The 144179-nt window shown below is 42.1% G+C and overlaps 3 protein-coding genes and 1 long non-coding RNA gene across 12 annotated transcripts; 3 read left to right on the forward strand and 1 right to left on the reverse strand.

The window, feature by feature from the left end:
• Positions 1-256: 256 nt before the first annotated feature.
• Positions 257-82787, reverse strand: GPR19 (G protein-coupled receptor 19). 5 transcript variants are annotated; one of them, XR_007469951.1, is made up of 5 exons: positions 82136-82787; positions 81431-81645; positions 68761-68917; positions 45727-45789; positions 257-6049 (listed from the first exon to the last, which is right to left on the reverse strand). XR_007469951.1 is itself a non-coding variant. In XM_033408123.2 (3 exons), the coding sequence occupies exon 3, from the start codon at positions 53136-53138 to the stop codon at positions 51885-51887; it is 1254 nt and encodes a 417-aa protein (XP_033264014.1). In that variant the 5' UTR covers positions 53139-53154; positions 81431-81645; positions 82136-82379; the 3' UTR covers positions 51870-51884. The 5 variants fall into 5 exon arrangements, 2 of the variants coding, with proteins under 2 accessions (XP_004281184.1, XP_033264014.1); XR_007469952.1 differs by lacking the exon at positions 257-6049 and adding an exon at positions 31568-34057; XR_007469950.1 differs by lacking the exon at positions 257-6049 and adding an exon at positions 36234-36440 and having other exon boundaries at positions 82136-82388.
• On the forward strand, positions 13040-69489 carry CREBL2 (cAMP responsive element binding protein like 2). 5 transcript variants are annotated; one of them, XM_012537232.3, is made up of 5 exons: positions 13040-13374; positions 35210-35407; positions 36592-36736; positions 67543-67618; positions 68605-69489. In XM_012537232.3, exons 1-5 carry the CDS (start codon positions 13360-13362, stop codon positions 68612-68614), a joined length of 444 nt encoding a protein of 147 aa, XP_012392686.1. In that variant the 5' UTR covers positions 13040-13359; the 3' UTR covers positions 68615-69489. The 5 variants fall into 5 exon arrangements, with proteins under 5 accessions (XP_012392686.1, XP_033264015.1, XP_033264016.1 ...); XM_033408124.2 differs by having other exon boundaries at positions 13041-13374; positions 68573-69489; XM_033408125.2 differs by lacking the exons at positions 67543-67618; positions 68605-69489 and adding an exon at positions 37233-37834 and having other exon boundaries at positions 13041-13374.
• LOC125960379 (uncharacterized) lies at positions 79819-80683 on the forward strand. Its single transcript, XR_007469953.1, has 2 exons — positions 79819-79929; positions 80391-80683. It is a non-coding gene; the product is annotated as an uncharacterized LOC125960379 (long non-coding RNA).
• Positions 82788-101029: 18242 nt separating the features above from the next.
• Positions 101030-106153, forward strand: CDKN1B (cyclin dependent kinase inhibitor 1B). Its single transcript, XM_004281135.4, has 3 exons — positions 101030-101987; positions 102529-102658; positions 104793-106153. The coding sequence occupies exons 1-2, from the start codon at positions 101513-101515 to the stop codon at positions 102648-102650; spliced, it is 597 nt and encodes a 198-aa protein (XP_004281183.1). The 5' UTR covers positions 101030-101512; the 3' UTR covers positions 102651-102658; positions 104793-106153.
• The last annotated feature ends 38026 nt before the right edge of the window (positions 106154-144179 follow it).

Here is a 144179-nt window from a genome sequence, read left to right on the forward strand (position 1 = left end):
TTTTCCAAGACTGAAAAGTTACATCTCTAAATACATAGATGGGAGACACCTGGGATGGAGGAAAAGATAGTAAAGGCTGATTCTGGGATCCTGCTCTTATTGGGATTGTGGGAGAAGAGGTAGGATGAACATGAACTTTCTTTACCTACACTCTAGCACAGGCCTAGTGTTTTCGGCTTTCAATAAGCATTCCCTGTTTCTGTGCATTTTAAAGGGTTCAGTATAGTGACTGAGTAAACACTGGGAGATTGTCAAATAGTCCTTAGTCAAAAGTTTACTTGGGGGAGGCACAAGAAGGAATTATAATACATATGAACAAATCAGTAAAATAGATATGAATCAATGTTGTTCATACTGCAATGCTGGAAATGCAAACAATAAAATTATAGTGGCTATTAAGCCATTAAATCATCTTACCAGCCATTGTCACTGTATGCAGACAGAGCATACAATTACATTTTTTATTGGTAGTTGAGTATAGATCATCTGGAAATATAAGAATGAGAATAGAGGCAAAACATTCTCTGACATAAATCGTACCAATGTTTTCTTAGGTCAGTCTCCCAAGGCAATAGAAATAAAAACAAAAATAAACAAATGGTACCTAATCAAACTTACAAGCATTTTCACAGCAAAGGAAACCATAAACAAAACAAAAAGACAACCTACAGAATGGGAGAAAATATTTGCCAATGATGTGACTGATAAGGGCTTAATTTCCAAAATACACAAACAGCACATACAACTCAACAACAAAGAAAAAACAGCCCAATTGAAAAATGGGCAGGAAACCTAAATAGACATTTCTCCAAAGAAGACAGATGGCCAAAAAGCACACGAAAGGATGCTCGATGTTGCTAATTATTAGAGAAATGCAAATCTAAACTACAATGAGGTACCACCTTACACCAGTCAGAATGACCATCATTAAGAAGTCTTCAGACAACAAATGCTGGAGAGGGTGTGGAGAATAAGAAACCCTCTTACACTGTCGGTGGAAATGTCAATGGGTGCAGCAGCTGTGGAAAACAGTATGGAGGTTCTTCAAAAAACTAAAAGTAGAGTTGCCATATGATCCAGCAATCCCACTCCTGGGCATATCCCCAGACAAAACTATAATCCAAAAAGATACATGCACCTCTATGTTCATAGCAGCACTATTTACAATAGCCAAGACATGGAAACAAACTAAATGTCCATCAACAGATGAATGGATAAAGAAGATGTGATATATATATACAATGGAATATTACTCAGCCATCAAAAATAATGAAATAATGCCATTTGCAGCAACATGGATGGACCTAGAGATTATCACACTAAGCGAAGTAAGTCAGAAAGAGAAAGACAAATACAATATGATATCAGTTATATGTGGAATCTAAAATACTATACAGGGGCTTCTCTGGCAGTGCAGTGGTTGGGACTTTGCCTTCCAATGCAGGGGGTACAGGTTCAATCCCTGGTTGGGGAGATGGGATCCCACATGCCTCGTGGCCAAGGAACCAAAAAACATAGAACAGAAGCAATGTTATAACAAGTTCAATAAAGACTTTAAAATGGTCCGTATCAAAAAAAAAAATCTTTAAAAATAAATAAATAAATAAATATGATACAAATCAACATATCTACAAAACAAAAACAGACTCACAGATAATAGAGGACAGACGTGTTTGCCAAGGGGGAGGTGGGGAGGGGAGGTAAGAATTGGGAGTTTGGGATTAGCAGAGGCAAACAATTACATATAGGATGGATAAACAACAAGGTCCTACTGTACAGAGAACTATATTCAATGTCCTGTGACAAGCCGTAATGGAAAAGAATTTGAAAAAGATTGTATATATACGTATGTGTATAACTGAGTCCCTCTGCTATACAGAAGAAATTAACACAACATTGTAAATCAACTATACTTCAATAAAGTTGTTTAAAAAAGAATGAGAGTAGAGTGATGAAGGGAAATTAGTGCTATTAGTTTTAAAATTCTTTTATTTTATTTTTAAAAAGATTTTGTTATTCTAGAGCAGCTTTAGGTTTATAACTTGAAAGGGAGGTACAGAGATTTCCTATATATCCCTGCGTCCACCCATGCATAGCCTCCACCATTATCAACATTGCTCATTGGAACGGTTCTTTTTTTTAACCAGGGGTGAACCTACATTGACACATCATAATCACTCAACATCCACACTTTACCATGGGGTTCACCTTTACATAAGTTTGGAAAATGTATAATGACATATATCCATCATTATAATATCACGTAGAGTATTTCCACTGCCTTAAAGCCAATAGATTAAAAATTTTTTAATTTATTTTTTATATATTTATTTTTGGCTGTGTTGGGTCTTCGTTGCTGTGTGTGGGCTTTCTCTAGTTGCAGCAAGTGGGGCCTACTCTTTGTTGCGGTGCGCGGGCATCTCACTGCGGTGGCTTCTCGTTGCGGAGCACGGGCTCTAGGCCTGCGGGCTTCAGTAGTTGTGGCTTGCGGGCTTCAGTAGTTGTGGCTCGCAGGCTCTAGAGCGCAGGCTCAGTAGTTGTGGCGCATGGGCTCTAGAGTGCAGGCTCAGTAGTTGCGTCGCTGGGGCTTAGCTGCTCCTCCACAGCATGCAGGATCTTCCTGGACCAGGGCTCGAACCCGTGTCCCCTGCATTGGCAGGCGGATTCTTAACCACTGCACTACCAGGGTAGCCCCAGTGTGTGTAATTTAATACCATCTGTGTAAAAATGAGAGGGCGATACCCATACTCCTTGTAGTGTGTCCAACATTTCTGGAAGGTTATACAGTGGTTAACTCTGGAGAGTGAGTCAGAGGTTTTACTTTTTACCTTATGAGCCTCTTTGCTGTTGGAACGTTTTACCATGGGCACATGTTACTTCTGAAATAAAATGTACTTTTTTGTTGTTGTTGTTACTTTTACAAATCAAAAAGAGAAATTCTATCTGTTTAAGGAAAGTTTCTGTAGACAACATTGAGGGTTTTTTTCCACCTCTCTTAAATAACGTATTTTCAATTTTATTGAATAAATGGAAGATTCTAAATTCAGTCTCTTTGTCTAACATTCACTCCATCTGCCCATCCATCTCTCCTTGGTGATATTTGTTACAGGCATGGCGTGGGGAAAGTGAAGGGCACTGAGAAATTTTAGTCTGTCACCTTGCAAAAGGGACATAGTTCAAGAAAGTTGAAAGTGAAAACTCACTCCAGAGTGAGTTCCACGTCTCACTAACATTTTGAAAATGTTCTTTCCCAGAGATGTCACAATTGGTTGAATGAAAATTCTGGGTGATGGAGGGATTAAGATAATTTCTGGAATATGTATTGGGCACTGTCATGCAGCAGCAATGCACCCCCATGGAGACATCCCAACCATTCTTCTGTCACTTGTTGCTTGTGGGTGATAGAAAGAGCCTGGAGGGAAAGGGAGCCCAGAGGTGTGGCCGGTACCACCTGCTGGTACCACCAACATCTAAGCAAGGGTCAGAGACTGTGTCAGAAACTATATCAGTCATCAGGTATTAGTAAGAGCATACCAGACGCCAGGCCCTTAGACTACAATGGTAAATCCCCATACCATACCATTGTATAGCATACGTGTATTGCAAGCATGACATGATATAATAAAACATTACAAAATAAAGGGAAAGCTATTGAGGAGCTGCCGACTGCATGTGAAGGAGCCAAGCCCCCAGATTTAATTGTTACTCTCCGGCTCAAACTCTCAGCGGCTCCCAAGCAGCTTCAAAGTAAGTCCCCGCTCGGATTCAGTGCACTTCATCATCTAGCTCCTGTGTATGTCTTTGGCCTTAGCTCTTGACGCTGCTCCTCCCATCTCCTGAGATGCCTGTGTTACACCCAAACCAAATTATTTGTGGTTTCCCATTGTAATTTCACACCAGGCTGCCTTTGAAAACATTTCTTTTCTTGCCTGCTTGAAAAACTTGTGCTCATCCCTTGAGACCTGGTACAGACATAAGCCCTTCAGGAAAGATTTCCCCTAGATCCCCTCTGTATTTTATGTGTAGCTTTATTATCACACTTTACACACTATCCTGCGCATACTTAGAGAGGTATGCCCGAGAATCCCCCGTCAGTGTGTAAGCTCCCTGAGAGCAGAGACCCTGCCTCGTGAATCTTGGTGTGTCTAGCATACAGCACAATGCCTGGGGAGAAGGAGCTGCTCAAGGTGTTTTATGAATGAACGGATGGATCAAAAAGTGAATCAGTCATCCTCCAGCCGAAGGATTTCTTTGTAGTACAACATTTCTTAATATTGAGACAAATCTGGTAAAACTTGCATCTCTCTTGGGTTCTATCTCCTCGCTACTTCAGTCCCAGGGCAACAGGCTCTCCCCAAGGCACTCTAGCGAGGTTCCTGTAGCAATTACGAGAGAATCAACTGTACTGCCAGTGCAGTTTTGCGTAGGGAAAGATTCACTTCACGGCGCACCAAGTCACCGATTAGGTATCATTTAAATCTTGACCGCGTACTTGTAAGCCTGATGCCTGAGTTCTTCTTCCTTCCCATAGCTAGCCTCTCTCCGAACAAGCTGAGATAACAACCTGCTTTCTTTGGCAAATTGATTAATGCGGACATTACTCAATAGGCCTGGTTGTATGACATGTCCAATAACATTGCCATTTTGTTTATGGGGTGTTGGGTAAAAATACCCAGGAATTTACTACCAGTAGAGTGACCACCTGTTTGCTGGAGACATTAAAGAGGGAAATCTGGGGAGGCAGCCCCGCTGAGGGATTCCATCACCAGCCTCCACTCCCACAAGAAACTGCCTCTTCTGAGCTTGGCAATAGCATCTGTGGAAACAAGAGAACAGCAGTGCGGGTACCTTAGCACTTCGCTTGGCTGGAAGGAGGGCAGAGCTGGAGAGGGTGTCAAGCACTGCTTCAGAGGCGACGAGAGAAGTGCATCTTGATTTAGGAGTAGAAACAAGGGAGAAAAGGAGCACGCATGAGAGAAGGGATGGGAAGTGAGGAGGAAACACAACTGTAGGGCAGGAAACCGGGCAAGTGCAGCCAGGACCACTCCCCCCTCACCTCTGGGACCCTGCGGGGGACACGGGAGGCTAGGGGAAGGGGAGGTGTGATCCTGTCTGGAAGCTGTGATGAGAAGGAAGGGAGCTGGCCTCTACTTGAGCCTCACCTGCAGCAGCCAGAACAGAGCTGATCAACAGACACATTCCGTGCTGAGTGGCAAAGGAGGCTATCAAAGCGAAACACGGCAGAAGGCCTGAAGTTTTCTAAGACCAAACAAACCGGAGAAAATCCTCCAGGTTTAGGGAAAGGATAACCGCCTCCCAGGACTTGCTGTCTGAAAACACAAAACATCAAGAAGAACAGAGCACAAGGCAAGAACCATGTGAAAAAAAGGGAAAGGGTGAGGCACAGAGGAGAGGGTCAGAGAGTCCACGGTGATGTCAGAGGTGCCAGACACTGAGGCAAAAGTGACATTTCTTGCACAACCTCTAATGACGTGTGCATCAGCCAGTGCAAGGCCATCCTGAACTGGCCATGGTACCATACGAGATGCTTGTCTGAGGCAGGCAGCATCACTTAAGACAAAATGACTTTCTTTTCTGATTTAGAAAAACATCTAGAGACTAGAGCTGAAATGTAAAGTGAATCTGTAAAATTCGAAATGACATGTATGTACTCCTGGTAGAAAGCGGAAGGAGAGGATTGCTACTCGTGTTTTGAATCTCATAATCGTGAGAGCAGCAGGTGTGTCGGGAGAGGTGCAGCAACAAACTAGACTCTTACATGCCTACACTGAACTCTAAAATGAGCCCTGTAGCAAAATTAGCTAGTCGTATAAACTCTCAGTTCTGATAATACGGTTTATCTTGTTAGGGAGACAAAGTGGCTGTTTAAAGATCTGACTTAAAGGGAAAAAATGAAAGGCACAAAGAGCTTAGTAATTGCATGGAAAATATGTATATGCTTATACAAAGTTCCTATAGATCGCTGTGGTTAATCCGTCCCCTGAAGTTTCTAGTAGAAGGCCCCAGAAAATGCTGGGCAGCAAAAAGTCTGGAACAGAAATGAAAAGAGAATAATTCTTTTACTCAGATTAAAACACAGACAAGCAGAACCGTGGTTGCTCCACACACATCCACACCCAGGGGAGATGGTACTGAGGCATTTCTGTGACTGTCCCTGGAAAGAGAGGTGATGGTGTCAGAAACCACTCAGAAAAGTCCACTGCAAAACTTGACAGGGCTCAGGTGTGGGGAAAGACCTTTTTAAAACAGTACATTTCATTTGGATATGTGACAGCTGAGAAATAGCACGGTGTGACTCTCTGAAGACCAGAAACCGTGAGGGCACAATCACCATGGCTTGTTTCCAAGGATCAAAGGATGTCCTGTGAAACTTGTTTGAGATACATTTATAATACATATTTTAAAAGAACTATTTCATATAGCAAGCAGAAAAAAAATCTTTAATGACTTGGACACATTTATGAATGACAGAGACAGAAATGGCTGTTCAGCAGAACGATGCTATCTAACTTTTAAGGACAATCATGCCGTCTGTCAAAGGACTGCTGTTGGTGACAAAAATACCCTTAGCACAATCGGTCAAATTCCATGTGGCAATCCTTTAATTCCTACGTGATAAATTTCACGCAAACATTTTTGGAAACTGAGTGGTATTACTACTACTAATATTATATTTTATCTCACAAAATATGAGGTGCTATACCATTCAAGTACCATTGTCTTGACCAAAGAAGACTGACATTAACCATATTCAGGCTTAAATGTTTTTGGAAACAATTCTAATGTATAAGTAAAATGGTTTAAAGATGTATCTGGAATGGAAGGCTTCTTATGCAGATGAGGAAGCCTTTAAGGGAATTCAAAATATGCTGTAAAAGTTCTTGAATATGTAAACGAGCCAAAAAATAAATGAAGATATGTGATACCAAATAGAAATATCAGAATACCCATAATATTAAAAGTAATGCCAGAAAGAGTCAAAGGTGTTTACATCTAGCAGTAGATAACACCTAGAGACAGGAAATATTAACACTTAAATTCTCATAAATATTGTTTGGAGCTTTTTGAAAACATCTTGACGGTCGTAAGTAAGTCTGATAGAGTCCCAATAGTAAATTTTAGGTTGCATTTTTTTTCTTAGAAATGGAGACTATTGAAGCAAAATTTGGAGGACTTAAGGCTATTCATAAAATAAGAAATAGGTCCCCTGCTGCTCTCCTGAAGTCACAGGTACCAAAACCATGCTTTCTCCTGCATAGCCCAGGATTCCAGTCTTCTGTTCCTTAACAATGTAGGATCTGGAAGATGAGCCCTGTCAGATTTCTATTCAGCAAACAACTCTGGGTTTACCAAAACTTAACTGGAAAAAACCTCAAAAGTGAACTTTGATGAAAGGAAGCTTGTTTTTGAAAAAAAAAATGTTCCTAAGCAAACATGCAGGCTGAGTTTTTTTTTTACTTCCTCCATCACAAGTGCCATGGTAAGTTTAAGCTTCTTCGGGTCTGAGTCAGTAGAATAAATGTGCCTGTCTTACGTGTGTCTGCTGGGTAAACCCTCAGGAGAATTGTGAAAGACGGTACCTGGTCACTTGTTGGTTCTTCATCTGTCTCCTATCTCCCCTGCCCTAACCTTCATGGGCATCCACTGTTTACTGGGCTGCTCTTTAAATGCTCAAAGCTCCAGCACAGCAATTAGATCTACAGAGATCTCTCCCCTTCTTAGAACACCTGTCCTTCAAACCCATATGTGTATTCCTCTTTTCTCCCAAACCTAAACCTAATCGTCAGGTAGCAAATACAAGGAGAAAAAAAAAAAAAAGAAGCACATTCATACTAAAGTGTAAATGACTAATAGTGATGCTTAGCAAGCCATCTCTTATAAAGGCTGGTTTAGTTTTAAACAGTTGCTTATTGGCCAAATAATTGGCCAAAAAAACAGTTGCTTATTGGCCAAATAATTCCCATTTTTTTTACTTAAGCAAGGGCACACTTCATTCTTTCCTACAGTGTGAGGTCCATAACGCTTAGTATTTTCAGTAGAAACGGTAGTTGGGAGGATACTGAGAAAAGCTGTTGCTGAGTTGGAGGTGACACTTTCAGTACATTGGTGAAGGGGAAGAGGTAAGGGAAAGTTTGAACGTGGAAGGTTTTGGTTCCTTGAGCTTCATTTTCTCTTCCTTATTTTTATGCTGATCAGATCTTTTTTCATTCCTCGGCAACAGACTGTTTCGGTCCTTTGTGGCACCATTTATTTCTTTTGCTCCTGCTGACAAGCTGGAGGCTGAATTATGTGCTCATTCTGAAAATGTTCCTTTAGGCTCTTGCTTCTGAACTTTCTAGCCAATGCAGAGTAAATAGGTACTGTGCTGTATGCAAATGTAGGCATATTTGTCCGTGTAGGCAAAGGGGGGGGGAGCATTTTGCAAAATGCCTTTAGAACAGAACCAAACTTTTGAAATGGAATATTTTATAGCCTCATGACAATAAGCTAAACTTTTCGGAAACAAAAAGGACAGAGAAATACTTATCTATAAAGTACGTTGGAAAAAACACACACAAAAAACAAAACAGGACTAAAACTTCAACAGTGAGTTCACCTCAAGCATTTCATGAATTTCACATGACCCACCCACTTTTTCTCTGTACCTCTGAAGATTACCATATCAGCGGCAATAATACTCTGTTGTTCTAGTGCCAGATTTACATATCAATGTAGCCATGGCATTCCTGAATGTAGAATATTGTACTGTTCCCCTTGTTTGTGGTTTCTAAATAAGGTTAATTTTTGTTCCCTTACCCTCCTCTCTTAATCTTATGCCACCCCCTACCTCTCTTCAATCAGTGGTTTGTTTTTTTTCTTTGAATAGTTTTCCTCCTTCTCTTTCCCCGTCTCTGTGTCATAATCGGGACCATCCACAAATTCACTGTACAACCATGCTGCGTTTTAAAAATCTTTATCACTCAGCCACAGATGATCAACTCTTTGAGAAGACAGGCCAGGGACAGAGAAGTAACGACGGGTCACTTCTGGGGTGACTCTGGGATACCTTCTTCCCCAAATGTATGGTGTGTGTTAAGGTGGGTCAGAAGTTACCGTGGTCGATTTCACGGCCACCTTTGTTTCTTTCTTGGAAGGTTTTGTTGTTCATTCTTGCTATTTCTAGATTGGAGATGAGTCTAGCACAAATCTGCATGGCAGAATTGAATCAACCAATTTTCATTTCCATTGAACGTTTGGAAAGGGCTGGATAATTTTTAAATTCTTAGACTCTTACGTGTCAAACTTAATGGAAAGCCAGCTGGAGCCTAACAAGCTATTTTAATGAGCTTCCTTTCTCTCTGATGTTCCCCAGGGGCTAGTGCCAAGCAGACCCATGTGGCCCAGGGAGTAACATGATCATCTTGGCTCTGTTTAGACACCTGTGCTCTTTTAGCCAAGCAGTAAGGGGAGCAGGAGAAAGAGAGAGATGAGGGCATGGAAGGCATGCAGATCAAGAAGGAGTGGGTGTGTGCCATGCTGTTTAGGAATTCACTACAAGAAACTCCACAGCAACAGCAGAGACCTGACGCCTCACAGGCCAACAGTGCCTCTATGTGGGGTGTCTGAGAGCACATGAAATGTGTTTGTGTGTGCTGGGGAGGAAAGGTGGGGAGGGGAGGGAGGAGAAAATTATATGCATTTTTCAAAGGAACTGAATGATTCGGAGGTTCCTTTCGAGAAGGCAATATAGGAAGAAAAGATTGAAAACCATGTATACAAAATATCCAGGACCCTGAGATTATATTCTTCATCTAAGCTTCCTCCCACTCCTTTAAAAAAAAAAAAATTGCTGTGTTCACTTTTCCTTTCCCATGAATTAGCCTGATGCTTGGCTCTCCCTACCCACTCTGAACAACTTAGCACATAGATATTAAACTTGGTCTGTATCGTTTAGTGATTGTTCTTAGTCTCCTGTATGTGTGATTTTCTCCTTCCTGGATTATAGGCTCCTTGAGGATTTAAATTTACAGAAGCAAATACTTTTCTTCTGTTCTTCCTCACCCCTTTGTTACCAATCCTGGGTACTTCTCAGCAAATATTTAACATATGACTATACAATACTTCTTCATAAGATTTTCTTCCCTTTACCAAGTCTTACTTTATGATGCGATTGTTTGTTTTTATAAATTAAATTTTTAGTAAATAATTTAAAGTATTTCCACACTTTCTAAAGTGAGGATGTTTATAGTTTCTCAATGTACAGAAATGCGAAGAAAACAATACACCGTACTCTCCACCACAATATTTCACATATTTGCTTCATCTCTTTAAAAGTTAAATCTAGGGCTTCCCTGGTGGCGCAGCGGTTGGGAGTCCGCCTGACGATGCAAGGGACGCGGGTTCGTGCCCCGGTCCGGGAAGATCCCACATGCCGCGGAGCGGCTAGGCCCGTGAGTCATGGCCGCTGAGCCTGCGCGTCCGGAGCCTGTGCTCCGCAACGGGAGAGGCCACAACAGTGAGAGGCCCGCGTACCGAAAAAAAAAAAAAAGTTAAATCTAGGGCTTCCCTGGTGGCGCAGTGGTTGAGAGTCTGCCTGCCAATGCAGGGGACACAGGTTCGAGCCCTGGTCTGGGAAGATCCCACATGCCGCAGAGCAACTAAGCCCGTGTACCACAACTACTGAGCCTGCGCGTCTGCAGCCTGTGCTCCGCAACAAAAGAGGCCGCGATAGTGAGAGGCCTGCGCACCGCGATGAAGAGTGGCCCCCGCTCGCCGCAACTAGAGAAAGCCCACGCACAGAAACGAAGACCCAGCACAGCCAAAAATAAATATAAAAATAAATAAATAAATAAAAATGTTACCATTCTTTAAAAAAATAAGTTAAATCTACAGCTAACCACCGCAAGACCCTCTCCATCCCATTTCTCTCTCTCCCTCCCTAGAGAAAACCACTCTCCTGAAGTTGGTGTACATATTACTTCCCTAGCACGTGTTTAAATTTCCATCACCTGGTTCAAAACGTCTTAGTCCTCCTTCCTGAGGGCCCGGCGCACTTTTGTCAGCAGGGATGCAGACAGAGTGACAGAGGACTAACCCCGGGGGAAAGGCAGTTCCACGCCGAAAAAGAGGGCTTAGCAGTGGCAAGGGCATAGCTGGGGAGGAGGACTGAGGCCTTACTGGGCACGGAAAAGGGGTATTAGGTGAGGAAAGAGGAGAAGAACCTGCAAGGAGCACAGGCTTTGCTCCCCTGATCATCAGAGAGGATGCGGCTAGACGTCTCTGAGACTGCGTGGAATGCGGTTTGGAGGTTACAGATGCCCCCCTACCCTGGCTGGGCCGAAAGTTGCAACCCCACATGATGACCTGGTTAGGCGGCATTTACTTCTGAGGGACTGACCTGCTTTAGTTCCTCTGAAGCGTTGTACATATCGGACAGAGACAATTCTGCTTTTCTATTATTACTCTTCCTCAATTTGGAGTTGTCAGATAAAATAGAAGACACATAGTTAAATCTGACTTTCAGATAAGCAATGAATGCTTTTTTTAGTAAAAGTGTGTCTCAAGTATTGTATGGGACATACTTATACTAAAAAGGTACTTGTTTATCTGAAATTCAAATGTGAGTGTCCTATATATTTATTTATTTATTTGCTGTACGCGGGCCTCTCACTGTTGTGGTCTCTCCCGTTGCGGAGCACAGGCTCCGGACACGGCTCACGGGCCCGGCCGCTTCGCGGCATGTCGGATCTTCCCAGACCGGGGCACGAACCCGTGTCCCCTGCATCGGCAGGCGGACTCTCAACCCCTGCGCCAACAGGGAAGCCCCTGTATATTTATTGCTAAATCTGGGAACTCCACCTCATTTGAACTTTGGAAGGGTTTAGCAAAGCACTGTAGGAGTCTGAAAAGGAGTGAGTCAAAGGGGCTCTCCAGAATAACATTAATAAAGACAATCTTTGTCAAATTCTCAATGGCCTAACACAGGCCAAAACAACAAGCTCACTGACTTTACTAAATCAGGAGGATGCCAAGACATTCTTTGTTATTTACTATTGAGATGTAATTCACATACCATAATATGCACTCATTTAAAGTACACAATTCAGTGGTTTTTAGTATATTCAGAGTTGTGCAGCCATCCCTAAATCAATTTTAGAACAGCTTCATCACCTCAAAAGAAACCCAGTACCTATTAAAAACCACTCCCCATTCCTGGCCCCCCTCCCTCCCTGCTGTTCCCCAGCCCTAGCCCCCTACATCCACTCACCAGCTTTTCGTTTCTTTAAATGTACCTATTCCGGACATTTCATTATAAGTGGAATCCGCGATATGTGGCCTTCTGGGTCTGGCTTCTTTCACTGTGTGTTTTCAAGGCTCATCCTCGCGCATCCACATTGCAGCATGTATCAGTACCTCATACCTTTTCATTGAGGAATAATACTCCTTTGAATATAAATACCACAATTGGCCAGCCATTCATCCACTGTTGAACACTTGGGTTGTTTCCACTTTTTGACTACTAAGAATAACGCCTTTAGGACAGAACGTTACTGCACGAGTTTTCGTGGGGACACACGGTGTCATTTCCGGTGGGATTGCGGCCATATGGTAACTCTATGTCTAATATCGGAACTGTCAAATGGTTTCCAGAAGGAGCTGCACCATTGTGCATTCTTAGGTTTTTTGTTTGTTTTGTTTGGGGGGGGGGTGAATTTTTAAAATAAACAGGGTTTCCTCGGTGTCTATGAGGAGGGCCTGCTCCCAGGGCCCCTCCTTCAGGTCCCCTCTGCGGGGCTCCTAGGGTCCCCTCCCTACGCCCGGACCGCTGGAACCCAGGGACCAAAACATTGTGGGAAACGTAGTTTCGGCCCCTCCTGCGTAGCGCTCGCCGGCAGGAAAACGGACGCCTTTCTTGAGGCTCTGTGGACATCGTAGTTTCCTTTCTGGTTCGCCGCGCAGAGACCGCGGTAACGAAAGCTACAATCCCCAGAATGCCGCGGTGCTACGGCAGCCGAAGCGGCCAATCCGCGCGCCGCGCTGCTGTCCTCTCTCCGGTCCGGGCCTCTCTCCAGGGCGTCTGTAAACACAGCCAGAGCCTGTCATGGAGGGGGAGGAGGAGGCAGCCGCGGCGAAGGGAGGCGTTCTGCGCCGCCTCCAGGGTCCGCTCTGCCATCCCTGAACTGGTCCCTCGTCCCCGTGACTGTGGCATCAGGGAAGCGAACTGTTAGGCGAGAGGAGGAGGCAGTCAGAACCTTATCCCGTTCTTTCCCCGGGGCTGGGGCCGGGCCGGGCCAGGCCGGCTGAGCCGGGGGAGGGCCGGGGGAGGGAGCGCCCGGCCGGGCTGGCCTGTCTGCCGAGATGGATGACAGTAAGGTAAGTCCCGGGGTTTGCACGCGCAGCTGCTGCAGCCGCCGCCTGCTTGTCGCTAAGTGCCCGCCGCTGAGCCTCAGCCCTGTAACCCACGCAGCACCCAAGAGACACCGGCCTTAGACATCTCTGCGCCTCCAGCTATGACCCCAGCTACCCAGACAGGAATTGAGGGAACAGCGGGCTGCGTTCTTCCAGCAAGGGCCCACTCCTCTGGAAAATCACACCCAGGGCAAGCCTGTTGGTCAGCTTTTCCAGGTAGTGTAAACCCTAGTCCTCCCGAGATAAGTGAAGAAACTACTGTGCTTTTTCTTTTTGCCTTCCTTTGCCCCCACCCAACCTTTCTCCACGTTGGAGACCTTAACTAGGGCACCCTGAACCGGCCCTGTTCCCCTTGACGGTCCCCCTTTCTTCTCCCAGGCTCCCTTACTCAATGCCCCATTCATATAATCGGTTCACTCCCGCTCTGAGCTGTTCTGCTAAGCTCCTGTTGCTATTCGTCCAGCGTCTGGAATCTAACCTCCTCTAGAAAGCCTTCTCCAAGAAAAGGAATGAATTCCTTCTTGTTAATCTATCTTAATATTCCATCCCCATCCCCCTTTCCCTATCCAGATCACTTATCCCTATGATGATAAGATGACCGACAGTATTCATTATTGGTTAATTCATATAGTTTATGTATAACCTTTGTCTATCCGCCTTAGTGTTGTCTAGTTATATGTCATGAAGATAGTGATGGTCAGTTTATTCATCATCAGCTTATCGATGTTTTAGAGTGTTTAGGAAGTTGGACTTTTTTTTTTTTTTAAGGAATCAGACTCTAGAATTTGCCAGTTTTCAAAATAGACACTCTTCCCTATGCTTTCCAGAGGTCTTACTTTCCACACTCTCTGGCATGCCGCTTGTGATAGTTTTTTCCTTCATTTGGGTACCCTTTCCCCCTCCATCTAACCAGTAACATTTTGCTGCTATCAAGTTTTTGTTTCACCCATCCTCAGAGAGATTGAAAAAATTTCCATCTTCTCTGTGCTGCTTCTGTTATTCTACCTTATCTCCTCTTCCTGTTCCTGCAGAAGGCTCCGAGAGAAATGCAAGCAGGGAAAGCCCAAGGCAGTACTCTGGAATCAGGACTCACTAGAGGAAGCTTATTTGTGAAGTAGCAAACCCCTCCTAATAAGAAGTGGTATTTCCCAGACAGAAAGGAGGAGTTCTGAAAGTTTTCCAGAAAAATCAGAAGAGAATTTTCCATAACAACCTTTGCTAGCTTGATCTTTCAGTGTTAATTTTGAAATTAAGTCCAAATACTGTATCCACTATCTTTCCTAGATATGGCTGGGAAAGGATGCTAAAGCAACATATTCTTTTATGTCCTCGGTTTGAGACTCTCACAGTATATTCTACATAATTTTCAGTTGTTTCTTTTTTGAACCTTTGAAACATGTAATAACTTTCTCAGAGTCTTCAGTAATCTCAAATAAATTCAAGAAAAATACATAGGATTTTGAGTTATCTTATCTACCTATAAAATAACATAGACTTATTTCTAGAAACAGGCAAGCTCTAGTGGAAGGTATAAAGTGTTACGGTTTTGCCTAAAGAGTGAAGTTAATTTTGGGGGCTAGGCTTTTCATAACTTCTTAGAATGTTCATAGCTAAGCAAAACGAATTCAGTACTCATTCTTTATTAATTCATTGTATTGTGACGGTATTTAAAAACCAGCAGTTTCTTCAATCTTTAATGATTACGGAAAAGAAAAACCACTTCAGATGTCTCTGGATGGATAGTGCCTCTGTGAATACACTACTTTCACTTTGAATACATGTCGTAGCTGTGGTTGAGTAATATTTAAATGCCACGTACAGCAAGACTGGACTGCTCTTTCAGCAGTCAGGCGGTATGAAACAGTCTTTTAAAAAGGCTCCTAGGCCTGCCTTTCCCTGTGCTCTAATTGTTACAGTCCTGCAAAATTGTATTCTCCTCCTAGTAGATACCTACATACTCACACACAAAACACACTTTTCCCTCACATTATGTATGGGTGATGGAGTCTCAGGTTCCATTTTCCCCTGTATAAGGGGATAGTTGAGGCTTGAAAGTATATGGTGGTTGTGCTGGTGAGAGCATAAAAGATGACAAACTGGCTGACAGCAAGGCCAGGGCAACAGGAAGAGGACAAAGTGGGCAGGTGCAGCAGTTACAGAGAGGCAGTATTTGAATGAGCAGGTCAGGAAACATGATGATGATGTGATGAATCCCTTTATAAAGATTCTGTATTTTGAGTTGTTTTCATCAGTGGTGGTGAATGAGTTTGCTAAGAGCTTTCCACCTTCTGCCATCTAGTTTCCTGGAGTCAGGGCAGGACAGTTTTGAATGGGAGTGCAGCTTTGCCTTCCAGGTAGGTAGCAATGTGCCTGTTATGTTACATCATAGAGTACTGGTTAATAGTGATTGAATTGAATTGGAACAGAGTGGCATTAAGGAGACTGCCCTAGATGTACCTGGGCTTTATTAATCAGTTTGCTCTATTGAGCCAGCCAGCCAGAGTATACAGACTACAGCTAAGGGGAAAAATAACGCAAGAGACAGACTGGGCTTGGGGAAGTGCTAAGTAGCAGATCTCAAATTCTGATTGAATAGATTTCTACTTAGGCTAGTTGGGAAGCCAAAAATGTTGGCTAAGTTATTTAACCTTTTTGAGCTTCCATTCTGTCTGTTAGATGGTCAGTACCTTCTTCCCAGGCTTTGCTGAGGATTAGAGATAATGCATATGAAGCATCGAATAGAGTCTAACACGTGACAGGCACTCAGAAAATATTATCCTTATCATATTACCTGTCAGGGACTTCCTCGGTCTTTAACACAGTGCAGTAGGCACCTGAGATGCTCATTTTAGTAACTTTTAAGTGTGCGCTGTTGCATGGCATTTGCAGCTGTGTTTCCCCCATGCTACCCTCTGCTCCTAACTATGCCCCACAGTGGGACAGGGACAACGGGATGGGGCATGAAATGACCTTAAACTGTGCCCTTAACTGTCAGATTGTGTGAGAAAGGTAGTGTCCTGAGTCTACCTGCTTGTCCACCACTAAGAAAAAGCGCTTGTTTTTATGAAAGCCTCTTCTCCCTAACGTGCTGTGTTCAATTACAAAAAAAACTGAAATGTGTTATTTTCAGAGGCTTTGATCATAGAGGGTTTCTTATTTTCTATTTGACTTTCATGTTTATCGAATGAATGAATGAGTAACTTGAAATATCCTAGACCAGCTGTGTTCCTGCCGCAGACTAAGCTGGTAAAAGACCACCATTCTGTATTGCCCAGCCTGACAGTTTAGGGCACCAAGTTCCAGCTGAGGGACTGGTGAGAGAGCGTGTCAGCCACTGGCCACAGGATGCTAAGATGAGCTGCCCTTCTCCTCCATACTTCCTTTCCACCTGTGCTCCACATGATTCTTTGAAAATGAGGTTTTTTATACCTTCCTTACCCCTTCGGTGAGTACTGCTGGTTCTCACAAAAATTTTAACCCGGCCAAAAATCTCTTTGACATTCCCAGAGCTGTCCTTTGGCCCCTGAAGTCCCTCCTGTCGGCCCCTTAGCCATCCTTTGCTATAGTTGGAACTACCTTCCTGGGGCAGTGCCACGGAGCCCAGAGACTTTCTTCCTTTTCTGTTCTCCTGCTCTGTCCATGCTTTCCATGATAGCAAGACAGAAGAGCCAGCTCGTTTACCAACCTAGACAGTAGATATTCCTGTTTTAAATGTGCCTTCCTTACCTGCGCAGGCTACGGGTACATTTTAACTAGGGTACCTCTACAGATATCAGTTGAAATCTAAGTTTAAATAACCTTATTCAGAATGTTTTGCTCTTTAAGGTTTTCCTAAAAGTTTGTTCATTTATTCATTCATCGTCAAACATTTGTTAGACACCTAATATGTATGTAATACGAGGCATTGTGCTAGAGATACAAAGACAGGTAAGAGTTTATAATTATTCTCAGGAGCTTATGTTTCGGTGGGCTAGACAGACATACAGAAAAATAATTACAACGTGGTGAGGTAAGAAATGAGGGCAGTCATGGCAAAGTGCTTTGGGGGCACTAAGAATGGATGCCTGACTGGGTATGTCAGACATGGGTTCACACAGTAGGAATGAATCTGTAAAGAAGAATAGGATTCCCTCAGAAAATGGGAAAGAGGGAACGTCCTATACTAAAGCATATTGCACTGGGAAATACGTATTTTGCTACAAGCTAGAGCAGGAATTGGGGAATTTTCTTTAAAGGGGCAGATAGTAAATATTTGTGGGCCATGTGATCGATCTGTCGCAATTAACTCTACCACTGCAGCGTGAAAGCAACTGTAGGCAGAATGTAATGAATGGATATGGCTGTGTTCTGATAAAACTTTATTTCCCCAAACAGGCAACAGGCTGGCTTTGGCTTGCCAGTTGGGCTGGAGTTTACTGATCCCTGAGCTAGAGCATAAGGCACAAGTAGAGGTGTGGGCAGAGATAAGGATGGACGGATAATCAGGGGCCAGATCATGATTTGCTTGGCAAGTTAAGCTCAGAAATTTGGGCCAGTATTTTTCAAAGTGTGAAATAAAGAAGACTGAATCAGAATTTTTGGGGAACAGGGCCTGGGAATTTGAATTTTGTTTGAAAACCAAGGCACCATAGTTGTTGAGGAGCTATTAAAGGATTTTAAAGCAAAGGTGATAATATCAGATTTGTGTTTTCAAAAAAAATGTTCATGGCTATATGGAGACTGGATTAGGGTAAAGATGTAGGAACTGGAACAAGACTAGAGGCAGATGGTCCAATCAGGAAGGAACATAGATTTTGGCATATAACCAGAGTTCAAATCTAATTTCTGCCACTTAAAGCTATTATGATTTTGGACAGATTATTATTTTTTTATTGAAGTATAGTTGATTTACAGTACTGTATTAGTTTCAGGTATACAGCAAAGTGATTTAGTTATATATATATATTTTTTGGATTATTTTACATTATAGGTTATTACAAGGTATTGAATATGGTTCCCTGTGCTATACAGTAAATCCCTGCTGCTTATCTATTTTGTGTATAGTAGCATGTATCTGATAATCCCATAATCCTAATTTATCCCTACCCCCCTCCCTTTTCCATTTGGTAATCATAAATTTGTTTTCTATGTCTGTGAGTCTGTTTCTGTTTTGTATATAGGTTCATTTGTATTATTTTTTGATTCCACATTAAGTGATATCATATAATATTTGTCTTGGTCTGACTTACTTCACTACGTATAATATTCTTTAGGTCCATCCATGTTGCTGCAAATGGCAATATTTCATTCTTTTTTATGGCTGAGTAATATCCCATTGTATGTACATATATACCGCATCTTCTTAAGCCAGTAATCTGTTAATGGGCACGTGGGTTGTTTCCATGTCTTGGCTGTGGACTGCCATAGTGCTGCTGTGAACACTGGGTGCATATATCATTTTGAATTAGAGTTTTCCTCTTTTCCAGATATATACCCAGGAGGGGGGTTGCCGGATCATATGGTAGTTCCATTTTTGTTTTTTTAAGGAACCTCCATACTGTTCTCCATAGTGGCTGTATCAATTTACATTCCCACCAACAGTGTAGGAGGATTTCCTTTTCTCCACACCCTCTCCAGTATTTATTATTTGTAGACTTTTTGATGATAGCCATTCTGACAGATGTGGGGTGATACCTCATTGTGGTTTTGATTTGCATTTCTCTAATAATAAGCAATGTTGAACATCTTTTCATGTGCTTGTTGGCCATCTGTATGTCTTCTTTGGAGAAATGTCTATTTAGGTCTTCTGCCCATTTGTTGTTTGGGTTTTTGTTTTTTCGGTATTGAGTTATATGAGCTGTTTAATATTTTGGATATTAACCCCTTGTCATTCGCATTGTTTGCAAATATTTTCTCCCATTCTGTAGGTTGTCTTTTTTGTTGATGGTTTCCTTTGCTGTGCAAAAGCTTTAAAGTTTGATTAGGTGCCATTTGTTTATTTTTGCTTTTATTTCTTTTGCCTTGGGAGACTGGCCTGAGAAAATATTGCTATGGTTTATGTTGGCCAATTATTTTAATCTTTTCAGAACTGTATTTCTTTACCTATAATTGGATGTGTTAATAAAGCCTTATTGAGTTAGTGTGAGAATTAAATGTTATATATGTATTAAAACAAACTTAGTACATAATGGGTTCAAAACAAATGCTGGTCCTCTGTGACTCCTCACCAGCTTGGTTAGATTGCTCAGAAGAAAGGCCTGAGCTGAAGACCATGCTAGAGACCATTACAAGGTAGGTTGTGGTTGATGCAGCGTGCATAAAATCCTTGAAGGATGAAGACGGTGGACAGAAGAGAGAGCTAAAGAGACAGAACCCAGGAAAACTTTAAAATGATCAGAAGAGGCCAAGGAATATGACTCAGCAAAATAAACTGAAAAGGAGAGGTTAGTGATACAGGAGAACCAGGAAAAAAAAGGTTGTTATTCCATGTAAAGTAAGTAGTGAAAAAGTATCCATTGGACTTCAAAAACAGGAGATTGTTTATGAACCTAGCTTGAGAAGTTTCAACAGAGTGATGGGGCAGAAGCCAAAACGTAGCGGTTGGGGAAGAGTGGGTGGTGAAGAAGCAAAGACAGTTAAGTGTACAGGCCGACCTCTCAGAGATACTGTGGGTTCATTTCCAGACTACTGCAGTAAAGCAAATATGTAATAAAGCAAAGTCACATGAATTTGTTGGTTTCCTAGTACATATAAAAGTTATGTCTACATTATACTGTAGTCGATTAAGTATACAATAGCATTATGTCTAAAAAAAAAAGTACATACCCTACTTAAATAATACTTTACTGCCAAAAAATGCTAGCCATCATCCAACAATGCAGGATTGCCATAAACGTTAAGTTTGTTAAAAAATGCAGTAAAGTGAAGCACGATAAAATGAGATATGCCTGTAGGCCACTCTTACTGAGTCAGTTTGTAACAGTTTGGGGCATTGCTAAAATACATGTATTATATTTAGCTTCCAACAGTAATAGCTGGGGAAGGGGAGGATTAGGGGTCGGGAGAGGAGAGGCAGGAGTTAACAGTCAGAAATGCCTGCTTTATCTTGTTTCTCCTCTGTTGATGAGAAAAACTGGCAGAAGGGTTAGCAGCAGGAAGATGTGATTAGACTTTCTCTCTTTCTGAAGATCTGGTAAATAAGAAAAGAGAAGAAGCCTAGCCAACAGCTGTGAAGGAAGTTATGGGAGCCTTGACACCAAATGAAAGTATAGCTGCTTGTTTTTTTCTTTAAAGTGGTAAAGAGCAGTGGCTGGCCGCATTCATATCTATCTTATTTTTCTTTAATCGATGGCAGATAACGTTTCACTTTATGTTTTCAAAAGAAAAGTGAAACAAGCTTTCCTGCTATTTTCCTTCTTAGCTGGGGCTGATGCTGCCACTTCATGTAAATGCAGTAATTCTCTTAGACTTAACAACTTGAAACTTTTATGGGTCGCCTTAAGAATTAGAGCATTAGGGGACCTCCCTGGTGGCGCAGTGGTTAAGAATCCGCCTGCCAATGCAGGGGGACATGGGTTCGAGCCCTGGTCTAGGAAGATCCCACATGCCACAGAGCAACTAAGCCCGTGCGCCACAACTACTGAGCCTGCACTCTAGAGCCCACGAGCCACAACTGCTGAGCCCACGTGCCACAACTGCTGAAGCCCGCGTGCCTAGAGCCCGTGCTCCTCAACAAGAGAAGCCACCACAATGAGAAGCCCGCGCACCACAATGAAGAGTAGCCCCCACTCGCTGCGACTAGAGAAAGCCCGCGCCCAGCAATGAAGACCAAACACAGCCATAAATAAATAAATATATTTTTTAAAAAAAGAATTAAGAGCATTAGGATGTAAATAAATGCTAAAAGGGTGGTAAAATAATAAGAGTTATTGATTGGTTTTTGAGATTTTATATCCCTTATGAGAGAGGTTTGGTTTTTTTTTTATCAACTTCTATTAGCTGGTGGTAGTGGTGGTCATAGTAATACCAATTTAAATTAAATTGCAAAATATTGCTAATTTTTCTTTGCATTTATTCATCCAATTATCAGTCTTTTAATAAATGCCTTTTAAATGCCTGGCTCTGGGCCAGATACAGTGGGGATTGGAATAGAAAACACAGCTTCTGTGCCTGCGGTGCGCACATCACTTGGGGAGATAGAACTTAAATCTGTGAGGCCACTAAAAATAACCAGTATACCGTGTCAATTCAGCGTGATGGTGACTATATGTTCCAGAGATTCGGAGACGAAAAATAATGTGTAGACAGAAGGTGACTGTCAGCAAGAGCTTCACAGAAAGAGGGCCAGGGCTGGCCCTAACCAAAGAGAGCATAATATTTGCAGGTTTGGATCGGGCGGCAGGGGCGGGGGTGGAGAGGGAGCGTTTAGAGAAATGGTGAGTATAGGTAGGAGTGCAGGGCGTGGGGTGAGCTCCCCAAGGACACAGGCATGACTTGTTGGGAAAAACGAAAGAGAAAATTGGCTCGGTGAGCAGGAGCCTGGATGTAGTGGGCTGAATGGTGGCCTCTAAAAAGATACATCCATGTGCTAATGGAACCGGTCCCCTTATATGGTAAAAGAGTGAATGGCCAAAAATGTGATTTAGTTAAGTATTTGAGAGGAGGAATTTATCCTGGGTTCTCTGGGTGAACCCTAAATCCAATGGCAAGTGTCCCCCTAAGAGTGAGGCAGAGGGGATTTGACAGACAGTTGTGGAGGCAGTGTGACCACAGGGGCAGAGGCTGGATCCACGTGGCCACAAAGGAAGGAATGCTCACAGCTGCCAGCAGCCGGAAGAGGCGAAGGATGGCTTCTCCCCTAGGGCCTCTGGAGGGGGTGCAGCAGCCCTGCCAGCTTTCTGGCCTCCAGAGCAGAGGGAGTACATTTCTGTTGTTTTAAGCCACCAACTTCGTGGTGGTTGTTACAGCAGCTACAGGAAGTCAGTATTCTGGATTTGGTGACCTGGTAAGCAGTGCTGAGCCAGAGGCCTTCCCTTGAGCTGGAGCGTGACATGGCCAAAGGGCCGTTAAAGTTTGTTCTCTCTAGAATGATCAGGTATTACTTTTTCACAATGAAAAAAAAATACACTAAAGTTATTTTAATAAGCTGAAAAGAAAGGCTAACTTGGCAGTTCTTTGCAAGACAGATTAACCAGGGAAGTAAGGATGGAAAAGGAGGGATGGGAGGGAGACCCACCGGGAAACCCACGGCAATACTCTGTAAGTAGGGTACTAATGTAGGTAGTAGGAATAGAGAAGAAGAGCTGAATCAGACATGTTGTAAAGGAATAAACTGGCATGACTTCAGTGGGTGGGCACAGAGAGTCGTCAATAGCAGAGGGAAATTTCAGAGACGCATAAAATGAAAAAATTTGTGAGTTAACCTCCTCACCGCTGCCCTCCATCAAGTGACTAATGTCACAGTGAGCTGGATTAAATGAATCCAGTCATTAAATGAATGACTATATAGCATTAATATAGCACTGCATTTAAAGCATCTGTCCGCTTTAGAGCCTTTTCAGGGAGTTATATGTTCAGGTTAATGAGTCCTACCTAGGAATCTAGAAGGGAAATAGTCACGCTTGATGAGAGTGAGTCAGCTTGTGACAACTGAGCATCTTGAGTCAGTTGCTGTGATGCTAATCAGGGGGCTTGGGTTCTATCTAGATTTTATATCCATGAAATAAAGAGATCACTATGCTTATCTGTGTGTGTGCATCCTTCTCCCAGCAGGACTCCTGTATGTACTGATATCCTGCCCTTTATAATGGTGTTTATTTCATGTCTGCTGCATTTCAGAAGTCTATTAAATATATTAAAGATAAGGACCCTGGGCTTCCCCGGTGGCGCAGTGGTTGAGAGTCCGCCTGCCGATGCAGGGGACACGGGTTCGTGCCCCGGTCCAGGAAGATCCCACATGCCGCGGAGCGGCTGGGCCCGTGAGCCATGGCCGCTGAGCCTGCGCGTCTGGAGCCTGTGCTCCGCAGCGGGAGATGCCACAACAGTGAGAGGCCCGCGTACCACAAAAAAAAAAAAGATAAGGACCCTATCTTCTTACATTAATATTCCTAGAGTTTGACAGTGTTTGGGGCAAAGTGAGTGTTCAATAAATGGTTGTTAAATAAGAAATTAAATTTCCCCTCTTTACCTGAAAAAGATGAGCATAACAGTGTTAACCTCCCCTGGTGTGAAATAACGTGAGCCTGACACGTGGAGGCCTAGCTCAAGGCCTTGCCCGCAGTGAGTGCTTGCTCCTTGCACGCCCAGATTTAGCTCTGAATTTGTTTTTGTTGTTTGTTCCTAAAAAGCCAAAGTGAAATGATCCAAGAATCTTTGGAATAGGATTTAATCTGGACACTGGAGTCCTCCTCATTGGAAGAAGCCCCTAAAGGGCATCTACAATCACACCTCTGCTTTCCACAGACGTTAAACCCGTTGACTGGGGAGCCTGTGGCATCAGGAGCTCCCTCTTGGCTAAATGCAGTAGTTTTATCTTAATTCTCAGCCTTTTAAAACTCATAAAGTAGGAGCTTTATGCTTGACCCCTCCCCTCCCTCGTGGTCTTTCTCATCTGCTCGTGTCTCTGCGCCACCTTGATTCTTCCTTTGCTGCTATTCTTTCTGCCGCTAAGGTTCATGTCATTTTTTAAAATAGCCCATACCATAAAATTCATCCTTTTCAAGTATATAATTCTGTGATTTTTTAGTGTATTCACACAGTTGTACAATGATCACCACTATCTAATTCCAGAACATTTTCATCACCCCAAAAGAAACCCTTATAAACAAACTGTTATATAATGGAATGTTATTCATATTATTTAGCAATAGAAAGAAACGAGCTATTAAGCTACAAAAAGGTGTGAGGGAACTTAAATGCATATTGCTAAGTGAAGGAAGCCAGTTTGAAAAGGCTGCGCACTGTATGAGTCCAACTATCTGACATTCTGGAAAAGGCAAAACTGTAGAGTAATAAAGGTCAGTGGTTGCCAAGGTTTCACGGGAGAGGGAGGGAGGAATAGGTAGAGTGCAGGGGATTTTTAGGGATTTTAATATTCTGTATTATACTCTAATGGCAGATATATGACACGATGCATTTGTCAAAACCCATAGAATTGTACAACACAAAGAGTGAACCCTTAAGTAAACTATGGACTTTACTTATTAATAATATATCAACATGGGGTTCATCAGTTGTAACAAATGTACCACACTAGTGCAAGATGTTAATAGGTGAAACTGTGCAGGCAGAGAGAGAGGGGATATATGGGAACTCTGTACTTTCTGCTGAATTTTCCTGTGAACTGAAAACAGCTCTAAAATACAAAGTCTATTAATTAAAAACAAAACAAAAAAACCTTTAGCAGTCACTCCCTATTATCTCCTTCTCCTTCCAGCCTTAAGCAACCACGAATCTACTTTCTGTTGCTATAGATTGCCTATTCTAGACATTCCATGTACATGGAATCATATAGTATGTGGCCTTTTGTATTTGGCTTCTTTCACTTGGCATAATGTTTTCAAGGTTCATCCATGTTGTACCATGTATCAGTACTCCATTCCTTTTTTTGGCTGCATAATATTCCATTGTATGGATATACCACATTTTGTTATCCATTCATCAGTTGATAGATATTTGGGTTGTTTCCATTTTTTAGCTATCATGAACAATGGTGCTCTGAACATCTGTGTACAAGTTCTTATGTGACATATGTTTTCATTTCTTTTGGGGATACACCTAGAAGTAGAATTGCTGAGTCACATGGTAATTCTGTGTTTAATATTTTGGAGGAACTGCCAAACTGTTTTCCAAAGTGGCCACCATTTTACATTCCCAACAGCAATGTATGAGGGTTCCATTTCTCCACATCTATACCAGTTCTTGTTCTTGGCTGTCTTTTTGATTATATAGCCATCCTAGTGGGTTTAAAGTGGTATCTCATGATTCTGATTCACATTTCCCTAATGACTAATGATGTTAAGCATTTTTTCATATGCTTATTGGCCATTTGTATATCTTCTTTGGAGAACTGTCTATTCAGATACTTTGCCCACATTCTAATTGGATTATTTATATTTTTATTGTTGAGTTATGAGTGTTCTTTATATATTCTGGATGTAAGTCCCTTATGTATGATTTACAAGTATTTTCTCCCAGTGGATTGTCTTTTCACCTTGATGGTGTCCTTTGAAGCAGAACATTTTTAATTTTGTGAAGTCCAATTTATTTTTTCTTTTGTTGCTTATGAGGTCATACCTAAGAAACCATTGCCTAATCCAAGGTCACAAAGATTTATTCGTATGTTTTCCTCTAAGAGTTTTATAGTTGTCTCTCTTACATTCAGACCTTTGTTCTGTTTTGAGTTAATCATTGTGTATGGCATGTTGTAGGAGTGCAAGTTAATTCTTCTTTGTAGATATCCAGTTGTTCCAGCACTGTTTATTGAAATGACTATTCTTTCCTCATTTCTCTATTGTTTTGGCACCTTGTTGAAAATCAATTGACCGTAAACATAAAGGTTTATTTCTGGATGCTCAATTCTTTTCCATTGATCTATATGTCTGTCCTTGTGCCAGTACCACACTATCTTGATTAGTGTAGCTAATAAGTTTTGAAATCAGAAAGTGTGAGTCCTTCATCTTTGTTCTTTTTCAAGATTGCTTTGGCTTTTTTGGGTCCATTGTATTTCCATATGAATTTTAGGATTATCTTGTCAATTTCTGCAAAACGTCAGCTGGAATTCTGATAGGAATTGTGTTGAATCTATAGCTCAGTTTGGGGAATATTGTCATCTTAACAATATTAAGTCTACCAATCCATTAACATGGAATGTCTTTCTTTTTATTAGGTCTTCTTTAATTTCTTACAGTGATTTTTGTGGCTTTCAGTATATGTCTTGCACTTTTTTCTTTTTTTAAGTTTAGGCTGAGTTGGGTATTAGTTGTGGCACGTGGGATCTTTGTTGTGGCATGCGGTATCTTTCGTTGCGGTGCATGGGCTTTTTTCTAGTTGCGACATGCAGGCTCTCTAGTTGTGGTGTGCAGGCTCCAGAGCGCATGGGCTCTGTAGTTGTGGCGCACGGGCTTAGTTGCCCCATAGCATTTGGGATCTTAGTTCCCTGACCAGGAATCAAACCCATGTCCACTGCATTGGAAGGCAGATTCTTAACCACGGGACCACCAGGGGAGTCCCTGCACTTATTTTATTAAGGTTATTCCTAAGTATTTTATTCTTTTTGATGATATTCTAAATGGAATGTTTTCATTTTCAGCTTGTTCATTGTATATAGAAACACAACTGATTTTTGTATATTGACCTTGTGTCTTGCAACTTTGTTCAACTCATTTATGAGCGCTAATAGTTTTTTTGTGGATTCCTTAGGATTTTTTATATATAAGATCATATCACCTTCAAATAGAAATAGTTTTACTTTTTCCTTTGTAATCTGAATGCCTTCTCTTTCTTTTTCTTGCCTAATGGCTGTGGCTAGAACCTCCAGTACAATGTTGAATAGAAGTGACAAGAGAAGACAAAAATCCTTGTTTTGTTTCTGATCTTTGAGGGAAAGTATTCAATCTTTCACCTTTAAATGATGTTAGCTGTGTTTTTTTTCATAGATGCCCTTTACCAGGTTGAAGAAGTTCCCTTCTATTCCTAGTTTTTTGAGTGTTATGGTTTTTTTAAAATCATATAAGGGTGTTGGATTTTTTTTTTTTAATTGGCATTGGGTCTTCGTTGCTGCGCACAGGCTTTCTCTAATTGCGGCTAGTGGGGGCTACTCTTTGTTGTGGTGCATGGGCTTCTCATTGCAGTGTCTTCTCCTGTTGCAGAGCACGGACTCTAGGCATGCGGGCTTCAGTAGTTGTGGCACATGGGCTTAGTTGCTCCGCAGCATGTGGGATCTTCCCGGACCCCAGGGCTCGAACCTAAGTCCCCTGCATTGGCACGCAGATTCTTAACCACTGTGCCACCAGGGAAGCCCCAGGGTGTTGGATTTTGTCAAGTGCTTTTTCTGAGTCTATTGAGATGAACATGTAATTTTTGTCCTTTTTCCTATTGATATGGTGTATTACAGTAATTGATTTTCAGTTGTTAGACCAACCTTTATTCCTGGGATAAATCACATAGTTATGGTAGATAGTCCTCTTTATATGCTGTTAGATTTAGTCTGCTTGTATTTTATTGAAGACTTTTCCATCTATATTCGTGAGGCATACTGGTCTTTAGTTTTCTTATGATATCTTTGGTTTGGGTATTAGGCTAATATTGGCTCATAGGATGAACTGGGAAATGTTCTTTCCTCTTCCGCTTTTTGGAAGAGGTTTTAAAAGAATTAGTGTTAATTTATTAAATGTTTGGTAATTTACCAGTAAAGTCACCTGGACTTGTCTTTATGGGAATTTTTTTGATTACTTTTTCAGTCTCTTTATTTGTCATAGGTCTTTTTAGATTTTCTATTCCTTCTTGAGTCAGTCTTGCTACTTTGTGTCTTTCTAGAAATTTGTCCATTTCAACTAGGTTATCTAGTTTTTTGGCAATTTTTCATAATATTCCCGTGAAACCATTTTTACTTTGGTAAAGGTAATAGTGATGTCTTGTCTTTCAGTCTTGAGTTTAGGATTCTGAATGTTTTCTCTTGGTCAGTCTAGCTAATGGTGTGTCAATTTTGTTGGTCTTTTTGAAGAACCAACTTTTGGTTTTATTGATATTTTTTTCCCTGTTGTTTTTCCATTCTCTGTCTTATTTATCTCTAGTCTGATATTTATTATTTCTTTCCATCTACTTGTTTTAGGTTTAATTTGCTCTTCTTTTTCTAGTTTCTCAGGGTAGAAAGTTAGGTTATTGATTTTAAAATCTTTCTTCATGTAGGTGTTTATGGCTACTTCTGAGCACTGCTTAAGCTGTATCTCATAAAGTTTTGGTATATTGTGTTTTCCTTTTCATTCATCTCCAAGTATTTTTCTTATTTCCCTTGTGATGTCTTCTATGACTCATTGGCTACTTAGGAATGTCTTTTGTGTTTTATCTGTCATATTTATTAAATGCTTATTGTGTACTAAGGTAAAATATGACAGAGTCCTTGGTGCTTACTTTCTAAAAATCATGACCTTTAGCTTTAGCTTATCTCAAAGTGTTAAAAACAGATAGTTAACCGAAAAGTAGGACCTTCATTCTTACTTTAACGTTTTTAACATATAATGAAGACAGACTTAGAACTGCAGAGGCCCTGCTGAAATCTAACATCTCTAATATCCTACCTTTGTGAAATAAGTTCCCTGTGCAGGGCAAGACAAAATCAATGGCTGGCAAGTTGCTTTTCTTGGTGGTGTGGGTTAGGGAGACAGGCCTTGTGAGTGTTTCCCTTAGGACCTTTTCTCTGCAGCTCAAATGTGTTTTGGGGAGGAAGAGGAGGTAAAATGGATAGCCAATAAAGAGGTACCATGTTACAATAACAGCTATTTAAATTTTCACGTGGCCCTATGTCGGTAGAAATAAAACTACAACAGAAAAGAAGTTAAATTGGGGGGTTATTTTCATAGTTTTCTTCTTGGCCTTTGTGTTGGTGCGTAAAAATCAGTACTTTTATTTAGCCACATTAATGTGCTTCCTCACAGAATAAGAGAGAGCAAGGGGACAATGTGGTTATCACTGAGTTTGTGAAAATTCTAAGAAACATTGGTAAGACTAGTTTTTGGCTCAGACATATTTAAGGAATTTGTAGGGTTGATTTCAGTTTTAGTTTCTGGTTCCTCATTTCTTTTCTTTCTTTTAAAATACAGCATGTATTTCTTTTTTTTTAATTAACTAATTAATGTATTTTGGCTGCGCTGAGTCTTAGTTGCGGCATGCAGGATCTTTAGTTGTGGCATGCGAACTCTTAGTTGTGGCATGCATGTGGGATCTAGTGCCCTGACCAGGGATCGAACCTGGGCCCCCTGCATTGGGAGTGTGGAGTCTTAGCCACTGGACTACCAGGGAAGTCCCCTGGTTCCTCATTTCTTATTAACTTCCCTTATCCGTTCCCCAATCTTTATGGCTTATGAAATATGTAAAGTTCAGTTGTTAAGGCAACTAGTATACTAACCTATATTTGTATAATACCCTTTTTTTTCCTAAAAAAGTGCTTTCATACATTATTTTACTTAAGATTTATAATAATCCTGTGATGTGTTTCACTCTCTTGAAAACTGGCATGGTAATCAGATTTTAGCTGACACCAAAAGCCAATAATTCAGTCTATTACTGAGGAAAAATTAAGCTAGAGAAGTGGTGGTTATGTGGTCTTAAATATAATTTTACAGATGACATAAAATGCAGGAACCCTGGATTCATTTACTGTGCCTTTCTAACTTAAAAAAAGGAATAAAATAGTTCCAGTTTAAATATTTTGCTACCATGAAAACTAAACAAAGCGCTATACCTTTTGTTTGATTTTTATGACTATGCTAGGTTTGTGTAAAAAATCAGTGAAGTCTGTGCAGTACACTGTGTCCTCTTGCTGGCTTCTCAAAGGCAGCCATTCCTGAATTCCATTCCTGAATTAATTAAAAACAGCAATATATAAGGTATTGGATTATAGTGAGTGGTATGTGACTGATGACTCATTTTACTACATAAAGAATAGATGTGATTACCATTTATTTCACTATAGACATGATTTTAGGCTATAAATATATTGCTTTTTAAAGACTATCAATAGCAAATACACTTTGTTTTAATCTAGGGTGATTTCAAAATACTTTATTGAAATTGTGCAGTTGATATAATATAGGCATAATTTAAAATTTAGCCCATAGTAATATTTGGATCAACTAGTTATCCTTCAAGTGGTAATCATGTATTTGATTTTGAAAAAAAGTTTCCTGAGGTATATATTATTATATTGGAATCAAAACGTGATGAGACAGAATAGGAAAGCTTTGAAAGACCAGTTTTTGAAAAGTTACAACTAATTTGGGAGCAGTGCTGAAGCAGCTAGCTTTTAAGATGGTGGTGGAAAGGATTTTCTTCCAGAGCCTCAGAGTATTCAGGCTCATTTCGGAGCCACCCTATAAAATGCTAGATGCAGTGGTTCGCCGTCTTGTTATGACACAGCTTCTGGTAAATGTAGCTGATTAACATTTGAAGTTTGGTTTTCCTGACCCAACCATGATACCAAGTAAAGATCTGATCTTTATAGGGTACTGGGCATTGTTGGTTTATGGTATTAATAGTGATTCCAAACACACAAACAAATTAGAGTTTTTATATCCAAATGGAGATTGATCCTTTTAGTTTTGTTACCTGGTAAGACTTCTGCATTTATTCCAGTGATTTGCCAGTGTTTGAGTTTTGCATCTTCTCTTTTAGAATTGCCTTTAAAGCCTCAACAATATTCCTTTCAGTATACGAAAGTAGTGACATTTTTATTCTCTGAGGGTAATTTTCAGAAAGACCTAGACATCATTTGGAGCCTCCTCAGATAAACAAAGCGGACCATCAGATTGGGAATTTAAAGAATAACGTCTCATTCGAAAGTAATACAGCGAAAGTAATATTGTGTTGTGGCTTGTAAGAAACTGGCTCCAAAAGCAGTTTCCAAGAAAGCTTATTCATTGGAATAAATTTACCCCTTTCAAAGTGACTCCTTTAAAGGAAATTCATTTGATGTATAAGTTCAGTTTCATGTATTTAAAATTCATCATCTTTATCTCATAGTTACATCTTATATAAGAACTTGGGGAGGTTCCAAAGCTAAACAGTGAAGAACATTAAATTACTCTGGCAGTCACCAAACAACTGTGCCTATGCAGATAAATGAATAACAGGGATATTGAGAGGATGTCTATGACACCAGAGGGAGCCGGTAGAAATCTCCTGAGACAGTCTAGGGTTATAATTATAGACTTGTAAAGGCAGGAGACAATTATCCTGAAGATTTCAGGGACTTCTGTGTGTTCCCTTGGGCTCAACAAATTTGAAGAGGGAATTGATAGCCAAATTGTTTAGGATTCTTATTTATTTATTTATACACATAATTTTATATACAAATTTTATGTTTTTCTAATTGTAAATATTTAAAAATCATAAAAAATACAGCATATCCCCTCGCTCTTGAGCCTCCCTCCCATCCTTCCTATCCCACCCATCTAGGTCATTGCAAAGCACCGAGCCGATCTCCCTGTGCTATGCTGCTGCTTCCCACCAGCCAGCTATTTTACATTCGGTAGTGTATATGTCAATGCTGCTCTCACTTCGCCGTCCCACCCCATGTCATCAAGTCCATTCTCTATGTCTACCTCTTTATTCCTGCCCTGCAACTAGGTTCATCAGTACCACTTTTTTTTTTCTTTTTTTTAGATTCTATATATATGTGTTAGCGTACGGTATTTGTTTTTCTCTTTCTGACTTACTTCATTCTGTATGACAGACTCTAGGTCCATCCACCTCACTACAAATAACTCAGTTTCATTTATTTTTCTGGCTGAGTAATATTCCATTGTATATATGTGCCACATCTTCTTCATCCATTCATCTGTTGATGGACATCTAGGTTGGTTCCATGTCCTGGCTATTGTAAATAGTGCTGCAGTGAACATCGTGGTGCATGTCTCTTTTTGAATTATGGTTTTCTCAGAGTATATGCCCAGGGGTGGAATTGCTGGGTCATATGATAGTTCTATTTTTAGTTTTTAAGGAACCTCCATACTGTTCTCCACAGTGGCTGTATCAATTTACATTCCCACCAACAGTGTAGGAGGGTTCCCTTTCACCACACCCTTTCCAGCATTTATTGTTTCTAGCTTTTTTGATAATGGCCATTCTGACTGGCGTGAGGTGATACCTCATTGTAGTTTTGAGTTGCATTTCTCTAATAATTAGTGATGTATTTTTTAATTTCTTCAGTGATCTCTTGGTTATTTAGTATCAATTAGATCTGTCTGGTCTGTTGTGTCATTCAAAGCTTGTGTTTCCATATTTATTTTCTGTTAGGATGATCTGTCCATTGGTGTAAGTGGGGTTTTAAAGTCCCCTCCTGTTATTTTGTTACTGTCAATTTCTCCTTTCATGGTTGTTAGCATTTGCCTTATGTATTGGGGTGCTCCTGTGTTGAGCGCATAGACATTTATAATTGTTATATCTTCTTCTTGGATTGATCCTTTGACCATTATGTAGTGTCCCTCCTTATCTCTTGTAACAGTCTTTTTTAAAGTCTATTTTATCTGATACGAGTACTGCTACTCCAGCTTTCTTTTGATTTCCATTTGCATGGAATGTCTTTTTCCAACCGTTCACTTTCAGTCTGTATGTGTCCCTAGGTCTGAAGTGGGTCTCTTGTAGACAGCATATATATGGTTCTTGTTTTTGTATCCATTCAGCCAGTCTGTGTATTTTGGTTGGGGCATTTAATCCATTTACATTCAAGGTTATTATTGATATGTATGTTCCTATTACCATTTACTTAATTGTTTCGGGTTTGTTTTTGTGGGTCTTTTTCTTCTCTTATGTTTCCTGCTTAGAGAAGTTTCTTTAGCATTTGCTGTAAAGCTGGTTTGGTGGTGCTGAATTCTCTTAGCTTTTGCTTGTCTGAAAAGCTTTTGATTTCTCCATCGAATCTGAATGCGATTCTTGCTGGGTAGAGCAATCTTGGTTGTAGGTTTTTCTCTTTCATCACTTTAAGTATATCCTGCCACTCCCTTCTGGCCTGTAGAGTTTCCACTGAAAAATCAGCTGATAACCTTATGGGGAAGCCTTTGTATGTTATTTTTTGTTTTTCCTTTGCAGCTTTCAATATTTTTTCTTTGAATTTAATTTTTGTTAGTGCAATTAATTTGTGTCTTGGTGTATTTTTCCTAGGGTTTATCCTTTACGGGACTCTCTGTACTTCCTGGACTTGGGTGACCATTTCCTTTCCCATGTTAGGGAAGTTTTCCACTATAATCTCTTCAAATATTTTCCCAGACTTTTTCTTTTTCTCTTCTTCTTCCAGGACCCCTATAATTCGAATGTTGGTGCATTTAGTGTTATCCCAGAGGTCTCTGAGATTGTCTTCAATTCTTTTCATTCTTTTTTCTTTATTCTGCTCCTCAGCAGTTATTTCTACCATTTTGTCTTCCAGCTCATTTATTCGTTCTTCTGCCTCAGTTATTCTGTTATTGATTCCTTCTAGTGCATTTTTCATTTCAGTTATTGTGTTGCTCATCTGTGTTTGTTCTTTAGTTCTTCTAGATCTTTGTTAAACATTTCTTGTATTTTCTCAATCTGTGCTTCCATTCTATTTCCAAGATTCTGGATCATCTTTACTATCATTATTCTGAATTTTTTTTCAGGTAGATTGCCTATTTCCTCTTCATTTATTTGGTCTTGTAGGTTTTTACCTTGCTCCTTCATCTGTGACATATTTTTGTGCCATCTCATTATTATTATTTTTTTAATGTGTGGAATTGTGTTCTTGTCTTACTGGTTGTTTGGCCTGAGGCTTCCAACACTGGAGCTTGTAGGCTATTGGGTAGAGCTGGGTCTTGGTGCTGAGATGAGGAACTCTGTGAGACCTCACTCCAGTGAGTATTCCCTGGGGTCTGAGGTTCTCTGTTAGTCTAGTGGTTCGGACTCGGAGCTCCCACCGCAGGAGCTTCCCCCCGACCCTGGGCTGGCGAATCAAGGACCCGCAAGCCATGTGGGGTGGCAAGAAAAAAAAAAAAAGGAGAAAAATAATAAAGTAAAAAATAAAATTAGACGAAGAAACTAACAAATATGTTAGAAAGAACGTAAAAATATAGGTATGTCAACAACCGGAAGGTATATCAGTACCACAATAGTAACAGAGGGAAAGGAAAAAAAAGGGGGGGAGGCCTTGGCTGTGGAGGGCGGGGCCTAAACAAGGGCGAGTTTTGGGCAGTGGGCGGGGCCAATGCTCAGGACCCACAGGGCTGGAAAAGGCCCTGGGTGCTGTTGGGGGTGGGGCTTAGGCTCAAGGAACAGAAGGGGCACAGGCATGCCCCCCACCCCAGTCTCAGAGGGCACGGGACCTCACCTGGGAGCCCAGCAGGCTCCCTGCATCTGAGTGGGCTGGGCGATGGCCCTCCACTCCTCTCCTGCTCTTCTTGGAAGAGTCCCTCCCACCTGCCTCTTCTGATTTCCCTGGCCTCAGGGGTGCTGATCCTGTCTGGCCTCCACTTCTCCTACCCCCTTCGGTCCCCCTACGTCCTACTGGTTCACTTTGGGTTTCCTCCCATCTCCTTGGGGGTCAGAGTTCCCCCACCAGTGGCCGTCAGGCACCCTAGTTGTGGGGAGACGCTAACTCCACGTCTTCCCACACCGCCATCTTGATTCCTCCCTGCCACTGACCTTTTACGATCCTTTCTTCTATGTGTTGTTTTATAAGATTGAGATCATACTGAACTTAATTTTCAATATTTTGTCTTACTTATTAAGTCAATAAAAATTCTATGTGAACAAAATATTTAATGGCAGTCTTTTAGTTTGTTACTATCTAGCTACATATGGTTCATAAAGTTTACTGTTAAGCTTTGTAAAGTTTATTATTAAAACAAGTTTATTATTGAAGAAATAATGAAAACTTATACTATTGCTTCTCTCACATTCATGGTATCAAAAGTATCAGAAAAAGAAATTATGAAGCAAAGAATCATAAGGCATTTGATGGGATTATGCTTTCTTAGTGCCACAGGCTCCATTTATTGGTTATTTGTAAATGTTTTCCTTGCTAATATGCAGCCGCGGTCACTTTCCTAGACCCAGAACTAGGAAAAAAATTAACTGTTTCTCTCTCTTGCTGAAGGTGGTTGGAGGTAAAGTGAAGAAGCCCGGCAAACGTGGTCGAAAGCCAGCCAAAATTGACTTGAAGGCAAAACTCGAGAGGAGCCGGCAGAGTGCAAGAGAATGCCGGGCCAGAAAAAAACTGAGATATCAGTATTTGGAAGAGTTGGTATCCAGTCGGGAAAGAGCCATTTGTGCCCTCAGAGAGGAACTGGAAATGGTAAGAAAGTCTGTCAGTAAACGCATGAAACAATCAACCTAAGCTATATTAAAACATGAAGATACCAGTTTTTAGCTATCCAGTTGACGAACGTGGGAAGGCACATTCATCTGTTAGCCAGCACATAGGCAAATAAGCATCTTCATACATTGCTGGTGGGAGTGGAAAGTGACTGTTTCTTTAAGGGATTGTTTATGACAGGAAAAAAAAATCGAAAATAACCAAAATGTTCAGCAGTAGGGGATTGGTTAAATTATACTACATTCATGTGTTGGACTGCTTTGCAGGCCATGAAAATCACAGTGCACATGTATGTTTAGTGATGTAAAAAGACACTTACAAGATATTGCTAAGTGGAAAAAGCAGTATAACAGTATGTAGTAATATGCATGGTATGATATTATTTGGCCTGGTTTTATTCATTCATTCATTCAGACTTCAGGTAGTAGCTGTAGACATATACAAGAGAATAGGTAAAAGGGAATAGAAACCCCATTAGTACTGTGAGCTCAGGGGAGGGGGTGACAGGTTGGAAAAGAGAGAGATAATGCTAACATGATCATTACAAAACTGGGACAGGCTACCCCCAGCTTTTTAGAAGGTAAGAGAATTAAGTCGGGTCATGAAGAGAGTCCAAATGTACACTATTCAGTAGACTTTTTTTTAATACGTTGAATTGGACTTGTAAATTATTTTTCACCTTCTGCACTGTAAGCCACTGGAGGACATAATATTTGGACTGATTAATCTTTTATACCCCCAAAGTCCATAGTACACACTCTGGTAGAAAGTAGATGTTTAGTGAATATTTATGAAATAGAGAAAGGAAGTTACAAAATTATTTATTTTAGGAGTAGAAATAATAATGTGACAGTGAGCAAAAAGAGATGAATTCTAATGAATGGCACTCCATGGGGAGATATTCTTTTAGCCAGAGGGCCCTTTTTAATCTGAGCACTACTCCAGCACATCACAAGAAGATTCAGCAGTAGTTTTTCACCCTCTTCTGAAGATAGCAGGCCTCATCCATGTCCTAGGTTATAAACAGGAATACAACAGATGGTGGGATTCCCAGCAGTCAATTTGACCTCTAGTTATGGGAGTTCTTATGTCTAGGATTTCCACCTGTGGTTGCTGAACTCTGACTAGTAAAATTTTATTTAAATATATTTTACATATTTCAGTACAAGCAGTGGTGCATGGCAATGGACCAAGGGAAAATCCCTTCTGAAATAAAGGCCCTACTCACTGGAGAAGAGCAGAACAAATCTCAGCAGAACTCAAGCAGGCACCTGAAAGCTGGGAAGACAGACGCTAACAGCAATTCCTGTGAGTACAGTACATGGGAGAGTTTATCTTTCGAAGAGTGACTTAAAGTAGGCTTTCTATTGACCACTTTCCTTGCTGTGTCTTCAAATAAAATAAAATGCTGATGTCATTTGTAATACACTAATAAGCAAGTGAACTGGCGTTAGATTCTAAATATTGAAATGCGTTATACATGGGGTCTATAAAGAGCAACTGATAAATTCATGGGAAAATTTTAAAGTAGACTCAGTCAATAAGTGAGAGTGTACCAGTCTAGTTATTGTTTTGGCCGCACTGCACGGCTTGAGGAATCTTAGTTCCCCGACCAGGGATTGAACCTGCACCCTCGGCAGTGAAAGCGCCAAGTCCTAACCCCCGGACTGCCAGGGAATTCCCTAGTTACTGTTAATAATAACAATACCTTTGATTTTGATTTACAAAGTATTTTCAGTTATGTTTATCGTAATTATTTCCTCCAGTAATTGTGTGAAGTATAATTGTACTTTTTATTTTATAGATGAAGAAATAGCACAGGTGCTGCTTGGTAAGGTGCCCAAGGTCACACAGCTATAATGGTAGAACCTGTCCTCACCTAGTTCAGGCTCTATCTAGTACAGTAGCCCATCACCTGTAAGGATTTTTTTTTAATTAAGGAGAAATTCACATAACAAAATTAATCATTTTAAAGTCACAATTCAGAGGAATTTAGTACATTCACAGTGTTGTACAACTACCACCTCCGTCTGGTTAGAAAACATTTTATCACCCCAAAAGAAAACTCCAAATGCATTAGCAGGTTGCTCGCTGTTACCCCCTCCCTCCAGCCCCTGTTAACTATGAATCTGCATTCTGTCTCTATGGATTTACCTCCTCTGCATATTTCGTATAAATGGAATCACACTGTGTGACTTTCTGTGTCTGACTTCTTTGACCTAGCATAATGTTTTCCAGGTTCATCCACCTAGTAGCATGTATCAGTACTTCATTCCATTTTATGACTGCATAATATTCCATTGTATATGTATACCACAATTTGTTATCCAGTTATCCACTGATGGATATCTGTTTCTACCTTTTGCTATTGTGAACAGTGCTACTATAAACATGCATGTACAAGTATGTATTTGAGTACGTGTTTTCAGTTGTTTTGGGTATATACCTAGAAGTGGAATTGCCGGGTCATATGGTAATTCTATATTTAACTTTTATTTATTTTTTAAAATATTTATTTATTTATTTTTATTTCGGCTATGCCGGGTCTTAGTTGCGGCATGCTGACTTCTTAGTTTCATCATGTATGTGGGATCTAGTTCCCTGACCAGGGATCAAACCCAGGCCTGCTGCATTGGGAGCACGGAGTCTTACCCACTCGACCACCAGGGAAGTGCCTATATTTAACTTTTAGAGGAACCAAAAATTGTTTTCCACAGTGGCTGAAATATTTTACATTACCACCATAGTATATGAAGTTTCCCATTTCTCTGTGTCTTGTCAACACTTTTTATTTTCCATTTTTGAAAACTGTAGCCTTCCTAGTGAAGTGGCATCTGATTGTGGTTTTGATTTACATTTCCCTAATGACTGATGACATTGAGCAACTTTTCATGTGCTTGTTGGCCATTTGTATGTCTTCTTTGAAAAAATGTCTCTTTATGTCCCTTGCCCATGTTTTAATTGTCTTTCATTATGTTGTTGAATTGTAAGAGTTCTTTATATATTCTGGATTCTAGACCTTTATCAGATATATGATTACACATATTTCTCCCATTCTGTAGGTTTTTTCGCTTTCTTGATAGTATCCTTTGGTGTACAAAAGACTTTAATTTTGAGGAAGACCATTTTTAATTTTGTTGTTCATGCTTTGGGTACCATATCTAACAATCCATTGCCAAATCGAAGGTCATGAAGATTTGCCCTGTGTTGTCTTCTAAGAGTTTTATGGTTTTAGGCCTTATATTTAGATCATTGATCTATTGAGTTAATTTTTCTATATGGTGAGAGATAGAAGTCCAGCTTAATTCTTTTGCATGTGAATATACAGTTGTCTCAGCACCATTTGTTGGACAGACTGTTAAGGTTTTAGAATGAAGATGCCATGTGTTGATTTCTTCATCATTGTGATTGCTTTGGGAGCACTTGAAAATAGTTATAAGGAAATGTTACAAACTTTTTATCTTTTAAAAAATTTTTTATAAAACTGAAGGATTGGCTTTTTATAGCTGTTATTAGATGAGGTAACATTTGCCTTAATCTAAATTCAATTAATGAAAAAAAGCCAAAACAGTTCAGTTTTCTTTCAGTCTGTATTTGAAAATAGCCTTCCCGTAGATACTAAATTAAAAAAAAGAAAGCATGCATTTTAAAACAGATTAACCGAACTTCATTGACTTTAAAAGCATTCTTGAGACTTCCCTGTGCCTGGTGGTGCAGTGGTTAAGAATCCACCTGCCAGTGCAGGGGACACGGGTTCGAGCCCTGGTCCGGGAAGATCCCACATGCCACGGAGCAACTAAGCCCGTGCGCCACAACTACTGAGCCTGCGTGCCACTACTGAAGCCCGCGCACCTGGAGCCCATGCTCCGCAACAAGAGAAGCCACTGAGATGAGTAGCCTGTGTACTGCAAGGAAGAGTAGGCCCCGCTCACCGCAACTAGAGAAAGCCCGCGCGTAGCAACGAAGACCCAAGGCAGCCCCAAATAAATAAATAAATAAATAAATATATTTTTTTAAAAAAAGCATTCTTACATTGGTAACTTTATTTTTCAGGGTGAAGAGCATATAAAATGATGAGTCAGTGATTGAAGCCAATATTCTGATTCTTATTGGAGGATGAATAGGCAAGATTGTACTTCTTGGCTCCATTTACTACCTACTGCTCAGTCATCTCTGTAATTTGCAATTTCTACCAAAATGTGTGATCATAGATCTCAAAGGATTTTGCTTTAGTTTTCAACACTTAGAAAATTTACAGACATTCAGACCTGTTCTGGTTGGTATTGCCACCCATGGCATTTAACATGTTGCAATGCTTGAAAGTACAGTAGAGAGAATGAGTGAAGATTATATTTTTTGCACCTCAATTCCACATTGCTTTATTGGTTAATTTATATTCTTTCCATGTAATTCATGTAATTGTATGTGTATGTGTGTTTAGGTGTCACTTCCTTTCATGTTTTTGATTGCCCTACAAAGAGAAACCAAATGGGCTGATTACTGACTATAAGTTCTCAGCCTTTATGGACCTAATCTTATTCCTTTATATTTACTTGAGTAATGTTTATTTTCTGCATGAACCATTTCTCCTGTGAGCCATTCCAGCATAAGCTGTGAATATGTATTAACAAATTTATACATTTCTATTTTTATAATCCATAATGATATGCCCGTTTTAAATAATGTACACATTAACAAAATCCATCAAGGAAGCCCTTAAGATAGCCTCTATTTAAAACTTTTGTTGCTGTCTTTTCTAACTGTATTTATACAGGTTTGCTAGGGCCTAATCTGTACTTGGAGAATAATTAGTCAAACTTTATTTTTAAATAAGAAGTAACCTGTTAGGCATTTCAGTAACATACATCGTCTTGACAACCCATACAGTGTGTTTCTATTGTATGTCTATATATGTATATGGGGAGGGCAGGAGTGAATGTTCACACACATTTCGTTTTGTAATCACCTAATTTGGAGAATTTTTCTAAAGAAAATAGGATGAAATTAGCTGCTGAGATGGAGTTTCTGCCTCAAGAGATCTGGAACGAAATGAGGGACACATTGCTGGTGGATCTAATGGCGGTAGCCATAACCAGAACACTTAGTTTCTTCCCTGATTTGAGTTTCCTTATGAATGTATTCTGAGCCAGAGAGAAACACACTGTGGGTGTGCATCCGATTCAGCCCTGGCCATGCCTCCACTCTGGAGTGAAGCACTGAAGCAGAGTCGCCAGGGGGCCTGGCAGGAGGGGCAGAAGGCAGAGGAGTTCCCTCCAGTTCCCACCACAACTACCTTTGCTTTCTTCCTGGCTACCAAATGGAGTGATGGTTGAGGAGTTACACTCAATATGATACACTCAGATCTGGGAATCTTTTGATGTCCCCACTGGGACACTTTAACACTCTCTCTTCTCTTTCCCATCCTTAAATCAGGAGTTGTGTTCTCTGTTGCTGCTAAATTGTAATTGCTCTTTGCTCTAATGAAGCAAACATTTGGCTTCCAAACAATATGTGTTTTCTTACGAAGTAGTTTAAGAGGAGGCATCATAGTCTAGCTTGACTGTGAGGGGGAACATGAGATGGACCACATAGTTTCAGGTGATGAGGTACCTCCCTCCTTCTCTGAGGCCATGCATTTGAATTAAGTGCTTCCCCTAAGCCTGAGTTCCTGAAGATCTCTTGTGCTTAGGTCGCAGACTCAGATCTCTAGTCTAGTACTGTGTGACAACTGATATACCACTAGCCCAGTCTGTTGGGCCTCTCTGTGTTTTGGAGGACTGGGGGTTTAAGAGTATTTAATGTCTTTTTAGGATCACAAATATAGATAGATTAAAGATTGTTAATATTCAGGCCTTCAGAATTTAAGTTTTTTAAATATAGTGTTCAGATTGTAATGGGTATGTTTTTGCCATCTGGTCTACTCAAATGTATATTTTTATTTTGCAAAACAGCCCAAGACTTTCTCTACGTTGCTTTGTTCAGTACCTTTTGAATTCCCCAAAAGAGTTGTTTTCAAAACAAACATTCCAAATGAATGTGGCTCTTCAATGGAATGTCCCCATTGTGCTTGAAGTGTTTCTTCTCTGGTTGTGATTTTAAATTTTAGGCTCATTTGAGCTACTCCCCTTCCCTTCAGTATCTTTACAAGAGCAGTGACTTTGTCCTCAGGTAGCCGATATGTAATTTTGGGTGAAAGTAAATTACAGTTTATTTCAGTTTAATCCTAAACCTATCTATTTGGTATTTTGGAGTAGATCAAACCGAGAGAAAAATTCTTGGTCTTAAAAAGGAGTGTTCTGATTGCTTTGGGTATTGTGCTGGTTGCACGCTTTGGCCACTTGAAGCATGTTAATAAACGTCACTGATTAAAACAGCTGGAGCATTTCTTGCCCCATTCCAGTTAAGGAGCAGCATGCTGAAATCCTAGCATCTCTCACTCACCTATAAGGACAACATACTGGCTGAGAGAGAACAGAAGCGGGTGGAAGAGTCAGCGAGCTCAGTCCCCCTTCATCTGTTCTGCTGTTCTCCTTGCGCTCTGAGTACACAGAGTAATATTTCCTTTTTCCTTTTCCCAAAGAAAGGAAGGTAAGGGGGAAAATAAATTTACGTATTTAGACCAGTCATATTCTGTTGTTAATTTAGCATAGATCCGTTGTATATTAGAGCAACTGAGTATAATATGAAATAAGTTTGACTAGATCAAATTTTAGGATATAGTTGAAGTTCTTAAATTTTTTTCTATTGTATCTAAAATCTTTCTAATGTATCTAAATCAGGATCTTTCATGCTGCAGCAAATTCATATCACTGTTTACCAGCTGACTGACAGCATTTATCAGCATCACCATTTAGCATTTTATTTTACCATCTTTGAATTGGTAGGCTTGATTTGGGTTGTTCCAAAAAGCATAGGTTTAAACTGGACTTAGTTAAAATAAAGGCAAATAAAATTTAAAAATGTAAATGCGATGTTTCACAAGAAATCAGTTGCACATTATCAATTACATTTTTAGTTTTAAAAGAGAGGAAAATTACTACTAAATCACATGGTATTTTGGGGCATTGAAGGAATTTTTCTTTCTCTGAAGAGCATTGTACAATTATATTTTTATGAAAAATAAAATATCTTCACTGGAGCCATTTCAGGTTGTCTGTTTCACAATACTGAAGTATGTCTGTATAAGCATAGTAAAAAGAGTATGAGATTTAGGCAGAACTGGTCTTGAATCCATTTTTTGCGTCACCTTGAATTATGTACTCTCTCGGCTTATTTCCTCATATGTAAGAAAGTGGGAGGATAATTTCCAGAGTAATTGGTAGGCTAAATAGAGTTATGAGAAGCTACTTCTTAAGTAGTACAGAATTATGTTAAATTTTAAATATTCATGTGTGCCTGGGTTTGACTATTAAGATTTAAATCACTAACGATAAATATATTTAATGGTCTGGAATCTAAACATGTAGTGTTGCAGGCCTCATGTTTCTGAAGTCTTTTTAGCTATATCATTATGTCTATCCCTGGAATGGTGTATAGTTGCGGGCTCTTCTTAGCAATAATAGCCTTCTATTAACTAGATTAATTTTAAGAAGTTAATGTTCCACCTGGCAGTAATCCTATCATCTGTATAAAGCGGGTTTTCAGGCTGCTAGGTAACCTGGCTCACTTTTCCCTTATTCCATCCATTTTACTTAATTACACAGTATCATGAATCGAAGCGGGACTGCTGTGTGAGGTTGTGCTGAATGTGCATTGCACAAAGGCACCCAGTTGAGGAGGCCTAAAATCGACCTCACGTTCCTTTCAACAAGCCACGTGAGGAGGAAAGGGTGCCTGCCATTGCTCACCGGGTCACACGTATGGTGCAGGTCTGCCCGGAGAGGAGCCTTTCTTAATCCCTCTACCTGGAGGGTGCCTTTCATAAAACGTGCAAAACGACAGTGTGCTGCAGCTGGTATATTGCTGGCCCCAGAAGAAAGCCAATCATGTGCATCTATCCCACCTCCATGCTGAGTGACATCAGATTGGTAGCTTTTAATCAGCAGTGATGGGAGTACTGACACCACAGAAATCAGTAAATGCTACCAATCAGGGATTTCCCTCCCCTGCCAGAGAGTTGGTTTCTAGCCGACCACTGTAAAGGCCTGGTGTAGGCCAGCATGGCCCTGACCCGAGCAGCCACATTTGAGGCCCCACGTATCTGACTGGAGGACACATGGAGCTGGAAGGACTCTTTGTAAGTCTCTAGGAAGTTTGGAGGCATCCATGTCAAATTCAGATTACTTCACAAGACAGATGGTGGTCGTGACTCAGAAACGGTTATGGGTTGCAGAGAACTACCCAGGTGAACTCTAGAAATAACTGGGAGGCAGATCAGCTGAATTCTTAAAGCAAGCCTTGGGGTCAGAGTGGGTACAACTAACTTACCTATTGCTTTGTGACACAGTGCTCCCAACACTCCCGGGCTGGGGGTTGGGCTGCAGTTGGACAGTCAGCTTTGGCTGAGATCCAACAGAACCCAATTCAATCCTGCCATGCCTCAGTGCCCCTTTCCTGAGAGGCAAACAGTGCCTGACAAGCCCCGAACTTTACAGCCCCGAACCTGGTCAAGTCAGCAGGCTAGAAATGATGACGCCTGTGCCTCCACTAGGTAGCCTTGGATAACCCAGAACCAGCAGGCCAAAAGCCCACACTGAGTTCTGGGTTTTCCCACTTCAGTGGAATGAACACCATGCTTGCCGATACCACAGGAAAAGAAGGTATAGGGTTAATGACAAAAAGTAAATAGTAATGCCCCTCAAACCTCAGGCCCCTAAGGAAATGAATTCCAACAACAACCACGTGATCCTGCAAGCAGATGCTACCTCCACTGAACCTTCAGATGAGACCCTGACCCTAACCCTGTGACTGCAGCCTTGTGAATCAGAGGACACAGTTAAGCTGTATCCAGATTCCTGCTCACAGAAGTTATGAGATTTAAAAAAATGTGGGTTATTATAATCTGTCAAATTTGGGGGTAATATGCAATAATAGATAACTAATACAATTGTTCCATTTTTTTCCATGTGAAATATAGATTTCATATTCAACTTATAAAAATAAACTAGTTTAAAATATCTTCCAAATAATAACAAACAAAAAAATAACCATACTCCTTTTTGTCAGATCCCATATTCACCAAGCAACTTCCAGATTATACTTCCAGATTCCCAATTATTCCAAAATCAGTAAGAATGTGCCCTGAATAAGTCATCTAAGCATTCTGGTCATTGGAAAGGAATATATCCCCTTGAAAATCAATACACTGGCCTCTGGTTAATATACTTCAGTCTCCCGAATAAATGTGAGGGTGACTAGGGAGTGAAGAGTCAACCTTAGTCTGTGGGGTCAGTTCTGGGACAGGTGGAGCCAGGTTGGGATAATACCACTAAGATCACTAGCAGTTTCCCGAGGCCAGGTGATGAATACCGCTGCACCCAGCCTGCGTGCATCCAGCCTGCAGGTGATCTTAGCTGCCAAAGGGCAAGGTCTCACTTTCACCTTCCACAAGGTGTGACAGCTCACATAAACCAAAAAACGGAAGCAGGTGCTATTGGAGATCTCTACCTAGTCTATGAAATTACATTGAGTTTTAATATGTGGCCTGTTCTAGTTGAGGGTTTCTTTAAACCACAAAACGGACAAATATAGGCAGTGTTTTTCCCCTTTGTCCTCCAAACAGTATACTCACATATCTTTTCTTAAAAAAACAAAAAAGCCATAAACCATTTAGCTGGTTTAAATTTTTCTTCAAAATAAACTTAAAAGTTCCTTACAATATTTGTGTTTGTAAGTTTGAGTCTGGATTTTCATTGTGTTTCTTTGCCCCTTCACTCCAATTATCAAATAGCTTTAAAAAAACAAAAAACAAAAGAAAAACTATCTTGACTTCAATTTCACTTGATTTCACTTAGATTTGTTTCGAGTTACAGTACAATTCACTTATGGTTCAACTGAAAATATATAATGGTTACATGTTTTTAGCTACAGAGTTGCCTACAATTAACTATGGCCAGGAGTGACTTAAGTCCCGTTTCACTGGTTTTTCTTATATTTGACTAGAATGGTTAAATTAACAGTTGAAACTGATTTCCCTCCATCAGTTCTTTCTATTGTATATGTGGAAATCGCAACACAAGAATGATGGTAAAAGGCTGCATTCTCAAGTGTTTTCATATCCTGAATTTAGACCATGCCTTCTTAATAGCTCAAAAAAATCCCCTTTGGAGTGAGTGAATAGAAGTAGCTCTGTCACCTACCTCCCATTCAAGTTCCTGTTCCCAGGTGTTCCTTCCCCCTGAGTCTGCAAAATATTAGCAGAACTAAAAAAGAAAGAAAAGAAAAAAAGCTAAAGAAGGAAAACGATGCCACAATTTGAGAATGGTATTAAAAAACTGTTTCTACTAGTTAGCACATAGCAATAGGTGCTGAAGAACTTGAAAATGGAAAAATCCATTGGGTTAGCAACAACTAAATTCAAATAACAACAATAGAAAACCTTTTTTGAGGGCTTCCCATGTGTTTGGTAATGCACTGAATGAATGATTTACATGGGTCTGGGCTCATTTTATTACAATCCTATAAGGTGGTATGATAGTCTTACATGTCAGCTACAGTAGAATACCAAGTTATTTAATCAACACTAACCTAGGTGTTGCAGTGAAGGTATTTTGTAGATGTGCTCAACAGCTACAACCACCTGACTTTAAGATTATCGTTGATAATATGGTTATCTACTCGGTTAAAGGCCTTAAGAGCAAACAAAAATGAGGTTTCCCTAAGAAGCAATGCTGCCTCAAGACTGTAGCATCAAATCCTGCCTGCTGGCCTGCCCTAGATTTCAAACTGAAGACTGCAGCAACTACCTGAGTTTCCAGCCTGCCACCCACCCTACAAACTTCAAGCTGGCTGACCCCCTTAATTGCAAGAACCAATTTCTTAAAATATTGTCATCACCTATCTATCTGTCATCTATGTCCTATTGGTTCTGCTCTTCCTGGAGAACCCTAATACAAGTAGTCATGTTATTTTCCCCATTTTAAAAATAGAGAAGCTGGGGTTTGAGAACTTGCTGGTTAAACTGGTGGTAAGCAGAACCTGAGCTTCAACACAGAAGTTGATTCCAGAGCCCTTGAAAACAACCATCATACTTGTGATTAAGGAAAACTTTGCTGGCTGGAGGTGTCACTGGAGTCTTGTGCCCAGTTTTTACTAATTTTTAAAGGGTCATTCAAGTATATATAGTCCATCTACCTGGAGAATCAGCCCAGAATTTTAATGAGTCTGGACTGATGAATAGAGTATAAATCCATTCTTCTCAGACACTGTGCTCCCCACCCTCTCCACCATAAAACTCTTCACAGATCTTTTGCTGCCCAGGTATCCATGCCATGGTCCGCGTAGCACATTCAGGGTCCTACTAGAAGAATATAGTCTCCTAAAACAGAGCACTCTTTGGAAGGTATTGCAGGGAAGCAGAATAGAGAGGATTCATTCAGAATTCCCTTATAGTTTTCATTCCCCATATCTAGCTGTTGTGGGCAAACAGCTGAAACTGCTATATTGACTGTCTGCCACTGAAAACCAGATGATGTTCTCAAGCTTCCAGACCTGCATCATAACCCTGAAACCAGATACACACACCCAGCATTTCTGGGGGTCATTTTCCTGCAGAGTTAAAATCACACATTCTTCAAATTATAGGTGAATCCTAATTGTATAACTCAATTAGGGTTGATGAGAGTTTTTAAAAAGCAATACTTTTAAAGAGGCTTCTTCTAGTAAGTCAGACAGAAAAAGACAAATATCATATGATATCACTTACATGTGGAATCTAAGAATGATACAAATGAACACATTTACAAAACAGAAACAGACTCACAGACATAGAAAACAAATTTATGCTTACCAAAGGGGAAATGTGGGGAGGGATAAATTAGGAGTTTGGGATTAGCAGATGCAAACTACTATATACAAAATAGATAAACAACAAGGTCCTACTGTATAGCACAGGGAACTCTACTCAATATTCTGTAATAACCTATATGGGAAAAGAATCTGAAAAAGAATAGATATTTGTATATGTATAACTGATTCACTCTGCTGTACAGCAGAAACACAACATTGTAAATCTACTATACTCCAATATAAAATAAAAATTTTTAAAAAAAACAGAAATAGATTCACAGACATAGAAAACAAACTCATGGTTACCAAAGGGGAAAGGAGTGCGAGGGATAAATTAGGACTTTGGAATTAACAGATACACACTACTATATATAAAATAAATAAACAACAAGGACCTACTGTATAGCACAGGGAACTATATTCAATATCTTGTAATAACCTATTCGAGAATGGAAAAGAATCTAAAAAAGAATATATACTTTTACCTTCAGGTGTCCAGTTTACACCTGAAACTAACACAACGTTATAAATCAACTATGCTTCAATTTTAAAAAATAATAAGGAGGCTTCTCCTGAGAAAGACAGAGCTTTTGAACAGAAGTGTTCAGTTGAGCAAACAATTCAGAATGGCCCAGACTGTAGGTAGGGGCTCAAAAAATTCAAGAGGGTCTGAGGGAAATGAGACGGGCCAAAAATAAATTTAACTGCCTACCTACCAGGAACACAGGAACATTTACTTTTAGGGAAAGTCTAGATTACACTGCTATGGAATCCATAAATTCTGAGAGTCAAATAATAAAAGGAGAAAAGAGAGAGCCCCTGGTAAGTGTGGGTGGCACAACTGCGTGTTTGGTGAGATGGGGTTTTTCGAAAATGCTACCATTTGTAAAATGGGTTTAAAATAATATTTTGACTAGTGATTTCATGTCTGTAAAGGGTATTAATTATTTTGGAATTCCCTCCTATGTTGAGATGCTTTGTGTTTTGAACACACTGATTAGTTAATCTGCAGCTGCTGCTCTGGGTGCTCAGCAATTTTCACTGTCTTGTTGCTATGCAACGAGGACTTTCCCCCAAATCGCCAGTGTGCCAGGCCCTGTGAAGAGCTGTTGGGGTCTGCCTACTGGCCACAGTGCCACCAAGCGGTCGTTCTGCAAAACAGGGGCACCAAGCTGGTTCGTTTCCATGGCTGTCTAATCACGGCCCCCTAAGGTCGTCTCTGCTCCAGATGAATTAGCAGGTTCATTAAGCAATGGGGAATTGTTTATTCTTTTCATATTCTTCCCAACACAGTGAGGATTTGTTCACGCCAGTGAATGCATCATGCCAGCGGCACAGCAAATTTGAAGAATGTTGGACTGGTTGGCAGAAGGCATTTTTGTTTACCCCTACATTGACCTCTCTTGGACATAATTTGCTCTTCTAAACAGTGAGGGGCTTGGGTTAGGTCTCCCAACGTCCCATTCCTTCTACTCTAAAAGTCGAATTCTTTGCTTCTGTTACGTGTGGTTTTTATAAGGAGCATAACCTTGAAGCTGATCCTGGTCCAGCAGCTCCAACAGATCTTGCTTCTGTTGCTTCAAAGCAAGTTTGGCAGGTAGCAGCAAGGCTGGAGGGAGAAGGGAAGCACTGCGCCAACCAGGAGAGCCAAGAGTGCCAACCTTATCTGGCAAATGACTCTGCTCCCCACATGCTTGGTGGAGGTCCCCCTGGATGAAACTGCCCTTGCTGAGAACTCTGGCCCAGGGCATTCATTGGTCCCAGGCACCCTGGGGAAACCTGTGACGGAAGGTCCACAGGGAAGTGTACCTGAGCAGGATGTGCTGATGGACTTTGGGCAGCAGGCTGGTGGCACTAATGATTTCACTGAAGATTAGAAGGAAAGGAGAAATTTGAATTCCACCTCAAAGGATGCGACCCTGCCCCTTCCTCTGATGGTCTGTGGGCACCTGGAGCCAGGGAGGGGAATTGCTCTCCTCAGAACCCTGCTCCCCGTTAGCTTTCCTGAACTCCTGTTTGGAGGCTACATGAATCCACATTTGTGATGCACCTCGTCATGTGCCTGATAAGGAGACTGGAGTCGTTTTCCTATTCCCCCCAACAGCCTGCCTCCCTGTGCTTGGCAGGTAAACATGAGGTATGGTGAATGTTGTTCCCATACTGCTGGGACTTATGCAAATCTTCATCAGTCTGTGCGTTACATCCAGTTTCTTCCAAATTCAGGATCAAGTGAGACAACAGGAATCCTAAATATTAAACTAAAAAAATAAAATAAAATGAATTATCCACATGCTGAGAAAATGTAGCTGAATTATCATAGGTCATGAGACTTCAGAGCTCTCTCCATTGTGATTTGATTAACACTCTTTAATTTGTCATTATTTGGGGGGATTTAAAAAAAAAACTAATCTCGATAACAAGAGTTTGTAAGAGGTTGTCTCACTCAATTTCCACCCACTGGGGTAAACTCACAGAACATTAAGGACAGAATGGAGCTTTGTAATCATCTAGTCTTTTTTGGTTTAAACTGAGACCTAAAATACATATATAAATAAAATTAAAGTAAATGAAATTTTACTTGTTACAATCTGACTTTAAAAAATAAATTTAAAAAAAGTACTGCAGGGTCTCTTCTATTTTTTAACAACTCTGAACCACAAAATATGAGGGCCATGTGACATAAACATCTGGCTCATTTTGTCTGGTCAGCCATTGGCTGATAGGATAAGGAAGAATATGTGGAGGGGAAAGAAAAGGAAGAAAATACAAGACACTCTTTATCTTTTGACTTTGATTAAAGAAAGCACCTCCACTTAAATGCATGAGCTCTATAGATGTTTTGTGGATGGAATACTTTATTGTTCTCATTCTCTGCCCCAAATACCAAGCCTAATCTTGTTTCCCTGTGTCTGCGAGGTGGGATGTACAGCTTCTTTCCCATTTCAGACGTTTAGCACCACCAGCCCAGGAACCTAGCCACAGCCAAGGAAAAGGTGAGGGCCAGCTCACTAAATTTCTAGAATGTTAAGAATGCCACGTTCTCCCAGACCTCAAGATTTCCACGCAGGCAGCAGCCATTAGGCCCACAGAGGTCTGGATGGGTTTGGCTACTCATGTATTCCATAGAGAGAAACCTGTCTTGTCAAGGAAAGAGCAACAGACTTGCAGTTAGGGGACCTGAGTGTGAAAAACAGCTCGGTCACACTCCGACTTGGGCAAGTCACGTAGAGATGATAATATGAACATCACAGAATACTTGAGAGGATAAAGTGAGATAATACAGGTAAAATCACTGAACAACTGATATTATTTGCAATTCTCGTTAACTAGGGTGTGAAAATGCACACCAGTCTTGTCTGTAAACCCGTTATTGTTTGAATAAGTACATCTTTAAAATGTGCTAGTCCTAGATTTGAAATAATGGAGACCTGGCAACCAGAGAAGAAAATCTCGAGTTACCACAGCCAAAGAAGAGTCTGAGCTTGGTGAGGGTATGATGATACATCCTGGAGAGAGATGAGGGGTAGGAAGTGCTGGCTGGAGAAACGGCCTCATGTCTGAGTGTCCAGGAGAAAGAAGAAAGCGCTCCTTGCACTTGCTGTCCTAGGGTATAGGGGCAGCGCCGGGCAGCCAAAGGTGTCTGCCTGAACTGCAGAGCGCAGGGAGATCCCATCTGCACTTCTCCCTTTGGCATTTTCTGGGCTTGCCCAGGCAGGGTCCCTGCTCATTTTCTTGAGTTTAACTCAGAAGAGACGTGAACATCCTGGACACAGCCTAGATGGGACACAGATGTGAGGAAAACAGCATGGCCACTTCAAATGTTTCAAGGCATCATCAGCTGGTTAGGTTAAGGGAGAATGAAAGAGAGACAGAAAAAGAGACAGAGACCAAAATTAGGCAACTCTATAAGCTTTCTTTCCCTAAGAATCCTGATTATAATTCGATCACAGAAGACTACCCAGCAAGTCCCAATATATTCCAATATACGGAGCGCTCTCCAGAACAGATCCGGACAGAAGGTAATGTAAAAACATATACAATATTAAGACTTTCTAAATGTTGCTTAGTAGAGAAATTCAAGTCTCTGAAATGTGTCACACAGCAGATTTCATTTGGAACAGAAGCCCATAGTTAACAAAATTTCAGTAGGGAGGAGAAAAAGGAAACAGAATAAAACCAGGTTGAATCATTAATCAAAGACTGTGTATATGGCTTATGCTTTTTGGACCTACTGGTAAATTAAAAAGTAGGAAAGCGTTTTTTTTTTAATGGATGTAACTAATACAGGAAAGGGACCATTGACCATAAGCTCAAGGTGAAAGCTTCCTCGAAAACAAAAAGCAACTAAAATAAAAAACACAGAAACTAAAATCAATAGTGAGTGCATTTTACAAAATCAAACATTTCCCTCAGAAAGTTGATTGAAAAGAAATATATAAATAGCTTCTGTTTTTACAGTTAAAGTTTTTAATCTCTGGTGCATAACAGTAATTGAAAGAATTCTGAGAAATCAGACAAAAGTATTGGGCAGATTTGAATTAATGGGCCAAGCAAGCTTTTTCTCCTTGGCTTCCCTGTCAAATGAACCATAGCTTGAGTCTTTGGCTACAGCTTTGGCCGTGGGGAGGATTTCTGAGACGCCGACATAGTTTTTTTTGGCCATCCGTGAACTGGTTGTGATAGTGTAGGCATTGCTTCGGTAACACTTCATCGAGGACATGCAGAAAGTCTCTTTCATTCCTCTCCTAAAATTGGCATTATAAATGGAATACAGAGTAGGTTTAGAGGCTGAGGAACTAAAGGATATCCATGTGATAGCTGTAAAAACAAGGGAACTTTTCTTATAGTCTCGTTCATGGGGGTGCCACAGCTGAGCAACATGAAAAGGCAGCCAGGAGAGCAAAAACAGAAGATTTAAAATGAGGAACATCTTGACAGTTTTCACTTTTGTCCTTGGGACGATGTTCGTTGTCCTCCTCACTGTTCGACCATCGGTGCCGATTCTCCAAATGTATTTTATGACCTTCTGGTAAAATAAGATTATGAGGACGGATGGAATCACAAAGCTCACCAAGAAATGGATGACGGTATAGGCGGTTCCTTCCCAAGAGGAGGGGAGGAAATAGTTACAATGACTGTCCCAGTTGGAGCCATAGAAAAAGAACACGGGGGTCACAAAGGCCGCCTCAAAGATCCAGGACGCTGCAATCATCTTCTTGGCTTTCTCTCTGGACACCTTGAAGCTCAGAGGGTAGACGATGGTGTAGAACCGGTCTATGCAGATGGAGAGGAGAACGTAGACCTGGACGCCCGGGGTGAGATACTGAAGGTAGCGCACGGCCTTGCACATGGCGCTGCCCAGGGCCCACCGGCCGGTGGCGAACTGCAGCAGGACGAAAGGCATGCCGGCCACACTGACGAGCAGGTCAGCACACGCCAGGGACACCACGAAGTAGTTGGTGGTGGACTGAGTCCTCCTGCTCCGGTGGATGACCAAACACACCAGGGAATTGCCAAAGACAGAAAACAGCCACAGGGCCCCAAAGAAAATGCTGGCTATGGCCACTTCCCCGGGGTTTGGTCTGTAGCGCAGGTCTGTTCCATTACTCCTCCAGCCGTGCTCCTCGTAAAGGTCCGTCAGGTCCTGGCTCAGCAGAGGGGAGGCCATTTCCGTGCAGCTGTGGTTTTGGAGGGGCACCAGAAGTGTAGGAACAACCAAAGGCGGCTTGCTGTTATCCATTCTGTGAGCAAAAACCATATTCATTTTTTCCCTCTTAGTTCTGGATAAGAAAAGAAGAATGAGGCCTCCTGTTAAAATGGTGTTACACGGATTGATTCCTAAGACTAACAATCTTATTGGACGCTTAGATCGGTTGTCATCTGTCAATGAGTAGGGCTTGTGTGTTGGCAGGAAAACATGACTACTACCCGGAAAGACCTCTGGCCCCGTTTCTCTTTCATTTTAGGATGGTTTCAGCTGATCCCAGCTCAGGCTTTCCCTGGCCTCCCCGTCTCCTGACCCTTAGTCAAATGTGGTGGAACTCATAGCAAGCCCCAATCCTACACTGAACCTTGTTCCCTTCATACGCTGGGGATCACGGAGGGTTAGAGAGCTCAAATCTGGCTCATGGTTAGGATGTTACCCCCAAATGAAGTGCTACTGGAATCCCGGTAGGTACGTGAGAAGTTCATGAATGTCGTACCACTAAAGTAATGAGGCTGCAAGGGAGGAAAACTTGGGCAGATGGAAATACACAGGCATCGGCTATGGAAAAAGCTAACAGAAATCTGTGAATACAGACTGACTGGCCACTGGGAACGACCCTGTCGTTACTTACTTTAGAATTTCCATTACAAAAGCATTATGGGAGCACATGGAGCAAACATAACACTTTCACATGAGCCAGCAGTAGTGCATTTAATGACACATAAACATAGCCTGTTTTTTCCCAAAAGATGATAGGTCACCTATCAGTGACATATTTTGATGCTATTCCATTGTTAGTATTTCACAAAATGACCCTGACTGAGGAATATACAAGATGTCCCCTAATGAATGTGTAACCAGGTTACTAGAAACCTTATGGCATTCAGATGATTATAAGCAAGCAACTCTAACTTTACCCAGCCTTTATTTTAACTTTTTTTTCCCTACTATACAGTGAGGGGGAAAAAAAAAGGTATACTTTTAAATAGGGAAAAAGCCTGTATCATTGTGGGCCATTCAATTAAAATTGAGGTGACTGGTTGCAGTCCGATCTTTAGGGTTTAATTTGGTCTGAATCTATTAAGCAGAAAGAGAAAGCACAGTGATTGAATCCATAATAACCAGAGCGATCCCACCTGGCCGGTGATGCAGGGGAGGGCACACCAGCGACAGGCTCAGCAGGGCCTCCCGGCCCTCTCCGGGGCTCCTGTCACTACATCTCACAGAGAAACGTTTCTGGGGTTTAGAGGTGAGATGAAAGAACAGTTTTAAAGACCCATTTTTCCTTGAAGTGTTTTCCCAATGACTTGTGGTAGGGAGAGGGTGTTAATAGATATTGTCCTCACCAAGAAACCACATTCAACAAAAGTCTGGGGCTCAGGGCAATGCACTGAAGGCCAGGTCCAGGTTCCCTTCAAGGCTTTTTTTTGGTCCATGAAACAGCCCTACTTGATTTCTCAAAGAGAAATGTAAGGTAATTAGCCATTTTAATAAAAGACCTTTAAGCACGGCTGACTGGTTGATAGTAAATTGTAAGACTAGCTACCATACTTTCCATATAAAAAATTAGGATACACGGTCTGAAGACAGGACATAAGATCTAAAATTAGCACTGTCCTAGAAAATCTGGAATGCATGACTGTTATCCTTACAAAATTGAAATAATCTTTTCACCTTTATATGTGTAAAACCTACAAAATTCAAAAAAAAAAAAAAAAAACCCAAAGCCCCCAAAAAAACCCTACAATTTTTTAAAAAGATTTGAAGTTTAAAAATAAAACAGACGAGCTATTTTCCCAGACAGAAGGAGCTGTTCTAAACTTTGGGGGATGCCTGTGGCCTAAATACAACAGGAGCTGGGAGCACAGGCACTTTCCCATGGCTCCACACACACTTTGAAACCTGTGAACTTCCTTCTGTTTCTTTCTTCCTCTCACAGCAAAACTCTGCAGGTGAAACTCCGGATCACCACTACCACCAAAGCGCTGCGAGGCCTTCGTCCATCCTTTCCTCCAGCCGCTTTACATCAACTAGTGTGTCCACCAATTTCTCTGACGCCCCGCCCCCGCCCCCGCCCCCGCCCCACACACTCCTGCCTGGAAGCGCAGGATCCCGCTGCTCAGAAATGGAACGAGGCAGCCTGAGGAGTTTCCAGTCTAGGTCTCCCCTGCTTGATGGCATGACTTTTCTGACTGGACCTAAAAGTGCTGCAGCTCTGTTTACTTATTCAATACACCAAGAAACTATGCTAGGTACTAGGAGAACAACGAAAAGTAAGGCTCATAAAAGGGTAAATGTATAAATGAGCTGTCTGCCATAGTATATCTAAATTCTATAATAAGTATAATTAGTAGATAAGGAGCTAAGTGACAGAGAAAAATAGGGACCCGATTCTTCTTGGGATAGGGGGAAGGAAAGGAAAGGCTTCACAAAGGAGGTGAGGTGTAAGCCGGGGACCTGGAGGATGAAGGTCCCTTCTTCAGGAACACAAGGGGTTTTTTAAAAAGCCCCAAACATTACAAGGGAGGGAGAAAGCATGTGGAATGATTTGGGGGTCATCCTTCTAGGGCTGATCTTTTTTGGGCCCTTTTCCCCTTAGAGGTATAGTCTTCTGCAGACCATACCTCCCAGACTATACAGTCTCTAAGTGCCCTACAGTCAAACTGACCTACATTTTCCCCATGGTTATAATGAGAGGTTACATTTTCCACATTCATGGGCTGAAATGTGGTCACACAGTGGATAAGAATATACAGAATGGCTGTGGATTCCTTGTTCACAGAGCATGTTGTTACTCCTCTTCCCAGTTTGTTTTACTTTAGAGCCATGGCTCTCTAGCTTAGCAACACACTGAACTCTCCCAGGGAGCTTTGAAAAAAAATACAGATGCCTGGGTCCTACCCTTAGGGATTCTTTTACGCGGGCCTCTCACTGTCGCGGCCTCTCTTGTTGCGGAGCACAGGCTCCAGACGCGCAGGCTCAGTAGTTGTGGCACATGGGCCTAGTTGCTCCGCGGCACGAGGGATCTTCCCAGACCAGGGCTCAAACCCGTGTCCCCTGCATTGGCAGGCAGATTCTCAACCACTGCGCCACCAGGGAAGCCCCCCTCAGGGATTCTGATTTAATTGCTCTGGAGTGCAGCCTGGGCATCGGGATGTTTCAGAGTTCCCCAGGTGATCCCAACGCGCAGCCCAGACTAACAATCACTGCTGTAGAATGGCTTCCATGTTTCTGTCTTCTCTCATTAACTAGGGGGTCCTGGGAAAAGGGCATTATTCTTTGTCCGTGCTCTACAGCTTCCACTGAAGTTCTTTACATTAATAATCGCTTGTTAGCTATTTACTGAATTGACTCCATAAGTACAGAGAACTGAAATACAGGCCTCCTACTCTAGGTGGCTCTGCTAGGAGAATTAAATGCAGAGACAGAAAATCACCGTGTGTTCTCAGAGAGCCGAAACGCTGGTGACCATGGAGACAGGGGAAAACATGGCTCCAGAGCAGAGCAGCGCAGGTGAAACTGAAGTCACCCAGGTCAACTCTCACTTAAGGGACAGTCAAGGTAGTTTAGGTGACCGCAGACAGCCTCCGGCACCCCCCTCCCAGAAAACATGGTCTGCCATATTATAACTAAATTCTAGGGTCCCAAAGTAAAAGTTCAGAAAGGTCTCCCCTGCTCCATTAATTTGGAAATAAATACATCTTCAAGGGGGTGTTTCTGAAATACAAGGGCTGCGGAATTCATAATTATGTCTGGGTCATCCATATTCAGTAATTATAGCAGCAACAAGAAAGACTTCTTCACCTCTTTCCTGCTCAACCTGTTTGTTCCCAACCAACTCGGAGACTGCCACATGACACACTCCATTGGGTTGATATCGAGGGCCCCTATTTTAAAATATATCTCTATCTATATATTATCTAAGAGAGGAATTATTCATCTATTGGGATCTAAGAGATGGGTTTTAATATATAGGTGGGGAAAATGGTGGATGGGTTGACATGGTGTAGAGCTAGGGACTGGGGGACCTCTGAAATAATGGGACCCTGGAGAGTCCCATCATTACAGAGGTCTGGGTCTATATATAAAATGATATGTCTATCATTTTATACTGTAATCTTTATTTTGAACGTTGTCTCCCCTGTTGCATTATGAGTTCCTTAAGGACAGTGACTGTGTCCTTATATCCCTGGGGCATACAGATATTAATAAAGGTTTAGTGAATAAAAAAATGGATAGAGGTGTTAAGAAAAATTATCCAATACTTGAAAATAAGGCACAGAGAGCATAGCGTAAGTGTTTTTTTTTGGCTGCACCCTGTCCAGGGATCGAACGCAAGCCCCTGCATTGGAAGCGTGGAGTCTTAACCACTGGACCGCCAGGGAGGTCCCCATAGCATAACATTTTAATGTCACGCTACGACATTGTTAAATGGGCTTTCCCAAGGATTATTTAATGCTCTGGAAGAATGTATCTGTGCTTGATTTTGCTATTACTATATGACTAGCGCCCAGACATTACACGCTAACATGCAAATTTCTGTCTAGTAGATAAAATAACCCCAAAGGTTATAGGCTTATTGCCCTGTACGACAGTAACCGGCTCTGTGCCTCCTAGCAATCTTATGCTCACATTATTTAAGGAAACAAACAACAGCAATGACAAAAAAAAACCCTATAAATATCCATTTATTCAAATGCTCTTGGAAGCAACCTGATTATCTGATCAGTTCCTTCATAAGTTAATAAATCTTTGATATGGTGTCCATTCTATATTTGAATGAGTCACGATGAATGACAGTCATCTTAACTTTTTGAAAATCGTGACAGTCATGATTTTAACTTTTTGAAAATCGTATTTTGATGGATGGCTGAATGTATGAATGATTAGAAACAAATGAGAGGACCACAAAGAGGACTAGAGGGGCACAGATGAGAAACTGTGTTTACTTCACAGTTTGCCGGCGGCTATTCCTGGATAAGCACATCCTTGCTGGTTAGGTTTCTTCTAGACTCAAAAAACCCTAACAACAGATTTCTTTTTCCCTCCTGAAATTCTAAAGATCCACAGATGTTCTCATAATATAGGAAGACCATTTTTTTCTGACATTTGTTTAAAAATTTAATGGCAAATTAGAATTTTATAATGTTGAATATTTATATGGTTTGGTTGGAAAAAAAAAATGAACGGAAACATTTTCTGTAGAATGGAAAGTATCTGCTGCACCTAAGCAGATACATTGGCTGTTTACTAATGAGATTAATTACAATGATGACAGTATTTATAACATTACTACTACCAAGAGTTAGTATTTATTTTGTGTTTACTAGGTGTCTGGTACTTCATATGCGTAGCCCTTCGAGGTAGGTAACATGATTAGTCCTGTTTTACAATTGAGAAAAACTGAAGTTCTTCCCCAAGGTCATACTGTTGGAAAGCCACAATGGGCTGGATGTGAATTCAGACAGTCAAACTGGCTGTACATGGACTTCTCAATCAAACATAGGAATATAAAGTTATTCCCCCACAGCCTCTTGCTACCCACAGATACATCTGTTCAATATGCTAGCTGAGAAATATGTGACACAGTGAACATTTGGGGGAAAAAAAATCACTCCCACTATATACTGCACAGAGGCTTAGCATCAAAAGTGCAGTAGAAATGTTGGTCTAGAAATACAGCCTTTCTTCAGAATAAAGAATGTGAGAATATTGGAGATTCATTATCGCAGATGATTAACTTGTTGCCTTTTAAATGCGGAATGAAAGCAGAACTCTAGACGTCAGTTTGATTAAAGTGCAGAAAAACTTTGATCAATAGTATTTCCCTGAGTAGGAAATTCTCTTTTAAATTTTAATTGTTGTAATTTAGGAAATATAATGGTGGTAGATATTTTCCTTAAATCTTTCACTGTTATATAGGCCTAATTTACCTATATATGAAATCAGAATGGAACAGAGGTGGACTGGGACCGGCCTGCATGGGGCTCCTCAGAGACAGCTGTGCACACTCCTTCCCAACTCCAAGTTCAGCGACATCATGTTGGTATCATGAATCAGCCATGGTAGGAATATTCACACCATGAAACTGACAAACATCACAAATAGGTTTTTCCCCTGAAGAGCCAGTTGTTAAACGTTGACCAGCCCACCGCTTCCAGTAGGGCAGAGTTTACGGGGCAACCTATCCCGAAGTCCTGAACTTACACACATCCCTGAATTTACAAATGGCTAAGGAGGTCCCATACGCTCTTCAGAAGCTTCCTGAGTTCCTATCTTGCTTTTGGCTCTGAGCTATGGCTCTAGTGCGGACACTGAGCTATGTGCTTTACAGAACTACGTTAAGGCCCAGGTAGCCACCAGCATGACTGTGGTGGGGAAGCGGAAAACCAGAGAGACAGAGACATGTTCTCATAATGTGCCACCCAGACAGGGTTGCCAGATAAAATACAGGATGCCCAGTTAAATGTGAATTTCAGATAAATAACACATAATTTTTTAGCATAAGTATGTCCCATGTAATATCTCCTACAATATTTAAATGGTGTCCTGTATTTTTATTAGCTAAATCTGACAAACCTACACACCCAGAACATAATCTTCTGCTGAAAAACATTTATTTTTCATCTCACAATACAGGAATATTGCAAAGTGGTTATGTGTGCATGCTTTGAAGCAGACAGCTGAAGTGTACGTCCTTCCTCTGTCACTCACTAACTAGTTGTGTGATCCAAAACAAGTTATCTAACCCTCTTGATTCCAGTGTTCTCATCTGTAAAATGGGGACAATCAGTCCCTATCTCATTTGATTATCATGAGGATTAAATGAGATAACAAATGCACAGGAGTTAAATGAGTTATTACAAGTCAATCTACCTGGTATGAGAAAAACATTCAATCAGTGTTATCCTACTGTAGTTCTAAAACACACCTAGCTTGGTGTCTGGCACATAGCGAGTGCTGAAAAAATTAGCACTCTTACTACTGTCAGCCCATAAAAGTCTTCTAAGCCATATGACAAGCAAATTTTAGTAACCACATCACATACTATAGTGATAATACTAACATTAGTCACATAATTTAGCACTGTTAAGGATGAATGGCTTTTGTGAAGGGGCCTGGGGACCTAATCATCATTCACAACATTGTTTTTAAGGGGAAAGTCATTGGGGTCCAAATAAATAAACATAGCCTTTCTCCAAGTTGGGGATGATTTTATAGTGACATGTTAGCCAGATAAAACCTTTTTCTATACCCTAAACCAAAAGACGTAAATATAACTGGATTGACTATGTCTTTCTCAAAAGCATATAGAGTCTATGCTGCTTAAATTATTTCCTTTATATAATTTTGAATAATTTCAAAAGAACCTCATACTTTCAATGAAAACCAAGTTTCTTCTCCACCATCTGAGACCAATAGCATCACGACTTATAAGCCTGGAATTTTCCCTAATGCCCTTTTCCCTTTCCTCCTGTTATATAAGATATATAAATATTCCTCCGTAATATTTCCCGGTCTATGCCTTTCAGTTTGTTTCCCAACTGGGATCAAGCAGTTTCCTGACATCAGACTTGGCACATTTTCTTTTTGTTTGAATATTGGTTATGCTTTCAAGGAGAACATGATTTTTTGAACAGAGAAGGATTTTCAGAACAGCCTCTTCTAACATCACAAAATAACCCACAACGACATTTCTGGGTGAGAAATTTCTAGATATCTAGATTTAAGGAACTATTCCTCTTCTATCACCTTTACCTATCTTTGTTCTTTACACGAATTCTAAAATATTAGAAATAAACAAAGTCAGCATCCTTGGCGTGATTTCCAGAAACCAGGAAGGCTTCTATCACCATCAGAGCATCATTCTTTTAAAGTCAGAGTCTGATTTTAGTATATGTGCTGCCGAAGTGAGCACCAAAGTTCCATTTAAAATGTAACTACTACTTAAAGAGTAAATTTTTTACATATTATCAGTAGAGCAGTGACCTCTGAGACTCCGTCTCTCTCTGAGATCTATGATCTCAGAAAGGAGCCCGAGCTTCACCCCATGTGGAGGTTTATGTTGACCACAAGCTGCAATCCTCCCCAAATTCTCTGCAAACCAAGTTGCAGGAGAAAATGTTAGGTCACACTGGCTCCTCTTTGGGGGAATATATAAAGGACACTATCCGGTATTTCCCACCCTAACTGCCACTTAGGATTCTGTGTGGAATGGTTTAATAACACAGAACTTCCCTCCCTACTGTTCTCACAAAGTCGGTGGTCAGATAAAATGGGAAAAAGAAAAAGAAACACCAAGAAACTTCACCGTAAGAAATGGCTAATGTGTTAGGATGGTATATGCAAAGTGGTCCTCAATCACACAAAGCATCCAAATTTCTATCACTTAGTGTGAGTCAGGATTGTGCTAAACGCTGGAGATACAGAAGTTAACTAGACAGACAAGGTCTCTGCTTTCATGGAGCTTTCCTCTAGTGGGAGAAACAATACTACACAGCTAAATAAGAAAAACAACACAATTAACAAAGAAATGGTCAGTGCTATGGAGAAAAATATAGCAGAATGGGGAACCAAAATGGATGGGAAATGGATGGCAGATGGTTGGTTGGTTACCCAATGGCCATTCCCAACTCCTTCCTTGCCTTCCTCTCTCCAGAGGCTGAAAAGGAAAGATAATCACTTTGGGCCCCCAAAGATGTCCGCGCCCCAATCCTGGAACCTGTGAATAGGTTACATTATATAGTAAAAGGGACTCGGCATATACAATTCAGGTTATGGAACTTAAAATGGGAAGATTATCCTGGATTATCCAGGGGGACCCAAACTAATGAGCCCTTACAAAGAGAGAACTTTCTCGTCTAGTAACAGAGAGATGCGGCAGAAGCCAGAGAGATTCCAAGCGTGAGAAGGAATCAACGTGCTGTTCTGGCTCTGAGATGCCGGGGCCCACATGCAAGAACCAGGGAGAGGCCTCTGGGAGTTACTGGTGGCCCCCAACTGAGAGCCATCAAAGAAACGTGACCTTGGTCCTAAAGCACGAGGCACTGGATTCTGCCAACCACCGAAATGAGCGTGGAAGGGGAATCGTCCCTGGAGCCTCCAAAAAGGAGCATGGTCCTGCCAACAGCTTGAAGCCTTGTGAGACTCTAAGCAGAGAAACTGGCCAAGCCCACGCAGACTCCTGACCCGCAGAACTGTGATGTAATAAATGGCCATTATTGTAAGCCACTAAGTTTGTGTTAATTTGTGACAGCAGCAATAGAAACTAATTCAATATAGCATTTGTTATATAACTGAGTGTGAAAACTGAAGCTCATACCAGCCACTCTATCACTTTCCACTACCCCACCATCACCTAGAATATTAGAAACCCCCAAAAGCTTAAAGAATGTAGCACTTTCTACTTCACCTTAAATGTTAGACTGGAGACTAAGAAACCTAAGTTATGATTATGATTATAAGCACTGAACAGCAAGTCAAGAGGCCCAAGTCTTATTTTTACATCGGTGTAAGGACCTTAAGTAAATTAATCTCCCTGAATCTCTATTTCCATATCTACAACATGAATGAGTTGGTCTAGATGATTTCTAGGATCATTTTTGCTCTATGAACTACAACTGATAGGTAGACATTGTGACGAGCAACACACTTTCATTTAACTTACAATCCACCACTTTCACCTGGCGGAGAGTGCATCCTGAAAGTGCATTGTGATGGGAGGACAGGGAAGCTGTTTAGGGCTGCTGGGGCCCAGTTCTTGAGCCTCTGCTGTCCAAGATTGGTAGTCTGGGTCTCCAAAGGAGAGATGAATTGTACAGAGGGGCCAGCCAAGCCCTCCTCACTAATTATCCTGGATGTGCCAATAATCTCTTACTGAAGATTCCTTGCAAGAAGCGGTCTGGTCTAAGAAGACCTGCCACCTGTGTTTGCTTCCCATCCCATGTAACACCAAACTTCTCAGCAGGAAGAAACACTTGCTAGAACCCCTGACTGTCCTCGACCAACTTTCCACACCTCTCCTCCTCGTAAAGGATCTTCCAAATTTTGAAGAAAACAATTTGGCCCCAGAATTTGCACCTTGCCAAATTCAATTTAATTTATTACAACAAACATTTTTTGAATAGTTGCTGTGTGCTCACTGAGTCCAAGTTTGGGAGGGAAATGTTCAGTTTTATGTCCAATCTCTGATTTCAGTATCAACATCTTTAGTTGTATGACTGAAATAGGAAAGAGGGGGGGAGGCAAAGAGCAGACTCATTACACTCAAAGCAAAGAGCTGTACAGTAGATATGATTTATAGCTATTTGAAAAGAAGGTGAAGGATTTGTTAAGAACCGAGTGTAAGCACCGAACAGGAAGTTACTAAGAACTTCCGTTTTTCAGAAGCATTTACATTCTGTCTCACATCAAGTTTACATCAACACTCTGGGGAAATTTTGATCTGCACCACTGTCTTCAATCAGGGTTTTCCAAGAAAGCAACCTTCAAATTCATGGAGCAGAAGTTAGATTTGAATTTGCAGTAACATGTATTTTTCATGGACAAATTATGCAACTATATATGTGGTCAGATGTGACTGAAAATATGGCTGAACATGTATCTGCATATGTTTCACATGGTTAATATATTTTTTAGTGCCATATATTTTTAGACATTTTATAAGTTAAAATGCTACTGCTATCACTTCTCAGTGCTTCTTATTTTAATCCTCTCTGCATATCAGCAATGATTGACCAAAATCACCAACACCAGCAATTTTCAACCTCTTCTTCAGAGGCAGATGTGACAAATGTGTCCATACATGTGATACACTCCTACGGACACATCCAGAATTACGTGTAACACCAGGAGCTCAGCCTACAATCTTCAACCTAGAAGTCATGTTGAAAAGAAAATAATTATGTAGATATCCTTACATTTATTCTAATTAGTTTTTTAAAAAATGAATCACCAGCAAACTTTGGTATTTTATCAGCTAGAAATTATTTGCAACAGACATTTTTTGTTTGGGACATATTTTGACACTTTGGTTGATAAGCATTGCCCTGCTATACCATAAGTGTACACCTGAAATCTGAATTCTTGAAGGCTAAGGGTGCCTGACACATAGAACCAGGAAAAGGTAATAAGAGAAAGAAACATGGCTATTCTCCACACTGGGCAACGGTGGGATATGACAAACCTGTTACAAAAGTCTAGCATTTCCCTGGAAATAATTAATTTCCTACCTATGCTCTTTAAAGCCACTGACATCCCAGGGAGTCTTCATAGCCTGCCTCCAAATTCAAAGGTGTATTCCCTTCTTTAGATGTAGAAGAAAATAACTCTGAACACATTTAAAATGTGAAGAGGCTACGTTATCTCAACCATAATGCATGGTTGACAGCACGGGCTCTTAGACTAGTGGTTCAGAGGTCATCTTGCCTCCCAGGGGACATTTGACAATATCAGGAGACATTCTTGGTTGTCACAACTCGGGGAGGAAAGTGTTGACGTCTGGTAGGTAGAGGCCAGGGATGCTGCTAAACATTCCACAATGAAGAGGACAGCTTCCCCCCCGACCCCCAACAGAGAATTATCCGATCCAAGAGGCCAACAGTGCTGAGATTGAGAAACCCTGCTCTCAAGCCGACCTGCCTGGGTTTCAAATCACCTATTACCTATATAAGTTACTAAACATCTATGTGCTTATCGTCTTTACCAGTAAAATTAGGATAAAAACAGTGTCCACCTTCTTGATTTGTTGTGAGAATAAAACAAATGACACAGACAGGAGCTAAGAACGATGTCTGGAAAAAAGCTAGTGTTTAACAAATGTTTACTTTCATTACCATTAGATGCATTGAAAAAGACTGAGAAGAAAAACACCAAAATTTTAAAATAAGTTGTTTCTAGGTGGCCAGACCATGACTGATTTTTATTTTCATTACACTTTTATATTTCTTTATATTTTCCAAATTTTCTAGAACTGTATTTGTATTACCCTAATATCCAAAAACACTTTTTTTAAAAGAATGTAGAGGAAAGAACTTTATTTTGTGACATAGTGGAAAGAGCACAGAATCAGAAAGATCTGGATTCAGATCCTGGCTTTATTTGTTGTGTGTGACTTTGGGCAGATTAGTTACTCTGAGCTTCAGCTTCCTGATCAGAAACTGGGGCTAATAATGCATATCAGAGAGCTTCCATCAGGATTAAACATGACAGACATCCAGTGTCGTGGAAATATGCTGAATGACAGGCTCCAAGAGATGGGTGCTTTCAAAGTTTGGCCCAGGAAAAGCGACTCTATAAACAGGGAAATATAGTCATGATGGTAACTCGCCTCTTGCTTTTTAAACTGTCCTCTTGGAGAAGCCACCTCCCATCTCAACCCACTGTTTGCCTGGGTTCAGAGGAGAAATTGCATCCACACTTTGGTCCTTCTCTCTATTCTTTCCACCTCCCCACATATACATCCTAGGAAAGGACCTGATAATTCAGCAGGCAGGGCTTACTAGCAGCGAGAAGTTACTAAGAGTGAAAAGCAGGACCCAGGCATCACTTTCACATGCCCACTGAGGGACAAGTCCATTGTCCTTCTTGTTTCTTCTTTCATCCCTAGCCTCCAAGCTGGAAGCACTCTTGGCAAGGCCTCTCCTCCAGGGGAACCGCTCCACTTTCTCTCTATTCTACTTCTCCTGTTCAGCTGGTAGAGAGGACTGCCCCCTTTCAGTTTTGAGAAGGATGAGTAGGAAGCCCAGAGAGGCTTCCAGATCTAAGCCTCTTGTGTGCACTAGCCTGGCTCATCTGAGAAGGCCGGCAAGCGTGCGGTGGGCAGGCAGCACTGGCCTGGCTGTACCTTGCTTCCAGCAGGGCTGGTTCTTGTCCACCCCTCATTCACTCCAGGTCACACTAAAGACCAGGAGAATGAGTAGACAGGATTCAAGGACCCAAACCGTAACCACAAACCCCACTCTTAATGCTCCTTAATGACTTAATCAGATGGAAAAAGAATAGAATAGGTTATATTTGTGTATATTATCAGGAGGGGTGACTATTTTAAGCCAGGTTAGACTGCTAACTTAAATTCAAATCCTAAGCAACCTTTCAAGATGTCCTGAGACAATCTTTCGTACTCAGGTCCTAATTGCCACGGTGTGGAAAAGGCAGTCTGGCTCAACCCACTCTGACTCTGAAGATCCCATGGTTCTCCAGGGAGGAGTCTTGTAGTCCTACCGGGTGGGCTCTTGGTGAAGTGTTCTAGCGACCGGGAGGCACAGCTGATTAGGGCAGGATTGCCTGGGGCAGGAGCTGACCTTCTCACGACATTCACTCTCAACCCAAGGTGAACTATTTCAACACGGGGAGACGGTGCCAGGCAAAACATCAGAGGAAAATGAGACTATTTGGGGTGCTCCCATGTACATGTAAATAAAAATATCAGGAGAACTTCATTCTAAATATAAATAAAATGTCAGGGGGATTGGTAATAACCAGGAAGTAATTTATGGATCCTTCTGGAACTCTAGTCTGCTATTGCTCCAGGGTCTGTCTGACTAGCATATGTACATTTCAGACATAATATTGACTGCTGCCAAGTTCTCTCCTACTACACTTTTACCTCCTCACTATCCTCCCCATAAAAGCATGCAAAACAAAATAGGCATGGGCCCCCAGAATGCTGTCAGTCTTGAGTCTTCCCATTCTTCATTCACAAGGGTACATTGAGATGATATCATAAACGGGCTGGGTGCTAAGCGCTAGAAATCCAGAGATGGAAGGAGATGGTCCCTTCTGTCCAGAAGCTGACTTCGGATGACTATAGTAGCTAGCGTTAAGTGTACTTGTTCCAGGGAAATGCTGATTTCAGCAGGGATCAAATCTAAGAACTAAAGTTCAATAAAGTTTAAGGTGTCAAGGGGACTCCTTCCTCTCAAAGTATTCTTCAATTGAAACCATGAAGGAAACACTTTATATAGTGAGGAATTTCACAAATTTTGGACTCCTACCCCCTTTTCTTCCTCTTTGTATCTCTGACCTAGTAACTTCTCTAAGTTTTCCCACAGCATATAAGAATGAGATCAGTCATCTTTTCTTGTCAAGGGCCAAAAGGGAAACTACACAGACCAACAGGAGGTAACCCTTATATTTCAGATATTTCCAGAAGTTAAAAAAAATTCCTCTTTTCCCCTTAAAAACCTAAATTAATTTGCAAAAAGAGAGAGATCTATTCCCTATTTTAAAGTATGATAATATTATTTTAAAGCAATAAATCCAGTCAGTTTGATAACATAGTTTGTGTTTATAATTTCAGAAGTTTTTAATCTATTTATTTTATTTTGAAAACCAGGTAAGTACTGTTAATATGCTTAGGCTGGTCTTATTCCTAGGTCCTGAGGATGGAAGAATGTTTCTAGGTTTGATTAAAAAAAAAAATGAACCATGATGTAATTTTAGATTTCTTTTTTTCCTTTAGACATCATTTGGTCACCATTGCAATACAGTGTTTTACCACCAGATATCTATACAGCACAAGGGGAAGAGAAGAACAGGTAATTACTTACTGGGTTATTTGGGGGTACAGAATGTGACTACTGGGATAATTCAAGATTACTATAGATTTCACTGGGGGTCTGTTTTAGCCAGGAAAGCTGATTCAATGTTCTAGTAGCATCAGCTGAACAAAACTTGTAGCCAAATCAACTGTTGACATCATTTGAAATAAAAGGAGCAGGGAAGCAGCATAGTTAAGTGGTTAAGATCATAGACTCTAGGGTCAAGTTTCTTGGGTCCAAACCCTGTTTCTCCTATTTGCTAGCTGTGTGACCTTGGGAAAATTCCCTAACTTCTCTGTGCCTTAGTTTCTTCGTCTCCAAAATGTGGGTACTAATAATAACTCCCCCAGAGGGTTATATAAGGATTAAATAATTGATTGTGCTTAGAATGATGCTTTACACATAACAAGAACTTTACAAGTATTTGTTAAATAAAGACAAAATAAAATGTAAATCTGCTAGCTCGTCTCTTTGTGCTGGATAGAAATAGTCAAAGATATCAAGATTTGAGTGCATGGCAGATTCTTTTAGTCTGTAACTTTGGAAGATTCCTTTGAGAACTTCCTGGAAGCCTTCTTGGTAGCTATTCTGAAAGATATGGAATTTGGTGACAGTCTACTGTCCCTAAGAGAGCTGGAAACAATCACAAGCACTCCTGGTATCAGGAACATCAGAAGGAAGACGATCACACAGCACAAAGAAACAGCACGCCAGCCCACCCAGGCTCCCTAAGCCACTGCCAATAACCTCGGAGAACATGGGCACAGAATAAGCAGCTGAAAAAGGATGAAACAGGATTTTATTGCAGTGACAATGAAATCTGGCTGGTGTCAGTAATATTATCTTTTTCCCTCTTTCCAGGATTCAATGAAAAGAATGCTTTTCAGCAATGAGTGCTTTGTTTTATTAATTATCACTATATACAACTCCCATCTCGTTTTTCTTCAACAGGCAGTGACTGTGGTGAATTGTTCATTTTACAGAACTACCTAGGCATCTTTTCTGGACCTGTGACAAATCTAAAGCCCCGAACCAGCGTCTAAGCCGGGACAAAATCTCGAAATTGTCTGGAAAACAGAAGGTATTATGTCCTCTGAGCCAAATTTCAGCCACAAAACCGCGGGATCTCTAGCACATACCTTCATCCGGACTTTATTTCAGAGACGGTCTCCTTGGGTCTTCTTGGTCAGGAACAGCCCTTGCAGAGGAGTTTGGAGAATGCCATAAACCACCAGGGAAGCTTGGGAACACATCCATATCTGTCCTCTGCCTTCCCCTTGGCTCAGAGCCTGCTTCCTGGTAGGAAGACAAGATGACGCTGTGCAGGGTTGACTGTTAAACCATCTTCCCGCCCCCAAGCCCCACTCTCTTGGTGCCCCTCCCTTCTCCTTTCCAGGGCTCTGGAATGTGTCACATGGGAAATGGATCATGTGGCTCCAGGGGAGAATGTGGCCGGCTTCTCTCTCCCTTCCCCCACTTTTCCTTTCAGGAGCATAGCAGCAGAAATCTCCGACCTGATTGGCTTGGACCAAAAATCTCCACATGAAAAGGGGAAGATTCAACCATCCAAACCTCCAGGCTTCTCCGCTTTCTTTTTTGTTTTATTTTTCATCTGAACATTTTTCCTGGGCATTCAGAATTGCTTGGAAGGGAAGGAAAGAATGCTTTCTCCCCAGGCCGTCTCCTTCTTTCTTATCATCAGTACCCTAACATGGCAAGGTGTTCCCTAACCTCCCTCCAGAGCCCCCTTGGCACATCTGAGACAATCAAGTGTTCAGCACCACGGACAGCATTACACCCCCTTCAGAGCTCCTTAAAGCCATTTGTCTATTTCACTCTCAGGTAAATAAAAATATTCAAAAAATATTTCCCCTGAGGTCTTGTGTCTAAATATACATCAGGCTATATATATGTAAGGCTCCAACCTACCTACTATCAAATTACTGTAACCTTATAAACACAAATATAATTTTTACATATCATTAAACCTAAAAAGACTATCCCATGTCTACCTCCCCGGCCCCATCCCACTACCCATCCCCACCCTTTAAACATGCTCCATGTTTTTTGGGGGGAGGGGAAATTCTCATTACACAGTTTACCATATGCCCATATATCTACGCTCACAGGCACAATGACAGACAAACGTGAGTGTGCACGTCCAGATGTCTTTAGTCCCATCCCTAGGCCTCAGGCAGGGCTGAGTTCTCCAACTCAGAGAGGGAGCCTGGCAGGAGCAGTTTTGTGCAGGGTCTTTCCTGCTTCACTGACGTCCCGGTTGCCATGGTAACTGTTGAAGGGGATGATTTCGTTCAGAACCAGTCACCATGGGACCCTACTGACTAAAGAAAGGAAGAGGGAACAGGACTGAATTGCAGAGGAGGACTTTCAATTAGCATTTGCAGAGCCAAATTTACCTAATGGGCCCTTTCTTTACTGAATTGTTGTTGACCCTAAATCTTGAAAGGCTTCTAGGAATTAGTATGGACTCTGCAATGGTAACTCCCCCCATCCTCCACTGCTTCTTTCCTTAAAAATCTATTTAGGTGCAACTAAATGAAAATGCCAGCTTCACAGAACGACTGTGGCATGCCACCACAGAGCATAGGGAAGAACACAGGCAACGTATTTCTTCTCAGGCTGAGGCTTCTGACTTTTATGAGGCCATTTATCTAAGTCGAACAGTCTTAATTTTAGGGAGATACTTTAGAACCACACCTGAACCAGGAACAATTTGTGAATGCTTTACAATTTTATAGCGGAAAAGATAAATATGGTTTAACGTGCCTTGCTGGATTATTTTGAATAAAAATAAATGTGAATAATAAGGTCAATCCCTTGGATAGCATTTGGACTATCCCAAGTCAGGAACTTAAGCTAGCTATGCACTTGTCTCATTAGGCATGCATAGAGCTGATTGTTTCTAACTCAGAATCCTAAGCATGGCAATTCTGAACATTTATTTTGAGGGATAGAAATGCTGACTTTCAACGTGCAATAATGCAAACTCTATAAGAAAAGAGGTAGCATACAGGAGCTGGAGTATAATTTCAGGAAACTGAAGCGCCTTCCTGGTCCAACATCCACAGCTTAAGACATGTTTACATCTTTTATTTTAGGATAAGAATCAAGTTAATTCTAGTTTTTCTATGTAAGACTCACAGAGAAATTCAACTCTGTTAGTTCTAATATTTGTCACTTTCAGAAAATTCATTTATCAGGAAAGCTGGATATGTGTTTGAAGAAAGCTTTAGAGAGCCAGCCAGATGGTTACTTAAGATATCACCTCTCTTCTTTTAGTGAATGATAACAGCAACAACAAAACCGGCTAATATTTATCATGCACCAGGTATTCAGTACATGATGTCATTTAATCCTAGCAAACCATGAAACAGGTACTATTATTAACATTCCTGTTTTACAGACGAGGAAACTTACAGAAGATAAGTAACGTGCCCAAAACCACACCACTAGTTAGTGTGGGAGTTAGGATTGAGGAGTATTTAATATGACTCCAGAGCAGGCATATTATATGATACGAATCTGTATCATGGATAATGGACTCGATCAAAATAACTTGTCAATTTAATGTGACTGGTGTGATTCATTACTATGGGCCTCTGATAGAAGAAATCAAAAAGATTTCTTTGGGCTTCCCTGGTGGCGCAGTGGTTGAGAGTCCGCCTGCCGATGCAGGGGACACGGGTTCGTGCCCCGGTCCGGGAAGATCCCACATGCCGCGGAGCGGCTGGGCCCGTGAGCCATGGCTGCTGAGCCTGCGCGTCTGGAGCCTGTGCTCCACAACAGGAGAGGCCACAACAGTGAGAGGCACGCGTACCGCAAAAAAAACAAAAAGATTTCTTTAAATCATTTGAGATGCAAAAAAAAAAAAAGGCCAAATTATTCATTCTTTTTAGGATGATTGTATGTGTACATCACAGCTTAGTGATAAAATAATAAAAACGATTTTATAAGGAATCATAATCTGAAATATTATTAAGGATGGCTATAAAACATGTTATGTAATATACTAATTCTGTTAAAAATATTAAATTTATAATCACCAAACTTATTCCCAGCCATTGGGAAGAAAATAGCTGTCTTCTATTCAAACCCATTAAAATCCCATAATACTGTGTAGCTAGGGTAATATTGTGAAAATAATTTATGTGATTCTTTTCCCCTCTGCCTGCCTGGGGAATCGATTTGCCTTGGGGATAGGGAATGTGGCACTGTTCAGAAATTATAAAAGTAATGGAAAGAAAGAAGGAAATAATATTCAGCTTCTGAAATTCAAAATAGGAGTGTACAGCAAGACAATAGGCTTGAAATCCAAGCTACCGTTTTGAAAGCCATTCTCAAAATTCCTTTATTTGTCATCAACCAAATATGGAAGACTTTGCTCAGACTGTTTGGTACCATAGAGCAGGCCTCCACACTGGGGCAGGCAAAAACTTTCCAAGGGGTTCCAGAGCCTGCAGGCAGTTCTATCGGAATTTCTAGATTCTCAACTTCCACAAGCTGACTTTCCTGAGAACTGGTGCAGTCAAGATGCCATGCTCGTTCTTGGTTCCCATCTAGTAGTTTTTCTTCCCTTTTACCATAGATTGGTGAACCTCTCACCCACCTCTACCTCAAATCCTACAATGGTGAACTGCCTGGATTTTAAAAAGCCCTGGGAAACAAGCAAAGAAACAACTGGAAATATTGAGGATGCTATTGAGATATTAGTGAACTCACTAATTGAGTTAACGCATCCTTTTAAGAAACAAGAGCTTTCCAATTGCTTTAAACAAAACTGAAAGCAAACCACCATCCAATTGTCCACTGAGAGAGTCATTACAACAGTTCTCTTAAAAGAAAGCTCTTTTTACAAAAGAATGACAGCTAATAAAGGCAGAATATAATATTTAGAACACCATTTCTACAGGCCGCAGTGAAATAACTGATTCAGGCAAGGACCACAGCAGGTATTCAAACTATGAGATGAAAAGTTGTTGGGAACAGGTTGTTTGTACGTTATTTACAAACTGCAAAGGGAAATGTGTACTTTTTCAAGGGTGAGACTGGCAGGGGCTCACCATCTTAACCAAGTGACCAAATTTAGCATCACTAGCCTAACAGTGGGACAACCTGAAATTAGTGCCTAACATAAAGCAAGGTAACCTACCCAACATTACTAATGAAATATTCTTTCTAAAAGCATTTAACCTGAATCTAATCAAACCTCTAGACAGAGTGCCCAGTTTGGGGCGGGGGGGAAAGGCAGGGGTTGGAGAAACAGATTAAAGACATCATGAGAAAATAATTGACCAAAATGAGAAAACAAAATATTCTACAAGAGAACTAGTCTGGACTTATCAGAAAGTCAATGTTGTGAAATAAGAAGGGTGAGCTATTATTAAAGAGACTAAAGAAAACCAATTGCAAAGCATGTAATTTGATGAGATGCTGACTGGGGAGGGAGGGAGAATTGGTATAAAAAAGCTCTAAAATATTTTGTGGAAATTAGGGAAATTTGTCTTGTGAACTGGATATTAGATGGTGTCATGGAATTATTATTTCTATTAGGTGTGAGAAACGAATTGTGGTTAATAAGTGGATTTCCTTATTCTTAGGAGATGCTGAAGTATTAAGGATAAAGGGTCGAGACGAATGCAAGTTACCCACAAATGGTTCAACAACAACAAAAAATATGTACGCACATAATCAGAAAGGGAAAGTAAATACGGCAAAACATTAACTGGCGAAATCTGGGTGAAGAGTGTATGGGTGTTTACTGTACTTACTTTCAATTTGTTGTCTGAATGAAAATAAAAAAGTAATAAATTCTGCTCTGTGGTGAAAAAGGACATGCCACATGGAAAGTAAGAGTCTCTCCCTTGGGCTTCCCTGGTGGCGCAGTGGTTGAGAGTCCGCCTGCCGATGCAGGGGACACGGGTTCGTGCCCCGGTCCGGGAAGATCCCACATGCCGCGGGGCGGCTTGGGTCCGTGAGCCATGGCCGCTGAGCCTGCGCGTCCGGAGCCTGTGCTCCGCAACGGGAGAGGCCACAACAGTGATAGGCCCGCGTACCACAAAAAAAAACAAACAACAAAAAAAAGAGTCTCTCCCTCTAGGTCTCAGGTTCAGAGAGAAATAGAAGAGAATAAAGCAGCCAGTCACTGGGCCTGACCTCTTTCTAGACCAAAGATGGATATGAGTGCATTCATTTTCTCTTGTAGTTGTTTCAAATTACCACAAACAGTAGCTTAAAACAACACAAATCTATTATCTTACAGTACTACACGTCAGAAATCTAACATGGGTCTTACTGGGCTAAGATTATGGTGACAGCAGGGCTGTGTTCTTTTCTGAAGGCTACACAGGGAGAATCTGTTTCCTTGCCACCCACATTCCTTGGCTCGTAGCCCCCTAACTCCTAACTTCAAAACCAACAACCTTGTATCTCTCTAACCATTATTCCACAGTCACATCTCCCTTTGTCTGACCTCAGACTGGAAAGTCACTTGATTGGGCCCGCCCAGATAATCCAGGATAATCTCCCCTCTCAAGGCCCTTAACTTAGTCAAATCTACAAAGTCCCATTTGCCCTGTAAGGTAACACAGTCACAGGTTCCGGGTGTTAGGGTGAATATCTTCAGGGGTCCTTACTCTGCGTACCACAGTAAGTTACCTCCATGCTGAGAGGGGCACCCAGGGCAAGAGCTCTCTGCCTTTGCTCCCCTCTGGGGACCACTGCCTAGGCCCCTCATACCTCATCCTCTGCACTCTGCATGGCCGTTCGGGCCAATGGCAAGTTTCTCACAGTGTACGTAGGCATACAGAGCAGTCAACTGTCCCAAGTGTTTCCGGTTCCCTTGAAGCATGGATGTTCAACTAACAGCCAGGGGGCCTGCCGTGGTCAGGTGAGGTGACTCCACAGCCGGGGCCAAGGGGAAAAGAGTCCCCAAGGGGAGGAGGCCGATTCTCCCTGTGGAGATTTGCCTGAAGCCAAAAATGGGCCATGAATTCACCAGCTGCAGGCTTCAGCATCGCAGGCCAGCAGGTTCCCCAGCGCTCAGGCCAGCGAGGGGCATCATGCCGGAACCCTGCCAGTGCACACTCTAGGTCCAGAATGAAGTCGGGGATACCCCCCTCTCAGCAATTCCACAAGGATGTGTATGTTACCCCTCCCCACCCTCCATTCAAATGGATGTTATCTTCAGAGAGGATGACAGGACCTCCTTGGGAGGCATTATGAAAGAGAAAACATTTTTACCCAAAGGAGACTTATACTATTTAAAGAAACCACTCAAGAAATGAAATTGAACTATACCTGAGACTGAATTGGACACTTTGCCTGGTTTTTTTTCTCTCTAACCTAACAGTTGTGATGGTTTTAAAATATGTCCACAAATTTTTGATATGCCTCCCTTCAAATGGTGACATCTAATACTACTTCCCTTGAACATGGGCCAGACTCATAACCTGCTTCCAGTGAAGAGAATGTGGCAGGAGTGATTCTCTGTCATGTCCGAGGCGAGATTATCATAAGGACAGTTTCTGCCTGGCTCTCTGCCTCTTGGATTGCTCAGCCCCCATGTCGTAGGGACACTAAAGCTGTCTTGTGAAGAGGCCCACGCAGGGAAAACTGAGGCCTCTCACCAACCAGCACCAACTAGCAACAGGGCAGTGAGCCACCTGGCAACAGATCCTCCGGCCCTATCAAGCGACTGCAGTCCAGACATCTTGACCTCTACTTTGTGAGGCCCCAGGCCAGAACTGCCCAGCTAAGCTGCTCCCAAATTCGTGACCCACAGAAATTAGGAGATAATGTTTATTATTAAGTTCCTAAGTTGGGGGGATTTTGTTATGCAGGTAACTTATAGATAACTTATACACAGGTGAAAACTACAGAAAACAATGACGAGAACTACCTTTTCTTGGCATATTCGAGCTGCAGTGAGTTACATGTGTCCATGCTGCATATGTGTGTTCCTCTTGTGGAAAGCATGTGGTTTTATTAGGCCAAGAACAGGAGGAAGGGGAGAGCGCAACTAGCCACATTAGAGTGCTGTCTAAGGGGAAAAAAGAAAGCCACTGAGGTGGAGGTGGATTTATTATAAAGACTCAGAAGAAGTGCAGGGAACTGAAGAACAGGAAGTGGCAGTTAGACCACAGATGGGACTGAAGGAAGGGACAGAAAGCTGTCAGAGCCAAGAGACACTGACTCCATCTCTTTCTCTCAGGCTACGGGACCGATTGTCCCCTATTTTCTCTCTCTTAATTAGCTGCATTCACCTGCTTCTCTTTTGCAATCAGCTGGTTCTGATTACTGGCCCCCAAATGGTGACCTCGGCTCTGAAAGTTACATGACCTTACAAGTTCAATGCTCCTATTTAAATGGCCCAGTCTCAATTAAAAATAGAACTACCATATGATCTAGCAATCCAACCTCTGGGTATATACCTAAAGGAAATAAAATCACTGTCTTGAAGAGATATCTGCATTCCCATGTTCATCGAAGCATCATTCACAATAGCCAAGATACGGAAACAATCTAAGTGTCTGTCGACAGATGAACGAATAAAGACAATGTGATATACAAATACACTTCACACGCACGCACACACATAATGGAGTATTATTCAGCCTTAAAAAAGAAGGAAATCCTGCCATTTGTGACAGGGTGGATGAACCTGGAGGACATTATATTAAGTGAAATAAGCCAGACACAGAGAGACAGATACTGCATGGTCTCACTTATATGTGGGATCTAAAAAAGTTGAATTCACAGTTAACAGTGAGTAGAATGGTGGTTACCAGGGCTGGGGGATTGCAGGAAATGGGGAGATACTGGTGAAAGGGTACAAACTTTCAATGATAAGATAAATAAGTTTTGGAGACCTAATATACATACAGCATGGTTAACTATAGTTAACAATAGTTGTATACTCAAAATTTACTGAGAGATTTCAAGTGTTCTCACCACACATACAAAAATGGTAACTATGTGAGATGGGGTGTTAGCTTGATTGTGGTCATTTCACAATGTGTATGTATATCAAAACATCATATACTTTAAATATACACAATTTTTATTTGTCAATCATATTTCAGTAAAGCTGGGGAGAAAACATATGACCCAGGCTCTCAATGTTCTGATCTAAATTCTTAGGAGGCAGAGTCTGTTTGACTGAGCTTAAGTCCGATACAGAGCGGATCCAACCAGCTGTAGGCACTGGGATGGAGCAGAGTTCCTGTGCTACCCCTCAACACTCTCTAACAAATTTGGCAAATTTTATAAAGGGGAAGGACAAGGAGAGGGAGGAAGTGACTGACAGAGGAAATGACTGGCATCTTAGTGTGTGTGTGTATGTGTTTTTAAAATTCCATGACCTCTCTCCACTGGTGAGCCTGCCAACAGGCACAACACCTTTGGCCTCCATGTCACCTCCGTTTGAATCACCCACCTGAATACACATACCCTTCACACTGCCTGGGTTTTCCCACATGGACACCATGCTGTGTCACGCTCCCACAGGTTAGACCTGAGGCAGTTTCCTCTGCCGTGTCCACCTGGGGAACACCTATTCCCATCTCAAACCCTGCTGCCTTTCATCTTCTCTGAGGTTCTAGGTCCCTCTTAGCCCCAACCCCTCCAAAATAAGTTACTCACACCTTCTTTCTTACTATAGTACTTCTTTAATTTTCACATATATTACTTCTTTTATTGTATACATTATATTGCATTGTGTTCATAGATTCCTATAGGGAGCAATGTCATTTAATTCATCTTTAGACCTCTAGGATCTCAAAAACAAAGTAGGTTCTCAACAACAGTGTTCCAGCACACTGAACAAGCATGATTTCAGGGACTAACTTAAAGCAACTTAATTTTTATTTCCCACTGTCCCAGTGATAACACTCTGTAGTGCCTGGTACTCCCATCCCTGAATGAAAACCTGAGCTGCCCCATTCCTTTTTATGGTCACTTTTAGGTAAGAAAAGTTAGTAATTAAAATTTCCAGTCCAGTATCATAGTCGAAATTTTCCCCCTGACTTACAGTTAAGGCTTTCCCCTTCCCACCAGTTTGCAGCCACTGTACCCGGGAAAGCTGACGTTCAGGCAAAGAGTGGAGCCACGTCCCTCTCTCCCTGGTTTGCCTGTCTACCAGCACTCCAACAACTCCACTCAAATATCCTCTGCAGCAGCCTTTCCCAGTCTTCCTCGTGACTCCTTTATGCCCCTGATATGGGTGAGAGTTTAAAAGCAGTCTAATCAGTTCTCAGCCTCCTACATCGTGCAGAGTCCTACAGAGCAGTCTGTCTCTGGTTATTTCTTGTCACAGGGTCTCGGAAAGCACTCCTGTTCTGACATACTTTTATAACCGTTTAACTAAACTGTCAGCACTTGGGATTTTTCTACCTCGAACTTTCAATAGGTCTCCCTCCTCACCCCAAGACTCCTATCCTTCTACCCCATTCCACTCCTCATTTCTGCATCCACCCACTTCCATAACCTCTAGTTATTGACCCCTGCAGAGTCTCTGAATCCTGTCTTCTTACCTAGGCAACAATGTCTGGCCATTTCACCAACGCTCTTGCTAGGGATTAAACTCATGTGCTTCTCAAGAAAAGGGACCCAGTGAAAGACAGATTACCCCCTCCCCTTTTGACAGAAGATACTCCTGGCCATTACTGCCACGTTTGGGTCTTGGCATCAGTGACTGAAGTAGTATGGTGGTTTCAACTTCTAAATTACTTGTATCTCTAGAAACCAGAGTCGTCCTAAAAGAAAGTACCTTGTCTCTTAGGACCTCACATCCTTGACCCAGACACGCCGTCCCTCCTATGCTAACTGATTCTCTACTCACTGAAAGTCTGCAAAACAGACTTGATCCTCACCTTTCTCACCTGTTAGTACTGACAGGACCACTTGTGTAGTCAGAGCAGCCACATCAACCCTATGAGGCTCTGGGAAGAGGCTTCCTCATCAATGGCCTTTCCGCTGGAGAACACCCACGTACATACATGTCAGCGATGACTCGATGTCCCTCCCCAACCAGTGGAGCAACTGTAAAAGGTCCCCGCACCCCACTACTGCAGTCCGCCATGCTCATGGCCCAAGATCCACAACGCGGTAAAGCAATAAAGACATCACCGTCTGTCACCGCTGTTAAATTAGCACCACGCTCTAACCAACTGAGCTAACCAGCCAGAATTGTGTCACCTGTGCTAATCAAAGGCCCAACTCAGGAGGCCAAAGTCCTCCATCTCTGCAGTAAATCCTGTGTATTCCTGGGGCCTGTATTAATGACCTCATCACTGACCTTTCCCAAATCACGATGCTTACCACCTTCTTATCATAGTGCCCTCTCTCCTGAATAGAGCTCACTATGCCCTACTCATCGGCCCATCTCAAGCTCTAGCCCTTATACCTCTAGAAAATTTTCAAATATATAGCTATTCAGACAAGTGGTCTTAAACCACAGGCCTAACTTCTTTTCTCCTCCTGCTTAAAGCAGTGGTTCTCAACTTTAGCAGCAAAATGAAGAGCTTTAAAAAATACTGATGCCCGGTTTCCACTCCCAGAGATTCTGATTGAATTGGTCTAGGGTGAAGCCTGGGCATTAGGACTTTCTAAAGCTCCCCAGCTGAGTCTACTGTGGAGGCAAGGTGAAGAATCTGTCTTAAGGCTCTCTGTATACGGATGCATCCATGCTACACAGAACATGCACATTTTGGTGAGGAGATGGCACGCGTAAATGTGGTGGGAGGCTCAAGGCAGAAACTATTTGTTCACCATACACTACATATCAAGTTCTACGCTAGTAACTCATGCAGTCTTTTCAACTGTACCTCATTTCCTCTTTACAGTCATCCTATGAGGTAGGCACTATTGTCCTTATTTGACATACAGGGAAACCGAGGCCCAGAGAGGGCACACAGAGTGACTGGTATGCTCAAGTGTCAAACCCTTTCTGTGACACCATCCTGAAGAGGTCACGCCTCTTACAGCTGGATGACCCTGTAACGAAGCGCCGCAAGGCGCAGCCCTTAGCCCTCCGCCGTTGCTGCCCACCATCACCCCCGCACCCCGTTACCAGGCAACGGTTACCGGGAGATCATTAACGCCGGGGGTTGGAGCCTCAGCGAGAGGTCTTGCTCAGCCATTGGTCGGCACCACAGACGGCCCCATTCAGCCATTGGTCGGCGCTGCCGTGGGCCCCGCCCCCAGGCGAGCAACTGTCAAGGAGCCACCGTTTGAGGGGCGTTTTTGAGCCCACGGTCGGCGGAGCGGTGGTCGTCCACTTGGAGAGTGAGGTAAGAGGCCGATCCCAGCCTTCTCCCCGGGGCCCTCCAGCTCACCCGGCCTCGGGCTGGCAGACGAGCTGGGGGGCCCAGGGAACAGGCTGGGGGTGTGCCCTGCAGGGCTCCAGAGCCTCGCCAGGACCGCCCACGGGCCGGGCCCAGGCCCTGAGGCTGCGGTGACCCTCTCCCCCATCCCCGCGTCTGCGACCGAATGGCAGCGGCAGTCTGCATGGGACACAGTCCGGGGAACCTGGCCCCCACTGTTTACGCGGCCTGAGGAGCCCGAGGGCCAGCTGGGCCCTGGGCGCCTGGCTGCCTCAGCGATGACAGCTGGGCAGGGTCTGGGGACCTGGCCCGGAGGGAGCCACCGTCTGAGATCTGCCTCTTCAGCCTGGGCACTGGTGGGAGGAGCCAGACTGGGTGCTGGACTGACGCTCCGAGGTTAGGGTGACCGCCCCGCTTCTCTCCACCAGGCCTGGACCTCGGAGGGCGAAAGTCGTGCCTTGGGACCTTCCCCTTTTCTTGTCAGAACAGAGAGTAACATTTGTTTTGGTGGAGATTTACAGGAACATCGTGACCCGACCATGACCTGACCTCAAGGACAAAGGCTCTGACACCAAGAAGTGTGCACCAACTAACCACGCCCCTCCCTCACCTTCCCTATAAAAGGGCTTTGCTGATTGCTTTCAGGGAGTTTGGGGTTTTTTAAGGCGTGAGCCACCCATCTCCTTGCATGGCCCTGCAATAAACCTTTCTGTGTTCCAGACTCCAGCATTTTGGTATTGTGTGGCCTCACTGTGCGTCGGGCACACAGGATTTGCGTTTCGGTAACAATCCCACTCCCCCCAAAAACAGGCGCCAGCGCAGAAACCCTAGTCTATTGCATCCATGGATATATTTTTTTTTTCCTGGAACATTTTCCCATGAACTCCACACATACAGCCCAGTTACTAGGCTATACTTTAGGCTGCCAAAATGAGGCGAAGTGCTCCAGGCAGAACTTCTTGATAGGGGACTACTAGGTCTGGGCCTTTATTAAAGTACTTCCACTCTATTGACCGATACCTGGATCCTTCTCCCTCACTGCTAACTTAAACCCTGCGGCTTTCTATACTGAGTTTTTCTTACAGATGAAGCTATATTGCTTACCTACAAGCCATTCCTTTGCTGGTCTACTAAAACCATGTATTCCACCGTTCCTCTGCCTTGTACTACAGACAGTACACAGAGCATCAAAATATACTGGCTAAGCTGCATACGACTGCTGCTAACATCAAGATGGGGCTCTCGGGGCTTCCCTGGTGGCGCAGTGGTTGAGAGTCCACCTGCCGATGCAGGGGACGCGGGTTCGTGCCCCGGTCCGGGAAGATCCCACATGCCGCGGAGCGGCTGGGCCCGTGAGCCATGGCCGCTGAGCCTGCGCGTCCGGAGCCTGTGCTCCGCAACGGGAGAGGCCGCAGCGGTGAGAGGACTGCGTACCGCAAAAAAAAAAAAAAAGATGGGGCTCTCATACCTAGTGACCTGGGAGGCTAGCGGCGACAAGTCGGTACTTTTGTTGCGCGCCAGTGTCTTGGTAGCTCAATTCCACCACTTCACTCCATGCAATCCACATTCCGCCTGAGGTATGCTTCGAGGGGCCAAGGGACCCACTGGGAGAGGACACTGTGGGTGGTACCTTTCAGGCGCTGCAGGGCAAACTCCAGTGCTTGCGCAGGTGTCCCACATACCCTGAGAGAGAAAGAGGTCAGATGGGTCAGTTCTCTCAAAACACTTGCAGAATTCTTGACTCCCGTTACCTTAACTGTCCTTCCTCATCCCAACCTCAGCCCCTGCTCACGACTCTGGCTTTCAGAATCCTCCTTGTCCCACTCACTTAGGGACTCCCCTATTTCCACCTCACCCACGAGGAACTAAATGTGGAGCATTTCTGCCTTTCTGTTTACAAACACGCACAGGGTCGCACTATCTGAAGGAAGACGTGCTCTACTGCCCAGAGTTCTGTTTTCCTAGCTTCCCCTCTCCACTGTGCTGCATGGCTACTGCCTTCATGCACAATTTTCCCACCTTCTCCCTCCCACTGCACTACCTTATTTACATTCACATCTTGGTCTCCAGAAAAAAAAAATACAAAGAAAACACAAGGTTTTCTTTCTTGGCCCCTCAGATTTGTTCCTCTATGTCGCTCCCAGGGTTATCTTTCCCAACACAGAAAGCTCACCACTCTGGTTTAAAGCCTGGACGGCTCTCCCACGCCCACGCCTTTACTACTCGATTCGCTGAAACCTCCTCACAGAGTTCACGGCCGAAACAGAGCAACGGAAAGGAGTGACGACCGTATAAGCATGTGGAGTTGTGACTGCAAAATCTCGAAGAATGTAGTGTTGTGTGCTCCAATCCATCGCGTCCACGTGAATTAACCTCCGACCTTTCTCGAGGGTCAAATTTGGTTGACTATTACCAGCCAAAACGTTTCTAAATGTTTTCGCGCTAAAAATGATCAGTCAAGCGCATGAGCAAACGCCCGGAGGGTGAGGGGGCGTCCGCTGTTCGCGCAGGAAGATCTCGCGATGTTTGGGCCAGCCCGGGGAGTAGTAATGTTTTTTGGGGTGCTTTGAGGCCTATTTACGCCCCCCCATCCTCCAGCCCCGATGGATTAATGCTGTCGTCAAATAAAAAAAATCAAGACTCCGCGGCGAGAACAAACGAGGCTAGAAGTAGGCGACACGCCAGCGGCAGGTCTCCGGGGCCGAGGAAGGGCTTTTCTCTACGAGGCCCCGAAGGCCGCACAAGTTCTTCAGAAACAAAAGCCAGAAGTCTGTAAAAAATGGAAAAAAGCCAACCAGTTTATCACCTTAGAATGCGGTGTGGGGATTTTTGTTGTTGTTTTTCCACTTTTCACTGTAGGAAAAATCCCATTGGCTGACAACACCAAGTTTCCCCCTTCTGCTGCTACTGCGCCTGCGCGGGGCTTTGTTTACTACCTCGGGCGGCCGCTGGGTACCCACTTCAGAGTCCGGAGTCTAAGGTCTTGGTGTGTAGTTCATGATGAAAGTCGCGTTTTCAGCCGGGAGCACGGGTGGGAGGTTAATAACAGGACAGGTTAAGTGTAAACCTGAAACCAGTGAAAATACGAGCCGTAATGAAAACCAATCTCGATCACTTAGAAATCGTTGCCTTTTCAGATCTGTCGTGGAAGAGCTTCATTATGAACGTAATGAAGGTGATAGCACCACTCTAACCATAACTAAGAAGTGGTAAGCAGCAACAGTACTAAACCCAAAAGCGAAGGTCGTATTTAGGTACCTGTTAAAAATATGGACTCCTGTAATGGAAAAGATGCAAATAACACTAACCCTAAGCCCATCTTGCTCAAATTTCGAGCAATACCTGCATCATTAAGAATGACTATTGGAAAAAAAAAAAAAAAAAAGACTCTCGAAGCAGAGTCAAAAAGGGAGCCATGCAAATTTTGAAACTAAAAACAGAGATGACTCTAGAAGCAATAGCCAGAAAAAGCACAAACCAACAAGCAAATTTTCGAAAATGGTTTTAAGTTCCCTTCAGAATCAGTTTCAGGTGGCTTAGAAGGCTATGATACTTACAAAATGAGAAGATCTGGTGAAACTTTGTGTCATAGATATGACTGGATCTGTTTGAAAACAAAGAAAACGCAGGCAAGCTGATTTTTTAAAACTATCCTTATGGAAGAATTTCCAGTGATGCGTTTTAATGTGCTCAAAACAGCCTTAAGTAACTGGTAGATTCAGCTAAACCTAGATGTTTATCTTAGAGTTGGATAATAGCATAGATGTTAACAATTTGGAAATTTTGTTGGACTCTGTTAGGTTTTAAATGATGGATTTGAAGACTTTAATTTGTAATAGAAGAAACTTTCTACAAAAGGAAGGTGAAATTTTTAGGTAGCATGAAATTAAGTAGAGGAAAAGTATGGACATGTGTGCAGATGGGGCCAGATTTTGAAGGCTCTGGACACCTCCAGCATGGTTCACAGAGCCTTCACCTTAAAAAATCAGCCTCTGGGTTTTTCTTATTATGTTCGATATGACAGTAAAATTTAGTAGATGTAGCAATTTGGATACTTACCCTTTAAGGCAACAATTTGTACCAAAGTCACAAGGAACTTTAAAATCCTGCTCCATTATCTAGAGGTACACTCATTTGGTTGAAGTAAGGTGATAGCCAGTTTTCTAAGCCAGGACTGAATTGACATTTTCTTCCTGAAGGAAAAGAAACGTAGATAAGCTGAATTGATTCTTTGTTCGCCTATTAAGGTGATTAAGACTGACTCATAAACACTGCTTACTTTGTCAAGGCAATCAACAACTGTAAAAGAAACTGAATGCTTTTATTGCACATGATGAGATGGTTCTAATGGAAATAGAGAATGGGAATTGGATGAAGAGTTGATATAGAACTATGAATCCTTTGAGACTACTGGTTCATTTACATGTGATGAAAATGTTAGTGTAAGACTGGTAAGTGGTCAAATAAAACTTCGTCTTTGTTCACTGAAAAAAAAAATCCTTTGATGAGTAAAAGAAACTCACTACTGAATTGGTTATCCATTCAGTCTGTCATACGACTCAGGAGATAGACTTCCAGAATTTCCACAATCAGTAATTACCCTGACATTGTAAAGCAGTGAAAAAAACTGCTGCCATATGCGTCCACATATTTATGTAAACCTGGGTTCTTGAATTATTGTGACCCCAAGATAAGAAATTGCTGATCAGTGAATCTTATATGCATTCCCAATTACCCAAAATTGGTTGAATCAACACAATATAATCTTACTTATTAACTGAGTGATAGAACTTTCTTCAAGATAGATAATTTTAAACATTTTTTGAAGTATTAAACATGTGATAGCCAAATTGCAGTGTTTGTGCATGAATCCTTAATGATAAACAAGGGACTTCAAGAAAACTGTGCTCCTGCTTCTAGCTCTGCTCTCTTGCAAGTGTTGGGAGTAATTCCAGCACTCTTGTCACACCTGAAGAAAGAATGTTCCAGTCAGTTGGAAGGGAATCATTAGCAAGGGGGTGGGGGCATATGGGAGAAGAAAGGGTGACTTTGATTGTGAATATTAAGCAATGCCCATTAAGGACATATCTGCTGAAGCACTCTTCCTGCTGTTAGGGAACTCCTCTCCCGCCTCCCTCCTACCCCCATCTTTGCCTGGCTGGCTTCTTCATTGCATTTACATCTCTGTAAGGAATTCTGCCATCTTCAACATACCAGAGTCTTCTGTCATAGTCACAGAATGGCTGCCACAGCACCAAAAATCATGTTCTCATGTGAAATGTTCAAACAGAAAGGCAGGGATAGAGGGAGAAGAAAAAGAAAAATGCTTTCTCTTTGTGGCCTCCCTTCTTATCAGGGTGAAAAATCTTTCCCATATGATTTAACAGACTTCCCTTCACATTGCTCAGAACCTTGTCACATGACTACCTCTAGCTGGGAGGAAGGGTAGGAAAATACGTACAGAAGTAACAAGTAGTTTTTTAAAAGTGGTGCACTAAAAATAATAGGACTTATAGAAAATACCAGCTTAGGAGCAGAACACTGAAAGCCTATGCAGTTTTGTTACCCTAGGACCATAAAAGTTACTAGGCTAATAAAAAATACACAATTAAACCTCCACTGGCATTTGTACTCAACATCACAGTCATCTTTTAGAGCTGTGCTGTCCAATATGGTAGCCACTAGCCAAGTGTGGCTCTTGAGCGTTTCAATGTACCAATCCAAATTGAGATGTGATGTAAATGTAAAATACACAGCAGATTTCAAAGACTTAGTATGAAAAAATAATGGAAATATATCATTAATAGTTTTTATATTGAAATATTTCACCTGTTTCTTTTTACTTTTTAAAAATATAGCTATTAGAAAGCTTAAAATTACATGTTTCTCGTATTTCTTTTCCCGGACCGGGGCACGAACCCGTGTCCCCTGCATCGGCAGGTGGACTCTCAACCACTGCACCACCAGGGAAGCCCTGTTTCTCATATTTCTATCAGACAATGCTGCTTTAGAACCTTTAAACCTGGGACATGTGCTTTCTCCTTGGACATATAGGTCCTTGAGGGCATTTGATTCCAATTGAAAGCAGTTTTGTCAAAATTAAAAATCTGATCTAGCATCTCGTGCCCTTGGATTGGAAGAATTAATATTGTTAGAATGGCTATACTACCTAAAGCCATCTACAGATTTAATGTGATCCCTATCAAGTTACCCATGACATTGTTCACAGAACTAGAACAAATCATCCTAAAACTTACATGGAACCATAAAAGATGCAGAATTGCTAAAGCAATCCTGAGGAAAAAGAAAAAATCTTGAAGCATAACCCTCCCAGATTTCAGGCACTACTACAAAGCTACAGTAATCAAAAAGTATAGTATTGGCACAAAAACAGACATACAGATCAATGAAACAGAATACAGAGGCCAGAAATAAACCCGCACACCTATGGTCAATTAATGTTTGACAAGGAGGCAAGAATATACAAAGGAGAAAAGACAGTCTCTTCAGCAAGTGGTGCTGGGAAAGCTGGACAGCCACATGTAAATCAGTGAAGTTAGAACACACCCTCACACCATACACAAAAATAAACTCAAAATGACTTAAAGACTTAAATATAAGACATGATACCATAAAACTAGAAGAGAACATAGGCAAAACATTCTCTGACATAAATCGTACTAATGTTTTCTTAGGTCAGTCTTCCAAGGCAATAGAAATAAAAGCAAAAATAAACAAATGGAACCTAATCAAACTTACAAGCTTTTGCACAGCAAAGGAAACCATAACAAAACGAAAAGACAACCTACGGACTGGGAGAAAATATTTGCAAATGATGCTACCGACAAGGGCTTAAGTTCCAAAATATAAAAACAGTTCATACAACTCAATAACAAAAAACCAAACAGCCCAATCAAGAAATGGGCAGAAGACCTAAATAGACATTTCACCAAAGAAGACATAAAGATGGCCAATAGGCACATGAAAAGATGTTCAACATCGCTAATTATTAGAGAAATGCAAATCAAAACTACAATGAGGTACCACCTCACAGCAGTCAGAATGGCCCTCATTAAAAAGTCTACAAGTAACACATGTTGGAGAGGGTGTGGAGAAAAGGGAACTATCTTACACTGTTGCTGGAAATGTAAATTGGTGCAGCCACTGTGGAAAACAGTATGGAGGTTCCTTAAAAAACTAAAAATAGAGTTGCTATATGATCCAGCAATCCCACTCCTGGGCATATACCCAGACAAAACTATAATTCAAAAAGATACATGCACCCATATGTTCATAGCAGCACTACTCACAATAACCAAGACATGGAAACAACCTAAATGTCCATCGACAGATGAATGGATAAAGAAGATGTGGTATGTGTATATATATATATATATATATATATACATATATATGTATATATTTATATGTATATAAAACGGAATATTACTCAGCCATAAAAAAGAATGAAATAATGACATTTTCAGCAACATGGATGGACCTAGAGATTATCACACTAAGTGAAGTAAATCAGAAAGAGAAAGACAAGTACCATATGATATCACTTATATGTGGAATCTAAAATATGACAAAAATTAACTTATTTACAAAACAGAAACAGACAGACATAGAAAATAAACTTATGATTACCAAAGGGGGAAGGGGGTGGGGGAGGGATAAAGTAGGAGTTTGGGATTAGCAGATACAAGCTACTGTATATAAAATAGATAAACAAGGGCCTACTGTATGACACAGGGAACTATATTCAATATCCTGTAATAAACCATAATGGAAAAGAATATGTATATCTATCTACAACTGAATCACTTTGCTGTACACCAGAAACTAACACATCGTTGTAAATCAACTATACTTCAATTTTTTAAAAATCCACTAGAATTACCATAATGACAGTCTCTCTTTAAAAACAAAAAACAAGGGCTTCCCTGGTGGCGCAGTGGTTGAGAGTCCGCCTGCCGATGCAGGGGACACGGGTTCGTGCCCCTGTCCGGGAAGATCCCACATGCCGCGGAGCGGCTGGGTCCGTGAGCCATGGCCGCTGAGCCTGCGCGTCCGGAGCCTGTGCTCCGCAACGGGAGAGGCCACAACAGTGAGAGGCCCACGTACCGCAAAAAAAAACACAAAAAAACAAAACAAAAAAAAACCCAAAAAACTAAGTTAATGAAAAAGAAGAGTCTGATCCAGTATTCAGCCTTCTTGATCAATCAGTCCCCCAACCCCCAACCCCACACACAGGACAAAACAGTTTCGCACCTTCGTTTACCCTGTGTAGCTTTACCACATAACAATGTCATAAAAATCTTAAAGTTTTTTTTTTGTTTGTTTTGCGGCACGCGGGCCTCTCGCTGTTGTGGCCTCTCCCATTGCGGAGCACAGGCTCCGGACGCGTAGGCTCAGTGGTCATGGCTCACCGGCGCAGACGCTCCGCGGCATGCGGGATCCTCCGGGACCGGGGCACGAACCCGTGTCCCCTGCATCGGCAGGCGGACTCTCAACCACTGCGCCACCAGGGAAGCCCTCTTAAAAGTTTTTGAAGCCACAAACAAGCCTCTATTTGTACTAAAGGAAGGCATTCCTGAAGAATTTCCTGCTTTTTTTCTTAAAGTGTTTATATTGCTAAGGTTTTGTATTTAATTGTAAGAAGACTTGCCCCTGATCACTTCAAAATGTAAGTGTGGTAGGAAAAATAATGAAAGAACCAATGTGATTTCTGAATTATGTTGACATTATTTCCCCTTGTATCAATTGCATATGAGCTAAAAATGACTATATCTGGCATACAGAGCTCGTATTGTGGGAGATAGGACTGCCAGTAGGCAAAAGGGAGAGAGAATTCCAATCCTATATTTTCAGAGGGGTGGTATACATTTATGAGCTATCTCGGACAGTGTCAGTGAACAATAACAGGGAAATAAGATGATTCTTCTCATTACCAAGTTTACATTTAGTAAAATTTCCCATTTAATTAATGCAGTTCTCTGCCTCTCTCAACTTAACTCCATTGAATTCTCAAGACCCTTTCAAAAGCAACCTCTGAAGCCTTCCCTGATCTCACCTCTAGAAACTTCAGAGCACTTTGCTTGTACCATCTTTTTAAAGCACATATATTTGGCCACACATTAATGTTATTGTCTCTTTGTTTAACTTTTATATATAGAATAAAGCTCCTGCCATGGAAGATGGTAATTGTATCTTACTTTTCAAATTTTCTCTAGTGATTGGCCTTATGGTTCATACAAATGAGACACACTTAAGTATTTGTCGAATTTAATTGTACTGTATCTATCCTAAAATGACTTATTTAATACATCTACTTTTTATTTAATAGAATATTTCTAAAATTTAAAGTATGAGTTGGTATTTGACTTACATCTCTAGTGCTTAAAAAACTACCAGAGAACCCTCTGCATATTAGAAAATCAAACCAAACATATTAGAGTATGTACTGGTGGATTTTTTTTTTACTATTTTAAGTGATAAAGACTGAATCCACAGTTAACATAGACCTATGATAAATCTGGATCCACATATTGATGACATGTTTTAAAAGATGGGTATTTTAGAGCTTCCTTGGTGGCACAGTGGTTGAGAGTCCGCCTGCATCGTGGGTTTGTGCCCCGGTCCGGGAGGATCCCACGTGCCGCGGGGCGGCTGTGCCCGTGGGCCGGCTGTGCCCGTGGGCCATGGCCGCTGGGCCTGCGCGTCCGGAGCCTGTTGCTTCGCGGCGGGAGAGGCCACAACAGTGAGAGGCCCGCCTACTGCAAAAAAAAAAAAAAAAAAAAAAAAAAAAGATTGGTATTTTAGATCTCCCTCCTTCTCCCTTTTCTCAGGGCCTTTCCCCTTTTCTCTTCTACTTTAAACTCCTTATGTTTTATTTATCTGTCTTGATAATCGCTCAAATCAAGAAATCAGTAAGTAATGTCTAACTTTTAAGTCTAAAACATCATAACCACATTTAAAGTCCTGAGAAGCCAGCATGAAGCAATGGTCATGATGAATGTGGTAATTATTAACCCTGTCCATCTAATTACACCATTGTACATCCCAGTCATCAGGGCACTCAAGAATGATGATATGATTCTGTTCTCATCTTTTCACTTGGGTATACAGTATACTGACACAAATCTCATGTTGACTGATAAACTGGACTTGACTAGAAGGGCTCTTTTAGAATGACTTACCAGCAAAAAAGGATCTACCATTTACGCAATCAGTCTACAGTTTCCCTAAATTTTCTCACTTTGTTTCCATTCTTGTATGATGCCTTTCCCACCGAGGTGGGAACCCCTCAAATACAGAGACCTTGTCTTATTTGTCTCTTGCTTATTTGTATCTATAACTCCAGCTCTCACCTAATGCCTGACACATAGGTAATCAATAGATACGTAATGAGTGAATGAAGTACAGCTTTGATCAAACAATCATATGTCCCATGTGAGCTTGGTTGTGATTAAATGTTGCTTATTTTGGTTATGGAGCGTTACCTATGGGTGGTGGTTGGCTAAGTTCTTTTGGTTGTAAGGAACAGTCTCATTTGTTCCCTTGAGTAGTGTGTGAATGTGTGTTCACATGTGTGACGGGAATCTTAGCCATACTGCCAAATCCTTAGACCATGGAAACCCAAACTACGGGGCCTTGAAAGAGTCACATGTAAACAGGAATTATAAGTTCATTTGGAATGTTGAGAGCTCTAGACATCTTTGCCATGGAAGTCCATGGCCTGTGAGTCCAGCACATAGTGATTCTATGTCCCTACATGTCTTCTCTCTGCATCAGTCTATGCTCTTTTCACTGTGACCTTCTGGTTTTTACTATACTTCCCAGTTCTAATTCTTGAGTGAGAGTATAAGATTGGAGTAGCTAATAACCATCTTCCTTTCGGCAGAGGTGTCCGTGCCAGGCCCCATCATAAAACACAGTTTTTAGTCAGGAGCCCATGCCGTGGCCCATGCTAGGGGTGGGGCATTTGCTCTTGGAAGGAGCTGTAGATTTGATGGATTCCATGACTGCCATATCGAGGACCTAACAGAATTCACTAGGGGATATCTCTTTGAGCTTCACTGCAACTGTGTATGTTTGCCAATAATATCTATTAGGTGCTACCTACTCTGTATTTATTTTGTTTAGAGGATGGAAATTGGCCTCACTGGAGGATACAGAAAAGGTTAAAGACTGTAGATTTATATCTGAAGTCAAAGTGAATATGTCACGAAGGCAGTGGAATGTGTCCATGTGTGTTTGGGGGATGGAGGGGTATCTTTCTGAAGAGCTGAGTTTAGGGGAAAAGTATCAGGCTTAGGTTGTTATCTTTGCACCTAACTGTGATGACCATAGGCAAATCACCTTTTATCTTTATTTCTACTTCCTCACTTGTTAAGGGTTATAACACTTACCTCGACTGCACAGACAATTATTAAAACACTCTGCTATGGTAAAATACATAAATGTTAAATTCAGATTATTATGTGAATAATGTATGAAAATGATCTGAAAATGTTTAATAGGTAGTGTCTATGCAGATTTAAAGTTCAGTGAAATTTGGTGGGGATTAAAACTCTTGTGTATGCATTCAGAAAAGTAGACCATAAGTATGGTGGTGGTTTGGAATATTTGCCGGATTGGGGCCAACAGTTCTGGCCTTGTGCTGCCCTCCTGTGCTGTTTAAACAGCTCAGCAGGTCGATTACATTCTTGCTTCATGAATGCTCTGCGGGGGAATTCTATCTTATTACTTACCCTCTTCTGTCCTCATGTGGCCACAGAGGGCCTAACTATTCTGGATGTTTCTGTTTCTTCGGTAAAGAAAGAGATGGAAAAACTACTCTGAAACATTCTAGGTCAGAAAATCAAATCCCAAGTTAAGGCAAAAGGCAACAAACTTCAAATTGCATTAGACACGTTGTATAATTGGTCCGCTGATACAGGAAGATCTTAAGCAGATTATTGAGGTTCGGAGAAGAATACCATTATGACAATGTCAGGAAAGGCTTTTTGTCAAGAATAAATAGAAATGCTACTCAATGTCCTTTTATTATGCTAAGAATTTACAATAAAGCCTTACACTCTTGATTTTCTATTTCTTAGCTGGGTGAAATATGAGACACAAGCAAAGCTCATTCTGTGCTAATTCTCTTAGCATCGTCTCCAAAAGGGATTCCTTTCAAAGAGCTTTAAGGTAATTTGTCAACATGACAATTCTTAGGAAAGTTAAGAAAAGATATTGAAGGAACCATAGAATGTGACAGCATACAATGAAACAAGTTAAGGTAGTCAATGGGTGGCACCTTCTTCACGTGCTTACTTCCTCATCTGCCAGTACACAGACCCCACCCCGGGCCTGCTTCCAGACTGGCTCCCTGATATTAGAACCTAGCCACCCTCCGCTTAGACAAGGTTTATGTGTGCATATTTTGTTCATGTGGGTTTACAGCATGTATGTACATGACTTTCCTTTTAGTCCACTCCAGTCAGGCTTTCATATCCTCTACTTGGCCAATACTACTCTTATCAAGATCACCAATGACCTTCATGGCCAAATCCAATGGTCAGTTTTCAGTCCTCATCTTACTTGACTTATCAGCAGCATTTGAACCATCTGACCTCTTCTTGTCCTTGAAATACTTTCTCTTACTTGGCCTCTGAGTCACCTCTCCTTGGCTCTCCTTTACTCCATCAGCGGCGCCTTTATATTCTCCTTTGTCTAGAGCCTTTCCATTTTTTGATTTCTAAAAGTTGTAATGCTCAGGCCTCTTCCCTGTCTAAACTCATTCCTTTGTCATCTTATCTAGTCCCATGGCTTTAATATCACCTAAATGCTGAAAATTTACAAATTTGTATCTCCAGCACAAACCTCTCTCCCCTAAGAGAGACTCATATATACAACTGCTCACTCAGCAACTCCACTTGGATGTCCATGGATATCTCAAACTTAACACATTCAAAGCAAAATTTGTTCCTCCCTCAGTCAACCCCATTTCAGTAAATGGCTAAACCTTCTTCAGCTGCTTAGGTGAAAAAGCCTTGGAATTACTACGGACTCCTCTCTCCCATACACACATTCCATTTCCAATCCTTTAGCAAATCTATTAATAACTCTACCCCTTTTTCTACGTACATTGCTACCACCCTGGTCTGAACCAGTATGACCTCTTCTTGGATTACTGCAATGGTCTACTAACTGGTCTCCCTACTTCTCTCTTGCTTTTCTGAAGTACTTCCCACTCAGGAAAGTGACCAAAGTTAGCTGATCAAAACTCTCTGCTCAAAGGTGGCTTACCTCATTTGGAATAAAATCAAACGTCTTTATCATGTCTTATATAATATACATGATCCAGGCCTCTACTTTCTCTCTGATCTCATCTCCTACCTCCCAGTCCCTACATACTGTGTCTGGCTTACTAGTTCCCTTATTACTCTTTAGCCACCCTAGGCACATTCCTCAGGGCTCTTGGATTTGCTATTCCCTCTGCCTGGAACACAGAAAATGACATAGTCCAATGCCCTCATTTCATTCAGGTCTCTATTCAAATGTCAGTTAATCAAAGAGTCCTTCCTTGTTAATACAGCATCTGCCTTCATTACTCTCTGCAGCCTCAACTACACTAGTTTTTTTCTTTTAGCACCTATAACAACATGACATACTATGCTTATTTATTTGTGTCTTGTCTGCCTTCCACACTTGAGTGTAAACTCCATTCCATAAAGCAGGACTTTGGCTATCTTTTTTTTCTGCTGTGTCCCCAGAGTGTCTGGCATCTGCTAAGAGCTCATTAAAAATTTAGTGAATGAAGGAATGAACAAATATTCATGTGAACAGTTATTCAGAGACTGGCCAGGAGCAAAAAATGAGCACTTTCCAGTTATTTTTTTTTAGGTATAAGTTTGCGTAAACTGAAGACTGAGATAATTGAGGGAGGTTTTCTCCTTTGTATCTTCTCAATGACTGTAGTTGAAAATGGTGAGTTGGTGGTGAATATGTTTTTTTGTTCCAAATTCCATATTCTACTCACAGAGGTTGTCCACTTATGTTTCAGTCATGGAAATTAAAGTCATGGATCCAGGGTTTGCCATTTATTTCACATTCTTATGAAACCAGCAATACTGTATTTGCTTACTACATTTTACTTGAAAATGAAGATATTTCTCTAATTAAAATTGCCTGATGCATTTTTTCTTTAAAGTCTGACCCCACTGGATCAGTTTCAAACCCTTTCTGAGTCCAGTTTCTTTCGAAGATGCTATTTTTCTTTTTAGGAATTTGAATCTCATTTTCCCCAGAACCTTCTTTTTACGAATAGCGCACTGTAGGTAATTTAAGCCAATGAGCCTCCGTGATAAAATTTACAAACCCACCAAGTCATTACATCTTCAAGAGTCATCACAGTGGACTCTGGACTCAGCTTCCGAAGAGCAGGCCTACTGGTCCTAGCTTTGGAGCACTCAGCCTTCTCTATCTCAGGACCTCATCTGCAAGAGAGGATAACAGCATTCGTCTCGAAACGGTGGTCTTATGAGGGTCCAATGTGATGACACCAGAGAAGCTGCTTTCAAGTATGTAAAGTATTGTGTTAATCAGGGATGTCTTGGGTTCTAATAGAAACCAGTAACAAACTAGCTTGGAGCAAAATGAGAGGAGTTGTTTTACAAACACAGGCTGTCCCACAGAACTGAAATCCAGGGAGTTGGACCTCCTGAGCTGCAGGATCCAGAAACTGGGGAGTTTGGGGGTGCTGAGTGTTATCTGTCTTTCTAAAACCCGTGGTCTCTCTTCTCTGCCCCTCTTTGAATGTCCCTTTCTTTCTTCTGACACTGCAGGCAATCTTAATCTGCATCTCCATCACACATGTGCCAAAGATAGCTTTCTTAAAACTGCTCTTTGAATTCCAAATCTACATTACCTTATTAATCTCTAATTTACAGTTTACTAATTGAAGTTTCTGAGACCTCGTTTCAAATTTTCAGGAGAGAGAATTTGGTTGGCCAAATTCGGGTCAGATAGATATAGCCTCTCCCCTCCTCTGGTCACCTTCAGAAAGAGAATCGGGGGAGTTCCCTGGTGGCCTAGTGGTTAGGATTCTGGGCTTTCAGTGCCGTGGTCCGGGTTCAATCCCTGGTCTGGGAACTGAGATCCTGCAAGGCACGTGGCTTGGCAAAAAAAAAAAAAAAAATCTAGAGAATGGGAAAAATGGGATATAATCTCTCAGCAGAAGAGCCTAAGGGAGCAGACTTTCTGAGAAGGGAGAGTGGGACAATGAAGAAACAATGAGTATTACACAGCTCAAGTGTGATGAAAAATATTGAGAACACCACACACATCCTTATTTCCACACTTTTTTTTTTTTTTTTGCGGTACACGGGCCTCTCACTGCTGTGGCCTCTGCGGCATGTGGGATCTTCCCGGACCGGGGCACGAACCCGTGTCTCCTGCATCGGCAGGCGGACTCCCAACCACTGCGCCACCAGGGAAGCCCCCTTATTTCCACACTTTTGAAAGCTTTAATCTACTCAGGATCTGCTCTGGCCATATGATTACTGGCACATTTGTAAATATGGACAGGTCTCAGAGAGCCCCGCCAACCATAGCATCCTTTCACATTATGTGTCAGATTCATGTCTCCAATATTGTCTCAGTTGCCCTCTTAAGGAACATAACCTCTTATTCTTTTTTTCCTCAGGGATGCAGTTAATTTCAATGCACATACTGTCTGCATCAAATCAAATTCTTAATCTTCCCTATTCCCTATCTCCCAAACGTTTCCCTCTGTATTAGCTCGGATTGACTATAAAATGTTATCAAATGGACCTCCAAAATATCACAGTTTAACAAAATAGAAATTCATTTTTTCTCTCGGGTCAGATCAGGGACTCGGGTTGATGGTGGCCCTATCACCTTCAACATGTGGCTTCCAAGGTTACAGTAATATTCACCTTTACAGCCCATGGGAGGGGGAAGAGAGAAGCAGAAGGGAAGGAGTCATGTGACAGGTTTTATGCACTAGGCCTGAAAGACACATATCACTTTGGCTTACATTCTGTTGGAAAACACCTAGCACCAGGCCACATTCAACAGCAAAGGAGGCTGGGAAATTGAGAGAGGATGCGCAGCTGTATGCCCAGTTACAATTCCGATACCGAGGAAGAAGGTGAGGATGGAATTTGGTGGACAACTAACATTCTCTATTACGTCATCTCTCTGTGTTACTTCTCTTAATTAATGGCATTATTCTCTCAAATACCCAAGCGTGAGTCCTTAAAGCCATCCTCCATTTCTCCATCTTTCTCCAGCCCCTGTATCTGTTCTGACTACGTAAGCAAGCACACATTCATTCCTAGTTTTCCATTCCCTCCTCTGCAGTACAGCTTAAGGCCATTGTATCTCTTGCTTGAGCAACTGCAATCAGCCTGCAAAGTCACCTCCCTGTGTCAGCCCCTCCAGGCTCATCACGCCCATCCTCTACTCTGCTGTCAGATGCCACTACCGAACACAAACATCTGATTGTCCAAGACGGCGTGGGCTTCTTAACAGTTGCCTCCGCTTCCCGTCAAGGCTGTGCGTACCACATACAAAGCATCTGCAGCTGTGCCTTCATAGCTCAGTAGCTCACACAAGACAGCCTCCTATTCTCTGTTCCAAACCCTCTTATTGTGGTCTCGTGGCTCATGCTTCTACCCTCTTGCCTCACACCCGTACTCTGCCCAACAACCAGCTCCCTTTGGGTTAAGACCAGAATGGGACGGTCCACCCAGCTTTCATTCAGCTCTGTCCCTAGACACTGTCTCTCAGGGCCCAGGCTTGCTCCGGGTCAGGAGACAAGTTTGGACAGTGATCACGATATTCTTTTCACCAAATGCTCCATTGCTTACTGAATATAACATTTTTTTGTAGCATGTCATCCATACACCTGCCACTGTCTGATCCCATCCGCCAATTAACACCCCTGCCAATACATCTTTATAATCTTCTTGACATTTTCCTCATTCTTCAAGACCTAACTCATATCACCTCCTTGAAGGCTTCCTCTTTCTCCCTCCTTTGTACTCTATCTTTGGACTGCATTCTTCCAGATTTTGCTTTCTGTCTCTGGAGTTTTTGTGCACATAGTGGTCTCCCCATCTAGGAGGTATACTCCCTAAAGGCAGGGACTGTGACTTCTCATCCTTAGGCCGCTGAGAATACCGCCTAGGGGAATACCTTACACATGGTAAGAGCGCGTCATTCCACTGCTTAGAACCTCCTAATGCTTCAGTGGCTTCCCCTATCACTCAGTCATTGATAAAAACCCTCCAGAGGCCTGCATGGCCTCATAGGAGCAGATGTTCCGGGTGCTCCTCTCCCCTTGCTCCTCCATGTTCCTTGAACACATCACACAAGACCACACTTCAGAGCTTTTGTGTTTGCTGTTCCCTTTATCGGGACACTCTCCCCAGATATCTGCATGGCTGCTCTCTCTTGAGTCCTCGGGGCATCTCTCCAAGGCCACTTCCTCAATGAAGCCTTCCCCGACCACTCTAGTCCCACTGGGACCTCACAACACTCTCCTTCTCCCTCCCTTGCTTGTTCTTTCTCCATAGCATGTATCACCTCCTTATACAGTGTATATATTTCACTCATGTGTTACTGTGTATCATCTGTCTCCTCTCCCCCTACTAGAGTGTAAACTTCATCCTAGTTTAAATCTGTTTGTTTACTTCTGTATCCCCAGGGCCTCGGATATCAAAGGCACTCAACAAATCTTTGTTGAAATAAAGAATAAGCAAATTAATAGAAAATGCTCAATAAATATTTATTAAATTGAATGAGAAGTGTCAGAAACAGACGAATGTGAAATTGCTGAACTCTAAAACTATGTCGGTTTAGAAGAATAGTGAAATTGAGTGAACGTTGCCTCACCATAAACACCCTGGAGGAAGGATTAAAATTGTGTGCTTGTGGTGGGAGGGGCAACAGAGCAAGGAAACGTGCGCCTTCGCAGAAATTTGGGGCTGCCTGACTTCCCCCCTGCGAGGACCACGGACCACACCTGGGAGGCGAGCTTGCCCTGCCGCCCCGCCGGGACACTTGGCTACCACACAGGTGTTTTCTTTTAAGTTATTTTGGTCTTCCTCTCTCTCCTCATTTGGTGAAGGACACGCAATCTTGGGTGGCTTATGGGACGCTTCTCAGCTCTAAGGAGAAAACTACCAGGAGTGAAAATGACAGCAAAAACATCACCCAGGACTAGATTCTGGGTCTTGGGCCAGCAGAGCCCTTTTTAGAGCAGTGCCAGTGGAACTTTCTGTCTTCTCCCCAGGCTCCGCCTTTACGCTGTTTATTGGAAATTCTTCTCCCCGGCTCAGTCTTTTAAAGCCGCCGCCTGCTTTCCGCAGGAGGATGGCGCTCTGAGCTCCCAGTTCCCTCTTCCCCCGGGGACTCCATAGTATTTTTTCACGCTTCGTCGCTACTACAGCAGACGCCTGCCTTCTCATTATTTGCTGTGCAGATCTCCGGTGCCTTGACTGTAAACAAAACACTTTAGATCATAGCAAGGTCGGAGTAAGCACAGCCTTTCTGCTGGCAGCCAGACGTCTTAAGGTGGCGTGACTGTGACTCGCTTACTTTTCAAGATTAACAAAGCGACAAAATGGTGGTCCTACATATTAGTTGAAGAAATATTCAGGGTGTGGAGGGGATAGAAGTATTCATTTTTAACTTTTCTGTAAGATATTAATTCCACGAATAAAATCAAACATCTGTGGCAAGGTGCAATCCTCTAGAATAGCTCCATTTACATATATGTGGTAGTTTGTGTATTCATGCATCTGCATTGATGCTTATATATAATATAGAATTCCGGTGTAGTCTAGCAATTGTGTAAAAATTTCAACAACAATGATCTAATTTCAGGAATAGGGTATCAATTATGGTATTGAGACCTACCCTAATTTTCCTGTCCCTCTCCTCCTCTTCTCCAACTCAGCAAACTAAGTGGGGCATTCAATGTAAAAAAATAAAGATGAGACCTTTTACTTTGATCCCAGGTGAAATATTTTCTGTCGGTCAGGTAGGTAGTCCCGACCTTGAAACAAATTTTGGGCACTGCCTCCCTCACTGCTCTCTGGGTCTCACCCTGCCCTTTTGGCATCTGCATTTTAGTCAAATTAGTGCCAAGGTCATACCAAAGGCCAGTGACAGCTGTATTAAAATATCAGGGACCACAGGCCACGTCAAGGAAACATCTGTAGGCAGCCCAGGTCATGAGAAGGAGCCATTTTGAATCATTTGTAGGAGAGGGACATAGGCGAATCCAGACGAAATCCCAAACCAGTTGGGGTCATCAGGAGGGAAAGGGACAGAAAATGAACCAGCTTTAGAGTCAGGAGACCTGCCTCTAGTCTGCTACCAACTGGTTATGTGTCCCTGGACAGGAATCCTCTCGGTCTCTATTTCCTCAGTGGTAAAAAAGAGAGGGTTGAACCACAGGGTTCCCAAGGTCCCTCCCAGCTCTTACATTCTGGAGGCAAGGCAGGGACACAAAGTGGACGAATAATACGTGGTTAAGAAAACAAGTTAAAAGTCAAACTCATTTGTAGCATAGACGCCCAAGAAAACTGTTGTGTACAGTTGCCGTTGTGTACTGTTAGAACTGGAGATTAGTTTCCAGTAAAATGTGTAACTTTGACCCAGACCAAGATCATATACGGGGTTGGGGGGAGGCAGTTAAAGACTGTGAGCTCTGTTTCAGATATGACAGCCCTGTCCATCCTGTTTTAACGTCCATCACCTTGCTCAAGATCATATTGCTTAGGTAAATTTCAAGTTGCAAAGGGGAGCAGAGATATGCCCAAGTAATCATATCAGACGTGAGAACACGGTGGTGGTGGTTTTATACATCACTTCACAATCCGGACTTTCCGGTTACTTTCACTCTTCGACGACCTGCAGCCCTCTAAAGGCGTCACTTGCATCTGAATGGTGTTCTGGGTGGGTTCCGAGAAGTGAGTCTGGTGGGAGAGAAAGGTGGAGGAAGGAAGGAACTGTTGTATTTGGCGGCGGGACTCAGGTTGAGGAAACTGCTACAACCCGGCAAAGAATTGAAAAATACAAAGAAGAGACGAGTTCCCACACGCAGCCCGTGTCAGTGGCCTTAACTGTGACTGGGAAGCAAGAACCTGGGCCAGGGGTGTAATCTCTCTCTTTTTAAACTAAATGTGTCTGAGACAATTACAAAGCTTACTGGGGACTTGGGAGACCAGGCGACGTTTTGATCTGGAAATCCTTCCTTATTTTTTACTGAGGGAGAGCTTGGGCTCAGAATACATTATAAGTGCTGCGTCTCTTCTAGGCTAATTTATAGACAGCCGTTCGCCGTGGCTTCTCCCCTAAGCCCCCTGCCCCCCCCCAGACTAGCACAGACTTCTAGGTTAAGGGTGAGCTAACCACTGCTCACCCCCACCTAAGTAAGTCACCCAGGCCGAAGGGCTCCCCGCCTCCCCCGCCGTGCGTGCGGCTGGGACCCCGGGGGAGAGCTCAGCTGGGGGCCGAGCTCCCACCGTCCGCCTCCGCCCCCCAGCTGCCCGCCCCCGCCCCCATCCCCCGCTGGGCGAGTGCGGAGAAAACAAGATCGCCGGCGAGGCGCACAACCAGCTGCCGGCAACCTTCGAGCTCCCCAGCTTTCCCGGGCTAGGAGCGGGAGATTGGGGCTCCGGAGCAGCCGCGCGCCGGCCCGCGCAGCGCTGGGACCAGAACCCGCCGCCCCGCCGGCCCCGCTGCACAGGCCCCTCCCCGGCTCCCCGGCCGTTTGGCGAGCTTGTTTGTCTTATTTTTAATTTCTCCGAGGCCAGCCGGAGCAGGTTTGCTGGCAGCCTTGCGCCTCCAGCAGTCACGCGACCAGCCCATCTCCCGGGCGCGCGCTCGGCGAGGGCGCGCACGGGAGGCGGGGAGGCGCCGCGGCCGCCCCGGGGCCACCTTAAGGCCGCGCTCGCCAGCCTCGGCGGGGCGGCTCCCGGCGCCGCGACCAATGATCTCCTCCTCTGTTTAAATAGACTTGCGGTGTCAATCATCTTCTTCTTCGTCAGCCTCCCTTCCACCGCCATATTGGGCAACTAAAAAAAGGGGGCTCGTCTTTTCGGGGTGTTTTTCTCCCCCTCCCTTGGCCCCACTCTCTCGCCGCTCCGCGACTCCGACGCCGGCAAGGTTTGGAGAGCCGCTCGGTCGGCGGGACCCGCGGGCTCGCAGCTGCCCGGACTTGGACTGGCTCTGCCCCCTCCTCTCTCCGCTGCGCTCCTCTCCCCTCCCCTCCCCGCCTCCCGCTCGCCAGTCCACTTGATCGGCGGGGACTCGGGGCTGCCTGGCCGGGGCTGCCCCTCGCCCCCTCCCCCAGCCCCGCGCGCTCCTGACGCTCGGGCACTTACTCGTCCGTGTTTGTTTCTCTTGGCTCGGAGGGCAGTCGCAGGGCTTATAAGAGGGGCTCGGGCTGGGTCGGGGCGTCTTGTTTTGTTCGTTTTGTTTTGCGAGAGCGCAAGAGAGGCGGTCGCCGAGCCCGGGGAGGAAGATGTCAAACGTGCGAGTGTCTAACGGGAGCCCGAGCTTGGAGCGGATGGACGCCAGACAGGCGGAGTACCCCAAGCCCTCGGCCTGCAGAAACCTCTTCGGCCCGGTCAATCACGAAGAGTTAACCCGGGACTTGGAGAAGCACTGTAGAGACATGGAAGAGGCCAGCCAGCGCAAGTGGAATTTTGATTTTCAGAATCACAAGCCCTTGGAGGGCAAATACGAGTGGCAAGAGGTGGAAAAGGGCAACTTGCCCGAGTTCTACTACAGACCCCCGCGGCCACCCAAAGGCGCCTGCAAGGTGCCGGCGCAGGAGGGCCAGGATGTCAGCGGGACCCGCCAGGCGGTGCCTTTAATTGGGTCTCAGGCAAACTCAGAGGACACGCATTTGGTAGACCAGAAGACTGATGCACCGGACAGCCAGACGGGGTTAGCGGAGCAGTGCACTGGGATAAGGAAGCGACCTGCCACAGACGGTAATGACCCTTTCAAATGAGTGAAATGTCTTTCTGTGTGTCTGTGTTAGCGGCACTGCTTTGCCTGCCTGAGGGTCTTTAACCTCAACTTTGTTTTCAGCGCATTCTGATTTAGCTCTGGGGGAGCGCACTTTCTTAATCTTAGGTTTTAAATGCTATTTATTTAGCTGACTGCTTGCCTGTTTATGACTTTTAAGTCAGAAGCCTGAGACTGTGTTATCTGGTAATTTTTCTAACTGAAAACATCGCGGCTCCTCCCCGCTCGCCAGCGGTAGGTATGTGACAACGTTGGGATGTTTATCAACGGCCTCCCTCTTCGCTTTGGAGAGAGAGCTTTGGGGGCGTAGAATATACTTTCTGTTATGTGAAAACAACCTCATTTTGTGCCCTTAAAGGCCACTGGGAATGACGGATCCAGGATTGTGGGTGTAGGTGGTGGGTTTTTCGTCCCCTGGTTCTTGGGTCCACTTCTGTCACCCATTGTTTTTTTTAATAAAGATTGTTTGTCTGTGTTCTTTTTAAAATTCCCTCCTGCCCTTAGATTCCTCTTCTCAAAACAAAAGAGCAAACAGAACAGAAGAAAATGTTTCAGACGGTTCCCCGAACGCGGGATCAGTGGAGCAGACGCCCAAGAAGCCGGGCCTCAGAAGGCGTCAAACGTAAAGTACTCGGTGGGTTGATTACTACGAGCAAAGCAGTGACCCCCGAATTGGGCTGCAGGAACTCGTGGGCTTTCCAGCCGCAGGATAACCCGATCTCAGTGGTGGCTGGCAGATTAGAGCTTGTGGGTTTTTGTTTGGTTTATATTTTGGAGGTCAAAAAAAGTAGGAATGGGGAAGACTGAGAATTAGTGTGGAGGTGCTGTAATTCTTCCCAGTTTCTACGTCCTGAGATCATTTTCCTTTGAAGTACCAAATGATTAGAGCAAGGGTCCCAGGCAAGTACTTGTAACCAAGGCCCTGTGGGGAGGAAGGTCAGTTCTCTGAGAGTCCCATCAAAACATGTTGGGAACAATAGGTTCTTTTTCCATCTGAACAAGAGCGGGGGTCTGCCTCCATCCCACTTCATGAGAATTCATCTCCCAGAAGACCAGGTTGACTCAGATTTTGAGCCATCCATGGAAAAATGATTTAATTCAAATAAATGATTTAATTCAAACTTTGAGGGAAAAGTGAGGCACAAATGGTTCATAGCTGGTTGTTCAAATGGTTAGAAACGTGACAAGCGAGGTATGTGGCTTCCTTTGGTTTTTATCATTTTCACAAACTCTCACTTTCCCTGTCTTCTGATAAGTTTGGGGGATGGAGAAGGAACGTGTGTATTTAAAAAAACCAAAATGGAAGTCTCAAAAATCCTAAGGTTCCGACGGAATTTCTGATAACACTGAAGTTGCAAAGCAAAAGTTAAAGTAACTGCCAGGGTAAGCAGTCCAGGAACACGTCAGCATGTGTATGCCAGTCGTGCTATAACAGGGGAATTTAGATACTTGTAGGGGAAATGGATAGTAGATATCAGGGCTGACGGGGTAGGTGTCCCCCAAACAAGGGAAGTGGAGATTTTTGCCATCTACTAAAATATGATCAACATGAAAAGCTAATTTGAATAATTCAGCCCCCAGCTTTACGTGGATTGGTCTCCATAATGATCAGACTACATGTATTAATAGTTTGTAAACGTCTTACAGACAACGACCGTGTCCTCTTTTTTTTTTTCCAAAACACTCTCATAGCCTAGCATATAAAGAGATCCTAAGAGATGTTGATATTAACTTTTAAAATCCTCATCTATAAAAATTAAAAATTAAAAAAAGGGATGAAGGTGGGGTTCAAGTTTGCTGTATTTTTAAATCAGTGTCATATATAGGATTTCATTACATACATATTTTTCAGAACTTATACAAAACGGCGCTATTGAACTTCTCCATCACAGCTTATATATGAAGTGGGTAAATGGGTTGAAAAAATTTTCTGAAGCAACCTTACCACCTGCAGCTCTTGTTGGTTTGTGACTTGTGGCCTAGCTCATCAGATGAGCCACAGCAAATCAGACCTACTGGATTTTGATCTGGCCCCATTCTGACATACAGAGAAGCATTTGTTAGTAAATATTGCCAGTTCAGAGAATACAGGAAATAGTAGTAAGGACCTATTCATAAGCATTCGTGTGTATATTCTACATATGACTAAGACTAAAATATTTTGAGAAAAAAAAAGTGAATAGAATTTTCTTTGGATAGTCTTTTTAAGTGTGATTTCCAATTATTTTTCAAACTTAGAAAATTTTGCTACTCTTATGTGTTACACTTTCTGAATTTTCCTGTGTCTGTCCTTTCTCACTATCTTTGACCCCCGATTCTCTAGACCAGGGTTTCTCAACCTCTGTACTGTTGACATTTGGGGCCGAATAATTCTTTGTCGTGGGAGGCGGTCCTGCGCATTGTAGAATGTTTTGGCAGCATCCCTGACCTCTCCCAGCAGATGCCAGTAGCACCCCCTCCCCACCCAGTGTGACAACCAAAAATGTCTCCAAACATTGCCAAATGTCCCCCGGGGGTGGAGGGGGAGGCAGAATTACCCACTGTTGAGAACCACTGCTCTAGACAAAAGTCCACAGTGCAGGGGAGAGTAAAAATCCAATGAAGGAAATGTTGGATGGAGGTGACTCTGAGCACCAACTTTTAGCACGTTCTTTCTTTGCTATTGCTCAGGTATTTCCCAACAAAGACAGTAACAAAGTAATTCCCGTCATATATTGGCAATGTTGTTCTTGTGCCTTTCTCCTAATTCTTTCTTGTTTCTTTTGCAGAATTGAGAGTATGTTTCCTTGTTTATCCGATACATCACTGCTTGATGAAGCAAGGAAGATATAAATTAAACATTTTGAATACATATCGCTGACTCCACGGAGTGGACATCCCTTATAAGCACTGAACAGCAACAACCCAATAACACTAAAGTTTTAGGCACTCTTAAATCATCTGCCTCTAAAAGCATTGGATGTAGCATTGTGCAATTAGGTTTTTCCTTATTTGCTTCATTGTACTACCTGTGTATATAGTTTTTACTTTTTATGTAGCACATAAACTTTGGGGAAGGGAGGGCAGGGTGGGGCTGAGGAATTGGCATGGGGGGGTATGAAGAGCTTGCTTTGACTTAGAGCAAGGAGAAAAATATTTGACTTGCACTAAGAGAAGCAGTCTGGGGGGAAGGTTTTGTTTTCTTTAAAGATGTAATGTCCCTTTCAGTGAGAACTGATACTTCATTTAAAAAATCATCCAAATTTGAACACTGGCTGCAGATAATTGATACTTATTTTTTTACATGAAGCTTTTTTCTCATTTAGGAGCTCAGATGATTCCGTTATGTAGCAGCAAATGGCTTTTTTTTTTTTTTTTTTTTTAAACAAAACTCTACTCAGTGCTCCCCGGCTTCTCCAGTCTCCCTTAAAATTGGAATTTGCCAGTTAAAGTATTCAGCTGTTCGGTAGTCACTCCAGGTACCCCTGGGCAAAAATCTGGCATGTATGGGGGGAGTTCTGAATGCTCAGAATTGACCATTTAGTTTTTATCAGATTTGTTGAGAAAATTTCTTAATTTTCTTTTCACTTCAGGGTGTGTAGACACAGTTAAAATAATTCTAAATCCTTGGATATTTTTAAAGATCTGTAAGTAACTTGACAAAAAATAATGAAATAATGTTTAATTTACAGCTTCTCATTCTGTTTGTTAATTTGCCCAAAGGAAAGTGGTGTTTTTAAAGGAAAGTGCGTATAGAGAAAAGCACCCGTGGATAGGTGAAATGTGAAATGGATACTACATCTTTAAACAGTATTTTTACACTGCCTGTGTATGTGTATGAAACAAAACCATTTGAAGTGTACCTGTGTACATAACTCTGTAAAGACACTGAAAATTATACTAACTTATTTATGTTAAAAAGAGATTTTTTTTTTTTTTAATCTAGACAATATACAAGCCAAAGCGGCATGTTTTGTGCATTTGTAAATGCTGTATTGGGTAGACTAGGTTTTCCCCCTTCTTCTTTTAAATAATATGGCTGTGCTTAAAAGGTTGCATACTGAGCCAGGTATAATTTTTTGTAATGTGTGAAAAAGACGCCAATTATTGTTACACATCAAGTAGTCAATAAAGAAAACTTCCATAGCTATTTGTTGACTTGAACTGTATGTAATGTACCTTATTAGTAAGCTTGAGGTATTTGACCTAGCTTTGTAGTCATATTTCCACAAATATAATATGAAGTGGCAAACACCTAGATAATTCAGGCCCACCACTCAGATGATGTTTATGTAGGTCCGAATGTAGTAGTCACCCTTTTCCACTTAGTTCTGTATGGGTGGACAAAGCTTTAGAAGTGGAAAGTAGGCAGGCCACATTTTCATATTAATAAGATGGTCAAAGTCTCCATTAGTTCAAATATTTACGTCTCTAGGATATGAATGTGTCAGAACCAAAAATTGTTACATAAGCGTGGACCGATCACACGTTTGCAGGATTGAAAATGAAACTAACATGGTGATTTCTCTAAATTCTGTATTTACACATGCAGTGTTGTGAGGAATTAGAGCCATTTTTCAGACCATCTAATCTACACCTCTCATCCAAAATTTTCAGATATATAGGTCCTTTAGAAATGGGTGTGCAGTCCACACTAATTTAGGTAGAACAGGTATGCTTCAAATTGAACTGGTCATCATACACGAACTCCTCAATTTCTAAATTTCCTGGTTATAATCTACACAACCTAAAACTGGTTAATCTGAATACCGGATCTGAGAGTTTGAGGATCCCATATACACAGAGCAAAGATATTTTTTATTTAAATAAGAAAAAAAATTAAACACGGCATTTTAAAGTCAGATTTATTAGGATAATCCCTGCAATTTGAAATTCTCCTAAAATGTGGCTAAGGTGTAAGATGAAATTATTTTTTCTAGGAATCTGCAAATGGTTAAATGCAAAAATCTGGATTTGGGTTCAATTGTTTCTCTCAAATACTTGCATTGAATTTATTGCACCCCAAAAGGGGCTCTAAACAAGATAATTTCAGCTTATTTTGACCTGAAATTGCTTATCAAAAAACAAAAAAACCAAAAAAACCCCCGGGGTTGAGTCTCTTCGACTGCCAGGAAGGGAAAAGTAGGTCCTTTGGTGGCGGGGCCACATCTTCCAAGTTGGTATTATTTTAATTAAAGACTAAAGGTGTTTTTGTGATTCTATTCAAAACACGAAGGCAGGGTGTTTTTCAGGAAGAGACTGAGAAAGCAAGAAAAACAATTCAAAATGGGGAGGAAGGAGTGGAGAGTCAGGAAATAATGAAATAAATTCTCACTGAGCCAAAAAGGATACTTTAAAAAGTGTCTCTAACAGATAGGGGGAAAAGTCCTCTTCTAATTGCTGCTGGTAACCCCTGTTTCTTTCCCAAAAAGCCATCTTTAATGTGAATTTTTAGAGATTGCGTTTTAGGAGTGCTGGGCCAGGAAGAAGTGGATGCTCGCCGCGCCAGGCACGTTCACAGGAACGCAGCCCCTAAAGTCACCGTGTCGGTCCTTCACGCGTTCTATGTCAAGTCTCCAAACGTGTTCCCGGGATTCGGAGCGTCCTCTCCCCGACCCCGGACTGCAGGGTCCGCCGCGGGCGTCCCTCCGAGGGGATGCGGCCGCCGGCGCCAGCCACCCCCTACCCCGCTACCCCGGCCACTGCGCCGTCGTCTCTCCACCCTGCCCCGCAGCCCCGCGCCGGCCCGCCGCGGCAGTTGCGGGGTCAGGCTGGCTGGAGCCTCGGGACGAAAAGGCTATCAAGTCTAGCTCCGCGTCTGCAACTGGCGGCTCCCGCACCGCCCGGATCACTGCGCGCAGTTCCCGCGCCCCGGGCGCCCGCAGGCCATGGAGGGCGGCTGCGCCTCGGCCCCCGCAGCTGGGCTGGGCGGTTTCTCCGAAACTTGCCTCCCTCATCATTTCTCCTCTGGGCTAAGAAAGAAGCGAAAACCCCCATTCCTCTCCACAATCAGACCCTGCACATCAGTACCCCGCCAACTCCAGGGCGCTGGGGAGATTTGAGCGGAGAGAAGAACCTTTCCGAATTCGTGGACCCTCCAGGGCAGCAGCCCGCTCCCACCCCCACCCCAGGCTCCAATGATCCGCAGCCCCGCGCATTTCGAAAGGCTTCTCGGCTCGCCGGCGGCCCAGGAGGGCCGCAGCCGTGCGCAGGAGGGGCCGCGCGCCACAGCCGCTCGCGGGGGTCGCTTCCTCCCTTACACCCGCTCTGCTAAATCCCCCGGTTGCATCCCCGCTGCCCAGTGCGGGGGACCAGGGCAGGGAAGAACTAGGAAACTGTGGGTCCAGAGGCATAACTGGGGACGGAGGGGACAGTGGAAATCAACAGGAGGGGAGCGGGGCGGGCGGCCTTTCAGGCCACGGTGTGCCCACCGGCCGCGCGCCCAGACCTTTCCGGGCTGCCGAGGAACGCTGCCTTCGCCATTTCATCTTAACCCTCGTTAGCGTAGACACTTGCTCTTCCGAAGCTTTTTTGAATTGAAAGAAAGGTGTTTTAGAAGCTCGTCTAGGATATGCGATCTGTTTTTCAGAGTACGAATTTCCTTTTTTTTTTTTTAAGTTTGCCATCTCTTTCACCTGGGCCACACCCTACGTTCGCTCCCCTCCCTCCCGGCCAAAATTAAGGTAAAAATCCTGTGAGCAGAGCTGGGCGGGGGGCTGGGTCAGAGGGTCCACGGTCACGCTAGACCCTCTCCTCCCCCGGGGAGGTGGGGGTTGGTGGCACCCCCTGGATCTCGGCTCGCGGGGGGGTAGGGCGGGGTGGGTCAGCGCCAGCCAGACCCCGCAGAACCGAAAGTGTAGCATTTACACGTACACTCAAGTCCCCGTGCGGCCATCCGCGTCCCGGGCCTGTCTCGCGTGGGGACACACACACACACACACACACACACACACACACACACACACACACAGGAGGCAGGAATCCCCGAGTGAAAAATACAGAAAGGAATCGAGGCGTGCTGGGAGCCAAACGTCGACGCGCCTCAAAACGAACGTGAAGAAAAGGCAGGGAGAAGGGCGCGCAGCCGGGACGCGGGGCCGGGGGATTGCATCATTGCAGCTCCCCCTCCAGAAAATGGGCTCCGAACCGCGGCCACCATCATGGCGCTCGGGCCGGGCCGCGCTTCCCGTGCGCCTTCCCCGAGCGCTCTGGCCACGGGCACTGAGCCTCGAGCGAGAGTTCTGCAAACATGTCCCCCTTCTCTCTCGAACGCCTGTCCCCCACCCCCTCCTTCCTTTTGTGTGCTTGTGGACGTGTGTGTATGCGTGCGTCCGTGTGTGTGCGCGGACCAGAGAACTTGAAGATTTTTTTTTTTCCTCTCTTTTTTCCCTCCCGTGCTGGTGGTTGTAAACTTGATTGGCATTGGCTGCACCCACTGACCCCTGCGCCGAGTCCACTGAAGATTTAAGGTGGATCCGAGAAGCTGCAGCTTCAGGCGGAGTCTCGAGCTTTAGCTAGTTTCGGAGGAAAAAAAAAAAAAAAAAAACCCCAAACCGTGCGCCCGCCGCGTTTTTACGAATCCCCTGCGGTACCAGCCCCCGCGCCCGCCCCGCCCGTCGCGCGCTGGCTCCGCCCCCTCCCGCTTCTTCCCCATTGGCCCGCGAGAGCAGTTTGAATTTTTTTTTTTTTTCCTTTGGATGCTTGTTTTCTCGTAAAAAAAGACGGTGCCCCAGCTCGTGTGGCGAAACCTACTTCGGCGGCCCGAGGTGCGGTGTTGTAGCTGGTTTTGTGAAGGCAGGAGGGAGGAGGGTGGGCGGGGCTTCCGTTCCCAAATTTTATCCCGAAGAGCGGTAGACAGTGTGCGGGCGTGTGGGGGGGCCTGGGGCCTCGGTGTACAATCTGGAGAAGCTCCGGCGGGGGCAGAGTGTAGTATAAAACGTTACTGGACGTCCAGGGCGCGTCGCTTCACCGGCTGCTGGCCAGAGGTACTAGGAGGCGCTGGCAGGAGCCCTGGCGAGGATGCACCTTTCCCCTGCCTTGGAAAGGTAGAACTGGGCAGGGCGGGAGGGTGAAGGTAGCCCGGAAAAGAACACTTTCTCATTTCCAAGGGAAAAAAGAAACAGAAGAAATACAATTATAGCAAAAATGTATTATTTCAAAGGTCACCCAGTCAGAATCCTTCAAAATTCAGGCAGTCAGTATCATTTTTACTGAATTAAAAAAAAAAAAGTTTTCTGTCTTTGATTTCCAGGGTGTTTTTGAGTAAGGAGCATGTTAAAATAAAATCGAGATAGGGATTAAGACTTTGAAAGTGCCTCTGATTACTGGGTTTGATAAAGTACTTTACCATTTAGGATAATGTTATTTGTAATACAGGTCTTATACAAGTGATAGCCTTCCTTAATTTATAACCCAGTTATGTTTTACTTTACTGTGAAATTTTTTAAAGTTTATGATAATTCGAATTATTCTCCAAATCACTGAATCTCCAGATTAGTGAGGTTAGCATATGTACAGTTTTTTGGGGGGTCCGTTACTCTTGTTGCAGTGTGGCTGACGATTTTAACCAGATGTCCAGACCCAGCCTTCAGTCTAACGGTTCCTATCCTGTCCAACCTACAGTCAATTTTTTAATACTAAACTCTCCCAATACTTCCTAACCCAACTAACCCCTTAAGCTTAGCCCAGACCAACCAGCCTCCTCAGACCACCATAAACCAACCTGCTTGTGCCCTTAGCAAGGACTTTTGGGAGTTAAGATTGTCCCCCAATGGACTGGGTAGCTTCAGGAAGCAGTGATCTCCTCATTCCTGGAAATACCAGTCAAACACTAGTCTGGATGACCCCTTAATAGGGACATTGTAGAAAAGATTCAAATATCAAGTGAATATTAGGACTAGTGATTTTGAAAGTCTGTTCCAGACCATTGAGATACTGTATTTCCAAACTTGGAGTTCCTGGATATCTACTAAACCAAGCCATTTGCCTTGCTCACTACCATTTTCTAGAGTTGTGCTCTCCAATATGGTAGCCAGAAACCATTTGTGGCTGTCAAGCACTTGAATGTGACTAGTCCAAACTGAGATGTGCTATGTGTGAAATATACTCAGGGTTTCCAAGAATTAGTATGAAAAAGTGTTAAATATCTCATTAATAATTTTTATATTGATTACATGTTGAAATAATCATATTTTTGGTTATTGGGTTAAAAATATTAAATTTAATTTCATCTGTTTCTTTTTTAACTTTTTTTTAGTGTGGTTACTAGACAATTAAAAAAAAAACTCAAACATGATTTTATTTTTTTAATTTTTTGGTCCTGCCTTCCGGCATGTGGGATCTTAGTTCCCCAACCAGGGATTGAACCCATGCCCCCTGCAGTGGAAGCTCAAGAGTCTTAACCACTGAACCTCCAGGAAAGTCCCTAGACAGTTTTAATTTATAGATGTGACTCGCATTATATATTTCTGTTTGGACGTTGCTGTTCTAGACCAACACCCGTGGTAACTCGAAGCCCCATCTTTGAGATTGGTGGCTGATGATACTGAGGAGTAGCTGATAACTTCTAGTTGCCATCCTAAGTTCTCAAGTTAAGTCAAGGCCCAAACTCAGCCTCAGGAACCCTTAAAGGATTCTACCAACACCTAACACCTACGGTTTAATCTATAACACATAGTACTTGTTTTGAGCCCAGCCCATGGAAATATGGTACAGCTCTGTCTGATTAAATCAGACTTGATCACAGCTTTCCACATTTATGTAGAGAACCTGGGACAGCTGATATGTTAGGAATGACTCTGGAAAAAAAATTTAGATCCCAAACAAAGTCTCCATGAGTAACTTTTCAGTAGCACTTGTCAGCAGAGAGGAAGGTGGGAGGGAGATGGAGCAGTGTTCTCATTCTATGATTGCGCCTCTATCAGAAGATTGGAACGAATGAAAAGGTGTGCCATGTTTTTGGATAGGTATATGCAAAATGATAAAGATGGCAATAAATTTATACCTTTTAAGTTAAATTTGTACCTTTGCACTAAATTCTAAGTCTGATCATCCTGTTTCATTCCATTGTTCAGTTTAAACACTGAGGACCATTTATTTTAATTACTGTAAGTTTAGAATAGTTATAATTACTCATAGCACTAATCCTCCACACCCCAACCAGTACCTTTATTCTTCTCTTTTTCAGAATTTTCCTGGATTCTTTGCTTGCCTCCCCTCACCCCTCCCCCCCCCACCCCGATGGATTTAAAATGAATTTTGTCTAGTTGCAAATTCCTGTTGTGTTAAAATAAATAAATAAAGTGGGATCCTTATCTCCCACTTCATACCAGATAAATTCCTCAAGAATTAAAGAGTGAAATTAAAAAAAAAAAAGGCATAGACATACGAGAAGAGATCTCAGAGAACTTTTTTTTTTTAATATAAATTTATTTATTTATTTATTTTTGGCTGTGTTGGGTCTTCGTTTCTGTGCGAGGTCTTTCTCTAGTTGCAGCAAGCGGGGGCCACTCTTCATCGCGGTGCGCGGGCCTCTCACTGTTGCGGCCTCTCTTGTTGTGTAGCACAGGCTCCAGATGCGCAGGCTCCGTAGCTGTGGCTCACGGGCCCATTTGCTCCGCGGCATGTACGATCTTCCCAGACCAGGGCTTGAACCCGTGTGCCCTGCTTTGGCAGGCAGATTCTCAACCACTGCGCCACCAGGGAAGCCCTCAGAGAATTTTTAAAGATATAATCTCAGAGTGAGGAAGGTCTTTCTAAGTATGACACAACACATAAAATCCATAATCTGAGTCTCTCTGAAATCATTACCTTATTCTGGCTTTCCCTTCATTTTCATAAATTCAATGACATAAAAATATTCTGCATGGAAAACCCACCATAGAAAGTCAAAAGACAGTGACATGGTGGTGAGAGTTGCACAACGATGTGAATGTACTTAATGACACTGAACTGTACATTTACAAACGGTTAAAATGGGAAATTTTACGTTATGTTGTAATTAACTATAATAGTAAATAAATAAATATGCAGCTACAGTGGTCCCCCCTTACAGTGGATGTCTGAAACCGAGGGTAGTACCGAAACCTATATATACCGTGTTTTTTCCTAAACTAAGGAGCAGGTAGCATATACAGGATGGATATGCTGGACAAAGTGATGATTTTTGTCCTGGGCGGGAAGGAGCCAGACTATTGAGAGATTTCATCATGCTACTCAGAAGGTCCTGCAATTTAAAACCTATGAATTGTTTATTTCTGGAATTTTCCTTGTAATATATCTGGATGCCGGTTAACCACGGGTAACTGAAACTGAGAAAATCGAAAACTCGGATAAAGAGAAACTACTGTACTGGAAGAATTTTAAAGTTCCTCCCTGTTCCATCTAAAAGAATCTCACAGGATTCTGGATCCCATCCTTTTTGAGGCTCTGGAATGAGACTGCTTGGGGTGGAGTCCTATTTACCTAACTTATTGCCTGTGAGACCCTCTTGCCAGTTACTTCACCTTTTATAGTTTCTATTTCTTTAGCTATATAATGAGGATGCTTATAGCTCTCTCAGAGGGCTATTAATACTGTTTGGTGGGATAATGTGTGTGCAGTACTTAGCACAGTACCTGGTATATAATAAATAATAACCATTATACACATAATTAATAGGGACATCCAGGAGTTTTTTTTGGCCATGCCACGCAGCATGCGGGATCTTAGTTCCCTGACCAAGGATCGACCCTGTGCCCCCTGCAGTGGAAGCTCGGAGCCCTAAGCACTGGACCTCCAGGGAATTCCCTGAGACATCCATTTTTTTAAATTTTGGATTCTCAAGTAACCACAACCAGCACTATACTAACCTTGTAAACATATTTTCTCATTTTTAATTACTGCTATTGTTACCCTTAAGAGGAACAAGTAATTTTGGAGGGGGGTGGTAATTTAATAAACAGAATGAATATACTGCAAAAACTGGTTGAAACGGTAAGTTTAATGTATACTTTACCACAATTTTTTTTAAAATTTAAAAAATAAGGCATTTGTGGGAGTTCCCTGGTTGCCTAGTGGTTAGAATTCCAGGCTTTCACTGCTGTGGCCTGGGTTCAATCCCTGGTCGAGTAACTGAGATTCCACAAGCCACATGGTGTTGTCAAAAAAAAAAAAAAAAAGCATTCGTTGACTCTAGGGCCATCTTTAATTATCTTAGAAAGGATCCGGTATAGATTTGTTTGTGGTACTAAATCAATAACACAGCCATACACAAAGACGATGGCAAACTGGAAAAAATGTTGGCAACCCATATATCAAAGGGCTAATTTCCCTGATAAATAAAGAGTTTCTACAAATCAATGAGTAAAAGCAAACAAAACAGTAGAAAAGTAAGCAAAGGTTGTGACCACAATTTTCAGAAAACGAAACACAAAAGGCTCTTAAAATATGAAAACATGCTCCGTTGTAATGTGAGACTATGGGATAAAAGTTATAAACAGAATATATAAGTTTAGGTAGAGTTACAGTTAGCATCACTCTGATACAAAGTTGGCCATTATCGTTTCTTGATAGTGTAACATTTGCTTCCCTCCCTTCTATCCAAAGCTGAGTGATTTTTCCTAGCTTCAGTGATGACCAGAGAAGCAAGGAGTTTGCCTATGTGGAAGCCATGACCACCTTTCAAGTTCAGTGTGAAATCCCTCTCATCCAAACTGTCTAATTTTGGGCTTATTGGCGTCACCTTACTTTGCCCATAGAAACCCCCAGAGTCAGCCTCTTAAAACAAGTACAACGACCTTTCTCAATACATCTCGTCCATTCCTGCTTTTAATGCCTGTATATCGTTGGATAACCTGAGTTTCTACAAAATCATTGCCTTACTCTGGCTTTCCCTTCAGATTCTCTATTCTTTTAAAAGGCTTCAAAGCAGAATTTATTATATGATAAACATGAAATTTCAAATCAGTAGAGAGACAATATTATGGAATAATTGGTGTTAGGTTATAGCTTATTATGTGGGAAAAATGTTAAATCCCTCCTACAGACACATATACACACATATTGTATTTTATGTTACGTACTGTGGGTTTAGTCTTTCATTTAGCAGTTCTGCAAATTTAGGAAAATAATCACATGTATGACTAAATATATATTTACCAGAATGATCGCTGTTTGTTTAAAAGGAAACAAACAAGTAAATGACCAAACAACCTCCCCTTTGCTATAGGATTACAGGATTGATTATTTGATTGAACCAACTGTAGAATATACAAGAATGACACAGATTGCAGCTATTAAAACACCCCAGGTAGCTTTATATGTATGAATAGGAAAAGTTCATAATATTAAGCCAGGCACAGAACAATATTTATGTTATGATCCCATTTTTGTAAAAAAAAAATTTTTAATTCATGTATGTGCATGGTCCCGGCCTGAAAGGTTACCTCTCCAATTTCTGAGAGGGGGAGTATGAAGAGACTTTAACTTTATACATTTCATTATTGGTTGTATTTTTTTTAATATCTATTTTTTTTAATTTATTTTATTTTTTTTCTTTAATTTTTTGGCTGCATCGGGTCTTAGTTGTGGCATGCAGGCTCTCATTGCGGTGCATGGGCTTCCCTCTAGTTGTGGTGTGTGGGTTTTTTTTCTCTCTCTAGTTGTGGTGTGTGGGCTCCAGGGTGCATGGGCTCTGTAGTTTGCAGCTCGCGGGCTCTCTAGTTGAGGCACACGAGCTCAGTAGTTGTGGCGCACGGGCTTAGTTGCCCCGCGGCATGTGGAGTCTTAGTTCCGTGACCAGGGATGGAACCCACATCCCCTGCATTGGAAGGCAGATTCTTTACCACTGGACCACCAGGGAAGTCCCTGTTGTATTTTTTATAATGGATTTTAACAAGAAATAAAACATAAAGATTTTTCAAATTTGAAACATAATTATCCTGATAACTCTTGAACACAGAATAAGTTTCTCTTTGTGTCTCATACAGTCTCTTTTCAGACATTAGCAAAGAACAAGGCATTTCTAGAATTCATTTCCTCTCCATTTTTCTATTTAGTTTCAGATATCGTTAAATGCATATATGAGTTCAGAGGAGTGTGTGTGTTTGGATATACGGTTTTGCTTCCAGGGCACATAAGAGAGGTGTAAATATCATCCCCACTAACTCAGGGATATCTTAACAAACCATGGAAAATTGAGCCTGTTGCATCTTTTTTGCCACATGGGATCCCATTGGTAATATTATCCCGAACCTCACATTCCTTGATCTTTGGCATCAACTCCCTGCCATAGTTTAGTTACTTAGGACCTAGGGCTGGGGAGATCGTTTTAAATTTCAAGTTAGTAGGCCAGTCTTGAGCTGTCACGCTCCATGGGACTGACCTGGGGCAAAACTTAGAAACCTCACGATACCCGGAATGGGAGATCACTGCATGCAGTCTTCATTCGACAGGTGAGAAAATTCGAATCCATGATTTCCTGTAACGTGGATAAGTTAAATAAGATGATTCATAGGTGCCTTCTGGCTTCCAATTCTGGGATTCCTGTTTCCTAGTCCAGATCACACATTCCATCCCTGTGGATGAGGTTATTTTCCAGGGAAGCTAGATTCCTGATTTTTGGCCACAAACCACATATTCACAGGAGTCGAAGGAAGATGATAGTACAGGAGTAGAGGCTGGACCATTAACATGTATTGTCTTACCAGAAAAAGGCATGTGAAGGTATAACTTCGTGGTGGCTCAGCGGTGCCAAACACTGCTTCACTGTTGCCTGAATATCATGGAGCCCCTTCTAAGGGCCAAGCTCTGTGTCTTCAACGTGGCAGACAGGAGCACTGCCCTCATGAAGCCACAGGCCATTGGAGGAGATGGACGAGGAATCGTAGCTAATGAGTGTTCTGAACCATGAGTGTTATGAAGGAACCTCGGAGCTTCCGCTTTGGGCTCCAACAGTTTGGGCCCTACACAAAGGTGTCCAGCTGAGGTATCAGGCAGGGACGGAAGTCCAAACACCAACCCCAGGCCAACCTGTGTTCACCAAAAAGAAACAAGCCTTTAAAAATCCATCCCTCTGGCTTCCCTGGTGGCGCAGTGGTTGAGAGTCCGCCTGCCGATGCAGGGAACACGGGTTCATGCCCCGGTCCGGGAAGATCCCACATGCCGCGGAGCGGCTGGGCCCTTGAGCCATGGCCGCTGAGCCTGCGCGTCCGGAGCCTGTGCTCCGCAACGGGAGAGGCCACAACAGTGAGAGACCCGTGTACCGCAAAAACAAACAAAAAGTTAAAAACCCATCCCTCTCTGTGGTGCCTTCTGCAGTCCCCCATGTTGCAGTGGGTGCCCTGCAGGATGCTGCAAGAATTTGGGACACAGGGTCTCACCTAGTGGTGGGACCAGTTGGAAGAAGAGTGATCCAGGCAGAGCCCTGCCCAAGGCCCCAAGTCTGGGAAGGCCTTTGAGGAAGTGAAAGAAGGTGCTTGTGGCTGGGATGCGGCAAACGGGGCTAAGCAGGGCTGATCAGGGCTCCGACTAGAGCAGGAAGTCCATACAATGATGGGCTTTTTTTTTTTTTTTTTTTTTTTTTTTTTTTTTTTTGCGGTACGCGGGCCTCTCACTGCTGCGGCCTCTCCCGTTGCGGAGCACAGGCTCCGGACGCGCAGGCTCAGCGGCCATGGCTCACGGGCCCAGCCGCTCCACGGCATGTGGGATCTTCCCGGACCGGGGCACGAACCCGTGTCCCCTGCATCGGCAGGCGGACTCTCAACCACTGCGCCACCAGGGAAGCCCTACAACGATGGGCTTTTAAAACCACGTTAGGAATGTTGGACTTGACATCAAGGTGCGATGGGAAACCATTGGATAACTGAAGAGAGTGACTTCAATTAAGCTTAAATTAAACTCTCTCATTTCCTCCTTTTGTCTAATTCTTTTCAAAACCCTTAGTCTCACGTTGGGATCATTCCAATCGGGTGTGGGAAAGAAAGTCCAGGCTCACACCTTTGAGATGCCGCTCAACATACACAATATAAAAAACACTTTAAAACTCTGGCCTCAGGGAGTGAAGGAGACGTGAGGTCCTTGGACCATCAGAGCAGATGCCAGTCACAGCTGAGTTATTTCAGGTTTTGAAGGAGGACCCAAGCGAGTCCCACGGCCTGGTGTTGGTCTGCTGAATCAGCCAACTGATTTACTTCCGCTCCTCCTGCTACGGATTCAGCTTGCATTCTCTTCATTGTCACAATGAGCTGGCTGCTGGTGTCATTTTACGGACCAGTCCACATTTTGTCCTTTGCCGGTACGGTTGGTGTGAAGCTTCGAAGCTAGTGAACAGCTTTAGGGGTGAATATGGAATCATTTTCTTCACAAAAGCTCAGCATTTTAGTCTTTCATCTTGACTGAGCAAGTGGATTCAGTGTTCACGAATACTTTGGCCAAAGGATTCATTGTTTACATGTTTGGTTTTGGAAAGTGACTTCAAAAGAGGAATAATAAAAATGGACAACCCACGGGGATTTTTGTTGCTGTTTGGGTTTTTTCAGTTGAAGATTAGTAAAAGAGAGACCTCTGCTGGTTAAACTGTTATAGTGACCTAGCATTGGTCCATGTCCGTTAAGCTTTTACAGGTGGTGTTGGCAAATTGATTGCTCACAGTTTGTTCATTATCTCTGCTATCAACTCAGCTTCTTTTGGAGCTGGTCTAAGTGACCTGTAATTTCAAGCTCCAATCACAGTTGTTTCTGCTTCAGTCTTTGGTGTTAGGCTTTCAAATTTCTCAAAAATAATAGCCCTACCTGTCCTCCGCAGCCAAAATCCAGGCCTGAAATACCTCCTGTATCTTATCTTCTCTGTTCCCTTTCACTCTTCTTCCCTCCATCTCCCTTCCTCCTCTCTTGCCAGTAAAATAAAATAAAACAAGCCTTCACTCAAAAGAGAGAACTGCTGATGGAAAGTGAGAAGGAGGGAACAAAACCCTTATCTCTAGCATATCCTCACCTGGCTCTGGAGGCCTGGGGCCCAGGGTTGGAGTTATATACCTGAGAAGAGCTGTGAATCCCATTAGCATCTTCTGATGGATTTGTGTGACCGTGGGAATGTGAGATTTGGTGAATGGGAGACCGAGGACACTGCAGAATGTAGAGGGTGGTTACATGCGAAGAGAAAGGGGAATGTCTTCATGAGACCTTTTGTTTGTCAACAATAGAAACAATGATCTGGGGCTTCCCTGGTGGTGCAGTGGTTAAGAATCCACCTGCCAATGCAGGGAACACGGGTTCGAGCCCTGGTCCGGGAAGATCCCGCATGCCGCGGAGCAACTAAGCCCGTGCACCACAAGTGCTGAGCCTGTGCTCTAGATCCCATGAGCCACAACTACTGGGCCTGCGCTCTAGAGACCGTGCTCTGCAACAAGAGAAGCCACCGCAATGAGCAGCCCGCCCACCGCAATGAAGAGTAGCCCCCGCTTGCCGCAACTAGAGAAAAGCCCACGGGCAGCAACAAAGACCCAATGTAGCCAAAAATAAATGAATAAATTTATATTAAAAAAAGATACTATTAAAAAACAAAAGATCTGTGCCTACTGTGTGCCAGGCCCTGAGCCAAGCCTGTGACGTACCTTAATTCTGTTTCTTGCTTTTCCTCTCTATTGACAATCTTAAGAACACTTTTCTATGGGAAAAAAAAAAAGTATATGGGAAGAACTTAGAACAAGGCCTGCATAGAAATAATAATTATGTATTTGCTATTTTATCATTATATTTTTACTCTGGAATATACCACCACCCCTGCACACGAGAAGTGGCCTTTCTGCGCTGCTAGAGTAGGTCCTAAGCTCACGGCTAGAATAGCATCTCGGGCCCTCTGCAGCAGAGCAGCAGAGATGCCTCTGGTTTGGCACGTTGCTTCCACACAGTGGCCTGCATTTCCTGTCTTCCCAGACCTAACCCACTCTCACCCCTTTATTTATTCTCATACATTATTTTTGGCCACGCAGCCTGGCATGCATGCGGGATCTTAGTTCCCCGACCAGGGATCTAACCCACGGCCCCTGCAGTGCAAGCACCCGAGTCTAACCACTGGACGGCCAGGGAAGTCCCCTCATTCTCACACTTTCAACAACCTCTTCCGGATTGACTGACACATGAGGGTCAGTATCAAGTTATATTATTATCATGTTATAGAATAATGTTAATGTATCAAGTGATAATCATTTTAATGCTCATTAACGCTAAGCTCATCTCGCCCAACCACTCCTCTGAGAAAACTGAGGTCCAGAGAGGTTGTCAGTGGCTCAAGGTGACCGAACCAGCGGGTGGCTGAGGCAGGGCTGGAACCCAGATCTCCCGGATTCGGCCTTCCCTGTATGACACCTGCACTCTCCTTGTTCTGCATCGGGCAAGAGACGCTTTTTCCTTGTACCTTCTGCTCATCTCAGGTTGCCTATCCTCCCGTTTTCTAAGGCCCTCACTCCTCCCTGCTGCACACAGGGAACCCAGGTCTGTCAGCACAGCCACTAGGCAGCTTCTCTGACCAGCCCAGGACAGCCCTTCCTCCTTCTCCTCAACTTATTTATTCTGTTCCGGCCTTGGCAGGGCACTGACAAATCACTTGACTCACACATTTACCAAAAGATGTTTGTAGACGTTTATCCTTCTCTGAAACGCCTCCTGATCTTGGCGTTTCTGTGCTGCTTGATAGTGTTGAGTATTGTTTTGTGTGGATGCTATAAGTTTCCATATGTTAGAAGTTGCCTTATACGTATTTGAACTCTCCCTGCTCCCTCAGCATATTTCCTTTTACTGCAAATATAGTCTCTTAACGGAATAACTCTCTATAAATCAGGCATTTGGGATTAACATATACACGCAACTATACACAAAGATAGGTAAACAACAAGGACCTACTGTTTAGCCAAAGGCACTGTATTCAATACCTTGTAATAACCTATAAGAGAAAAGAGTCTGAGAAAGTACATATATATATTTATATATATATATCTCTGAATCATTTTGCTGTACACTTGAAACTAACACAACATTGTACATTAACTATACTTCAGATAAAAAAATAAAGAAAACAACCCAGAATAAATCTCTAACTCTGGGAATTTCAGGTACTGTAGCAAGCAAATTATAGAGATATTTTAAAGCAGGGTGTCAGTTTAAGAGTCGCAATTTACACCTTATAGTTTCTAATATGATGCCCTGGGTGTACTGTTAAAAGCTGCTGAAGTTTTGTAAATGATAAATCGCCCTGCTTCAGTACTGCTGACAAATTAATTCATTTGTGGATCTAGCAGTTATTTAAAGAGGGTTCATGAAGTATGCTGGACTGTGTTAGGCCCCGAAGGCGTTTGAAACGAAGTTTGACATCTGCCTGTCTGTCTCCTTCTGGCTGCCTAGAAGGTGGATAAGATGGAAGCAACCTGAGGAGGCATCCTTTGTTCCTGAGCATAGAAGGTGCATTGTGGAGCAGAAAGATACAGGAACTCTAGGCGATGCCTACCAGCTCTGCATTGCTTATCTCCAGAATTCCTTTAAAAGAAAAGAAAAATAAACTTTTATCTTGTTTAAGCCACTATTATTTCTGGGCTCTGTTACTACTTGCCAAATGCGAATCTTAACTGATACAGAAGTCCTTGAGGATTTTTGAGCAAGGGACTATTCTGATTGGTAGCTATGCAAGAGACGGATTCGGGGAGGGGGGTGTTCCAGGGCATACAAAGAGATAAAGTTGGCTTGGCAGGTGGGACAGATAGTGGGGGGAGACTTTGAATGAGGAGAATACACATCTTGCACAGGTGCATTGATTTTGTTTTTCTTTTCCCCAGAACACCTCCGCTCAACTCCAATTATACGGTGGTTACTTAAATATGTAGTTATTGAGTAATTTGCATTCTGTTCTTGTCCAGTGGCCTGAAAGCTCTGGAGACTGAGAAGATGGGTACTCTTTGTATCTTAAAAAGAAGCAGGCAAAAGCTGGGACAGGAAAAGAGTATCAGTGTTACAGTAAAGTGAAGTTATTATGTTTTCAGAACTCCTGCAGGCATTTTCAAGGAAAGGAACTTTTGTTACATGTGATTGTCTAATCAAGATACATTTGAAATGTATCCACTAGTGGATAGCAACTGTAAATAATATTTTAAAAATATATCTTGGAGTACCTTTCAGAGTAAAGATAATTTTATGTGCTAAAACTTTCTAAAAGGGGAAAATTTTATTTTATTAACTTACTCTAGGACTTCCCTCACGGTCCAGTGGTTAAGATGCTGAGCTTCCAGTGCAGGGGGCACGGGTTCGAACCCTGGTGGGGGAACTAAGATCCCACATGGCACGTAGCCAAAAAAGAAAAAAAAACCTTACTCTAAGCTTCATGTAATCACACTGAGTAGCAGATGTCTCTTCATAGTAAACTTTTCATCTTGAGGTTGGGTAGGTAATTTCATACCTCTTAGATTAGAAGACATTTTACTATTATTTAAATGGCTTATAAAAACATGATAATGTAGCTATAATATAACATAACTTCCCTCTGAACTAGATGTACTAACTTAATATTGCAATCTCTGTTTCCTTAAAAATGGGTCGGCAGTTCCAGAGTTCCTTCTAAATCTGGCTTGAACAGGGAATTAGAAGTCTTAATGCAACTACAAATGTCAAGGTCCCTGAAGGCAGTGGCCTTCAGCCTTTCTTCCCACTCCTCACGTGGAAGGGCAGATGTGCCCAGTATTACCTGGAAATTCTTGCTTGTTATTTATGTCCTACCACCATTTCCCCTCATTTGGAAAAAATACAACTAGAATGCAAGTAACTGAATAGATATTTGGTTGTAGCCTGGACCATCTGTTGCAAACTTCTATACTTTTTCTACCAACTCAATTTTAATAGTCACATAGGATTATTTCCAGTTTATAGTGAGAAGAAATACAAAAAATGATTCCAAATGTTAGGTTTTGAGTTACACCTCCCTGGAGTGCCTGGGTTGCATTTTGCTGCAGTCTGCACACAGGAAAAAAAAACCCAATAGTCTGATAAGCAGATGTTTTCTCTCTACAGTTAAATAAATTATAACAGTGGCCAACATTTATGGAACACACAGTGTGTGCTGAGGCATTTATCTACATTATTTCTTTTAATCCTGATGAAATTCTGAGAAGTAGCTGTATCGATGAGGAAACGGAGGCTGGAAGCTATTGCTCGAGGTCACATTAAGCCGCTGAAAAAGGGCTCAAATTTAGGTCCTGCTGACTCTCAGGCCGCCTTTAGAGACTGTCCTGTTATTCTTGTAAATAATCTCAGTGAGAACACAGCCAACTGGCTCAGGGCGACACGCGATCCCCAATCATTCTCTTTCACTTTCTGCCAGATTGGAAGACGGTCTTGTGATTAAATATTTCTGGCCAGCAATGTCTTGCCGTCTACGGAAAACTGATATTCCCAAATCTTTAATAATTGTTTCATTAGACACAAAAACAAATCTCCTCGGAATGACTACAGGAATACCTCTGTATTTCTCTGTTACCTGTCTTTCCTCAGGCAAGATGGAAAGAACAGTATCAGTTTCCAAAGTTGCTCTGGGAAGAAGACAAACAAGGGATACTACTTAGTTATGATTCGTAGACACTTTTGGGGGGAGGCTACACCAACCACTGGACATTGTAAGGTTTGGAAGCCCCTTCTTAAGGGATGAAGGCCATTTTATGGCAGGAGAACCAGAGAAGGCCCAAGGAAGGCGATGGGTTGACTGCTTGAATGATTGATTGATTGACTGACTTGAGATAGGAAGGACTTTTACTCTGAACTGGCCTCTGAACCTCTTTTGCTTTTTACCTCCAAATAGATTCAGGTGTTTCTCAAAGGCCACCTTCTTCTAAAGTAGGTAAGGAGCTGATCAAAAGCTTTATCTTTGCCAAACTTGTTTGGGTAGGTTTCTTCCCTCCTGCATCAGTTGCCTGGGAGGGGGTGTCCAGCTTCCTCTGGGGGAGGTGTCGGTAGATAACAGTAGCCAAGTGGTGTTGGCTAATTTGTTTATTTAGTGAGGGGTCTCATTAAAAAGTCATTTCCTTTGGGTGATTAAAGAGCTCCTAGGGAAATTTTCTCATCATCTGCTTTTCAGTTCCTGTTTTGGAGGGAATTCTATAAAGAATAATTAAGCCCTAGGTCTTCATTTCAGCCTGTCATTTGGGCCTCCAGGGTTTAAGCCCTGAAAAGGCCAATTGCTTTTCAGATGGGATATACCCAGAGCTGGGCATGGGGAGTGGGGGCCGGTTGGAGGTGGATCTGATTAGTTGGCAGGCTTCCTCAGTGGCATGACCAACTTGTAAGTTGGGTCATTATTTTTGTGTAGGATGCCTAGCCTAACGTCTCTAAGCTTATGAGGGAAACGAATAACTTCTCTTCATGCGGTTGTTGTCATGATCAACTGAAATAATGTATCTGAAAGTGCTTTTAAAATCTCTTACTATAATGTGTGAAAATGGTGGCTAATGGATGTGCTACGAAATGTCAGCCAAAGTTACCAGGAATGCAAGTTAATATTATGCCTATAAGTTTGTGGGACCAACTTGGATGTGTTGTGCAGGGCAGTGGTTCCCACACCTCCGAGTGGTCTGTGACACCAGTTGGGTGTCCTAGAGTTCTACTCAGTTCTGACTCTGTCTACCCGGAGACAGCATCAGATTCCACAGCTTCAGGGCTCCGTCCCACAAGACTGCTCCCCACCCCCCATCCTAACTTCAGACTCCAGTCACACTGTTATTACCTGTGCTTCCAACCGACTGGCTACAGATTGGAGGTTCCAGTGACCCCATCTTGGGTTCTACTGATTTGCTAGAGTGGCTCACAGAACTCAGGGAAACATTTTACTTACTAGATTGCCGGTTTATTATAAACAGATATAACTCAGGTACAGCCAGATGGAAGAGATGCAGAGGGCAAGGTCTGAGGAAAGGGGGCGGAGCTTCCATGCCCTCTCCCACTGTGCTACTCTCCCCAAATCTCCAGAGGTTCACCAACCTGGAAGCTCTCTGAACCCCATCCTTTTGGCTTTCTATGGCGACTTCATTACCTGGGCATGATTGATTAAATCATTGGCCATCGGCGATTGATTCAGCCTGGGGTGGGGGGGTGAATAGAGGGGAGAGGAGAGGCTCTCCCACAGGACAGGGGGTGGGACTGAAAGTTCCAACTCTCTAATCACAGGGTTGGTTCCTCTGGCAACCAACCCCGCCCCTTAGATGCTTTCCAAGAGTCACCTCATTAACATAAAATAAGACACCTTGATCACTCATCCTCTAGGAAATTTTAAGGGTTTTAAGAGTTCTGTGCCAGAAAAGGAGACGAAGACCAAATATATATTTCTTATGATATATCACAATATCACACACCTAATGGGAGGAAGCTGATTTATTCACACACGTGGCACCTTTTCAAAATACATCCTTCCCTCACCTGTTCACTGATATTCTTCAGCATCTATTCCCATCATTCCTTGCTGTCTCTCAATTTGCATAGTACATTCATAGAAGTCCATTCTTCCATTCAGTTTTAGCATCTGGATCATTGTATTTGTTTTCCTTGGTTGTTCTGTTCTGAGTGGAGACTACACATTATTCTTTACTTGGGGAACACTGAGAACAATTCAAAACTAAGGGCATGTTGTAACGCTACTTAATAATCTGATGTAACATGGCCCCTGCTTGGGATAATAAGGATGTTTTCTTCATGGCTGGTGTGCTCGACCTGCTTCCTAGGGCCAGTGCCTCATTCCTCAGCACAATATATCTTAATTAACCAAATGAGAACCAGTCCATGCTGGTATGATGTAACTGCGTTAGTGCTTGGCATAATCTATTCTGTGGTCATCTGGCCGAGTCATTAAAAGAGCTAAAATAACGTATGCCCGTGGCGCTCATACGCGCTGCAAGGAGGCCCATTTGCACAAAGTTCAGGCAAATATCTATCAGGGAAGGAATTTGTATCAATCAGTTTTCTTTTTTCCTTTCCTTTTTCCTCCCAATAAAAATGTATTGAGCACCTACTGTATGCTAAGCATTAGGTATAAAAAACATTATTCAAGCCCTCCAGGAGCTCCGAGGGGTGTGTGTGTGTGTGTGTGTGTGTGTGTGTGTGTGTGTGTGTGTGTGTGAAATCATAGTATAATGAGTTAGAAACAATAAAATAGATTTGAACAAACTGCTGGGAGGGTACACATGGACAAAGGCAACTCTGGGAAAGTTTTGCTGAGGAAATGGGATTTTAATTATCGAAGGATTGGTAGGAATTTGCCTACAGATCAAAAATCAACAAACAAAAAAGTAGAACTGTCCATGAGGCTGAACATAATCTATGAAATCATGTAGGAACATGACTGGGAAATATGACGTATAGGCTGGTGTCACTATGCTCGGGGTATACATTCTAAAGTGAGTAAGAAGAGTTGTTCCGTAAAAGAAGGAGATGCCGATCCTGGAAGAAAGGAGTAGAGCCGGACAAACAAAACAGGCAACATCCACCACAATCCCCCCCCCCCATTCCTTGTCTAGTCAGTTCCTATAATGGCTCTTTCACAGAGGTCCTATGAATATCCTCTTGAGAAAACTGAAGTTAAGAGAAGTTATGTAACTTGCTCAAGGTGACATATTTTGAGTGACGGAGATTTTTGGATTAAAAAAATAGATTTACCTATTCACCAAAGCTATAGTTATCAAGACAGTGATGTTTGTTGAAAGGATAGATGCAAAGATCAATGGGACAGTATACAGAGTCCAGAAATAGATCCACCCATGTATTGTCAGTCTGTTTTTGACAAAAAAACAAAACCAATTTAATGTAGGAAGGATAGTCTTTGCAATAAATGGTGTTGAACAAATAACAACCATATGCAAAAAAAAAAAAAGAAAAGAAAAGAAAGCAGAGGAAGGGGAAAGAGGAAGAGGAGGAAGAGGAAAAGAATCTCAACCCATACCTTTTATCTTACGCAAAAATCACCTCAAAATGGATCATATATCTAAATGCAAAATGTAAAACTATAAAGCTTCTAGAAGAAAACACAGGAGAAAATCATGACCTTGAATGAGGGAAAGGATTCTTAAATACGACGCTGAAAGCATGATCCATGAAAGAAAAAAATTTGTAAATTGGACTTCATCAAAATTAAAAACTTTTGAGGTGTGAAATACACCGTTAAGAGAAAGAAGAGACAAGTCACAGACTAGGAGAAATATTTTAAGATCACATACCTGACAAAAGACTTACATGCAGAATATATGAGAACTTTCAAAACTTACCAACAAGAGAACAAACAACCCAATTAACATTGGCAAAAGATTTTGAACAGATACTTCATGAATGGTGAATAAGCACATGAAAATATGCTCAACATCATTAGTAATTAAAACCACAGTGAGATAACACCACACATATTAGAATGGATAAAAACCCAACCCAAACCCAACCAAACTGAAACAAAACAAAAAACTGACAATACTAAATGCTGACAAGGATGTAGAGCAACTGGAACTCTCATACATTCCTGGTAGGAGTGCAAAATGGTACAGCCACTTTGGGAAAGAGCTTCGCAGTTTCTTATAAAGATAAACATACATTTACCATATGACCCAGTAATCCTAGGTGTTTACCCAAGAGAAATGAACACTTAAGTTCACACAAAAAAACTGTACATGAATGTTTATTGCAGCTTTATTCATAATCACCAAAACTGGAAACCCACATGTCCATCTACCGTTGAATGGATAAACAGACTGGGGCACATCCATACAATGGAATGTGACTCAGCAATAAAAATGCAAGAACTATTGGTACCTACAACAACGTGGGTGAATAGCAAATGCATTTTGCTCACTGAAAGGAGCCAGACCCAAAAGACTGCAGATCATATGATTCCATTTATGTAGCATTCTCAGAAAGGCAAAAGCAATCAGTGATTGCTGTGGGCTTGGGGTGAGAAGATGTGCTGGTTACACAGAGGCAGCACCAGGGGATTATTTGGGCTGATGTAACTCTTTTGTACCTTGGTGGTGATGGAGGCATCATGCTGCTGCTTCACTTCTGAGTCAAGAGAAAATATGCACACATTTTTCCAGCCTAGGGAGCTAACAGTGAGAAATCTTAATTTCTGCTTTTTGACTAAATTGAAATATCATACCTACCAGTTGAATTCTCTCCAAGGGCTTTTGACCTTTTTGAGTACAAGTTGGAAATTCAGAGTCATCAACAAGCCTAGATGCCTAGAAAATTCCATCATAGGTAAGATGTGGCATGTAGAATAATGGTTCCCCCATTATGTCTACATCCTAATCCCTGGAACCTGTGACTATGTTACCTTAAGTGACAAAAGGGTCTTAATGTTTAATGATTAATGTTAAGGACCTTGAGATGGGGAGAAGATCTCGGATTATCCAGGTCGGCTCAATCTAATCAAATGAATCCTTAAGGGCTTCCCTGGTGGCGCAGTGGTTGAGAGTCCGCCTGGCGATGCAGGGGACGTGAGTTCGTGCCCCTGTCCGGGAAGATCCCACATGCCGCGGGGCGGCTGGCCCCGTGAGCCATGGCCGCTGAGCCTGCGCGTCCGGAGCCTGTGCTCCGCAACGGGAGAGGCCACAGCAGTGAGTAGGCCCACGTACCGCAAAAAAAAAAAAAAAAAAAAAAAAAAAAAAAAAAAAACAGAGAACCTTTCCAGCTGTGGTCAGAGGGCAGCACGACTATGGAAGAGTGGTCCCTCCCTCTTTCCCATCCTTGCTCTGTTTTTCTCCACAGTACTTATCACCATGTCATAGGTAGAATAATGGCTCCCCAAAGATGCACACATCCTAATCCCCAGTTTCTGTGCTTATGTTTTATCACATGGCAAAGGGGAGTTCAGGTTGCAGATGGAATTAAGTTTGCTAATTAGCTGACCTTCGAGTAGGAAGATTATTTTGTGTAATCCAAGTGGACCCAATGTAATCACATGGATTCTGAAAAGTAGAAGAGGAAGGCAGAAGAGGTCAGAGTGAAGTGATGAGAGGACTCGATTTGCCCTCGTTGGCTGTGAAAATGATGGAAGGGGCCACGAGCCAAGGAATGCGGCAGCCTCTGGAAGCTGGAAAAGGCAGGGAAAAGGATTCTCCCCTGTCAACACCTGGATGTCAGCCCAGTGAGACATGTGTCAGACTCCTAGCCCACAGCATTGCAAGAGACTGCGTTGTTTCAAGCCACCAAGTTTGTGGTAATTTTTTTTTAAAGATTTCTTTTTTTTTTTTTTAATGTGGACCATTTTTAAAGTCTTTATTGAATTTGTTACAATCTTGCTTCTGTTTTATGTTTTGGCCTCTTAGCCGTGAGGCATGTGGTATCTTAGCTCCCCAACAAGGGATCGAACCCGCACCCCCTGCACTGGAAGGCGATGTCCCAGCCATTGGACCTCCAGGGAAGTCCCTGTGATAATTTGTTAACAGCATCAATAGAAAATGTGTTATTCTTAAACATGAGGGGAAAATGTTAAGAGTAGGGAACGACTTGGTTTCCTGGTCCCTCAACCCTCAACTCTAGGCAGGACATCTATCTGTCCACTTTCAGAATCAGTCTCATTGCCACAGGAATCAGTTCTGATGCTGGCGGCAAACTTACGGGATGTTTATTGAGTATAAGATTTACTGAGTATTAAACTGAACTGTGCCTGTTCCCAGTATGACTGAAAATCCTTTCCCAGCTCCTGGCCTCCCCTTCACAGGTGATGTGGCCTCATTTGAACCTAGTTTTAGGTCATGTCTGCCCCTGCCTCAAGATTCACGTTCCTGATCTGGAACTTTCCCTCCACCAGACATCACTAAAAACTTGTACCTACCTAGACCCATGCTTGCTTCACCCTGACATAACTTTTTCTTCCCTCCACTTCTTGCCAGCTTGGAATTTTGCTTTATGCCTGTGTGACACGGGGAACACATATTAAAAGCATGTCCTGGCAATACCTCCCTTCTTGTCTACAAGGAAGAATGAATGCTTTGTGCATTCGGCTCACTAGAGGGCCTTTGTTGAAATAAGCAGGGTGATTGGCAGTGAGGAAAATTAAAATGCTGAGAGGAGACAGAATTATTCTACCCACCACAGAATGGGGAAGAAAATTTTATTAGAATCTTGAAGAGAAGAGGAAGTAGAGTTGGGTGAGCTCTAAGCTGTGGAACTTTTGAGGAAAGAAACTCAAAGATATTTCAAAGGAAGGTTTCCTATGTAATATGTAAAGCAATCTTCTCTTTGCTTCCCTAAGAAATACTCAGTAAGCGCTGGATTTGTGGCAGACAGGATGCATGAAGCCCTGAGTTTGGCTTTTGGGCAGAGGCAAGATGACCCTAAATAGCCCGAGTGGTTTCAGGTGGTAAGAGTGAGGCAAAAGGGAAGAGAGGATGCAAAGTAGTCTTTGAATAGCAGGTCTTTCATTAGGTGTATTTGCTCAGGACTCAGGAATTCTTCAGAAAGGTTTCAGGAAGAAGCTACACCTCAGAGGAGTCCAAGAAAAACGGCAAGAAGAGGGCATCTATCTGCCTGCTTCCTCCTGCTTCCCTTTCCCTTGGCCACAGTTCACCCTGCGCGGAGCTAAGTCCTCTGAACTCCCAGGTGGCATCATCTGGCCACTCTGTGACCATTTGGGAAATTAATTTCACACCTTGTGGTGTGGCAATTTCATTCAAGTCTGGAAGTGAGGAGTGAGTCGCATGGTGGGGATGAAAAGAGAGAACAGAAGGGGTAATGGAAGGAAGCTGAGAAGGCTAAAAACATTTGTCTCTGTAATTGAGCAAAACTTGTATTTAAATCTTGCTGCAAACTGTAAATGTTTTTAAGTACATGGCTAATAAATGTATGAACTAAAGTGTTTTCATAAAGACATATGGAAAACTATTTGAAAGAGTGGGAAATCATTTCCTAATGCTAATGGATAATGCCAGAGAAATCTAAGCTTCAGACTTCCGGATTATAACCTTGGCACCTCAGTCCCACCAGGTAGCGGCTTCTACCAGCAGCTTCTTCTTTTTTTTTTTTTTAAATCAAGTTATTCCGTTGTATACAGAGTGAAGTAAGTCAGAAAAAGAAAAACAAATATCGTATATTAACGCATATATGTGGAATCTAGAAAAATGGTATAGGTGAACCTATTTGCAAAGCAGAAATAGAGACATAGATGTAGAGAACAAACGTATGGACACCAAGGGGGGAAGCGGGGTGGGATGAACTGGGAGATTGGGAGTGACATATATACACTATGTCATTGATACTATGTATAAAATAGATAACTAGTGAGAACCTAGCGTATAGCACAGGGAACTCTACTCAGTGCTCTGTGGTGACCTAAATGGGAAGGATATCCAAAAATGAGGGGATACATGTATACCTATAGCTGATTCACTTTGCTGTACAGCTGAAACTAAAACAACATTGTAAAGCAACTATACTCCAATAAAATTTTTTTAAAAATCAAGTTATTTAATTACCCAAGTCATACATACATATATTTTACTAGTAAAAGAAACTCAAACACTGCCTTTCAGGGGAAGGGAGTTGCATTAGTGTGACACCTGGCTTTTTTTGGCCCTTTCTTAACTCTGCCCTGAACTGAAGGAGGGCATGATTTAATTGGCAAATTTGGGGGAAGTAAAGTGGACTTGCGTAACTCATTCCCGCCCACTTTCCTCTTTGGCTCCCAGCTAGCATGAGGTCCGCTGTAGGAGCAGCTGACGCTCCCACCCTCGGTGAGGCAAGTCTACTTTGGATCAGAGTTGCTGCGTCTTATTCTGGGGCCTCATGTCAGGAAGCTCTTCTCTCATAGTAAACCGAATCCTGCAACCCAGCTTTATTAGGAATTCAGTAATCGATCTGGTTTTCTTTTTCCATTCCGTTATCCTATTTCTTAATTTGTTTTGAACTCAGAAAAGGAGGAAGGGTGCTTTCGATTGGATACCCCTTCAGTGTTCCCACTTCTGATGCATGGGCCAGAAAATTGGTATATGACCAATAAGGAGGTCAGGGAGAAGCAATGAGTACATGTAGAGGGATCGCGGCTTCTAGAGAAGCAAAGGATTGGCATTGGCCCTGGGGTCTTGTTCTTGAGTGTGTGTGCAGGACATTTTGATCTTTTTTTTTTTTTTAATTGAATTATAGTTGATTTACCGTGTTGTGTTAATTACTACTGTACAGTGAAGTGATTCAGTTATACATACATATACCTTCTTTTGTGAACTATTCATTATGGTTTATCACAGGAAGTTGAATACAGTTCCCTGTGCTATACACTGGGATCTTGTTGTTTATCCATTCTCTATATAAAAGCTTACATCTCCTAACCTCAGCCTCCCACTCCATCCCTTCCCCAGCCCTCTCCCTCTTGGCAACCACTAGTCTGTTCTCCAAGGACATTTTGATCTTGGCAGTTTGTATAGGCTTATATTGGACCAGGTAGTTTTCTATGATGGTGCAGTTGGCTCTTAAGAGATGTGGCTGGGGGAAAAGACCTTGGAAAAGCCACTCAGAGGTTGTAAGAGGGCCTTGGCATGAGCACAGGGACCAGGAGAGGAACGTAGCAGGGGCCAGCGGGCTGAAGAGGCCTTAATAAGCAGTTACAGCTGGGGCAAGGATTCAATTATAAGGAGAAAGAAACAGTCTTTTCATATACCGTCCTTTTAGATATTAAAGGAGCAAGAAAATATTTACTGTTTTTAAACCATGGGGCAGCTGGGTTCTCTCTGGACCACAGAGCATTAGTGAGAGATTAATTTTCAATGTGCTAGTGCTAAGCCTAGGCAGGTAAGATAAACAAACAGCCCGACTTTAAATTCCGCTTTTATGTTGTTTTGAACCATCTTCAAGGGCAAAAGAGGGCGGAGTAGATGGACTAAGTTTGAATTCATGTGGCTCAGGAATTACTCCCTCTATTTTTGTCCTCAAGGCTGCTAGAAACCGGTTATTTAGATATGAGGGAGAAATCATCCCCAGGTGATGGTTTTCTTAAGCCTAAGGAATTCCACAGAAGGAGGCAGTGGAAAGAGCCATTGCAGCACAGGAAGAAAAACGTTTACTGGTTATTGTGGGAGTTCTGTTAGACAGAATTCACCTTCACGACAACACTGCAGTGCCGGCACCTCAAGTTCAAAAAGGATGGGAAAATGAAAAGGGTTTTTTTTTTTTTTTTTTTGCTGTATGCGGGCCTCTCACTGTTGTGGCCTCTCCCGCTGCGGAGCACGGGCTCCGGACACGCAGGCTCAGCTGCCATGGCTCACGGGTCCAGCCACTCCACAGCATGTGGGATCTTCCCGGACCGGGGCACGAACCCGTGTCCCCTGCATCGGCAGGTGGACTCTCAACCACTGTGCCACCAGGGAAGCCCTACCACATGTAGTTACAAAATTTTTTCTTGGGATGAGAACTTTTAAGATCTATTCTCTTAGCAACTTTCAAATATACAGTACAGTATTATTAACTATAGTCACCATATTGTACATACATCCCTGAGACTTATTTATTTTATAAGTGGAATTTTGTACCTTTGACCACCTTCACCCATTTCACCACACCACCACCACTGCCTTTGGCAACTACCAATCTGTTCTCCGTGTCTACGAATTCACTTTTTAAAAATTCCACATATAAGTGAGATCATATGGTATTTGACTTATTTCACTTAGTATAGTATATAATCTATCTATCTCACATTTTCTTTATTCATTCATCCATTGATAGGCATTTAGGTTGCTTCCATGTCTTGGCTATTGGAAATAATGTTGCAGTGAACATGAAGTGCATATATCTTTTCAGGTTAGTGTTTCGTTTCCTTCAGATAAATACCCAGGAATGAAATGACTGTATCATATGGTAGTTATATTTTTAATTTTTGGGGGAACCTCCATACTGTTTCCCATAGTGGTTGCATCAGTTTACATTCCCACCAACAGTGCACAAGGGTTCCCTTTCTTCTGCATCCTCACCAATGCTTGTTATTTCTTGTCTTCTTGATAATAGATATTCTAACAGGTGTGAAGTGGTATTTCACTGTGGTTTTGATTTGCATTTCCCTGATGATTATTTCTAGGTTTCTTTGTGCATATTATTATTAGACTAGTGTAATTTTGTCATTTAATGTCATTGCTGATCCTCTGATATGCTACATGGACTATACGGATAGGAATAATAAAAAAATTATAGAAAAATGAATGAAATTTTAGCCTTGGATACAGAATGGCATTGAACTATTTAATTAATACATACTAGGGAACTCTTTTGGAACTTTTCATGAGCAAAATCTCTCTTTCCTACTAGTGTCCCTGGGAGGGTACAAAGTTGGTTGACACAAGAGGGAAAGGTAGCCTCAAGAAAATGGGACAGGACTGTTCTGATAGGCTGCCAAGATTCTCTCCTGAAGATGTGAGACACACTTCTGGTTGACATAGGCTTAATGGCTAAACCAATGGTTTAAGGGAACAAGAATCAAGGGAATATCAGCGGGGAATCATTCTTAACCAGCTATTGATACTACCTCTGTCCTAGGCTGCATAATGTTTCCCCAAACTTGTCCACATCCTAATCCCCAGAACCTGTGAATATGTTACCTTGTACAGCAAAAAGGACTTTGCAGACATGCTTAAGTTAAGGATCCTGAGGTTGTCCCAATGTAACGGAACAGACTTGGTTGGTATTATTATGTTCTAATTGGGAGGCCCTGTAGGAACTGCCCCCATTCTAGTGAGATGTAGCTTAATTTGCTAAAAGATCCTGGCTAACCTGGTTGTCCCAATGTAATCACAAGGATCCTTATAAGAGGAACACAGGAGGAGCAAGAGTTGGAGAAGAGAGTGATGTGATGACAGAAGCAGAGATGGGAGCGATGAGCTTTGGAGATGGAAGAAGGAGCCACGAGTCAAGAAATACAGGTGGGCATAGAACCTAAAAAAGGCAAGAAAGCAGATTTTCCCCTTAGGGTCTCCAGAAGGAGCCATCCCTACCAACACCTTGACTTTAGCTCAGTGAAATGGATTTTGGACTTCTGACTTCCAGAACTATAAGAGAATAAATTTGTGTTGTTTCAAGCAACTGTGTTTGTGGTAATTTGTTACAGTGGCAATAGTACATGAATACATCTTCCATGGGACAAAGTTTAGTACATCTGTGTTTTTGGAGAGGGTCACTTAATCTGATTGGTGAATTCTGGAATAATAAGCAGAGCACAATTAGCTTCATTCTCCTTCCTCTTTGGGAGCCAGTCAGGCAGAGAAAGCACAGTTCTATTTCTTGCAGGACAGAATGCCATCCATATGATGAGACCTGCTCTAGTCGGTGCTGCTGGGCCAGGCTGGTTCAGTTTATATAATTCTGTGGTCAGTATTAGTAAGCTCATCTGGCTTTCATGCTAAGCTACATTCCCCAGTAGCTGTATCAGAATAAGGTGACATTTTGGCCTCCACAGACCACTTCTTTGTCTTATTTCTCTCATTATGCATACCTTAAGTGTGGTGAAAAAGTGAATTTGAAGATAATGGATTGAAAAAAATGATACAATCTTCTCTTCAGCTCCAAATTTCTATAAGTAATGGAAAAGATAAATGAAGAAAATCACAGCTGCATGGGAAATAAGAGAGGAAACTTCTAGGGACCAGACACTGTGACATATCCCTGCATGACACAGAATCCGCTGGAGATAAACCAGAGCTAAAACTAGAACAGTGGGACTTCCCTGGTGGCGCAGTGGTTAAGAATCTGCTTGCCAATGCAGGGGACACAGGTTCAAGCCTTGGTCCAGGAAGATCCCACATGCCGTGGAGCAGCTAAGCCCGTGCACCACAACTACTGGGCCTGTGCGCCACAACTACTGAAGCCTGCGCCCCTAGAGCCCATGCTTTGCAACAAGAGAAGCTGCTGCAATGAGAAGCCTGCACACCACAATGAAAAGAAACCCCCACTCGCCTCAACTAGAGAATGCCCACGTGCAGTAACAAAGACGCAGTACAGCCAAAAAAAAAAAAAAAAAAAAAAAAAACTAGAACAGTGGCTATTGCTGCAAAATGTAGTAGGGACGCCAAGAATGTTCCTTGCCCTAAAGTGATGGATGCTAGCAGCAGGAAGAAGTTCAAAGATAACCAATAAATCGATCAATTCAGGTACTGCAGCAGGACTATCTAGATACTTTGATTGCTGCTCACCACTACTTTTCTATCCCTTCAGTCAAACAACAGTGATGGTGGTTTCTATCTTCGGTGAAGAAAAATGGGTAGGAGGGTGGCAGCAAGAAAGATAAGGCAGTGCCCCACCCCCAGTGTCTGGCAATACCTGGAGGAGTGGGGAACACCCATATCAGGACGTCAGCCTTCAAGGTATACCCAGTGGTAAATTCTGTGCTTCTTTAGAAAAGGCTAAGAAAACAGATGCAACATAGATCTAGCAGGAAATGTCCATTAAAGAGATGAATGAAAAAGTCAAGAATGGCCAAAAGAATGCCACCAGGAAAGAGAGATAAGGAACCCAACAGATGATAAAACTTCTATCTGACAAAATAGAGTTAATAGGGCAAGAAGCTTAAGGCTTTGAAATAGTGTGATTTGTGTCATCAAATGGGAAAACTTAATACACATATAAATAAGAATAAACAAGGATTGTGGAAGTCGATTGTTGAGATAATTTAATAGAAAGGCCAAATTCATTTACTGAGGAACAAATGAATGAACTGGAAGACAGAGCTATAAAATTCTCCCAGAACATAGACCAAATAGGAAAAAGATAAAATGTATGAAAGAAAAATCAAGAGATGTGGAAGACAGATCCAGAATTCTAACTTTCATTTAATAAGAATTCTAGAAAGAAAGAATATGGAGTAGGGAAGGGAAGCAGAACATTTAAATAAGAGAATTCTGTCCTCGGATCGAAAGGTCCCTACAAAATCCCTACAAATAGTGTGAGATTTGTGATAGAAAAGATAAAAAGATAAATCTTAAAATCTTCCAGGAAAAAAAAAAACCAGATAGACTGCCTACAAAGGAAGGAGGATCAAATTGACATCAGACTTCTCATCAGAAACACTGAATTAAAAAATAAAAGTGCAATATTATCTTCACAGTTTTAAGAGACAGTAACTTTTAATTTAGGATTCTATTAGGCCCAATCAAACAGAAGAAAGAGATGGAGAAACTTTTCCTACCAGACTTCCACCTTTAATATGAAGCTATGGTTATTAAAACAGTGTGATATTAGTGCATGAATGGACAATTGGACAATTAGGAACAGAGCAGACCCATCTATCTATGAAAACATGACTTATATAAAACTGACACTCTGGATCTATAGGGAAAAGATGAACTATTATATCCGAGATGCTGGGATAACCGATTATACAAAATTATATCTCTAGCTCAGATCATACACCCAAAATGAATTTCAGTTAAGAACCCAAAGTGTAAAGCAATTTTTAGAAGAAAAAACTAGAGAATATTTTTATGGTCTTGCCTTTTAAGGTGAAAGAAAGCCAAAATCACAAAGGAAGAGGTTGATAATTTCAACTACATTAAAAAAAAAAAAGTTGTTTATTAAAAGACATCATAAAAATTGATTGTTACAAAAACTTACAATCTGAAAGAAGATATTTGTAACATATATAATGTTACACAAGGATTAGTATCCAGATTACATAAAGAACTCCTACAAATCAATAAAATACAAGTAACCCACTGGGAAAAAAGAGACACAAATTTAAAAATTCACAGAAAAGAAAAACCAAATCACAAATCATAGGATGATGAACCTTACTAGGAATTATAAAAATGAAAATAAAAACCAAGTTCAATTTTTAGCCAGTTTGGCAAAAATAAATATAAATGTGAAGATGCCGATTGCCGGTGAGAGTATGGAGCCAGAGGACCTATTATGCACCCCTGGAAGGAATATAAATTGGTATGTCCACTTTGGAGAACAATTTGGTAATGTCTAGAAGAGTTATTCATGCACATAATCTAGGGCCTAGGATTCCACCCTGAGGCATGTACTCTAGAGAAACTCTTGCCATAGTAAGTCAGTAAGACTTGGACAAGAATGTTCAGAGCAGCATAGTAAAAGTAAAAAAAAAAAAAGAAACATATATTAGAAATATACATCAATAGGAAAATGAGTAGTTAAATTGGATTCATTAATAAAGATTACTACAAAAGAACCTGATTAGATTATGATTAAACTTGAGCTACACATTCAGTATAGGGATGGCTTTTGCAAATATATTGAATGAAAAAAGCAAATTGCTAAAAAAGATATTCAGTAAGATACTGTTTATATAAAATTTAAAACAGGCAATTGAATACTATATACTGATTCACATGAAATACGTAGGACTTAAAGCATAATAAAATGCATGGAATGATAAGCACCAAATGCAGGAGAGTGTTTACCACTAGCGGTAAAAGAAGAGGATGTGATCACCAAGAAAACAGATCAAAAGAAGTAACTATAGAGGATTTGATCAGACCATTGAAATCTTAAACATATATGCAAACATATACATATATATGTACGTATCAGCAAGAAGAGAAACAGCATTCTTTTCAAATACACATAAAACATTCACAAAAACTGAGCACGTTTTTCAAGTTGTATACCATGGGTGACTGAATGGGATCCAGAATGGGCCAGAGGCTTTTGGGGACTGTGACCTGTCTCCCACTGGCATTTTTTTTTTTTTTTTTGGCCACACCATGGGACATGCGAGATCTTAGTTCCCTGACCAGGGATTGAACCCCTGCCCCCTGCAGTGGAAGCGTGGATTCTTAACCACTGGACTGTCGGGGAAGTCCCTCACTAGCATTCTTATCTGGGACTCTCAATTCCTTTTGGTTTACCCCAATTAGATGCACAAATATGGTTTTCCACATGTGTCACAATACCAAAAAATTTGGGAAGCAGGTACTTGACCAGAAAGAAAATCTTGACAGACTTCAGGCCACATGCAATGATTACAATGTAATAAAATCAGAAACTGAGGATAAAAAGAACCATCCCCAAAGCTATATACACACTTAACAATTAAAAATCAAAAGAGACATCGAAATAAATCTTGGATTAAAGAGAAAGTAATGATAGAAGTTACAAATTATTTAGAATTGAACAAAAACCCGTGGAATGGGATGAAAGAAGAACATCTCTGTAGGTTTAAACAGATTTTTAGAAAATGAGAAAGACTGAAAATAAATGGCTAGGCTTTTAACCCAAGAAGCTAGGAAAAACAAAACATACAAACAAACAAAAAAACAAAGAAAGGAAAAGAAAAAAAAAGATAAAATGGGAAACTAATGAGGGCACACACTTATATTCTATATTTTTATTAGCTAAATCTGGCAACCCTAAATGAATAAAAATGAGGAACCGGTTTTTTGAGAAGAAAAAGCAATTAGATAAATTTTGTGACGTTTAATCAACAGAAAAGAAAAAATAAAATTAATGCTGGGATTAAAAAAGAGACATAATACTGATATAGAGGAGAGTTTAAAGAACGTTATATATAATGTATAACAATATATTTTAAAAAGCGAACAATTATTGAAGACTACCTAAATTTTAAAAACTGAATCCGCAAGAAGTGGAAACCTGACCAGGCCCATAACCACAGAAGAAATGGAATGGTTGTCTAAGAAATACCCACCAAAAAGGCATATGGACCAAATGTTTTACAACGAATTTTCCCAAGTAGTCAGGGAACAGATAATCCCCAACCTCTCCAAGTCTTTCCAGAGCACAGAATGAAATGGAAAGCTATGTGATTCATTTTATAAGCCCGACTTAACTCTGATACCAGCAAGGACAAAGACAGCATAAGAAAAGAAACAGGCCCAATCACGTATGGAGCACAGAAGGGTCAATCACTCAAGAACTAGATTTAATTTAGATGTATTCTGAATGAATAATGCATCGTGACTGATTAGAATTTATCTTAGAATGCAAGAAGAGTCTAAATGAGAATGTGACTAATTCACTATGTTAACAGATTCATTCAACAGATGCTTATTGAACTCCTATTACATGCAAGGCACAGCGCTGGGAGCTGGGAAAACAGCAGTAAACCAACAACCTTTTTTTTTTTTTTTTAAATTTAAATCAACTTTGTTTACAAAAACACTACTGCAAGAATCACAATTCTATAGCTTTTCCATTTGGGTAAAAATATAATCGCTTAAGTAACAGCAATTTCCTAAATTAAAAATGAGCCACAGTTCAAAATTAATTTTGAAAAGAGATTTTTAAGAAAAGTCTCTGGTTCAGAAGGAGGTTTGATTGAAAGCTGCATCAGCCCGGAAGAGCACTCGCTCTGTCAGGATAAAGAGATAGTGCAGTGATACAGTACATGGGGTAGTAAAAGGAGGCAAACATTTGGTGGATGGGTATGTCTCATTGCTGCTAAAAGATATGGTAGGCCAGGGAAAAGTCCTTTGGTGGGAAGGATTCTGGAGTGGTCCGTACATGGTTTCTGGAGAAGCAGGAGGAAGAAGAGGTCCCTTGGACCTGCTGGCAACAAGGGACCACAAATTAGAGAATGAGGCATGTGATGGTTAGTTTTCTGGGTCAACCTGACTAGGCTCTGGTGCCCAGTTGTTTGGTCAAATACCAGTCTAGATGTTGCTATGAAGGTATGTTTTAGATGTGATTTACATTTAAATCAATAGACTCTGAGTAGAGCAGATTACTCTCCATAATGTGGTTGGCCTCATCCAATCAGTTGAAGGCCTAAAAAGCAAAGAGTGAAGTTTCCCGAAGAAGAGGCAAATCGGCCTCAAGACTGCAGCGTCTACGCCTGTCTGAGCTTCCTGCTTGTACATTTCACACTCTAAATCGCAACATCAATTCTTCTCTGAATTTCTAGCCTGCCAGCCTCTTCTACAAGTTTCAGACTTGCCAGCACCTGGAATCCTGTGAGCCAATTCCTTAACTCTTTCTCTCTCTCTATATCCTACTGGTTCCGTTTCTCTGGAGAATCGAAACACAAGGCAGAAGAACGAACTCTGAGAGCAAAGGGGAGACTCTGAATGGAAAGGCATGAAAATATCTGCTCTCAGATGAAGCTGACCCGGTGGTGAAGATCTATATTGAAGGACACTCTCTGGGAGACTGAAACAGCACAGGCTTTATTCAGTGACCACAGAATGGGGCTTCCCTGGTGGCGCAGTGGTTGAGAGTCCGTCTGCCGTTGCAGGGGACGCGGGTTCGTGCCCCAGTCTGGGAAGATCCCACACGCGTCTGGGCCCGTGAGCCATGGCCGCGGAGCCTGCACGTCTAAAGCCTGTGCTCCGCAACAGGAGAGGCCACAACAGTGAGAGGCCCGAGTACTGCAAAAACAACAACAACAACAACAACCAAAAAAACAACAACAATGACCATAGAATGAAGAACTGGGAACTTAGTTTGCAAATCAACTTCTTATCAGGGGTGATCAAGGCAAGATTTTTAAAGGTAGGGTTGATGAGGGGGAAGCATAAGCATTGGTTTTTTGGGAATAGGTGGGGTTCTTCCTGGAACTGAGGTGCCACCTCTTTTTCTACTTTCTATGGTCCACTACTTCCTGTCATGGCGGCAGGTGGGTATGTCATTTAGCATGCTAATGTATGCTAATGGATCTCAAGGCGTATTGGAGATCAGCTCTTCCACCATCTTGGGTTTAGCGTGTTCTAACCAGTTCTGGTGGCCTCCTGTTTTTCTCTTCTGATGGTTTCCTGTGAGACAAAGATAACACTTCCCCACAGCTTACATTCCCTCAGGGAAGCGGGGGTTAGAGTCTGAGGCTAACATGCATGGTAACATTTCTACTAGGAACAGTTTCCCAAAATTTATTTTGACTATCATTCCTCACTGAGCCTTATTGAAGTGTGTTGAGATGGACTGACCTCATCTTCAGCTCCGTTGCTGCCTGGATTAACTTAAACCAATCAGCATATCCAGTCACCCAGCCCACAGTGACTAGCTTAGAGATCAGCATGACCAGAGTCCATAAAAGACAAGAAGACATTCACTCACTGCGGCTTCTGGGAAAGATGTCAGGATAATTAACCTTCCTTTGGGAAGGAGGTATTAAATTTCTACTTCTTACTATTCACAAATATTAATTAAGGTCGTATTAAGAACCTAGAAGAGTCTATTATTATTAGAAGATACAGAAAGGCAAAAGCCATACTGATACGTTGATAATTTGATTACATGATGTCAGGACTACAAAACATCATGAGTAAAATTAAAAGACAAGCAACTTAGGGACTTCCCTGGTGGCGCAGTGGTTAAGAATCCACCTGCCAATGAAGGGGACACGGGTTCGATTCCTGGTCTGGAAAGATCCCACATGCCGCAGAGCAACTAAGTCCATGAGCCACAACTACTGAGCCTGCACTCTAGAGCCCGCGAGCCACAACTACGGAAGCCTGTGTGCCTAGAGACCATGCTCTGCAACAAGAGAAGCCACCGCAATGAGAGGCCTGCGCACCGCAACGAAGAGTAGCCCCCGCTCGCCACAACTAGAGAAAGCCTGCGCGCAGCAACAAAGACCAACACAGCCAAAAATAAATAAATTAAAAATAAATAAATTAAAAGAAAAAGACAAGCAACTTAATGGGAGTAAATATTTACTACATACATAACAAGAATTAGTATCCATGTCATAATAAACCTTCTATACATAGATAAGAAAAAAAGGCAACCCAATAGAAATATAGGCAAAGGAGATAATGAACAGATAGTCCATATAGAAGGATATGGGGGGGGAAGACAAAACAAAGACTACCCTAAGGGATATAACCCTTGATCTGTGATTTCCATTATTGCTCTTTCACACTATCATTTGTGTTTTGACTTCATTTCTGGTGTCTTTTGTCATATTAACTTATATTTATTTTTCTGTGATGAATTACATTTGTCTTTTCCTTTAGGCTCTTAAGTTTTCTACCTTGTTTTCTGCCATGTTTCCTGTTTTCTTTAATATTTCTTTTTAAAATTTTGGTCCATCTGGAATTTGATACACGTTGTGAGGAAGGGATCTAACTTTGTTTTCTTCCACACAGATTGCCAATTAGGACAGCATCTTTATTAAATAAACTTGGACTGGGTTTTTATTTTAAATGTAAAAAAGGACATACACTACTGGAAAATTTTAAATTTTGATGCAATTGCTGTTTTTCTCCATAGGAGAATTACTGGTGCTTCTTGATAGATCTAGGTGCTTCTTGAAACTTATTCTACTTACAAAATAAAATTATGTCACAGGCTTAAATGATGATAATTATCTTTAAGCTTATTATAATCTAAGATACTTAAAGACAGAAATCATACTTTATTCATTCTATATCCTACTACAATTCATGGATTACTTTTCATATATTAGGTATTCAATAAGACTTATTTAAGTTAACAGTATGGAAGTAGAGCATGTATCTAACTTATCCAAGAGAATTGAGACTATTTTGAAAAGAAGCTCAAACACAACTGTATATGTTCCCATAGAAGACTCATTTTGCATGTGTGATAACATGCCTTACAGTTACTTACAGTTGAACACATTGTAACTGCTATACACCATGCAGTGAATAAGAGCACAGATTTTGAATCAAATCCTAGCTTTACCACGTATTACGTTTTATATTGTGATTGAAATAAACTTCTATCTAGTTTCTTCCAACTGGTTTTGTTCTACGTAACTAAAATGAATCCCAGCTGAGCCTGTTCATCAATGAAACAGATAATTACAAGCAAAAAGAAGGATGCATAGATATATTAAACGTATACTTGTTTAGAAATAGAATTGTACAATTTTTCACCCATCTGTGAAATGAGGACCAAAGGACTTTTCTTTGATTATGGAATCACTTACTGGAGTTCACACCAATATTGTGTGTGACCATATAAGTCATCATCCAAACTAGGACTCTGGGTGAAAGAGGTCACTAAAGTAATTAAAGTTGTGTAATTTTTGGAATATTTACTTATTGACAAATAGCTTTTAAAAAAAATTTTATTTCTTTCTAAAAACTAATGTATGTATACAAATATTTTAAAAATCTTCATATTAATTATCTGAATATTTAAAAATACAATAAGCAGAATAATTCAGTAGTCTTGATATGCGTTCGCATGCTTTAATCAGTTTCTTAGCCGTATCTTCTAATATTGGGTCACTGGTATTTTTCTAATGGATGTAATTTTTCTAATATGCTT

Source organism: Orcinus orca, chromosome 11 (genome assembly GCF_937001465.1).
Source record: "Orcinus orca chromosome 11, mOrcOrc1.1, whole genome shotgun sequence".
NCBI classification, from domain to species: Eukaryota; Metazoa; Chordata; class Mammalia; order Artiodactyla; family Delphinidae; genus Orcinus; species Orcinus orca.

Bases quoted from the DNA above. Each gene is read 5' to 3' on its own strand.
- CREBL2 (XM_012537232.3), top strand. The intron at 35,408-36,591 runs GTAAGAAAGTCT...TACATATTTCAG, and splicing joins TCAGAGAGGAACTGGAAATG to TACAAGCAGTGGTGCATGGC. The intron at 36,737-67,542 runs GTGAGTACAGTA...TTTTTCCTTTAG, and splicing joins AGACGCTAACAGCAATTCCT to ACATCATTTGGTCACCATTG.
- GPR19 (XM_004281136.4), bottom strand. From the start codon at position 53,138: ATGAATATGGTTTTTGCTCACAGAATGGATAACAGCAAGCCGCCTTTG.
- CDKN1B (XM_004281135.4), top strand. From the start codon at position 101,513: ATGTCAAACGTGCGAGTGTCTAACGGGAGCCCGAGCTTGGAGCGGATG. The intron at 101,988-102,528 runs GTAATGACCCTT...TCCTGCCCTTAG, and splicing joins GAAGCGACCTGCCACAGACG to ATTCCTCTTCTCAAAACAAA.